The sequence below is a fragment of the Protomyctophum parallelum genome (genome assembly GCF_964188405.1).
Source record: "Protomyctophum parallelum genome assembly, chromosome: 8".
In the NCBI taxonomy this organism is placed as follows: Eukaryota; Metazoa; Chordata; class Actinopteri; order Myctophiformes; family Myctophidae; genus Protomyctophum; species Protomyctophum parallelum.
In genome coordinates this window covers 15,094,742-15,235,242 of record NC_139703.1, presented here as the reverse complement: position 1 = coordinate 15,235,242, position 140,501 = coordinate 15,094,742, and the positions used below count along the sequence as shown (strand labels likewise).

General features: G+C 40.1%; 12 protein-coding genes across 17 annotated transcripts; 7 read left to right on the top strand and 5 right to left on the bottom strand.

Moving 5' to 3' along the window:
* The first annotated feature begins 1,744 nt into the window (after positions 1-1,744).
* Positions 1,745-13,330, top strand: frs3 (fibroblast growth factor receptor substrate 3). The gene is made up of 7 exons (XM_083771787.1): positions 1,745-1,908; positions 3,031-3,159; positions 3,527-3,615; positions 3,759-3,945; positions 4,052-4,213; positions 4,590-4,711; positions 9,074-13,330. Exons 3-7 carry the CDS (start codon positions 3,550-3,552, stop codon positions 10,382-10,384), a joined length of 1,848 nt encoding a protein of 615 aa, XP_083627913.1. The 5' UTR covers positions 1,745-1,908; positions 3,031-3,159; positions 3,527-3,549; the 3' UTR covers positions 10,385-13,330.
* A 6,024-nt stretch (positions 13,331-19,354) lies between these two features.
* Positions 19,355-33,108, top strand: slc6a11a (solute carrier family 6 member 11a). The gene is made up of 15 exons (XM_083771788.1): positions 19,355-19,528; positions 20,141-20,328; positions 21,527-21,661; positions 22,687-22,827; positions 25,458-25,545; positions 26,841-26,973; positions 27,263-27,397; positions 27,580-27,683; positions 27,986-28,110; positions 28,278-28,390; positions 28,485-28,622; positions 29,399-29,501; positions 30,193-30,293; positions 30,786-30,962; positions 31,405-33,108. Exons 1-15 carry the CDS (start codon positions 19,521-19,523, stop codon positions 31,552-31,554), a joined length of 1,839 nt encoding a protein of 612 aa, XP_083627914.1. The 5' UTR covers positions 19,355-19,520; the 3' UTR covers positions 31,555-33,108.
* A 2,920-nt stretch (positions 33,109-36,028) lies between these two features.
* ppil1 (peptidylprolyl isomerase (cyclophilin)-like 1) lies at positions 36,029-38,912 on the top strand. Its single transcript, XM_083770498.1, has 4 exons — positions 36,029-36,198; positions 36,973-37,127; positions 37,847-37,915; positions 38,064-38,912. Exons 1-4 carry the CDS (start codon positions 36,143-36,145, stop codon positions 38,282-38,284), a joined length of 501 nt encoding a protein of 166 aa, XP_083626624.1. The 5' UTR covers positions 36,029-36,142; the 3' UTR covers positions 38,285-38,912.
* A 2,564-nt stretch (positions 38,913-41,476) lies between these two features.
* Positions 41,477-42,298, bottom strand: LOC310862916 (potassium channel subfamily K member 3-like; the record flags this gene model as incomplete). The annotated part of the gene is made up of 1 exon (XM_083771037.1): positions 41,477-42,298. One exon carries the CDS (start codon positions 42,296-42,298, stop codon positions 41,477-41,479), a length of 822 nt encoding a protein of 273 aa, XP_083627163.1.
* Positions 42,299-44,643: 2,345 nt separating this feature from the next.
* Positions 44,644-52,371, top strand: eno1b (enolase 1b, (alpha)). Its single transcript, XM_083770647.1, has 12 exons — positions 44,644-44,736; positions 46,617-46,715; positions 46,922-47,017; positions 47,767-47,825; positions 48,311-48,380; positions 49,677-49,810; positions 50,009-50,231; positions 50,436-50,633; positions 50,924-51,125; positions 51,265-51,373; positions 51,696-51,754; positions 52,032-52,371. The coding sequence occupies exons 2-12, from the start codon at positions 46,631-46,633 to the stop codon at positions 52,099-52,101; spliced, it is 1,305 nt and encodes a 434-aa protein (XP_083626773.1). The 5' UTR covers positions 44,644-44,736; positions 46,617-46,630; the 3' UTR covers positions 52,102-52,371.
* A 1,902-nt stretch (positions 52,372-54,273) lies between these two features.
* rereb (arginine-glutamic acid dipeptide (RE) repeats b) lies at positions 54,274-74,443 on the top strand. Its single transcript, XM_083771893.1, has 17 exons — positions 54,274-54,486; positions 55,280-55,328; positions 55,789-55,913; positions 57,318-57,417; positions 57,503-57,601; positions 58,183-58,263; positions 58,411-58,561; positions 58,702-58,794; positions 62,601-62,797; positions 65,052-65,213; positions 65,523-65,633; positions 65,930-67,068; positions 68,672-68,879; positions 68,978-69,680; positions 71,975-72,112; positions 73,069-73,252; positions 73,399-74,443. Exons 1-17 carry the CDS (start codon positions 54,461-54,463, stop codon positions 73,430-73,432), a joined length of 3,600 nt encoding a protein of 1,199 aa, XP_083628019.1. The 5' UTR covers positions 54,274-54,460; the 3' UTR covers positions 73,433-74,443.
* Positions 74,444-74,965: 522 nt separating this feature from the next.
* On the bottom strand, positions 74,966-80,422 carry perm1b (PPARGC1 and ESRR induced regulator, muscle 1b). 4 transcript variants are annotated; one of them, XM_083771989.1, is made up of 5 exons: positions 80,303-80,381; positions 79,830-79,876; positions 76,449-79,699; positions 76,170-76,286; positions 74,966-76,004 (listed from the first exon to the last, which is right to left on the bottom strand). In XM_083771989.1, the coding sequence occupies exons 3-5, from the start codon at positions 79,672-79,674 to the stop codon at positions 75,919-75,921; spliced, it is 3,429 nt and encodes a 1,142-aa protein (XP_083628115.1). In that variant the 5' UTR covers positions 79,675-79,699; positions 79,830-79,876; positions 80,303-80,381; the 3' UTR covers positions 74,966-75,918. The 4 variants fall into 4 exon arrangements, with proteins under 4 accessions (XP_083628115.1, XP_083628114.1, XP_083628116.1 ...); XM_083771988.1 differs by lacking the exon at positions 79,830-79,876 and having other exon boundaries at positions 80,303-80,422; XM_083771990.1 differs by lacking the exon at positions 79,830-79,876 and having other exon boundaries at positions 80,217-80,338.
* A 1,758-nt stretch (positions 80,423-82,180) lies between these two features.
* On the bottom strand, positions 82,181-88,029 carry cUnh1orf159 (chromosome Un C1orf159 homolog). The gene is made up of 9 exons (XM_083771252.1): positions 87,901-88,029; positions 87,251-87,330; positions 86,285-86,369; positions 86,059-86,154; positions 85,900-85,956; positions 85,090-85,224; positions 84,807-84,832; positions 84,612-84,636; positions 82,181-83,887 (listed from the first exon to the last, which is right to left on the bottom strand). The coding sequence occupies exons 2-9, from the start codon at positions 87,320-87,322 to the stop codon at positions 83,793-83,795; spliced, it is 591 nt and encodes a 196-aa protein (XP_083627378.1). The 5' UTR covers positions 87,323-87,330; positions 87,901-88,029; the 3' UTR covers positions 82,181-83,792.
* Positions 87,734-92,871, top strand: ccdc36 (coiled-coil domain containing 36). Of its 2 annotated transcripts, XM_083771250.1 has the most exons (9): positions 87,734-87,804; positions 88,564-88,602; positions 88,818-88,876; positions 89,230-89,338; positions 89,782-89,924; positions 90,015-90,063; positions 90,148-90,232; positions 90,573-90,688; positions 90,805-92,871. In XM_083771250.1, exons 3-9 carry the CDS (start codon positions 88,827-88,829, stop codon positions 91,861-91,863), a joined length of 1,611 nt encoding a protein of 536 aa, XP_083627376.1. In that variant the 5' UTR covers positions 87,734-87,804; positions 88,564-88,602; positions 88,818-88,826; the 3' UTR covers positions 91,864-92,871. The 2 variants fall into 2 exon arrangements, with proteins under 2 accessions (XP_083627376.1, XP_083627377.1); XM_083771251.1 differs by lacking the exons at positions 87,734-87,804; positions 88,564-88,602; positions 88,818-88,876 and adding an exon at positions 88,883-88,996.
* A 136-nt stretch (positions 92,872-93,007) lies between these two features.
* Positions 93,008-97,837, bottom strand: kbtbd12 (kelch repeat and BTB (POZ) domain containing 12). The gene is made up of 6 exons (XM_083771249.1): positions 97,711-97,837; positions 95,853-97,061; positions 95,477-95,747; positions 94,737-94,887; positions 94,163-94,360; positions 93,008-94,078 (listed from the first exon to the last, which is right to left on the bottom strand). Exons 2-6 carry the CDS (start codon positions 96,926-96,928, stop codon positions 93,909-93,911), a joined length of 1,866 nt encoding a protein of 621 aa, XP_083627375.1. The 5' UTR covers positions 96,929-97,061; positions 97,711-97,837; the 3' UTR covers positions 93,008-93,908.
* A 986-nt stretch (positions 97,838-98,823) lies between these two features.
* On the top strand, positions 98,824-109,361 carry slc26a6l1 (solute carrier family 26 member 6, like 1; the record flags this gene model as incomplete). Its single annotated transcript, XM_083771036.1, has 19 exons — positions 98,824-98,963; positions 99,247-99,386; positions 101,042-101,152; positions 101,239-101,414; positions 101,680-101,844; positions 102,175-102,327; positions 103,468-103,550; positions 104,554-104,701; positions 104,815-104,928; positions 105,630-105,707; positions 105,859-105,954; positions 106,088-106,194; positions 106,323-106,392; positions 106,486-106,578; positions 106,864-106,974; positions 107,575-107,991; positions 108,507-108,561; positions 108,670-108,815; positions 109,341-109,361. The coding sequence occupies 19 exons, from the start codon at positions 98,824-98,826 to the stop codon at positions 109,359-109,361; spliced, it is 2,424 nt and encodes an 807-aa protein (XP_083627162.1).
* A 918-nt stretch (positions 109,362-110,279) lies between these two features.
* p4htmb (prolyl 4-hydroxylase, transmembrane b) lies at positions 110,280-116,888 on the bottom strand. 2 transcript variants are annotated; one of them, XM_083770576.1, is made up of 10 exons: positions 116,036-116,888; positions 115,534-115,581; positions 115,322-115,403; positions 114,874-115,064; positions 114,674-114,770; positions 113,479-113,641; positions 112,789-112,974; positions 112,069-112,159; positions 111,796-111,919; positions 110,280-111,366 (listed from the first exon to the last, which is right to left on the bottom strand). In XM_083770576.1, exons 1-10 carry the CDS (start codon positions 116,360-116,362, stop codon positions 111,146-111,148), a joined length of 1,530 nt encoding a protein of 509 aa, XP_083626702.1. In that variant the 5' UTR covers positions 116,363-116,888; the 3' UTR covers positions 110,280-111,145. The 2 variants fall into 2 exon arrangements, with proteins under 2 accessions (XP_083626702.1, XP_083626703.1); XM_083770577.1 differs by lacking the exon at positions 115,534-115,581.
* Positions 116,889-140,501: the final 23,613 nt, after the last annotated feature.

Genomic DNA, 140,501 nt, shown 5'->3' with positions numbered 1-140,501 from the left:
GGAGGTTAATCTTTCCGGTGATAAAATGGCCACCAACGTAATCAAAAAAGTCAACCAAAGAACAAGATTATTTTACAGGATCACCTCGCTGGTCTACAAAAAAAAACCTTGAAGACCCTAACAGGAGCCCTCGTACAAGGTTTCTTCGACTATGCATGCACCTCTTGGTACCACAGCACCTCAAAGGCCATTAGAACAAGGCTCCAGACTTCCCAAAACAAGATACCCATGTACCTGTCTAAATACTTCCTTAATGTTACCACATAAGTCCAAGTTCACACCCACAACACCAGAGGGAGTGCAACAAACCATGTGCCCAGATTCGGCACAAACAAGGGACTAAATTATTTTTGCGCCATCAAAATGTAGAACGGTCTTTAAGACATGCGAATCCCTTGATTCCTTCAAAACCGCTCTCAAAGGGCACCTACGGACAGCTGCAATTCGAAACTGGCCCCCGTAAAATCTGAATCCCCCCATGTTTCTTTCCCTTTTTACCTCCTTTATGTTGAATTCCTGTTCTGTTCTTTGGCTATATAGAAGTTTGTATGTCTCTAAATGTTTTGATGAATTGAACAAGGTAGACCCTCTTGTAAACAAGTGTAATGCTTTATTGGGTCGTCCACTCAGTTAACAGTCATTGTATTGAGTTGTGCTTGAAATGTACTGTAATTCTGCAAACTGTTAATAAATATTTCAATCAATCAATCAATCAATCAATCAATCAATCAATCAATCAATCAATCAAACAATCAAACAATCAATCAATCAAAAAATGAGTTCATATAGGCCTAGCATGGATAGAGATCTAAAACATGAACCTTGCGTCATTAAGATAATAGACCTAATTTACAACTGATCCTGTCAACACAATCAGAAATAACAGTGAAATGAGATCACCCAGAATGTATTTACAGTTTAAAAACACATGCTACAGAATAAAAAATGACAAAAGGGTCACATAGACATGATCTCATATAGCCTTTTTGTTGAGCGTGTGTTATATGTGCACAAATATGGTCCCAGACTGTTTCTGATGGAGACACTGCCTGGTGGAGTTGGGCAATGCTTGAAGGAAACACCTATAGGGGACATTCATCATTGCATATCACACACAAAATCTGAGAAACAAAAATGTACAAAGAAAAAAAGTAAACCTATTTAAGAATAACCTACGCAGCCACAATTCCTCAAAAGAAGGCCGGTGCATCATATGATGAGAACACCTCATGGTCAGTGCACCCTTCGGATGAGAGAGGTTAGTCAGATGATGGAAGCATTCATGTGTGAACCCCAGGAAGAATAGATGAGGATCCGTATAATAAACAATAAATAGCCTATAAATTATCCATTGATTAATTAATTGGTCCACAAACTAGTAGGCTACATGGTGTGTCAAGAGACTTGTGTCCAGGTGTGACTACCGGTATTAATGCAATATACTTTTTCCCTTTTCTTTGTTAAATTTCCAATAAAGGGAAATTATAGGCCTGCCCTACAAATAAAACCACTGGATTCATTCGTATTGCATTATTCGTAATGCTCCATCCTATGCCAGTCCCAGTCACACCTTTCCCAGTAACCCCCCCCCCCCCCCCAAAAGAAAACAGGAAAAAAAAAAAAAAACACTCGTTGTCTGACTGTGAACTCTCACCCCGTTGGTGGGGAAATGTCACTGGGAGGCCCGCGCTGCAGTAGGGGGGCGTAAGGGGAGAGAGGGGGAAAAAACAAGAAAGAAAAAAAGAGGAGAAAAAAAAACATTTTATTGCTGCCACTAGATTTTTTTTTATTTGCTTTTCTTCTGTGCAAGTGCCATATGCCATTAACAGCTGCAGCCAGCGCCGGTAATCATTTGCCGTCTCAATGCTTATTTAGGCTACTAGGGCTAATAACAATCCGTGCCAACATGTGAGTAGCAAATGATCGCTCTTTCCTCAGTTTCCCTTTAACTGCTAAATGTTCGCGCTATTGTATCCACTAACCATTGGAACATAATGGCTACATTGTGTCGATGCATTGTGCATAGATGCTTAATCGCATAGCTGTGACATATTTTGTGCACTTCAAATTGATTTGAGCGCCGTCGGCTTCTTCTGGATTTTGCGTCGTCTTGGCTAATTGAGCAAAAGGCTACGATTTGTCTATTTCTAAAAGCCTAGATGAATAAAGATGTGCCTGTTACCGTTCCATGATATATGACAAGTGTATGACTGTCATGTAGCCTAGCTCTTAGCCTGCTGGTTCTGATTCAAGATTGCTCGCTCTTGAATCAAAACCAGGCTATAGAGTCACTGGTTGCCTGGCATCTTAAATCAACCAGATATAGGCTATAGGCCTGGATTAGAGAACACACGCGGTGTTGTTCCGAAAATATTGTAGCCTATTTCCAGATAACACACTAAATTGAACAGAAATCACAGCCATATGTGAGCATTATTTGTTTGGTCTTATGTTTCCTGTGCTATACAGCATGCCATGCTGGACAGATCACAGATGTGTCCAAAATGTTTATATATATATATATATATATATATATATATATATATATATATATATATATATATTTCTGTACATGCTGTAAACATTGTCAATAAACATCAATCAATCAATCAATGTATAGCCTATATATATTGTAATGACAAAAGCATTGTCATCATATTTATCACATGGTCACTATTTTGAAGCATAGTTTGAGATGGTCAAATAAGGACCTTTATTCACAACTGGCTGTGATTGTGGCTGCGGTTATTAGTGTAACATTTTATGTGAGAAGTTTTGTCATATCATTATTTTATTATTTTTAAACATATCAGGGTGTAAATAATACAGTTAGCTTTTGATAGAAACTATGAGGGAGGGGTATATTTTTACATGTAATTCTACGAGGCAACCTAAAGGGGAACTAATTTGTATCTGTTCAATCAATGAGATGTCTTTCTTCTTTCCTAAATTCTAACATGTGTTTTTGTCTTGACAATTTCTTACACCTGTGCTGTGTGTATTTACTGTAAGTAGCTTTATCAATTTTAGGAGGGAGAAGATGATGTTTCTCTTGAAGATGTTAAACCACCCAACTGGCTTGTGTTTTACAATGATGATGCCCAGTAGACGATCCTGGGATTGAGGCTTGAATCTCTCTCCACTGATGGCCTGGACTGAGTAAGAACTTTGCATGTAACATTGCATGTTCTCCAAAGCAGTGGGCCAGGACCCATTTGTGGGTCACGACTCACCACTCGAGTAAAAATCCCATTTCCTTTTCCCATAAAAAACAAACAAACAAATTCCATAAATTAAAAAAAGAATTAAGATGTAGTGAAAATATCCAATCTACAAGCTTGCAACTGCTATTTTCACTAGTTTGGGTGCCGTGCAAACATATAATCTCTCTTTTGTTTCTCGACCTGAAAAGTTTGGGAACCACTGCAAGTGTATGATTGAATGTTGCTTGTGTTTGATACAGTAAGTCCATCAACTTAAAGAAAACCAATGCCTGCTTTCATGCGTTGCCTCATTGCATCAACAGGTTTCAGCTGGTCTGCTGAAGCTATGGGGAGCTGTTGGAGCTGTCTATACAGAGACCCCATCCGAGACAACCATCTCACCAAATTCAAGGTACCCATACCCCAAACTGTCGTGTTTCGTTTATTCATTTAGTAGTCCTTATTTCTAAGAAGAGTATGTTACCCCTCCCACCCTCCAAAGTTATCGCTTCGAAAGAGCAACAACTATATGACTTTTATTTGACCTCTTGCTAGGTCACTAATGTGGATGATGAGGGCAATGAGTTGGGTTCTGGAACCATGGAGCTCACGCAGACAGAGCTCATCCTACACACACGCAAAAGGGATGCCATCCGATGGCCCTATCTTTGCTTGCGACGCTACGGCTATGACTCTAACCTCTTTTCTTTTGAGAGCGGTCGCCGCTGTCAAACTGGGCAGGGTAGGTCATCGAGTTTCTCTAAATACATGCCTGGTCAATCTGCTTCAATCATACTGCATGTGCAAAGTTATTGAATCCACATTGTTGGATTGCTTTTTTCACCCAGGAATATTTGCATTCAAGTGTTCTCGAGCCGAGGAGATATTCAACCTGCTCCAGGAGCTAATGCAGTGCAATAGCATTAATGTAGTGGAAGAGTCAATGATGATGAGCCGTGGTGGTCACACACCAGAGATGGACATGCCACGCACACCGCAGACTCCCAACAGTGAGTACATACACACATACGGGGCGGGGCGGGGCGGGGCGGGGCGGTGGCTCAGGGGTAGAGTGCCTGGATGGTAACCGTAAGGTTGCCAGTTCGAACCCAGGCTCCCCCAGAGTTACTGTCGAAGTGTCCTTGTGCAAGACACTGAACCCCTAATTGCTCCCGATGTGCTAGTTGGTGCCTTGCATGGTTTCCGCTGCTATCGGTGTATGAATGTGTGTGTGAATGGGTGAATGTAATGCACAATCTCTGTAAAGCGCCTTGGATAAAGGCGCTATATAAATGCACCATTTACCATTTATACAGACACACACACGTGCAAACGGTGCAATGTCCCTTAATGTCTCACTGTGTCACGACAAAAATCTGTTTACAGCTCCAGGATTCCCTGTCCAGGGCTTTCCCAATGGCTACCCTGGTTATCCAATCAGAGGCGACTCCTCCCAACCCTCCCTTGCTGACGACCATGGCCTCAGCCTCATGGGCTTGGAAGACCAGGTAGGGGAGCTCAGTTGACCATATACCCATTGAAGACCAGGTAGGGGAGCTCAGTTGACCATATACCCATTGAAGACCAGGTAGGGGAGCTCAGTTGACCGTATACCCATTGAAGACCAGGTAGGGGAGCTCAGTTGACCATATACCCATTGAAGACCAGGTAGGGGAGCTCAGTTGACCATATACCCATTGAAGACCAGGTAGGGGAGCTCAGTTGACCATATACCCATTGAAGACCAGGTAGGGGAGCTCAGTTGACCATATACCCATTGAAGACCAGGTAGGGGAGCTCAGTTGACCATATACACATTGAAGACCAGGTAGGGGAGCTCAGTTGACCATATACCCATTGAAGACCAGGTAGGGGAGCTCAGTTGACCATATACCCATTGAAGACCAGGTAGGGGAGCTCAGTTGACCATATACACATTGAAGACCAGGTAGGGGAGCTCAGTTGACCATATACCCATTGAAGACCAGGTAGGGGAGCTCAGTTGACCATATACCCATTGAAGACCAGGTAGGGGAGCTCAGTTGACCATATACCCATTGAAGACCAGGTAGGGGAGCTCAGTTGACCATATACACATTGAAGACCAGGTAGGGGAGCTCAGTTGACCATATACCCATTGAAGACCAGGTAGGGGAGCTCAGTTGACCATATACACATTGAAGACCAGGTAGGGGAGCTCAGTTGACCATATACCCATTGAAGACCAGGTAGGGGAGCTCAGTTGACCATATACCCATTGAAGACCAGGTAGGGGAGCTCAGTTGACCATATACCCATTGAAGACCAGGTAGGGGAGCTCAGTTGACCATATACCCATTGAAGACCAGGTAGGGGAGCTCAGTTGACCATATACCCATTGAAGACCAGGTAGGGGAGCTCAGTTGACCATAATACCCATTGAAGACCAGGTAGGGGAGCTCATTTGACCATATACACATTGAAGACCAGGTAGGGGAGCTCAGTTGACCATATACCCATTGAAGACCAGGTAGGGGAGCTCAGTTGACCATATACACATTGAAGACCAGGTAGGGGAGCTCAGTTGACCATATACCCATTGAAGACCAGGTAGGGGAGCTCAGTTGACCATATACCCATTGAAGACCAGGTAGGGGAGCTCAGTTGACCATATACCCATTGAAGACCAGGTAGGGGAGCTCAGTTGACCATATACCCATTGAAGACCAGGTAGGGGAGCTCAGTTGACCATATACCCATTGAAGACCAGGTAGGGGAGCTCAGTTGACCATATACCCATTGAAGACCAGGTAGGGGAGCTCAGTTGACCATATACACATTGAAGACCAGGTAGGGGAGCTCAGTTGACCATATACCCATTGAAGACCAGGTAGGGGAGCTCAGTTGACCATATACACATTGAAGACCAGGTAGGGGAGCTCAGTTGACCATATACACATTGAAGACCAGGTAGGGGAGCTCAGTTGACCATATACACATTGAAGACCAGGTAGGGGAGCTCAGTTGACCATATACACATTGAAGACCAGGTAGGGGAGCTCAGTTGACCATATACCCATTGAAGACCAGGTAGGGGAGCTCAGTTGACCATATACCCATTGAAGACCAGGTAGGGGAGCTCAGTTGACCATATACCCATTGAAGACCAGGTAGGGGAGCTCAGTTGACCATATACCCATTTTGATCTCACACTCAAGACCAAAAAGGCCACTGTATGAATATGGTAAAGGACCACCTATCCTCCTCTAGTCTATATCACCAGTAAGACGCCTGAGGGTGAGAAGCTAGTGCTGAAACAACAGCTTCTTAATACGGCACAGTTGAGAAGCAGGAGTTAAACTATTAATCTGGTGTCAGTGAGGTCAGATGTAGAGCTGCTGGCCGGCTCATATATGCAGATCTAGTACGTCAAATCATGCACAGGTTTGATGAGGTCGGTGTCTTGATCTTCATATATGGAGATCCAGGTGATGATAGTCAGCTCCACATATGGAGATCCATGTGTTGTACCAACTTGGTCATTTGCAAGTCTGAGTAGAGCCACGGAAACCTGGGGGCCTATGGGCTTAATATTGATCACACCAGGGATCTCCATATATGGGCATAACAGGGATTGTATTAGGCCCTAATACAATCAAGACAAAAAAGGTCCATAAATGGGCATTGCGGCATCAGCTGGGAATGCCCAACCTTTTTTTGTCTTTTTTTAAATTCACGTTTTCACATATATGGATTTGTTCACATTTTTTAGCCGGGTAGGTCGTAAAATGTTTGCTAATTAGTAAGGCCAGGCGGGGCCTCGGTCCACTCCAGTTAGGGCAAAGGTCGAGTCAGACCTTAATTTCCGGCCCTGTTGAGAACTCTATTCTTCATCGTCACTGCTAACCACTGGTCTGATTTCCATTACTGTGGTGTCCACTTGATTGTTATGTCTCCAGCTTGACACTGTTTATAAAGACATGACTGGTAGAGGTTACTTTTTGAATGACGTTTTGAAATGCAGCCCCATCAGCGTCTCTGAGTTTTGCCAGTGACTGTTGTGACCCAGCAGGACCTCAGCGGTTTTCTAAAAGCATGTCAAGCATAGTTCGTCCTTAGAGTCTTCTATTTTGATCTTCAGTACAAGTCTGTATTTAAAGTCTGGAAAGGTTTTGTTGCATTTGGAAGAGCAGTATTTTCTACTGTTAAGTTCTACAAGTGGGACATGCCTTGTATATGCAGTTGTCATGAGACGGTCACAATATGGTCGATATGAATGTCGACAACCATGTAGTAATCCACCATTCTTTCTGTCCCTGGGGTGCATTATTCATCTTGCCCAAGCTTTTCCACTTGGCGTTGATTACGTTACTGTGTGTCAGGGTTTTGACCTTTGAGGTTTTCCCTTTTTTATCATGCTTTAAGTTTACACACCTGCAGTATTTCTGGGTTGACCATCATCATTGAGGTGAACGACACTGACAGAGATCGGCCTCCAAAGTTTGTCTGACTCTGCCAGATTGCGGCAGTATTGAGTTCACAAGTTCCATCCTCCTGCCTGCATCTGGGCTCAGAAACAATGAACCAGAAGCAGCGGGACAAAATTTTTGATATCTCCATAATAATTTCGAGTTGTAGTCTTGTTAGGTTGTGTTTACATTTGTACAGCTTCAATATGTCATCAGTCTCGCGTTGATCCCGCCTCTAGCTGACGCATATCGCTCCGACCAGAATTGGTCCGGAGTACATCATCTCTGCCCAAGAGAGACCAGACTCTCCCTTCTGGCAGAATGCAAATGTTGTCCAGCAGTGGGAGTGGTTCCACCAGGCTACTATCTGCAGTCTGCAGACAGACCCTTTCCAAGATGCAACAAGTACCCAGTGGTCTAGGTTTACTGGTGCCCCTGGCCCTCCCCTCTATTTTCACACCGTGTCAAGTACCGTGCCGAATTAAAATGGAGACTACTTTGCATAACAGCTTCAACTGTTTATACCTGAGCGCACGTAGCCTATAGGCCCTATACGATAAGCATGCACACTTACAGCAGTAGGCTAATAGCTCCAGTAGGCTACTGCTGCTGTGTGTTGTTGTTCTGCAGTGTTGCCTCGGAGATTAAGTACACCACTTTGCCCTTCTCCACTAAAGAGAAAAACTGTCCACATCTTTGTTGAAAACGGGCATTTCCCGTCAGTCCTATCCCTGATGTCATCAATATTGTCCAGCAACTCCACATCTGACCTCAAACTTCTGGAAACCCATGGACCTGACCTGTTCTGACATTCCATATGTTGATCCTTATTCCTTCCCCATCCATCCTTCCTATTCGATGTCTCCCTTTTGACTGATACCTGTCCATTCAAACTCTAGACGGGCCCGCCCCAAAGTTATTAGTGCAGCTGCGCCCGGCAGCCGGCAAAAACTAGAGTTCTCAACAGGCCCGAAAAACCCTGTACACTCAAGACACTGCCCCCTCTGCCACCCATAGATCTCCATATATGGAGCTGACCTGTTCTGATATTCCATATGTTGATCTGACCTCATCAAACCCTGTACACTGTGTCTTGTAGAGGGTTTGATGATGTCAGACTGACATATGCGTGATTATATATGGAGATGTGATGTCACGATGCGTGACCAAATATGGAGATGTGATGTCACGATGCGTGACCATATAAAATATGGAGACGTGGGTGACTAGACGTGATGTCACGATGCGTGACCATATATGGAGGCGTGGGGTGACGGATTGACTGACAGACTGACGGGAAATGCACGTTTTCATAGTAAATGCAACCAATACTGTGCACTGAACTCAAACTGATATCACCATGGCGGTCTGAGGTCCCGATTGATTAGCTCTAATGTACAATGTGTTTCTCTTTCCTAATAGACCCACACGTACGTGAATACTGTTAGTATGGAAGGGGATCTTTCTATGCGTCACTGTGTGCACTCACTGCCCGAGGTGCATCCCAGCTCTTTCCCAGAGACAGCACGGGGGGCCATGCCTGTTGGGGGGCAAGGAATCCAGTCAAACATGCGCTGCTGCCCCCTGGAGGAGCGCAAAGATCCTCAGGTGTTCTTGCAGCCCTCCTCGCAGGAGGTTAAATTCATGCTGGGCCCCACTCCAGCACAGCGCCATCTAATGGAGCGGGAAAGGGAGAGGCATGCACACAATGCCCATGGCCTTCAGCCTGTAGAGGGCGCAACCGGCTCAGAGACGGAAGGAGACAAGCCCCCGCTGCACATGTGCAACTCTCACTCCTATCATCACTTCCACCACCTCATGCACCGGCATCCGGGTCACGAGCACCCTGCAGAGGGCTGCCAGGGCAGCCAGCTCACCTATGAAAACATCAACGGCCTGAGGGGCAGCCGCAAGCAGAGGCTGAGTCCCAGCAGTGTGTCCCAGTCGGTGGGTTCAAGTAGCAGCAGCAGCACGGGGGACAGCCACTCGCTCTCCCTCTCGCACCCCCACGGCCCCTCGTCCCTGCCCTCACAGGGCTACCCCTGCGAGAGGGGCCTGGGCGGAGGTCACCGGCGGACAACTCTGCTCAACTACGAGAACCTGCCCTCTCTGCCTCCTGTGTGGGAGTACAGCGCTCTGCAGCGTGACGACGAGCAGGACGACGAGGACGACGAGCAGGACGAGGAAGAGTACGAGGAAGAGGAGGAAGACTTTGACGAGTACGAGTTCTCAGAAGGACCGGGGACACCCAACGGGTACCACCAGGAGAGCCGGGGCATCCACCGAGACGCCCTGCAGGACTATGTCAACACTGAACAGGTGCAGCCCCCCCGGCTGCGGCACGCCTGCCCCCCGCACCCCCAGTCATGTCAGTCGGACAAAGGGGGGCGAATATTTAACTTTGATTTCCGCAGACGATCGGGCGCCGGGGTCGGAGGCTGCGAGCACGGCCACATGCCTCCGTCGCGGCAGCTGAATTACATCCAGGTGGATATAGAGGGAGAGCCACCATGCCCGGCCCTCAGCAGCGCCCCCGGTGCCCAGTCCCAGCCACAGCACCAGCGCCTCCCAATCCAGAAATGTGGCCAGCAGCAGGCACCCCGGCGCAGTGAGTTCTACGCAGTCATCGACCTGAAGAAGACAGCCGCCATGTCCAATCTGCAGAAAGCTCTTCCCAGGGACGATGGGACTTCCAGAAAGACTCGCCACAACAGCACAGACCTGCCTCTGTAAAAGGTGTTAAGGTGAAGATGAAAGATGAAGACAGCAAATAAAGAGGTAAATAGAGGTGAGGATGTAGAGCTTGATGGGACAGGCTTATCCTCATTTTAGCACACTGGACCCTTCACTGTCATCCATTCATTCGACTGTCAGGCTGAATAACAGTACGTACTGAAACGTATCTGTGCATATAAAAGGAATCACAGAGGCTCTAGAAAGTTAGGAGTTAGGAGAAATTGCCATTTTATTGCGTGTTATTTATTGGATGTGGTGTGAAGCTCTTTTGAGTAACCTGCAGTGGTAACTGCAACTATACTCTTTGCTGGATTCCAGATTAAACCCTATATATACACTGTTACATTAGTTGAAATTTGACCTTCAAGCTGAAAGTAACTTAAAGCCTCATTGTTTGTCAGTGGAGGCAGTTATTTCTATGCTTTGTTAGATCATTTTTAATTATTCAACCCATTTTCATTCATAGGTATGTTGGTTCCAGCTATTTATTTCCACTCTTCAGTTGGTAACATGCTACAGTACATCCATGAATTTTCCTCTTAATTACACTCCAGTTAATCTTTAATAATTCTAAGAGTCTAAATTGTAACCATTTCTCGTTATTTGGCCTTCGAACAGTTGTTAGAATGAAGAATGGTTAATGGTTCCTCCAAGGTATCGGCCAATATTCATACCTCATTTTGCACGCACCAAATTCTACCATTGTGGTTGGTAGGAAAGAGTTGGTATTTTTTACTATATGTCTACACAGAGCGTTTTGCACACAGTCCTATGGAATTGTACATTATCATAAGAATAGTTTAGTCCAACCCAAATTGAAACATTCAGCACAATAGAACATTTAAATTGAATAGCATTATAAACAAATGTGACATTTGAAGTTAACCGTGTCCTTATCAAACAACAAAACATTTAGCACACATGGTTTAAATTAGCTTATTCTCCCTTTCATCTCCATTGGAGAAATGTGAAGGCAGGACATTATTGATCACACCTTCTACATATCATTCCACACGAGTAGGAAATCCATATGGTTTACTATTTAGAGACCTGTGACGATTGTCACATTGCACTTTTTACACTTGACCACTGAAATTATCCTGCTACTCCTGTTCTTTTAGGTCCACAGGTCAGATTAATTCGACCAGACATGTGTGGCCACTGGCCAAACATTTCATTGACATTGTTTGTTACCATTGTGGATAGTACATTGTTTTATGCTTTTATGCAGATTTTTATAAAAACCTCAAATAGTGGCATTAAGCTATAACCTCATATACAATGTACTGATTCTATAATTAGTGAATTATCAGATTGAGAAGGTCTATAAAAGGTACTAAATCAAGTATGTTGCAGAGTCATGCAGTGAGGCTTTTTAATCAGCCTTTGATATTTATTTATCTATATTTATTTATTTTATTTTGTATTTATTTATTTATTCATTAATTTGTTCAGTTAGGTGTTTGTAATATTTTTTGTTTAAAATGTGATAACCAGCTGTTTGTAATCCAGTTGGTAATATGGAGACCAAAGCTTCACATTACATTGCCACTGGATACTGGTGTATTACTGTTATAACTGTGCTTAATTAAGAAAGAAAGAAAGAAAGAAAAGTAATTTATATTTAAAGTGCCAAAACTGAACTGCTAACTGTATGTTGAATAAAATCATATGTGCCATTAGGAGGTGTAGAGAACCATAAGGCAGTTATTCTCAACGTCAATGGGACCTGTAGGTCAGGCTACATAACTCCTGAATCAATCTTTGAGGATAAGTGAAGATTGAAAGGAGAGATTTGACACATTTCACCTCATCCACATAGACAGCCATTTTGGAGTGAGATATAAGAATGGTAATGTTGTGGTCTGGTAATCACAGCTACAGTGGTATTATGCTGCTACATGTACATATAACAGTAGCTTATGTAAGCTACTTGTCATGATTAAATATCATGTGTTGGAGCCTATGCCATATCAGATCTTTTGTGTTGTTGCTTGGTATTAGAGCTAGCAGTGTTGTGTTCTTTTGAGATCTGTATCTCTGAACTGTAAAAAGGAAAGAAAAAAAAGACAATAGTATTAGATGTCTCTCTGGTACAAACATCAAGCCTTGTATACATTACAAACTGGTGTCTAAGGTGAAGTAACTTAACCTCAGTTCCACCACACCATATTCACATGGCAGCCATGTTGGCATTTTGCATTTGCATTTCATTAACTTAATGGCAAGATGGCCGCCGTGTGCATATGGTCTATAGTTCAATTCTCATCTTTACATCACCGTAACATTTCAACTGATGGAAATAGACTAGATTTAGCCATGCGCAGGAAAATCTACCTGGAAAATCAGCCCTTCCACTGTCACATCAGCACAAGTATTGATCAAGATTAGCTTTAGGTGACAATGCGAGATTAGTGTTTATGATAATTATAACTTTATGTTTGTGAACTATCAACATGACCACAAATGTCTTGTTATTGGCTTTCAAATATCTTTGCCCTACACTGATCTTTCAATGCAGCCAAGTTCATTCAGATGTAATTTCGATACAATGTAGTATGGTGATATCAATGGGTCATGAAATTGGACAACATTTCGTACAAAGGAAGGATTTTTATTCACTGCTATACAATACTTGCGCTAATGTGTAACTATGGACTGACTGCAACAACTTTTGTCTCTAAAGGTAAAAATAAAAGCCACATACATGAATCTACTTTCATCTGACAGTTATCTTTTGAAGTTAATAGCCTACTTTTATTTTGGCATAACGTTAACAATAACTTTTTGTTTGTCCGAATAGGCCTAAGGGTCTTTACATTTTGCAATAATTAATGAATAGTTTATAGCTCTGTTGTTTTGAATTCAGTTTATGACTGTGAAGTGTGAACATTTGACTAGAAGTCTAAAGAGCTATGTGTTTATTGTTTATTGCTTAATTTATCCTCCACGGCACGTGGGGTCGCATGCCAACAAGTGTTGGAAAGTGACACCGTCATACTATGGATTATAAATTAGGCTTGATGGCCTCTTATTTGAATCAGTTGTTTCAGGCACTTTGTTCATGATTCGTATTTCATCATTAGATGAGAACGAACAGGTCAACCTGTTTATTGATTGTGTGTGACGCTGTATATGCTTAAACACACACCTGAACAGTGCCATAGGTATTTCATAATATTGTAGTTCGTAATGTACAAGAAGAATTTTCAAGCTGATTAACTGTTTCATCAGAATCTCTTACTGTCTTAAACAGTTCTCACAATTTTATAATAATTAATTAATAACCTCACCCTTGTTAAATAACAACAGTGACTACAAGTTAATTTATATTTTCCCAGTGAAATTATGGATTCTGTCATATATAGATTGTATCATAGATACGTTTACACAAACTACACATAGATGTATCATTATTACTAAACTAAATACTTCATACAGGGCTCTATTCTAGGCCCCCTCCTGTTTTCACTCAACACCAAATATCTTTGTCAAATATAGCCAGTCCATAAGTTCATATAATGTCATGCATGACGTGTTGTGAGCTTGTAGATCTACTATTTTCACCAACTGTTCGCCCTAGATTAGGGATGCTAAAAATTACTTAATATATATGCCATGCTGCTGAAGGTTTGGTTTGACAGGGCAAAGTGTGTACATTTTCAAAGATTAGCTCCCTGTCATTCAATCTTGAACTTCATTTAAAAAGGGATTTTCAACCAAAGGGCTTGCTATATGTTAACTGTCAAAACAATAAGCATTATCTTGAGGCCCATTTAGATTCTCACTGTGCCTTCCTGAAGGCAGCCTAGTGAAATAATTAAGACTAATTTATACTGTTTAACAACCGTGTTGACAAAGTATAAAATAGACTTTACACTGGGAAATGGGCTTTAAATGACATGGCATTACACTTAGATTTACAGAAACCATGTATTTTGTTTTGTTTTTTGTTTTTTAAAGAAGGGAACAGCAAAATCCTCAGTGTTAAACACTGAGTGAGCCGACCAAGCATAACATACATAATTCAATCATTTAAATGGTGCAATAAAATATCCACTATTCTGTGTGACAGAAAGTTACTAAATATGAAAATGTGATTGCTGAAATATATCATTGCTGTCGGGCAGAAACTTTGTCTCTCCATAGTTCATTTTCTGTGTGTTTTTCCCCCATAAATTACTGCCCTACTTGGCATTTGACAGTATCCACCAAAATATGCTAAAAAGTAGCAACCTCACAGTGAGGTTGTAGATCTGCTATTTTAGCCTTTTTGTTGTCTGTGATTTAAAGTTTCCACCTATAATGACATGCCCAAAATAGGGATGTCAGGTTAGAAGTGGTTAAGTCTGTCTGTGTTTGAAAGCATTAACAAGAGCTACATTGTATCCACCGGTTATTTATTTCCATTTCCTTAAAAGTAACCTTTTCGTACAAAGGTTTTCACCCGACAGCTATACACAGTATAAGAAGTATTGAATAGGGAAAACAGCACACATGACATCTTGATTCTCAACACTTTCCTCTCACAGGGCTTATGAATGAATAAATAACTTTAACCTTTTATTTAATTGTTTGTTGTTTTTCTGCCTTACACAGCTGAAAATATGTAAAACCTTTCAAAGAGCATACATTTCTCAGTACAGCAATTTGTGTAACAATCAGCAACTAAAGACTACAATTGCATCATTACAGAATATAATGTTCACCACCAAAGAAAGCAGTAGAAGAAATAGAAAAAATAGCTCAGCTCACTAATTAACATGTCCATATTCATCACTTAATGTAAATAATACAACACATGGTCAGCAGTAGGTGTGCCATGTAGCTACACCTCATCATTATCATCAATAATTCAATATCATGTACATGACTGTTCAACAGCTCATAGTACAACTTTCATAATCACATGATAAAATACATATCTGTTAAAATATTGAAACTATCTCAACTCTTAAATCTCAAGTATTTTTTATTTTGTTTTTTAAACCTATTTGTTATTTTGTTTTATCTGTCAGGGGTGTGTGATATGACCTTGTTGGCAATGTACATTTATGGGTCCATAATATTCATGTTATTATCTTTCAGAGCCTGTGCGTAGTGGTTTTTGTGATGGATTAATGTTTATTTGTATACAGGTTGCATTAGCCAAATTTAGTGACTTAAGATTTTGTGACTTCAAATGAAAGAGTGCCAAATGTCCCTGAGCATTTTTAAAAGCCAGGACATGAAGGACTGCAAAGACTTCCTCCTATATTGTAGATTCTACTTTATGATCTGAATGTATAGAATTAATTGGTTTACCAACGCTAAATGCTTTTTTTCTGTAAGAGGGAAAAATTTGAAATTTGAAAATGAAACCAAGTTTCTTCATATATTTATTGTAAGTATGTGTGTGTGTGTGTGTGTGTGTGTGTGTGTGTGTGTGTGTGTGTGTGTGTGTGTGTGTGTGTGTGTGTGTGTATTTATTTATTCAATTCATAGCTTATATATCAGTATGCAGTGGAGGTCTTCTCATTTTTTTCCATTACAGATGACTAAGAAAAAGCAAATTTTGTGCCATTTGTTAGATTGTAGTATGAAAACCCCTCAGGCAGTGGTGGAAAGTAACTAAGTAAATTTACTCAAGTACTGTACTTAAGTACAATTTTGTGGTAGGCTATTTGTAGCCTACTTTGCTGGAGTATTTCCTAATTTCAGTACTTTTACTTCTACTCCACTACATATCAGATACAAATATTGTACTTTAACTCCACTACATTTATTTGAAAAATGTACTTATTGGTTACTTTGTAGATTTTGATTATTATTACAAAACATACATTTACCACTTCAGCCTATAAAGTGATATCGGCCATTTGAAAATAACCGAAAATTCTGCATAAAGAGTATTTCTACAGTAGTAGTATTGATACTTTTACTTCAATAAGCAAAACATTTCAGTACTTTTTCCACCACTGCCCTCAGGTATTTCAGTAGAAGTGAGTTCTAAAAGGGGAGGTATCTATATGATGTAAAATCCTGAGTATTAATGTCCATTTGGTTACATTTGTACACATGGAGTTACAAATGGTTAAATCATCAACCCTGGCATCCCTCTTTTGGTGCAAAAATATCTCTTAAAGGGTTAGTTCAGATTTTGGACTTAAAGCTGTAGGAAATACTTGCCATTAATATACTGGTTGCAAAGGTATAAATTGATTGCCTGAGTCCTGTGATGGAAATTCTGGTTTTGGTGAATATTAAGTAGTTCCGGTCCAGTGTGCAGTATTACTATGCCAGCAGCACAAAAAAAAAGTTTGTTCCATGTGACAGAGGGGTCAAAGTTGAACGAAAGTATAGAAACAGGTCAACAATACAAATGAATCTACTTTTGTGGATATATTTAATTTTCATTTTTCACTCATTTTTAATGAGTGGCCTCCAATGCTCCCCACTAAATATTACTAGGCTACTACTTAATATTAAGGGTTGGATTAGGGTAAGTTCCTGCAACATACTAGCGTCATGTCCAGGGGGTGTACTTGTACATCATGTCCAGGGGGTGTACTTGTACATCATGTCCAGGAGGAGGAGGTGTACTTGTACATCATGTCCAGAGGGTGTACTTGTACATCATGTCCAGGGGGTGTACTTGTACATCATGTCCAGGGGGTGTACTCGTACATCATGTCAGGGGGTGTAATTGTATCATGATTGTATCATGTACAATGGACTCAGGCAATACATTAATACATTTGCAACCACTATATTAAGAATTTCCTACAGCTTTAAGTTCAAAAATCTGAACTAACCCTTTCAGTGATCAACACTGAGGATTTGACTGTGTACTGCTCTCCATCCCATCCTGTATGAAATACCAAGTGAGCATGCCAAATGTTACTCATCTACAGACAGATTGTCCAAAACCTCTGACAAAAATGTAATTGCCATTATTAAAAAATCCACCTATGAAAGTATTCAACATTGTATTACTCTCATATCTTTAATGTCCTTCGGAGTAACAATAAATGCATTAAAGTAAAGAAATTCCTATTATGTGTAATTTCTTTAAAGGTAGAGCATTTACAATGTAATTTTGATGTATTTGTAGAACATTTTTAGTCAGCTATTTCAATATGCGCTGCTGAAGCATTCTCATATAAATTTTGTTTGAAAGAACTGTCGTTGCAGACTACTGTACATACCTTTAGGCTGTTGATTCTGAAAACCAATGTATTACAAACAGACACACATGCACACACACACACACACACACACACACACACACACACACACACACACATGCATGCATTGACAGTGTTTGAAAGAGACCTTAAAGATGTGAAGATGGTGAAATTATTAGAACGCCATCTAAAGTGTGCGTGCGTGCGTGGTGAGTACTGTGTGTATGTGCACAGATGCGGGGGGTAGCCTACCTATGTTGAATGAATAAATATTACAGTTCCAAAACCTAATTTATTGTTTGTTATATGACCATGTTGCTCTGTTAAAACAACAGATTTTCAAACACAATTATTTGGTTGAAAATGTGTTGTTTACAACAAGTCATACAATGAAGTATGAATTAGCCATAACTAGCAGCTGAGATATGCACAAAATGTGCATTTGGCTGTTAGGAAAATATTTACTTTGTATCATTCAAAGTGGGAAACCTTTGTTTGAAAATATGTAGCCACCTGCAACTGATAAAACTTCTCAGAACAAATTACTTTCACAGTGGACATCACAATGTTTTCCATCAGAAATGATTATTTAATAACTGCTTTGCAGGTGTATATTGTTTGACTTCTTTTGAGCATGCACTTGCATCTGCCTGTGTGTAAACTCATTTTAATTATATAAATGTTCAGTGAGCATGGTCTTTGTTATTAATACATATTTTCCAGCCAACTGTAAATATATGCCTTACACAGTCTTGTTTTGTGTTGATTTGTCTGTCTGTCTTGTTTTATGGTTATTTGATTGTCATTGTATCAAAACAAGATCCTCACAAATAAAGCAGAGCTTTTATTGTTTCAACCGTATATTTGGGTGTCACTGCCTGGCATACAGCCTAAACATGTTTATGACAGCCTCCTCTTAATAATTTAGTTAGGTGTAACAGAAGAACAAGCCCCTAAAGGTAACTGGACAATACATAAGACGTCACGAAACTTGTACTGCTGTTATTTGATCATTGAATGTACCATTTGAAACTCGATCAACTGAAACTTCCAGTTTATTTACCTCTCAATGTGTTAAAAGATGTCAACTCAAAGCCTAGTCTAGACCCACTGACCTCACAGAAATTATGTGAAAATGATGACTTCAATTCCCTTACCTCACACATAACATTTGAGTCACTTTTGTTCCAGTCTACCTGACTGGACAATGTCGATATTGTGATATGAGATGAGACAACATATAGTCTTGGACTTTGGATACCATATATTATGATATGGCATAAGTGTTGTTTTTTCTTGGGTTTTAAGGCTTCATTACAGTAAAGTGATATCATTTTCTAAACTGACTGTTCTATAGTCATTTTCTTATTTGCCTTTACCAACTTATTATATAGACATACTGTATCACCAATGATTATTTGGCAAAAACTCTCAAGGCGTAAATATGTTGTCACAATATCAATACTGAGGTATTTGGTCCCAAATATCTCATTTTAGCTTGTTGCATGTTTAATGTTGTACAGCATGCAGAATATTATTATTATTGAATCCTGATTATTATTAACCCTTATTAGATGGAATGGCAAGTTCCTAATCAACCAAATAACTGAACTAATTAAAAGCCATGCCAGAGAAGGCTCAGCTGATTTGGTTTAGTTGTTAGCAACTGAGCCAATCTCACCCCAAGCTGAAGCTCGTGTCTCAGTGGAAAAATACAGCAAGGAAGTGATGCCCTGGGGGCTTGTCATAAGCCTACCTGCCTGTCTATATCGTTAAAACATCATGAAGAGTGAAGGATTTAGGCATTTTTCAAAAAGAAGTGATAACAATGTCTCTTTGTTTCCTAAATTCCTACTCTGGTCCTGCTCATGACATCTTGCCTTTCTAAAGATCCTGTAGAGCACGCTGGCTGAGAGGAATACTGATCAGTTTGTTATTGTTGTTCAAGGCTACAGGGGATACTCATCATGGAAGGGTAAGTACTTTAGTTTATACACATGTATCTATTATAAGATTTAGGAGAGTACTAATAATAATAATAATAGATCAGATTTTTTATAACGCTTTTTTAAGTACCCAAAGTTGCTTTAGATAAAGAAATGAAACAAACTTCTGTTAAGAAGAAAGAAACAGTAGAAGATAAATGCTAGATTAAAAAGATATAAGGGAACAGGTGTTGCTGACATTCCCTTTCTTTTTTTTAAGATGAAATAAGTAGTTTTTATTCAAATATTGGGGAGTTTTGCTTTTCTTTTTCAAATGTGCAAGACAGACAAGTTTTCTGAACAGACAATTATTTTTGTCTAAGCTGAATTTAAAACGTTCACACATAATTGGAAAAAAGAAAAACACATTTATACTAATAATGACATCCACAGTTGACCTTCCATGCAGCCTTGATAAGGCTGCATGCTCAAGTTCAGCTGTACATAAATAGAGCTTAAAACACACGTCATAATAACCTGGGGCATTTCTGGCTTGTTTTGTTCCTGCTGTCATGGATGAAGTACAGTATTCCATGCCAACTTTCATTCTACTGATATTTTATCCAGCCTGTCTCTGCCTGTCTCTTTGTGAACATGAAAAGGGAATGTCCTAAAAGAAACGACCATGGAGGATCTAGCCAAGAAAACGGTCTGGTAAAGAAAGGACAACTTCTACTGGACCGAGGCCAGTGGGCTAACAAAGTGGAGTTTCTGCTTGCTGTGGCGGGAACCTTGGTTGGGCTGGGCAACCTGTGGAGGTTCCCGTATCTGTGTTACAAAAATGGAGGAGGCAAGAATGATTGATTTGCATAAATATAGGATATGTACATTTGTTTCAACATTGGTATTTTAAGTATGTGTGAGAGAGAACACAACCTCCAAGAGGTTCCAAGAAAGCAATTTGGAAGCAGTTATGTAACACATCCGTGTGGAACATTTAAGTGGCAGTCATATTATTTTGAAAATATGTAAGGAATTCTGCTGTACATGCATCCCAAAAAGATGAATAATACAATAATAATAGAAAAACTGTTAAGTTAGTCTCAAAATAAGATTGATTTAAATTCAAGATTATGTTCCACTAAGTAAGCACATTCAGTCAATGTCCAATTCATTTCCAAAGCCATTGTGTTTGCATGTAGTCTTTGTAAAATCCTAATCTTGTAAAAGCTAGTCAAGATGATATAGTGGGACAGCCATAAACCATTTCAGTTTACCCAGGCTGTATGTTCCCATGCTGTCCTGCACATTTGTCTTTAAACATAGGTGATATACATAAAAAGCCACACAGCACATGCTGTTTATTCTTATCCGATAGCTTAACTGAAATAAATTCAAATATAACTGTAAGGTCATGCAGTGTTGGGTATGTTACTCAAGAAGAGTTAGTAGTTACTTACTTCGTTAGTTACTAGTTACTTATTACTCCTTTAAGAAGTAATAAAACTACATTACTTATTACTTGGTATCAAGAAGAGTAAGTAGTTACAAAGTTATATTATAACTTTTGACTACTATAGACCAGGGCTGTCAACATTGGAGTGTCAGAATTCAGGAGCTTTTGATGCCAGTGGCAGGTTCATGACTAGCCCGTGGCTTCCTGTGAGGTTAGTTTAGGGTTAGAGTTTAGGGTTACTTAAATTTGGGCTATTTTTTAAAACTATATATGTTTTGGTTATTTGAGTTGGACCTCACTCAGGCATAAAGCCTCTTCTTCTAGGTGACATTTACATTTCAAGGTGTCTCTTGCTAATTCATATCCTGTTCACACCCTGTTGACTTGGTGTGAAATGTGCTGATGTATCCCTTATCTGGTCTATCTCGTCAAACTTGCTCCCTAGGTGGAAACATTGATTTGACATGTGTGTGTGTGTGTGTGTGTGTGTGTGTGTGTGTGTGTGTGTGTGTGTGTGTGTGTGTGTGTGTGTGTGTGTGTGAATATGAGACATGAAAGCAGTCAGTGAATATGTTTTTCAACTGATTTACAGGTGCATTTCTGATTCCATATGTCCTGTTCTTGCTCACCTGTGGGATTCCAATGTTCCTCCTTGAGACTACCATGGGGCAGTACACATCTCAGGGATGTATCACCTGTTGGAGACACTTCTGCCCCCTATTTGAAGGTCAGAAAAGACACTCCAAAGACAAACAAACAACAAACAGCACACACACACACACACACACACACACACACACACACACGCACACACACACACACACACACACACACACACACACACACACACACACACACACACACACTTCTCAAAGTGGGGTCCGGGGTCCTTGAGACATTTCCAGGGGGTCGGTTTTCTTATTAGTTATTACCCTATTATTTCACCTGCTAGAAGTTACTGTAGCCACCCAAGGCAAGGAGTATAAGAATGGCTATTCAGATCTCTCTCCAGTATAGACATGATAGAATTCGGTACTGAATCTATACTAAAAACAAAAATCCTGTCCCTTGGCACCATATTTTGAAATGGGGGTCCATGGCCTAATACATGTAGTAATGTATTAGTGGAGTCAGTACTGCTGTATGGGGCTGAGACATGGACCCTCACAGCACAACAGAAAGGGCCCAGGATGGAGTCTACACAATAACATGGAAGTCTCACCCCTCCTCATTGCGAGATGGTTCCTCAGAAATGAATATACAGTAGTCTACTTGCCTGCCCATAGAGCCCCATTGTGATGTGAACACAGACATTTTGAGTACCCTAAAGTTGTTAAAACTGTTGAGTAGCCTACTGGGAACCTTCCGGTTACAAAACGGCCACTTTATCCCTGAGCCACTGCTGGCTGGCGGGCTGGCTGGCTGTCTGGCTGTCTGGCTGTCTGGCTGTCTGGCTGTCTGTCTGGCTGTCTGTCTGGCTGTCTGGCTGTCTGAAGGATGAGGCTGACAGGGTAATGTGTCAGGGACAATAGGAACTATTGTGGCAAGCGCATCACAGACTGCATCTCATCAATTTGACATGAAAATGTTTGGGAACCTCTGTATAATTTATGTTCCCTGGTCTAGTCTTGGATTTTGATAACCACTTGTCTCATTTTGACCATGCTCACACTGTGTGTAGGTAATGTTCTCTCGTCAGCTTTTCCAAATAAAAGTTCATCCTGAGTCACCAGGTTACTTCTGTCTCTTCAGGGATCGGCTATGCCACCCAGGTAGTGATTGCATATGCTGCAGTGTCTTACATCATCATCCAGGCCTGGGCTTTCTTCTACCTGTTTTATGCCTTCAGTGCAGAGGTTCCATGGGCCAGCTGCAAGAATGCCTGGAACACAGGTAAATATACCAGGTTGACGTGGTTTAGTAGGAACATACATTGTTTCATTTCATTATGTGTGGGCATAGGCTAAAAGCCTCTGATCCTCTGGAAGTTTGTTCCAACTATTTGTGTGGCAATAACTAAACACTGTAATGTTTTAACTCTGGGAACAGACCGACCCTGGACAACCTGACACATCTCAAGTCAGAGATGTATTATTTTGGCCCTATAAACCACTGAGTAGTTTAAAGATTAAATCAATTATATGCTCAATGGAAGCCAGTGCACGTGAGAATTGGAGTAATGTATTCAGCTTTCGTGATTCTAGTTATAACTAGCAGCTTTCTGCATTCTGAATGAGCTGTTCTTTTTTCTCTTTTTCTTTTTTTTTGAGAGAGAGAGAGAGAGACCGACCATTTCTTGTTTATTTAGTCAGAATGACACAGCACAGCAGATCATACACCTGCGGGACAAGACGTCCGTTGTGTATGAACTCGTGTGCTTGGGCGTTTGACAAATAAACATGAAATCCTAAAAGGACCAACTAAAGTAAGTGCTGGTGATAGGGTGACTAGATCCAAAGTGTTCATTTGAGGGACAGAAGTATCACTTGTGTGGGACGGGACGGTATAGGGGGCGGAGTAGCAACTTATTACTTAACCTTTGATTCTAACATGTAAACAAAATTAAATACCGGTAAGAAGGTTGCCTCTTATATCAAATTAGGATGACCAGAATCAAATCCAAACTGTTAATTTGAGGGACAGAAGTATTTGTGTGGAACCGGGGGGACAGGGCGGCGTTAGCAACTTATTACTCAAATGCATTGATGTCATATTCGACCATAGGCCTAATAATGCCTATCATTTTATTATTAAACCCCTCTGATCTCACATTTGGTTTTAAATGCAAATTTTGGTCATGGGTGGTATGGCTGACTTGGTACCGTAGCCTAGGCCCTAGGGGATATTTCTCATGATATTTTAACAGACTTAATAGTAGGCTACATTTTGCAGGAAAGAGGCAATGAGAGCTTTACAACAGAAAGCCAACTATTAGGGGACTATAAGGCATTTGAACACTGCTAGTCACAATGTGGGACATGGTCTCAATTTGTGGGACGCCTGAAAAGTCCTGGCAATGAGGGACTGTCCCACGCAAAGGGGGACATCTGGTCACCCTAGCTGGTGATCCTTTCTAATAAACTATTTCCGCCAGTGCTCCCAATACACGTGAACGGTGAACAATTCTTCTGATAAGTGCTCACCTTTCTCTTTATCAAAGAACATTTCCATATAGGTGTGCATAATGATTTCCCCCAAATCAATGATTTGTAAATTAGTAAACATTTTGTTAGGACATAACTCAACACTCTAGACCAACTGAGAAGATTATAGTCCTTGTATTTTTGTTTCATATTTTTTTAAACAGTTTCTTTCCCTAAAGCTTTTTCATTCAGTTATTGAACTATTACCCTACAAAGACAAATTATGCAACTATAAATGGTTATGAACTGAAGCAAAAGGATACTTATATCAAGTTCACAACTTTACAACTATATCAAGTTGTGAAGGAGATATTGAATGTCAATACTGATTAACTGAGATAAGTGATTCTTGTGTAATGCTAGCTGTGGATGAGGGTTAGTTCTGTCATGAAGCTATGCCACATGCTCTGAGGCTCACAGCTGGAGGCCTGGCTGATGATAGTTAAGTAACTGTTGTCTGTTGACTGGTGACCTTGTCCTCCAGGCTTATTTAAACAGAGAATAAGGCTATAATTATAGCCATAGAGACTTCTTCCTGTATCTCTGGGAACTAACCTTAAAGGTATATTCAGTGATTTCACTCAAAAAACCTTAGGTTTCGTTTTTGGCTGGGACCTAAGCCTTTCGTCCAATCAGGATAGAGTCAAAAACGAAACCTATGGTTTTTTTGACCCCCAGGGGTTAACTGGGGACAGGGAGGAACTCCTTATATGGTCAGCACACTCTATAGTAGGGAGGATTATCACAACAAAACAAAAAAATAAGTGATATTTGAATTAAGTGAAATCACTGAATATACCTTTAAGTAAAGCATTGAGAAGCAAATATGTGGGCCAACTGCTGTTTCCTTTATGTCATGTCCAGAGGTCATCGTTATGCCAGCTTGTGATGAACATGTTCATCAGCCATAGACATACTTTTTCTTAAATATTATAAAATTAGCTTAAGGGAGGACCGGACGACCAGTCGGCAGGCGGGCGGACCATACTCTAGGGTGCTGTCAGCAGTTCCGCAGAATACTTGAAATTATTGGAATATTTTGAATTCATAAATCATAAATCACTTCAGTTTAACCACTTTAGAGTCTTAGACCCTGTAGTCTATACTTAGTAAAACAGACCTGAGTTGCACAGTACTTGGTGCATTCTACACAAAATCTCTCAAGTTGTTCTCGTGATATACTGTACCTTCAGGGGAAACATTTACATATTTATGTACCGTAATATGAAGACAACAACTGACAACAGGAATTTCCTGATAATTGGATAAATAGGATTAGCTGTTAATTGTACAATATGATTGTTTTACCTGCATTTAATTCTGTCTATATTAAATTAACTACCCCCCCCCCCCTCTACCCCCCCTTCTGTTTCTTCATAGATGCATGTGTTGAATTTGACAAAAGGAATGTGTCTGCCAATTGGACAGCACCTGTAAATGCAACATCTCCTGCCACAGAGTTCTGGGAGTAAGCTTAATTTACTTGTTTGTCTAACCATTTTCTTCTTTACCAGCACATTTGTGTCATATGTGCTCGTGGACGTAGTAGCATAGGAATAGACTAAGTGACAACCAGGAATAGTCTGGTGACCACCGGAGAGACGGGTGGCAGCCGGAAATTAGACGGCACCCGGGAGCAGTATGGGTTAGCGCCCCAGCCTGTGTCTTCCGTGAGGAAGAAGCCCAACAAACCCACGGTGAGGCCTTTAGGAGGGTCATGCAAGCCTCAAGCGGAGCCTGCGGCACCACCAAGGGCAAGGTGGAGCCGTTGCGGCTTGAGAATCCACCATTCCTGAATAAAGTGCCTGGTGCTGGGAGTCTGGTGCAACGCATAGGGCCTGACCTGGTGAGAGCAGGAGTGGACCTGGTGAGACGTAGGAGGGGCCCGGACAGGTGTCAACCCACAGAGCCTAGTCCTTCCATGTGCCAGAATGGTACCTCCCAGTCCCGGCAGAGTAGTTCAGGAGGAACGGATTGTGTGGCCCTGGTTCACCTGAGTGAGGGGTATGATGTTGCGAGACCCGAAACCCCGATGACCTTGGGATACATCACTGAGGATACGTCCCAGGTGCATCCATTTATGTATGTATTTTGTTATAGCACTGTAGGCCTAAATAATATTTCTATAATAGATTTCCAGCCTCTTGGACAAAATGCTCCTAAAGGGACAAGTTTTTGTGTTCTTGTTTTTAACTTTTATATATATATTGTTCTATTCTTATGTTCTATTTGTGTAATATGTGGTGAAATAATGTAATTATAGCATGTAAACACCTGTGTCTGTGTGTGTGTGTGTGTGTGTGTGTGTGTGTGTGTGTGTGTGTGTGTGTGTGTGTGTGTGTGTGTGTGATCAAAATGTTATAGGTGCAGATAGAAATGCTTGTGTAATAAGTTTGTACAGGCACTTTCCTTGAATGTGGCACTTAGATGATATTTAGTTAAGTTAAAATAGAAAATATTATCAAGACACACCTCCTTACGAACAAGAACTCTTTCATTGTTCAAGGTCTCTTCTTACAACTGAGTGAAACAGTCTATTGTTTAAGGCATGTGAAACTTAGTTTTTTTTAATCCAAAAGAGAGAACTACTGTCAATTATTTATACATTTATTTGCCGGGCCATTTATTATCGCTGCCGGACAGTTCTGGCCCATGGACCTCCTGTTACCTACCACTGCTCCAACGTGTTAACGCTTTCCTGTTGTGAAATGTTGTCCCAGTAGTTTGGCAAAATACTTCATCCACTCCTGACTCCTCTTTCAGGAGACGAGTACTGAGTATATCAGGAGGAATTGAGGAAATTGGTAGCCTGCGGTGGGAGTTGGTCCTGTGTCTCATCCTGGCCTGGACACTGTGTTACTTCTGTGTTTGGAAGGGAGTCAAATCCACTGGAAAGGTAGTCCCAGAATATATATATATATGTGTGTGTGTGTGTGTGTGTGTGTGTGTGTGCGTGCGTGTGTGCGTGCGTGCGTGCGTGCGTGCGTGCGTGCGTGCGTGCGTGCGTGCGTGCGTGCGTGCGTGCGTGCGTGCGTGCGTGATGAGCATGCATGTACATGATTAAGGGCAGACAAACATAAAACACGTTTATTTTTATCACAACAGATTTTCAGAGAGGAAAAGAATGTTATGATAACAGAAGTTGACTTTGTCTGTGCCAACACCACTGTCCTTTCTGTTGATAGGTTGTTTACTTTACAGCCACCTTCCCTTATGTAATGTTGGTGGTTCTTTTGGCCCGAGGACTGACTTTACCTGGAGCCGCGGATGGCATAGCTTTCTACCTGTACCCTGATCCCATAAGGCTGGTGGACCCCCAAGTAAGTACTGAATCAGCAAGTCAAACATTTGACACAATAACCAAGAGAAGCTGGCACCTGGCTTCACTTTAAAGTTTGAACATACTGTATGCACTTAAACGGTTAAATAACTTTGTCAGTTATGACCATTCATGGAGAATATGTTTATGGTCATAACTGTCTACCTTTGAATCTATTTTTAGGTATGGATGGATGCTGGTGCACAGGTGCTCTTCTCTTTTGGCATTTGTCAGGGGAGCTTGACTGCACTGGGCAGCTACAACCAGTATAATAATAACTGTTATAGGTAAGCTATAACCCACCTGTGCATCTTTTATATTTGAACCCAGCGCTTTTATACTTTTTGTTGAAAAGCTAGAGATGTTTTGTCAAGATAACCAATTTTTCTTACATATTAATAAAGTATATACCGGTAATCATCATCATCATCATCATCATCATCATCATAGTAATAACTGCAAGACAATTGCAACTGCAAGACAAAGATTGATTGATTGATTGATTGATTGATTGATTGATTGATTGATTGATTGATTGATTGATTGATTGATTGATTGATTGATTGATACATGGCTATTCATTTTCCAGGGATACTTTTGTTCTATGTTTGGTGAATGGTGGCACCAGCTTTGTAGCAGGTTTTGCCATCTTTTCTGTTTTGGGCTTCATGTCATATGAACAGGGACTGCCAATATCTGAAGTGGCTGCTACTGGTAAGAGCATCATATAACACATAATGTTATACCAAATATAGATGTATGGACTACATAAGAGCAGTATATCTCTGGGAATATTCTGAGGTATGCAATTGGATTTATTAATTCCTAGAAAAAAGAATCATCCCATTCATTTCACTAAATGAATATCTATGTAAATGCAGGTCCTGGCTTGGCATTTATCGCTTATCCCCGGGCGGTAGCCATGATGCCTTTACCTCAGTTATGGTCTATATGCTTCTTCGTCATGGTCATCTTGCTGGGCGCAGATACACAGGTGAGTGAGATAAAAGGTTTTATTATATTAAATTAGTTTGAATGAGACAGCGCACCTTTCAATCTTTATCATCACACTGATGTCTCACTAACAGTTTGTCAGCCTGGAGTGCCTGATGACTTCGGTAACAGACATGTTCCCAACTACTTTTCGGAAAGGATATCGCAGAGAGCTGCTGTTACTGTGTCTCTGCTTGGTTTGCTTTCTTCTTGGTCTCCTACTTGTCACAGAGGTGAGACCTGCCTACATTAGTTACAAGTGACCTGTCCTGCATCGTGGGCAATAAGAAATTCTATAGCTTCACACTTGTGTGAAGTGAGGGGTGCTCTTATCATCATACATCATCACATTCTGTGCTCAGCCAATCAAATCATAACATTCCGTGCTATGGACACACAAACACACAAAGCTGTGGAAAAAGTTAACCTGTCTGATTGGGCTGCAACTATTGATTATTTTCTATAAATATATATATATATATATATATATATATATATATATATATATATATATATATATATATATATATATATATATATATATATATATATATATGAGAGATAGAGAGAAAGATAATAACAATAATAACACGGTAATAACATTTTCCACCAAACAATTGATTATTTTTTTATTATTGAAATTTGATCCGATTATTTATTAATAAATTAAAGGGATCGTGACATAAAAAAAAGCTCAATTGCACCCAAAAAAACCCCTGAACTTTTAACATTCAGTAGATTTTCTCTGTTTCTCTGTTGCTCTGATTTGCCTGTGGACTGTGAGGTAAGAGTCCACTAATCCCATATATGACATAATCATTTGCCAGCAGATGTCACTGTTGAGGGATTTTTGCCTGTTTTCATTGCAGCTCAAAAGGCTTCAGAACGCACAGAGGCAACAGAAAATCCACAGAATGTTCAAAGTTCAGGTTGTGTGAAGTGTCTATAATGGATTTACTATTTGAGTAAATTTGTCTATATCAATATCATACCATCTCATTTCTTGCAGGGGGGCTTGTATTTCCTCCAACTTTTTGACCATTACGTTTGCAGTGGCAATAACCTACTTCTGCTCTCGGTTTGCCAGTCAGTTGCCATTGGTTGGATATATGGTAAGTCTTCAAAATTATCAACCTTTCTGTGAAGGGTAATCTTACAATGCATTAGGATTAGTTTTCTGTGGTTTGTGAATTGTTTAGAAACAACGAGTAAACCTCAGCCTGTTGTTCGATAAGCAACTCTAGTGATCTTGAGTTTGGACAATAAGCTTCTCAGTCTCATTTGTAAATCAATTATTTGTCGAGCAACACAGTCATTCAACGTAAGTATAAATTAAATTGGCCTTTAGGATTTGATTTGTTGACTGTACTGTACTGTACTGTACTGTACTGTACTGTACTGTACTGTACTGTACTGTACTGTACTGTACTGTACTGTACTGTACTGTACTGTACTGTACTGTACTGTACTGTACTGTACTGTTGCCTTCCTTCCATGTATTTGGTGTTGGCTCAGATGGTACACACATTATTCTATTGTGCACACATTATTATGTTGGTATCCATAATAATAATTTAAAAAACATGTATTTGGGGCACCCGCTGGCCAAGTGGTCCAGGTGCATGCCACATATAGGCTTTGGCCTGACAGTGCGTCGCGTGTTCGAGTCCCATTCATGACGACCCTTGCTGCATGTCTCTCCCCTTCTCTCTCTCCCTCTTTCCTGTCCGTCTTCACTTGATACTATCAATAAAGGCAGAAAAGCCTTTAAACATAAAAACAACAAGAAACATGTATTTGCAGGTGCAGATCGCCTCTATGACAACATTGAAGATATGATTGGCTATCGGCCCTGGCCGCTGATGAAGTATTGCTGGCTATATATTACTCCTACCATTTGTCTGGTGAGTTGACATATTATTTGATCCCTTCAAGGATAAATAAGCTAGTTATTTGATTAGTTAGTTTGGCTGAGGCTGAGGGGACAAAACTCCTACTAAGTGCATTTACATATCTGACGTTGATATTAGTTCCTTCAGGTTCAGATATTATCCATACATCACGCAAATCGGTACACACTAGGCCTATCTCATATATCATGTGCATCATATTACATTTCGATTGGCTTCCAAAGTTTGCAGGATTGGTCTGTTTTGAATAAAATGCCCCAAGTCATAAAAAATAATAACCTACTAATTGTCCAAAGTCGTCCTTGGCAGTCTGTGACTTTGCTCAAAACTCGTCCAAGGTCGCCCTAAGCAGTAAAGAGTTTAGACTAAGTATTTGAAGAACACATCACTGAACAGTATATATTCCACAGATTAAAACAATAGGGAAAAAACTAATGACAATTAATTGAACTGTATGAAAACATGCCGTTTTATTGCTCCCATCAGAGTACCTTCATCTTTTCAGTGGTGAAGTACAAGCCTCTGAAGTTCAACAACACCTATGTGTACCCAAACTGGGCTTATGCTTTAGGCTGGTGCCTTGGACTCTTCTGTGTTTTCTTGGTACCTCTATGGATTGTCTTCAAGGTGTCTCAGATGAAAGGGAGTGGGACTATATGGCAGGTAAGACAAAACTTTCTATATAATGTATGCCTACTTATCTACATGTCTTATATCATTTTACACGGATAAAGGTAAATTCATAATGACAAAAGTGGAACAAGATTTGGAAATATTGGGGGATTTGTTTAGCAATACTTTTGCGATTCAGGACAGCCAGGATCCTATGATTCCTGTTTTGTTGATAATTAATACAGTACACAATTGTTCTGCATCCGTTTCTAATTGAGTTCGGGTTGAGTCATTTTCTAATCAGATTTCTGCCAAGGTTAAACACTTGACACACTTATTTGAATTTGATTTGAGGCCTATGCTATATACAATTAGATTATTCTCTCTTAATGAAGTAACATAATTTAATAATAACATGTTTGTTAGTCTCATTTTCTAGTCTAATTGTTAACCAATGTTGTGATTGTTTTCACATCAACACATATTCCTGCAGAGGCTCAAACTACTCTGTCACCCTGGAAACATGCCTGAGAGTCCAAAGCAAACATCAGAGCAATGTCCTTTGAACCTAAGTGGCTCTCTTCTTCTTGCCAACAATGACTACAAGGAAAGTGGTGGAGCTGATATTGAGATAAAATTGTGAGAAATTGTTTAAAAAAATACTTTACCTGTAATTATTTTACAAGTAAAGTATTTTCATGTTTTTAGGAAATCATGCTGCAGAGTATACCGGTACATAATCATTTTCAGCACAATACCTGACATTAGGTAACGCAAATACATTGTCATAATGAACATTCTCTGTTGGCCTCTATTGTTTCGGTGAGCATTTTACAACGAAAAGTGTTGTCTATTGACATTTTATAGAAGACAAACCTCAGTGTGGCACTCATTGAGATGCCTGAGATGACTGTATTTTTTATACAGAATGTATTCAATTTATACAATACTGTTTATATGAAGATTCAGATGTTATTTATTAGCCATTCATTTTATTTCAATGAAACACATTTAGTTTTATATATCTGCTTTAATGTAGTTGTTCGGATCAAAATAATAGCAAAGTTTGATCAAATTTGCTTTATTTGTTTACGTTTTCAAACTAAAACAAAGCTTTAACCCAGCTGTCTTCTCTCAAGTAACAGTATAATCTGTTCATTAATAGCACTGGGTTTTCCTGGTAAAGAACAATAAGGGGCCAGAATTGTAATTCCAAAGGAATTCACCAAAAGCAACACATCTTCCTCAGGGACTGGTTCTACTTACGATTATTACAAGCACATGAGGATCAAGTAAGAGAAGGAACATACAGTATAGCATTCTCATGATACTTAATCATAATGATTAAGTATGATGTAGTATTATGATTAAGTATGACTCAATCAAAGTGATTAAGTAAACAGTATACTGTTGTGTTAGACACCATGGGCTGATCAAATCAATTTAAATATCAAAATAGAACGCCAGAACTTGCAGCACTCTGCAGAAATAGGAACGGGGAAAATTTGATTACATAATGAAATGTATGGTTAACAGATCATTTTACCAGAATGCTTGTTGACCTACTTATTGATAGCATTCTGGCTTATGTCAGTATTTACCATTAGTTGTTAATGTTGACTTACACACTATGTTTTGTTTAACATTAGAGGATTTACACTTTACAGGAAGATGTTGATAGTAAAAGGCGCTTGCCGAGATGCCCTAAACAGAAAGAGCAAACACCCATCTTAGGCTCTTAAAATATACTGTAATTGGCTAAAACGCAAATACACGCCACGTAGGTATAACTCCAGAAAAGCTAAATATATTTGATGGTATAATCCAAGGGAATGTACTAAGAAAACCGATGCATATCATACCCCTTATTATCTGTTTGTCTGTCTTTAGAAAACTTCACAAACAAGAGAAATTAAAATATTAGTTACATTTAGAAATAAGCCCTGATTTGGAATCTACACTGGGAGGATTGACAGGTCTGTAAGGGATGTGGGACTAACATGTCTTGTGATAAAGATGGACAGTGCGGGATTAAAATAACAGCTAAGAGAAAGATTGTTTTTGATTTTATTGAATTTCCTCATTCATTTGATTTCGTTTTTTTGTATTTTGAAGTTATTATGCTTTGTTGTATGAGTCTGTCTTGAGGTAACTGTCTCTTATTTCTACATTAATAAAGAAAGTGTTTAAAATATGATTAATTTATTCAATATGTTTTGTTTTATACATTTATCGTTTATCGTTTAGTTTTTCATCTGTTTTTCATTTAATTGTGCTTATAGCTATATATCATGGAAGATGTTGCTTTCTTTTAAAAATGCATGCATAATACACCGGTCCTGGTGCCAGCATATGTTTATAATTTGTAAAATTCACCATCCCTCCTTTCTAATCAATTTTAAATTCGTTTATCTCCCTGGTTCCCTCCAAAATGAGATATTATTATATTATTATCCTAACTGTATATGTCTACAATGTTGTACTCTATGAAGTGTGTAGCCTAAGCACCCACCTTAATCTCATGGCAAAGATTAACAGTCAGGGCTCAAATTGTTACTGTTGGTGACCTCTGCAGGCAACCTTGTGTAAGGCAATCACCAATGAAAGAAATCCCTAGATTTCATATGTTTAAAATACATGCTTATATCATATTTCAGTCTGTTAATTACACCCCGGAAAGATTACAACATTAACAGTGAAATGTATTTTCTCTGCTGGATGTGTGAAAAACAGAAGGACCAATTCACATTCTCTGTCTGGACATGTATTGTTGTGTTGTGCACTGCATGCCGTTTCATATTAGGATCTATTTTATTACAATGCAACATTTCGTTTTCAAGAGTGTTGCTGTGCACAAACGTCGGTCGGTATAGCATTACAAATTAATCACAAAAAACCCTGCCTATATTCCAGATGCATTTGTCTTCTATGTAACGCCAGCTCCGCTATTCCAATTTCCAAAGTCCTCATGTATATTTAAACTATTTTCAGCAATGGCTCCATCTCGAAAGTGATGGAAAAAATAGTCGGTTGAAAAGTATCTTGCCACTAATAAATTGCTGTACGAGTTCCAATCTGGTTTCAGAACATCCCACTCCACTGACACATGCCTCCTCTATTTGAGCGATCACATCAAACACGAGGTGGATGCTGGAAAATACTGCGGCATGGTCATGCTGGACCTCCAAAAGGCTTTTGACACCGTGAACCACTCCATACTGGTTAACAAGCTTAAAGCTATTGGTTTTGATAGCACATCAGTGAGCTGGATGCAATCCTACCTGGAGGGGAGAGAACAGATGGTGGAGGTGAACGGAACACTGTCCCCTCCCCTCCCAGTGAGCTGTGGCGTCCCACAAGGAAGCATACTAGGGCCTTTACTGTTCCTAATTTATGTTAACGACATGACTTCAGCTTGTGACTGCAACTTGTTCCTGTTCGCAGATGACTCAGCACTGCTGGTCTCGGACAAACTGCAGGTTGAAAAGACCCTCAACTCTGAACTCGGTAGAATCTGCACCTGGCTCGCTGATAACAAACTATCCTTACACCTGGGAAAAACTGAATCCATCCTCTTCGGATCAAATAGTAAACTCAACAAGGCAGATGGCTTCTTGGTTAGAGTGGGTGACAATATTATCACACGAAAAGATCAAATTACCTACCTAGGTTCCATCCTGGAGGCCAATCTTTCCGGTGATAAAATGGCCACCAACGTAATCAAAAAAGTCAATCAAAGAACAAGATTCCTTTACAGGATCTCCTCACTGGTCAGCAAAAACACCTTGAAGACCTTAACAGGAGCCCTCGTACAAGGTTTCTTTGACTATGTGGTACCTCTTGGTACCACAGCACCTCAAAGGCCCTCAAAACAAGGCTCCAGACCTCCCAAAACAAACTGGTCAGGCTCCTACTTGGCCTCACCCCCCGAACCCACCTCACCCCTGCCCACTTTGACAGGCTGGGATGGCTTAGGGTCATCGACAGAGTACAGCATCTTGCAATGGGTCTGGTCCACAAGATTAGATACACCACCAAGATACCCATGTACCTGTCTAAATACTTCCTTAATGTAAACGAAGTCCACACCCACAACACCAGAGGGAGTGCAACAAACCATGTGCAACCCAGATTCGGCACAAACAAGGGACTAAATTATTTTCGCTCCTATGCCACCAAAATGTGGAACGCCCTACCAACAGTCATTAAGACATGTGAATCCCTTGACTCCTTCAAAACCGCTCTCAAAGGGCACCTACGGATGGCTGCAATTCGAAACTGGCCTCTGTAAAATCTGAATCCCCCCCACCCCCCCATTTTCCCTCACTGTATATTGTATCTTTTCCCTTTTTTGCTTCCCATATGATGAATTCCTGTTCTGTTCTTTAGCTACATAGAAATGTCTATTTGTATGTCTCTAAATGTTTGTATGTCTTTAAATGTTTTGATGAATTGAACAATGTGGACCCTGTTGTAAACAAGTGTAATGCTTAATTGGGTCGTCCACTCACAGTTGACAGTCTTTGTATTGAGTTTGTGCTTAAAATGTACTGTAAATTCTACAAACTGTTAATAAATATTTCAATCAATCAATCAATCAATCAATACTTTTTTCGGTGGGTAGATCTTATCGATCTGGTCATTTTGGAAATAGCTCTCAAGTCAAGAAAGTGTGGCCACCCCTGCTGTAGGCCCTGGCCTATACTTACATGAGGAGAAATTACTTTTGCAGAAGGAACAACTTTCGCGGACTTCCCCGTGGTCCGACCGACCTCCCGTGTAGGCTACTGTACACTACAGTCTGTGAATTCGTGTGGACCTGGTGGATCATATTATTCTGCTGACATTTGAGACTTGTGTGAGGAAAAATGAACAAAGATACCAGTATGAGACCTGCATGCTTCCTTAACCTCTGTCTCTCTCTATTTCTCTTCTGTCCGCTTTCCCATAAACAGATCATGCATGATAAATTGCATCGAACAGAACAGCATGCAAAGTTTGCAAACTGTTAAAAATGATGGCATGACGTTATCGTTTATTGGTCCAGTAGGTGGCAGTAGAAGTTGGAGCGTGAGTCAGAAGTAGCGTGTGTGGTTCCGGACTTCCGGTGTGTTGAGGTTGAGTTATTCAGTTCAGTTCGGCTCACTCTCACGCTCCCGCTCCTCCTATGTTGCTAATAACGCACTGTTTTATCATTTATTTTGCTTTTGTGCGACTATTATAGTCTAGTAATGTCAGGGATACCCCAAGATTCATGGCAACCACCCACAGTTACTTTAGAGACAACGTAAGTATTAAATTAATGCAGCTATCGTACTTATTTCAGTTCAAATGGTAGCTAACTTAGTATGTAAAAGAAAAAACACATGAGCCACCAGTCAAGCGATGGTGATTTGTGTCTCTATGGGAATGGGATAACATTTTACATTTATCAGGTCGTTCACTTATCTTTTATTTTGGATTTTAACATGTAGGGCTAAATATGGGTGCAGAGTGGACAGACTGAGCACGTAAACATTGTTTTTCCTAAATGTAAAAACAAATTGGGAAAGTTGAATTGAACACACTCATACATTCAACCTTCAACTTATTTTTTTCTTTTTTTTTAAACTTTAAAATATTTATGTTTAATTTTCATTTTTAGATTTTGTCAAATACAAGACACAACAATGCAAGACATGAAATGACAAAGAGACACACACACACACACACACACACACACCAGTGTGGAATGGATTCATAATCATGAAATGACATGATGACACTTAAATCATAAGGAAAGTTTGACTTTTGCCTTATATTGGATGTTAATGGTAGGGTCACAAGAAACTCCTATAAAAGATTGCTCAATACTGACAGCCAGTCAGCAAGTGGATTCATGAATGTATGTATATAGACAATATTTTAGGCCAATAAAATTACCACATTTCCCACCCCACAAGCCCAGCTGCCAGACTATTGGGCAGCGTCACTACTTCTAAGTTAATGCTTTTGTATAACGTTACACACTACACAACCAAAACTGTGAAACAGTGCTGAGACAAATGTTCATGTTTTACAGTATGGGGTCAATTGTGCTGGAACTTTACTGGAGACATGCCCCTAAGTCCTGCAAAAACTTTGCTGAGTTGGCCAGAAGGGGATACTTCAACAACACCAAGTTCCATCGGATAATCAAAGACTTCATGGTACAAGGTGGAGACCCAACAGGAACAGGTGGGTTGATCACAGTCACACTCCAGACCCATTATTAGGCTGTGTTGAAGCTACTGAGTTAGCTTTACTGAAAAGCAATAATTCCTAGCCTGGCCTATCTTATTGCTTGAATAAGATGCCACAGTACCAGCAAAATTTGGTTCTGTACAGCAAGTAGGATACTCATTTCATATTCATTTATTTAATTTAATTTATGGTTTTACATGATTATATTCATTTTACCTTGTACTGTTTTACATAATTCATAAAAGAAAAAAGGAGAAAGAAGAGGATCTTATTCATACCTGCAAGTATCATTAAAAATCAACTAATTGATGCTCTGCTACCAACCGTTATTTTACTTCACCATGATTACATAAAATAAAAAGGAGAGAGAAAGCAAAGCATAGGGCTGGATATATCCATAAATATTATTTTGATGTTTAACATCCAGTCACATAACGTTGTGACATAATGTTGTGTGCTTGTAGATTGTCTATTTTTAAAAGATTTACAGGAAATGTATATCACAATGCGATAACATCAAAATATCGGTTCAGATATTTGGTCAAAAACATTGTGAAATTTGATTTTGTCTATATCGGCCAGCCCCATGAAGTCATATAGGCCACAAAATAAAGGCATCTTTGATGTGTAATATTTAAACTCTTGTTTAAATATTTAATTATCGTTTTGTTTTGGTATTCAGTATTTGCATGTTTTTCTGTCTCATTCAACAGGTCGAGGTGGAGCATCCATATTTGGTAAACAGTTTGAAGACGAGTTGCATCCTGAACTAAAATTCACAGGTAACTAAAAATAGATCAAAGACATTGACATTTTAAATTGTGGCAATTCTCTTTACCATGAAATGAATTGAGGTGAAAAAGACCTACTATAGCTTATAGAATTGTGCTTTTGCACCTAAATGGTCTTCATTTCATTTGTGTGCCTAAGGTGCAGGTATTCTGGCGATGGCAAATTCAGGACCGGACACAAATGGAAGCCAGTTCTTCCTCACCCTAGGAGCCACTCAGTGGTTGGATGGAAAGCACAGTATTTTTGGAAGAGTGTACCAAGGAATGAGTGTGTTGAATCGCGTTGGAATGGTGGAGACCAACACTCAAGACCGGCCAACCGATGATATAAAAATTCTCAGGACAAATGTGGCCTGTTAAACAAATCTTGATGCTTTTTTGTACTCTTTGTTTTTTGTTTAAATAAATAAATAAATTGGCTTTTGTCTACTTAAGGAATTTAAGTATATTTTCTTTCTGAATATGACCTATCCAAAATAGTGAAACAGACAGAAATAGCCAAATAGGTCATCTCGGTTGCATAATGCTCAGTTGCTATAAATATGAATAACAGAATTGTACAAAACATTTTGTTTGTACATCATGTGTATCGTCATTGTATGTCCAGCTCAGCCACATCCTCAACACTTGGAAGAGGCTGGACACTACACTGGATTACTGTGCTTTGACAATTATTCAGATGAATCATATTTATAATTTTCTGAGATTTGTAAATGGTATTCAATAATTCTTAGTTTGTTATTCAGCTTGTGGTCACAAGAGCAACTCAGTATTTTCACAACAGATGTTTTGTGTGATTTGTTTTCTGAATTATCCCAATAGAGTAAACCACATTCATCTGGAACCCACAGTTTAAATTGCTTGACCCTGCTCAGACTAATCTTTTTGTGAAGCTCTGTCCTTGAAGTGAAAATGAAGCGAAGAGATCTAAAGTGACAGAAACAAAATGCTGGACCTCCATTAAATTTAATAAATACATTATTTTCTCTCTTTTTGAAACGGAATCAAATGTTTTATGGACATGATTCACTAGGAGCCTGGATGGTTTGGTCCCAGGCTTAAAATATAATTAATAAGTATTTTCAGATGTTCAATGCAGATTCTCCCCTGCAGACGTCACAAATGTAACATGATGTCAATTGTCAAGGCGCACAGTGTCCGATTAATGCCCATATATGGGGGTCTGTCTTAGCCATGTCCAATTATGGTACCCAGGCCAGACTGGCATCAGCCAGTACTATTACAACATATTGATGACCTCAGCGTACCCCATATATGGGCCCCTGATGGTCGGTTGGGGGCAACATGCACTGAGGTCAGACTCAAACGGAAACCGTTGACTAACAAGTAACAATGCAGGCTGTTGTCGAGGTGCACTATGTAAAACAAAGTAAATTTTATTCAAAGAGTTAGATCATGTGCAGTTTTCACAGAAAGAGAAAGACTCTACAAGACTTTGTAAGACTTTACATTTTCTCCCACAACTCCCTTCCCAGTCCTCTCCCCACCCACCCACCCACCACCTTTCCCCACGAGGCCAGACATACAAACACAGGTATATAAAAAAAACAATAATTTGAGTACAAAGCAATACACACAACATACAGTATATACAAGTATAAAACCAATAGGTAGATAAGATACTAAGACACAAAGAAAGGGATCACATGGTTATGGTTAATAAACAACTTCAATGGGGGGGTAAGATTAACAATAATACAAACAGGTAAATAAAAATAAAAAAAGTAATATTAAATAAAAATAATTATATATATATATATAAAAAAGAAAAGAAAAAACTATATATACATATAAAGAGATAAAGCGCTTAATTGGCTCATTTTTCGACTCTCATGTGTAATGATTTCCGACATATTATGCTATATATATTGCACCAGGTAGAGATCCGCACAACAACACCATGTGTCTTCAGTCAGGTGAAAGTGATTCTAAACTGCTTACATACGATATTAAAGGTTGCCAATGGTTGTAAAATTTGTCAGAGGACCCTCGAATTGTGAATTTGATCTTTTCAAGTTTCAGAAAGGACATAACATCAATCAACCATGATTTAGCCGAGGGAGGGGACTTAGCCTTCCACTGTAAAAGTATCCTCCTGCGGGCGATTAATGAGGCGAAGGCAATAACATTAAGTTGCTTTCTGGGTAAGTCTTGAACCCTCTGACACCTCAAGCGTCACAATCAAACCCATACTGAAGGGGTGTTTGTCCTTCATAATCCTTTTTTCACTTTCAAGCACCTATTTGTATGCATTTGACTTGAGAGCTCTCCATGCTTATGGAATCAGGCTGAAACACCTAGCCCAAATATGGAGTCACACGTCATAAACATAATCATAGAACTGCCATTACAGACTGGCCACATTTTGTACAGACATTATTAGACCCTGTCTTGTTTTTAGTTTTTATTATTGAGGGGCACCAGCCCCTGTGTGTCGTAACACAGACATAAAATGCCATTGACAATTAATGGAGAATTTAATTTTAATGTGTTTGAGCAAATCTGTATTTTTGTCCTATACACAAACATAAAATTCCCAATGACAGAGCTATAGAGTAAGACGGAGTTACGACATTTAGGGGGCCGAAAACAGCCCGGTCACGTGGTTCATGTAACTCGTTTGTCACTGTAAAGCCTATAGACTCCAATGCATTCCATAAACTTCAGGTTCAGGTCTTTGTCACTATTCGAATAGAAGTCTATGTAGAAGAGCCACCATTGAACTGGCCACCTTGAAGTGAACAGAGTTGTCGTAACTCTGTCTTACTCTATGGCTCTGGACAATGAATGGAGAATTTACGCCATATGTGTCTGAGCAAATCGGTATTTTTGTTACATTCCCATTGAGAATGAATAGAGCATGTGTCTGAGCAAATCGACATGTTACATCATGATGATGTACGATGATAAGAGTGCCCCTCACTTCATAGTTCATACTGGTGTGATTTTTATTTTAATCTAGGGATTATAGCACTGAAAATATCTTTTTGGTTTCACGTTTCTTCTCTGTGAATTACTGATTGTTTAGCCTACAGTCCACTGGGCAACAAAATATTGTCACAATGTGGTGTGGAGACATGCTGCTCTGCCGGGGGAAGCATCAGAGAACAACTAAGGAATCATCACGGTGGGGAGGGAACCCAGCATCTTCTCTCTGCTCTGGTATTACAGGCAGTAAGAGCAGATTGGAAACGCAGCACAGTGCTTCTTTGGTTCACCCCCCATGACTCCTTATAGACCTACTGTAGCATCTTCCACATGCATGAGGGATGTGGTGGTGGAGATCAAACTGGGAGCAGGTGGGTTGCCAACGGAAATTCTCCCCTAGCCTGTATTGCTTGCACCTAAGACATTTGTTGAGGTACCTACCTGATTGTTGATTTATTTTAACTCCCTTCCCATCTCGCTCTTTTCCATTTTTGGAATTTGTTCTTAACTTGCTTTGCCTGGTTAAAAAAGAGATTAATCACGCACAATAAGTCTTTCACACTTTTGCCTGACTGAATCGGCATAGTGTTGCGTCCCTTACCCCTAGACCTGTTCGGGAATAAAGTAACTGCTTGATGCTTTGTGCTTGGTATCCATGCTCTCATCCTTGGCGTTCATGATGAGGAAGCGCAGCACGACCACGTTGAGGCAGGCTGAGATCACCATCATCCCAACAAAGATGTAGAGGAAGCAGAAGGCCATATAATACGGGTCATTCTGAAGAGCATCGTCCCTCTGCAGGGCAACATAGTCACCGAATCCGATGGTGGTGAGTGTAATGAAGCAATAGTAGAAGGCGTGGAGGAAGTTCCATCCCTCATAGTTAGAGAATGCCAGGGCCCCCAAACACAATATGCTGGTGCAGGAGAGAATGCCCACAGACACCATGCTGGCTACAGAGATCTCAGGTCTGCGCATTCCCAGGAACTTTTTGGTTTGATACAGAAGGTACTTGACAAATGTCCTGATCCTCTCTCCTAGGCTCTCAAACATGAAGATAGTCAGAGGGATCCCCAGAAGGGCATAGAACATGCAGAACACTTTCCCTGAGTCTGTGCTGGGGGCTGCATGTCCATAGCCTATTGTCGTTATCACAGTAATTGCAAAATATAAGGATCCGGCAAATCCCCATTGTACCCCATCTTTGTGTGGACTCAGCTGCAAAATGACCTGCTCCAGCTCGGCAAAGATCACTTTGGTCAAGTTATATTCATGCATAAGTTTATACTTTCTCGCATCGCGCTCCCTCCTCTGAACCATTTCATGTTCAGATTCCAACGTGTTAAATATGGCAGCTCCGACCCCAAGGTATATTAAAATACAGATAATGAGAACAAGAGTCCAAGTGTTCTTCTGCCTCTTCATGATGAAGAGGCTCTAACATTACTTATCCTTGTCCTTTGGGATCAAAAACTATGCCAGCACCGTCTTTGATTGAATATCGAAAAGTGCACATTGATTAGAAGATGCTTTGGCACACTTTGATGCAACACTGAATGACTGTGGTCAAACAAATTACCTGTGATATTGATCTCCTCCAGCAGCAGCTTTTATATTGGTAATGATGTCACAAATATTTCCGACCTCGCATTGTGATTGGCTGTGTGTCCATCAAAACTGTAGTTGTCTCAAGCTGGGCCCTGGGGACCCCTGTAATGCTGTCAAGGATCTAAACTTTGAGAACCACTGCACTAGACGGATAAAGTGCTGTCATGACTGATTTGACTGACCATGTTAGTAAGATAGCTGCAGACACACAGACAGAAACACATACAGAGACGCACAGGGATGAAAACAATATCGCCAGCCCTGCCTTCAGCCTGGCTGAGATTGTTTTTTAAATTGCACCACACGAAATGAGGGGTGCAACTATACTTTTTATTGTTATAGTTACTGTGTGTGCAAAAGCCCTCTGCCCGGGCTCTGGACAGGGCCCCTAACCCAAGATCCATTATACAGTATATGGAGCTGGCCTGTTCTGACATCACAACACTCCATATTTGGGCATAAAAGATTAGCCAATTGATCACACCTGATCACCCCTAGATCTTTATATATGGAGCTGGCCTGTTCTGACATCACAATGGTGTTCTGATATCTGCATAGACTCCATATATGGGCATAAAAGGGACATAGACATTATAACTGGGTGGGGAATGCATTTCCAACTTTCATTGGCAGTGCCCAACGGGCACCGCTCTGGTAGTGATAATAATGTAATGCAAATTACTTTGAGTCATTACAAGTCATGCAAATACTGCGATCGGCTGGGTATGTATTTCACTGTCGGGGTATGTATGTCGGTGTCCTCTCTTGTTTAAGACCGTAGCCCAATCAGGGACCAGAATCTCTGACAACATCATTATTAACAGGCAATGTACAGGAGGACCATACTTGTGATGCCAGTGGTGATGTCATTGGCATCGCCAGTGGTGAGCACACCTCATGACCTCTAGGACTACTTCAATCCCAATAGGATTAATGTTTGAAACAGATTTGGTTACAGACAGTAAGTACGTCACCATCAACAGCCAATGGCCTACTTGCGTGCAAGGCGCAAGTTGGCACTTCGACAGAGTAGGCTACATTTCTAGTTATAAGATTATTGTGTTACCTTCTCTAACCCCTACTACTTCAACATTTTTCAGGCCAAGGACCCCTAGGTGAGAGAGAGAGATAAAGCATGGACAGATAGATAGGCAGCTTCATAGCGTGTTTGACTGCACTGTCATGACTGCAGTCTTTCATTCATGTAATGTCACTGTGTATTTTCACTGACATTTAAAACCGCCAATACTTAGTAAACTTGACCTGGCTTTCACTCTGTACTTGGTCTGCTCTTTTTCCCCTCTACACCAAACGTCTTTGCCGGAAATAGCCGATCTACAAGCTCACAATAGATCTGCTATTTTCGGATAATGTTCCCCTCAGAATATGGATGCTACAATTCAAGTGGTTAATGTTCAAAATAGAATTAAAAAAAGTTCTTATCACACAAAGGTTTGGCGGACCCCTTGAAGTAACTCTGAGGACCCCCTAGGGGCCCCGGACCCCTGTTGAAGACCTCTGGTCTAGACTAGTCTAGATAGAGTATTGATTCTCAACTTTTTACATAATTCATCCCGGGCCCCCCAGTTTAATATGCATGATTAGGAGTCGCCAGTTGATATGTTTTTTCATCTCTGGCGGGGCCCCAATGAGCCCAATCTATAGGCCTACTGTAAAACAGTAAAATCCTAAAATGTTCGTTCACACGAGCAAGAGAGAGTTCTTTCCTCTCAATGACAACTGGACCTCATTGAGAACCAGTGCTCAAGAGATTCTGCCAGCTACTAATCTCGCGACTTGATCCACTCCTGTCACGAGAAAAAGACAAGTGAAATCCTTCTTCATTGCGCCCACAGGCCACACCCAATATCCCATAACCCGGAGGGATGGTCGCCCTGTAATTGGCTATTTGGTTGTCAGGCAACTGCTGGGTATGTAAAAGATGTTGAAAGATAAAATGAAGTCTGATAATGATGTACGATGCGATGCATGTTCACAACATCTATACTTTACATTACTTACTTAGTTAAATTACGTTTTTTGTTTAGTTTTTTTTTTTACATTTTAGACAAAAAAAGCCAATCGAGGTGCCGCCTATCATGTATCCAGGGCAACCAATTAGCCAATCACAGCGCGACCATCCCTCCCAGTAATGAGCTTTACGGTGTTCGGATTGACAGTGGGTCGGTGTTTCAAGTTCAGAAGAACATCGCCGCAGTTGCTCCTCTCACTTTGTAAACAGTACAGCACATCTGGTAAGTCGTTCTTTAAATGATGTAAAGTACCGATTCCTCGGCGTGCTTGCTATTTCGTTGAGTGTTTGATGTGTGCCTAACTTTTCAACTTCTAGACTAGATGTGACATTAATTTCACAAGCGAACCCGGATGCATTGCTAGCTAATAGTAATAACGTAATAACTGTAAATGATCACCTGACGCCTCGGTGGGTGAGACAGGGTCTGAAATAAAGGTCATACAAGTTCATGCAAGTCCTGGGTAAGTCTGGCAAGTCTGGCAAGTCTGGCATTATATAACGCATGACAGTCACATAGCCTCCATTGTCAAATTATGCTATATTTTCGAAATTAAGTTAAAAGTGTATCAATCAATCCCAAACCGAGTTAGTATTAACATTATTCATTTTTATCCAGGTAAGCATAAGACCCAAACCAATGCAACTCCTTGCAACCAACCGTTTTAAGGACATGTCACAGTCACACCAATGCAACTCCTTGCAACTGGCCATTTCTTGGGAATAATGGTTTCATGCAACTGCATGCGAATAGCCGAATACTATATCCCATCCCATATTATTCAATTAAACAAATAGTTAACGGTGAATGATGCATGTAGCATGTTCATCTTGACAATAATTCCTGGGGTCATTGAGTACAGGCTACTGTATCTATGCCATGATTCAGCAAAATGGCAATGACACAACACATCTCAGATTTCACAGTGTGCTACAGAATAAAAGAGGATTACGATGCAGTCTAGTATGACATAATTTATTTCTCTAGTTAAATGTGGCCTAATATATATCTGAGGTATTAGGCCTATTGTAAACCCTGAACATTTAAACTGTTGGTGGACCTTTTTCATGGATGACTTTAATGTGGATAAACACTAAACAGCTAAAAAGGGGGGAAAAGCATGAATTAATTACAACTGTATTAATTCAGTTATACCCGTCAGGAGATGTCAGTGCTGGTATGCAGGACGGCACAGCACCTAAATGAAACATATAGTACCCATCCTAGATCCATTGAGTGGACTTTATTTTTATTGTAGATAATTTAAAGTAGATTTCGTTTTTTACCTGGATTTCTTATTTCCCTCTGACCACATAGGTTAGCTTCTCAAAGGCAAGTTATTTTTTAATTGGAGAGAGGTTTTGAAGGATGAACATTTGTATTTTCACCCAAACAGGGATCAAAGAAAAAAACCTAATGATATGAAGGTGAAGGTTCTTTATTTTAACCACTTTAACGCTGATGTCCCTATTTTGACCATGTCATAGGCAACAATTTGACCACTTATGGGGCATAAGTGGTAAAATGCTTAACTGTGCTTGTAGTTTCTTTTGAGACATACATTTTAACTTTTCACCTTCATATGTCATACAGAAAGTGCTTGGAAATGTTTTAGAGAAGAAAATTAAGTTAAATTGTGATTGGTTCACAATCATGTGAGAGCAGTCGATTGGCAGAAAATTAAATGAAACAATATATGGTTGCATGGATACAGAGGCTTCAGATTTTAATATTGAGTAGCATAGACAGAAGCATCCTGCAATGGGAAATGTAATCTCGTTTTGACAGTTGGTAAGTGTTACAACCCAATTGTCATGTGATTAATCAGATGAGGAAGCTTTAATCCAATTAGGCTGTTAGCTAACATGTTAGCACTGCTAAACTTACATTACATCTAGGTCAGGACATTCAAGTGAGTAAGCCATAAGGAGGAAGCAGTGTAAACAAGGTAGGCCTGCCATTATTTACACCAAAGCCAATGGTATAGTGGGTTTGATAACTACGTGATCGGATTCAGAGTGAATATAGATTATATCTTTGTTTCTGGTTTGAGGGAGTTTCAACGTAGTGGTAAAATAATCAAATGCCTTTTCTCTCCTCAGGATTCTGCAACACCATGTCTATTATCAAGATCCATGCCAGAGAGATCTTCGATTCCCGTGGAAACCCCACTGTAGAAGTTGATCTTTACACCGAAAAAGGTTAATTTAAGTTTCCTACAACAGAATGTGTTGGCATCAAATTGGATTCTTTGCAATTGCAATAGTATTGTGCAATTTCCTTTCCCCCTGCCCACATTGCAAGCTATAGGTTTCATGCTAATTGCCACAGGAATAGTGTACTGTACTCCAGTGTTGCATGATCTTTTATTTGTATGTTTCTCTACACTGCGGCCGACATCTTGCAGGTCTGTTCAGGGCAGCTGTACCAAGTGGTGCATCCACCGGAATCTATGAAGCCCTGGAGCTTAGGGATAATGACAAGTCACGCTACCTTGGGAAAGGTTTGTATATGTGGGCTTTGTTGTCTCTTGGGTGAATTATGATGACTGTGTAAAATTGGTTGTCCTTCATTAATTCTATTTGCCCATCCATGATTATTTGCCTCCTTAATTTCAAATGTTTTGTTTTTAGGCAACGTGCTTTATATACTATACTGTTATTCCCTGCTATAATGCCTCATTTATATTCAGTCGGCTGATGGTGTCTACACTGAAAATAGTAGATCTACAAGCTCACGTGTCACGATGTGATGTGTTGTGAGCATGTAGATCTGCTATTTTCTGTCAAACAACTAAGCATTAATCCGGGATTACCTCCCACTATCTCTTTTTCCAGATGTGAAAAGGTTTAAGTAAGTTAGTGAGTTTTCATCACTCTGCTTATTAACCTACACTCAGTCTGGCCTGGCAGTCTTTGATCATAACATTTAAGTTTTTTCGAATGTTCGTGAATGCTCTCTGACAAATCTGATATGATTCATGAATTCTGCCATTTAGCATGTGGGTTGCACAATTTAGTGTGATTGAATGTTGATTGTTTATGTCATATTCTATGCTGCTCTAAAATGAATTATTATTTGATGGGCTGTTTTAGTTACCTCAATAATCTGCATGTCTCTTTTTAAAACAATTTTGTAACAAATGTTGCATGGTACCACAAACGTATGTACGGTAGTTGAGGTTTGCACTTCTACTTTGCACTGTATATCTTGTTTGAAACATCATTAACATGTTAAATCTCCTCACCACAGGGGTCTCGCAGGCTGTGGAAAACATTAATTCAAAGATTGCACCTGCTCTTGTTGGCCAAGTAAGAATCTGCATGTTTTTGTGCTGGGCAGATATCAATATTGCATAATAACTTTTATTAGTTTCACTTAATTTAAATGAAAGGAATGAAAATGAACCCGCACACTTTCTTTTAATAAGGCAACGTTTCCGTCCCTCTGGACCTTACAATTTAGAATTACAATTTACAATTTAGAGATTTAGCAGACGCTCTTAATCCAGAGCGATTTACAATAAGCAAGAACAAAAAGCATGGCAATACATCATATACATAAAAAGTAGACCTTCTTCAGGCAAGGTCCGGAGGGACCGAAACGTTGCCTTATTTAAAAAAAAAACACTTTCAGCAGATACACAGTGTGCGGGTGTATTTTCAATCCTTTCATTGATGTCCACTGGCCTACGCACCTGTGCATACGCCTGATTTCTAGGTGTGCGAAAGCTTTTTCCTACACTTAAATAAAGCTAAAATAACAATTTCCCATGCTATTTTCCTTAAATAATCAGGATGTATCTGTAATTGAGCAAGAGAAAATTGACCAGATAATGCTGGACCTGGATGGCACGGAGAACAAGTGTAAGTTTTATCGTACTTTGCTAACTGGCCTAATGGCCCCTACAGACTGCAGTTTTAAAGTTGTCGGCGAGTCATCAAATCGTTATGTATTTCACACTACAGGAGGCTTCTTTTTTTTATCGACTGTCATTATATCTTTGTGGCTTTCACACTAAATGATTGATAGCCGAGTAGGCATCACACACTGCAAGAGTACATCATTTGATTTTTATTCCAATTCATTTTGACATCTCACATACGTGCAGCATGCCGTGATACAAGTGCAAGACCAACACAGTCTCTCTCTCTCTCTCTCTCTCTCTCTCTCTCTCTCTCTCTGCACACACAGGAATAGGCTACACACTACAGGGCGAAATGTTTGTGATAGCGTAGCCTAGTGCGCTATAGCGAGACAGGATGTTAAATCTTGATTTTCATTAAATAATTCTCTGACACACACACACACACACAGGTTTGCCCTGCTGCAGCTTTGATTTCGAAGCGGTTTATCAACATTATTCAAGTGAAATGCGTAACCGCAATATTGGGCTAATATAGCTACCAATATATACGACACAGAGATTTACCCGAGGAATAAAGGTTATCATTTGATCATCTATCGATATAGTCGACAGAAAGTGTTTGTGAGCAGTGAGCACAGCTGTCCTGTGCTCTCATTGGCTGTGAAATGCAGGCCTTCTCGGGACGTGGTCGCAACCCAGTTCATACCGTATGATGTCCAGTCGGTCAGAGAGACAAATGTCAAACCTTCTAGATATTCAGAAACACTCGGGAAGGCGTCGGCGAGCGCTTTCATCGGTGCTGAATCTTCTCGCAGGTCCTTTCACACACAACGAGCAAAACCTCAGCGATCAAAGCCCGGTCTTGCGTCAGATCTGGAGTTTTGTCGGCGTGTGCCAAAAACAGCATAATCGGAGCAAATATTGTGCACAAGCCATAACTAGAAGCATGAGCCTCTTTTATACTCACATTTATTTGGTTGTTTTTTCAAGTTATCAGGTAACATAAATCAAAAATAGCAGATCTACAAGTTCACAATGTGTTTTTTGGTAAAGAGATTTATTGTAGAGAGAAAAAGCGGTGAAACTCTGGTTCAATAGGGTTTGAGTGGCTCCAGAACATAGCATTATGTATATGTATAGGTGTGTAACTTTCCTGTTGCTTTTAATAGTTCTGGCACTTCACAAGAGAAACAGACTGTTTAGCAAATAATGTGATGCCAATTAAAGCATGGGGTTTTGCTAGTATGGATATGTTCACAACCAGCTTCTTTTTCATTTATTTTTCATAACACAGCCCAATTGGGAGCAAATGCTATTTTGGGTGTGTCACTGGCTGTTTGCAAAGCCGGAGCTGCAGAGAAAGAAGTTCCCCTTTATCGTCATATTGCTGACCTTGCAGGCAACCCAGAGGTCATCTTGCCTGTGCCGGTGAGTGTTCTGTTAACACATCAATCACTTAAACCCTACATACATCATTGTATTGCAATTTACAAGCTTAGAACAGCAGGCAAGCTATTTTTGAAAAGATAATTAACAAATGTTTGAATCCTGATATTTTACATCTTTACATTTTATAAACTCAATTCATCATGCATTCATCATTCACCATTCTTGTTCTCTTTACAGGCCTTCAATGTCATCAATGGTGGATCTCATGCCGGTAACAAACTTGCTATGCAGGAATTCATGATCCTGCCTGTTGGTGCTAGTTCCTTTAAGGAAGCTATGCGCATGGGAGCTGAGGTCTACCACAATCTCAAGAGTGTCATTAAGAAGAAGTATGGCCAGGATGCCACCAATGTGGGCGATGAAGGTGGCTTTGCCCCAAACATCCTTGAGAATCAGGAAGGTACAGTAACATAGAACCACTGCTTGATTACCAGTGTTCAATCCCACCTGTCTAGTGTAGTCTAAAATGCTTACAATCAGTGCCTTTACCATAAATGTGCATGCAAAAACACCAACAATCTGCTCAGAACTAAGAATATGTAGAGGAAACACTACAGCATTAGTTTTGTACTTCATGCCTCTTCTTTCTGGTGTTTCTCTGCAGCTCTGGAGCTGATAAAGGAGGCAATTAGCAACGCAGGTTACACAGATGAGATTGTGATAGGAATGGACGTGGCAGCATCTGAGTTTTACCGGGATGGGAAATATGATCTGGACTTCAAGTCGCCTGATGACCCAAGCCGCTACATCTCACCTGATGAGCTGGCTGACCTCTACAATAGCTTTATTAAGGATTATCCAGGTAACCTATTAGTAATAGATGCTGAAAAAGCTTTTTATCTTATGTCAAAGCAAAGGATGCAACAGGGTCTGGAATATTTCCTTATGAAGTGTTGAATGCTGAACATTTACAAATTTGATTGATTAAATACTTCATTAGTCAGAAATGTAAACTGCACGTGGTACAGTGGGACTCGTTTTCATTGTAGTCCTATGTAAGCTCTAATGTAATATAAATGTGCAAAAACCTGAACCTGTCTGTCATTCAAAGAGAAGATTCTGTATTTTAGAACCATCATTTCTCATCCACAGTGGTGTCCATCGAAGACCCATTTGACCAGGATGACTGGGAAGCCTGGACCAACTACACAGGAAGTACAGACATACAGATTGTTGGAGATGACCTTACAGTGACCAATCCCACGCGCATCACTAAGGCTGTGGATGAGAAAGCCTGCAACTGCCTCCTTCTGAAAGTCAATCAGATTGGCTCCGTCACTGAGTCCTTGCAAGCGTAAGTCAACACTTCATTGAAACCAATTATATGTAGATTGTTAAAATATTACAGGTTTTATACAATATAAAAATCCTGCGCTACTTAAGAGTTTGACAAAGCTATTTTAGTAAATGTCATCCTCCATCTTGTAATGCAGGTGTAAGATGGCTCAGTCTAGTGGCTGGGGGGTGATGGTCAGCCATCGGTCTGGAGAAACGGAGGATACATTCATTGCTGATTTGGTGGTTGGCTTATGCACTGGACAGGTGAGTTTCACCTTTTATTTGTTATGAGTGTGTGTTCTAAGAAAAGCCAACAATGCCAACATTGATAATCATGTCAGGTGATAAATATTTGGAAAGCATTATCCATTTTGATATAGGGATTAATGAAATGATGTGCTTTTATATATTATTTTAAGGTCTACAAAGATGCTGTGCCATGATAATTTGAAATGCATTATAATGCCATAATTTGTAAAAAGACTGAAAACATGGAAATACCACTTTGCTTTAATGAATGTATACCTTACCTATGTTTTGAAGAGATGTTAAGATATTTAGAGATATTAACCTTTGACCCCTATAGATCAAGACTGGTGCACCTTGTCGCTCTGAGCGTTTGGCCAAGTACAACCAGATTCTCAGGTAAATTTAAAAATCAGTTTCTTTCTGATTCAACAGATTGTCAATGTCAAGGAATTATTGTTAAGAAGTATTCATTTGTCTGCCGTGAAAACCAAGCTGTCAAAATAATGTTATTTTTTATGTTAATTTGCTATTCTAGCAAGGGCTTCATTTTCCCCATATCATGTACAAGTATACTGTACACACTGTAGTGAGTGTACTGTATACTACTGTACATGCTATCTTGTGAACTCACAATCAACATGTCTTAAAATCAATAATATTTTTCATCTTTTAGAATTGAAGAGGAGCTTGGAGATGCGGCTCGTTTTGCTGGGCGGAATTTCAGAAACCCATTGATAGAGTGAATTATTAACTGTGTGTATACCAGCAGGTAGATTTGCAGTGCAAATGCATGTTATTGCAGTATACAAATGTTAACAGTTAATCCTAAACTAACTCCCAATAAAAAAAGTAAAAAACTGCTACTGAAAATTAGTTAGTTTGTTGTCAAGTTCCTATTAATTGTGTTTCAATGTTGATACATTTCTAGCTATATTTACTAATTGTGATGACAGAATCTGGGCTTAAGACCACAGTAAATAAACATTTTCTTTGCAACAAATGTGTGTGTGTGTGTGGGTGTGTGGCCAGGGCATGCATGCTTCTGTGTCTGTATGTGCTTGCGTATATGGCACTTATATGATTGTGTGTGTGTGCTAAGTAGAGGGCTCTTTCTTTGACAATCATGTTCAGCTCAGTGCTATAAGTACTTCTGAATACTACTGAATTGTTGATGTCTGTGAACATAATTTAGGATGTGTATATTATAAATTGTAATAAAACTGTAAATGTGATGTCAGATCAAGACATTTTGATGTCTGAAAGAGGTAAACTTTCAATTATTTTATATTCAGTAATATATTACAGGTGCCAGTAAAGATCTCTTGACTGGTACCCTCTATGAACAGCAATACATTTGTATTGATATGCTTCTACACAGTCAGACTGGGCAAGCCAATAATATTTGTGAAATTTTATTTTCATTCAAGATACTATATAGTTGGGACATAACCTACTACTGTAGTCTATATATGAGAAGAGATCTAACGTCGAGAATGTGATTGTGGTTTATTGTGTCACTAGGAGTGGCAAAGGAAAACTTTTGAGGCAGTAAAAGTTTCAAAATGTCTCCAGTGAAATAGCCTGTAAATAGGCTAATGACCAACCATTAACACCAGTAGGGTGCATTAGGTGAATTGTATACACATGATGCCAATGGAAACAAGCCATGGTATAGTGCTTTATTGGGTAGCATCCTTTTGTTTTAGGGAACTGTATACATGTGCTTTAATTTGCAAACTGTTAATAAAGTAATCATCAATCAGAGACCTTAACGGAAACAAGCCATATAGGGCTTTATTGGGTAGCATCATTTTGTATGGAACTGCAGTGTAGGTGTAGGCTACCTGTGCCGTTTTAGCAAACTGTTAATAAAGTAACCAATCAGATAGCAACATTGTAAAGTGTAAAAGGTAGGCCTGCAAAATATTTATGGACTCTGCACTCACTGTAGGCTATAGGCTATATTATTTCCCGAGTTTGTAATTGTTCCTCTTTTCTATATTATTCTGATTCATCCATATTATTGAATGGCTTTCATGGCATTGAGCCATATATGTCGCCATCGTGCAAATGGCGCAATGTGATCTTAAACACATTACCGTCTATCCTCGTGTAGCCGCCCTAATTAGACTATTAAACTTGTAAGCATTTGGAATCGGGCTGGGTTGGACTGCACAGACAATTGTATGCAAATGTCCCAGGACCCAGCCAACACCTTGCTGTCACATGTAATAACAAGCCAGCCCAATTATAACACCGTTTCTCTATGATTCCAAAACCGATCGCACCTATAGGAATGCATGAGTAGCACGACTAACGAACATTTGGGCAAAAACGTCGAATTTAGAGGACCAGTTCGCCACTATAAGGCTTTTGTCATGCTTTATTATGATATCCGTATGTAAAAAATATAAATATTATATTTTCATTTGGCGAAACAGTGGCTGAGAACGGCTCATTTACCTTGGCGGGGCAATTAAGGTGCGCTCAGAAAAAGGTCCCATAATTAAGGGGGCCCACGTTGGCTAGATAGAGTATGGACCATGGTTGGATTATGGATAATGCTTTCCATTATTGTAGTAGTAGCAACAAATCAGTATTACTTGTTGTTTATTAATGTTACTAAAGTAACATTATAGCTTAATATGCATTTTAACGTAGCCTCTGATATTTGTTAGTATCGGTAGTTTACAGTGTTGCATTTCAGTAGCCTATGCAAAACAGAAGAAGTAAAAAACACAAAAAAAACAAAAACAACATACTATTGTAATGTAAGTTTGTGTCGCTAGTCGTTGTCCTGTCGTGTTCAGTGAGTGTGTGTGTGTGTGTGTGTGTGTGTGTGTGTGTATGTGCGCGCGCGTGTACACACGACGTGCGCGTGCGTGGTGTGTGTGTGTGTGTGTGTCAGAGAGAGACAGAGAGACAAACTTTCGACTGGGGTCACTGCACACAGCATAGCAGAGCACTGAGAGCAGCCAGTGGCGTAGCTGCCTCCATTTTGAATATCTATGTAATAGAGGGGGAATCGCATAGTTTGTATCGACCAGTGCAGTGCGCTGCGTAGCGTAGTGTCAACAAGCCACATCCAAACATCCTGCGATCATGGACGACCTGTTCAGTCCCAGAAGGTAATTAGTGTAGACTCTAAACTGCACAAGTTGCAGTGTGTTTTTACAGGATCTGTGTGACACACATGTCTGCAGAGGGTTTAGACACTTTGCAGAGCGTTTGTATGGAATACCTCGAGATGTCAATGGTCACGAAGTTGTCTGCTAACAAGCTAGCCAAATAATAGCATACTCGTTAGCTGTAATGCTAGCCCAGCCCCGACTAGCAACAATTCCTGATTAAGATGGCCAGCACTTGTTTATTTTCACAGTGTACATTTGACAGATTGTCATCGTGTAACAACCATATTATATGCAGTGTGCGCATTGTAGACCGGTCTCAAATCTGATTTAATGACAATCAGGTGTTCGACTCCACTCCAGATTTGACGTGTGTTTTGTAGATTTGCATTGGTCGCGGTCGCTATGTAGGTTATGTCAACAACCATCTTGTGATGATGGCTAACGTTGACATTACTGGTGACACTTGAGCTAAGCTTACGAGGGAGCCAGCTGGCCACTGTCAAACTATTACTAGATGTGGCTCACAGTAACGTGATAGTAAAGTTCATGTATGTTGATTGACTGACACTATTGCAGAAGCATCGGGGTTCGTTTATGTAATAAGTAAAGTAAGTCTTAACTGAGATTGGCTCCTATAATGAAGGGGCGGGATGTGGGGTACTGAAGAGATTGTTTTGTTGATGGAAGGTAGCCTATATTGATATGTTAAGCTGTTGGTGCTCAATCGAATGCTGCATTGAGCTAATTAGTAGTAGTGTTCTGAAATATTATGTATTTGATGTGTTTGTAGGAGCCTGAACAGCACACAGGGAGAGATCCGTGTGGGACCAAGTCATCAGGTAGGCACAGTGAATCATTTTAGACAAACTGTTTCTTCTGCCATGTAAGAAGAATACAATTAACTGAAATAAATATATACTACAACACATATGATTTTGATGTTTTATGCTTATGCATGGGTCTAACTTAATCTTCTAAAACCTAGTCCGATATATTAATAAATTAGTAGTAATTATCCATTAATACCCGGCCTTTTCTACAAATGGTTTCTAAATCAGTATTTGTCATACTTTCAAGTTTTTTCAAAAATAGCAGAGGTACAAGATCACAGAAGGGCACAAAGTGGCACGAACTGTGACCTGTATATCTGCTATTTCTTTTAATACAAAACAAAAATCTAGAATGTCACAGATATTTTCTTGGTTTAAATGGACATGGCTAGCCTATTATTTTTGTGCTCCTATTAGGTTCAAGGTACTGTACTGGTATTTATTTGTCTCCCTCTTATTTTTCATGAAGGCTAAGCTTCCAGAGCTGCAAGCACGACCAACCCCCAGTTTACACACACTAACAGAGAGCGAGGAGTTGGTATGGACACCTGGTGTCAATGACTGTGACCTTCTCATGTACCTCAGAGCAGCCAGGTCAGTGTTTGAGCTTAATTGTACATTAGCTACCCCGATATGTTCCCTCAGTCCCTACGCTCATCCTTGTAGCTCCGAGATGAGGTTTGATTGAAGTATTTATTAATAGTTTGGGGAATTACAGTACATTTCAGGCACAACTCAATACAAAACTGTTAACTGTGGACGACACCATAAAGCATTACATGTGTTTACAATAGGGTCCACCATTTTCAATTCCTTATAACTTTAGAGACGTACAAATATACACTTCTATATACCCAAAAACAGGAAATCATCATAGAGGAGGTAAGAAGGGGAAAAAGACATATACAGTGAGGGGGAGGAAAAGGGGTGGGTAAGGGATTCAGATTTTACGTGGGCCAGTTTCGAATTGCAGCTGTCCATAGGTGCCCTTTGAGAGCAGTTTTGAAGGAGTCAAGGGATTCGCATATCTTAATGACTGTTGGTAGGGTGTTCCACATTTTTGTGGCATAGGAGCGAAATTAATTTGGGTTGCACATGGTTTGTTGAACTCCCTCTGGTGTTGTGGGTGTGGACTTTGTTGACATTAATAAAGTATTTACATGTACATGGGTATCTTGGTGTAGCGAATCTTGTGGACCAGACCCATTGCAAGATGCTGTACTGAGTCATCAACCCTAAGCCATTTCAGCCTGTCAAAGTGGGCAGGGGTGAGGTGGGTTCGGGGAGTGAGGCCAAGTAGTAGCCTGACCAGTTTGTTTTGGGAAGTCTGGAGCCTTGTTTTAAGGTCACAAATCCAAGCCCTCCCATTGCGTTTCAGAAACGGCGCATGGTTCCCACAACTTACGCTGCTTACCCTTTTCTGCAGATTTTAACGAGTTAAATTTAATTTAGGAAGGGCAAGTTGCGGCATGAGACGAGCGTTTAAATCGGTTGTTTAGTCAGCTGCTTCCATGTTTTTCGAGGAAGTTGAAAAGCTTTAGCGCCTCCCCGGCGCCTCCCCTGGTCGAATATGGAATTAGATTTTCCAACTGACTTCAGTTCAGTCGACATGCACATGCACACGCACGACTTCCTTGAAAAACATGGAAGCGGCTGACTAAAAAAACGATTGAAATGCTCGTTTCATGCCGCAATTTGGATTTTCTTGGCCGTTCCTAAATTAAATTTAGTTTAGCTCGTTAACGGACCTTCACCTTTTGGATAAAATCTGCAGAAAAGGTTAAGCAGCGTAAGTTGTGGAAACCATGCGTTTCCGAAACGCAATGGGAGGACTTGGATTCGTGACCTCATCTTGGAGCTACAGAATGAGCGTAGCGACTGAGGGAATGTCCTGGGGATATACATTTGCCAGTCATTCTGTTTATATTATTGTATTATATTATATTTTTAATTCTATTGCATTTTATACATTTTATTTTCCCATTATTTCTATTGCAGGAGCATGGCAGCATTTGCAGGGATGTGTGATGGTGGATCTACAGAGGATGGGTGTTTAGCAGCCTCTCGTGATGACACCACACTCAATGCACTTAACATGGTGAGGAGCAGAAGGAGCTTATTTAAAAATGACAATAAAATAGTTTTCAGTTTGCAAATTCATGGCTGTGTTTTTCTCATTTCAGTTACATGCAAGCCATTATGATGCAGCAAAAGCACTCCAGCGCCTGGTTAAAAAGCCAGTACCAAAGCTCATTGAAAAATGTTGGTCAGAGGATGATGTGGTAATAATACTACCTCAGTTCTACTGTGTTTGTTAGTTGATGAAGGTTAAATTAATAGAAAATGCATTCATTTTGGTTGTGTGTTAAAGTTCCTCAAGTACTTTAAATATAAAAAGAGAGTATCCGGGCACTCAAAGAAACGAACACCTTTATTAAATTAAAAAGGCGTTTTTGATTCGTGTGAGCACCTTTTTATCATTATCATGTCTTGCTATCTCTGTTGAGCACCTGGTTAGTTCCTCTTTTTCTCTACTCCAAATATATTTTGCTAGTGATTTATTCTAGCTATCAGTGTCAATTGTACTTTATTTGTGTAAATGAATGAAATAGGAAGGACTTTAATTTCCTGCAGACTTGAGTCATAATAATCTTTATTTGTAGCGCACTTTTCATTAACATGGAATCTGAGAGTGCTAAAAGCAGAGTTTAAAAATGTCGAGCATCTCTCTCCCTTTCCATTTACTGAATACCGGTACTCAAAATATGTAATATCAAGTACCTAACTAAGTATTGTTATCATGCGAAATTATGGAACGATCTGTTAAAGTTAAAATGTTTTGTTTCTGTTCTTCTTACAACAGAAGCGATTCATCAAAGGCCTGAGACAATATGGCAAGAATTTCTTCCGTATTCGAAAAGAATTGCTGCCCAGCAAAAAAACGGTAATTGAACATTCTTAATAAATGATTTATAATCCAGTGTTCTTTTTTTTTTTCTTTTTTTTTTTTTTTACATATACAGTTTTCTTTTTCTTTTTTTGAAACTGACCCTAGTAAATTATGGTGTCTTTAATTGTCTTTTCTTATCAGGGTGAACTGATCACATTCTATTACCATTGGAAAAAAACACCAGAGGCGGCAGGAACAAGGGCCTATCGTCAGCATCGGCGACAGCCATCTTCACGCAAAGCCAAGACCCGCTCGGTTACAGCCACTGTGAATACGTCCCGATCGCACTCAAGTATGTGCGCACTCCTCTGAACTTCTCATAAAAAAATTCATTCTAGTTACATTCCATTATTTTGTTGATGTTTGCAGGGTAAGGTAGTGTGACAATCATATAACCATGTCAGTCGTCTAAGCTTGTATCTTCCTTTGCAGTGGACCTGAGCTCAGCCAGCGAGGATGATGTTGACAGTGAAGACAGTGAACAGGAAATGAAGAACTATTCATGCAGTCATTGTTCCACAACAAGTAAGTGTTATTCTTAATGAGTTGGGCAGAGTTCAGTAGCAATTGGTCACACAAGATTTATGCGAGTGTTTGAAACCATTGAAAGTGCTTGAATTTGCTGTTGAATTTTGCTAGTGTTTTTTTCTACTGGTGCGAAACAATGTTCGTAATGAGGCAAAAGTAATTGGACTTGAGGATCGTTTAACAAGACTGCAAATGTTTATCACTAGAAGTTCGGGTGTCTTTGCGGCCCTTACCTCTAGCGTCACGCGTCGTTGTTTGTCCGTGACTGTGGTGTGTCTGAGTGAGACACACACGTGTATATATATATACACTGTATTGTACTGTACTTACTGTACTGTACAATTTAGGCATTTAGCAGACGCTTAATCCAGAGCGAGAACAAAAACATGGTAATACATCAAATACATAAAAATAGTCATCATGAATCATACGTAAGCTAAGAACAGTGGAATATCTACAGTATTTAATGAAACTATGTGTATACACTATTGAGTGCTATGTCTACATAAAATGCTATCTAAGTTACATACTGTAAGTTGAGCCTTTGCATATGCCTGTAAGGTCATCGAAGCTAGGGCAAGTGCTACAGGCTATGATGGAGTCTGAAGAAGTATTCAGACTACAGCGGAAGATTGGGACTAAGGTCGCATTCATACCAGAGAGCTTTGCTGCGATTAAAACGAATCCTGCTGCGCATTGTCAGAAAGTGCGCTTCGTTTGGCAGGTGTGAAGGCTCATTCGAATCCTAATGCGCAGCAAATAACCGCATTTTACTCCGTCCAAAAACGTGGGTTTCGCTTCGCTTCGAATCGCACTTGACTACGATTCGGTGCAGGTGTGAATGCAATCCGCAGTAAATAAAGGAAATGAAGCAAACATAATGTGGCGGGTGAGGAGCTGAACACAGTTGGAGACGGTTAAGGCATATTTTACGCAGCGCAAAGATGTCCCGTTACTGTGGATAGACGTGGTCGAATAAGGAGACTGAAGCCCTGATCGAAATGAGGACGTGTAGGCTACATTAATCAATTGCTTAAGAAAACACATAAAAACACTGCAGTGTATTATAGCCTACATAATATTCTAATGTCTGTGCGTGCCGTAAACATGGAGTGCTGTCACTGTGTGGGACTGGGGAGTTATATCAGTGCGCTCATGCAGCGCTGTGCCTCCATGCCCAAAAGAACAGTGTGTGGCGGCTGCGTGCGTAGAGAGAGAGAGAGAGGGGGGGGGGGTCCCAGACGGCACGACACATGCACGTTATGAGTGTAATTTTATCACCATAGATTTCACTGTGTAGGCTATAGTTTATGAATGGAACACATTGATAAAGGTCCCCCCTGCTGCGTTTCCAATTGCTGCGAATGACAGTGTGAAGGCAAACCGCAACCAATTAAATATCCAAGAACCTCAATGTCCCCGCCCATACGGATCCGAGTCTACCGAAGTATTAGGTGAGAATGCGACCTAAGTGAGTCTGCAGTTCTGATTGCAATGGGAAGTGCATTCTATAGTTTTGGAGCCAGAAGGGAGAAGAGTTTGGGATGTGTGGAGTGTTGTCCCGGCGTTTTTAGTGAAGGTACTTTCAGCTTCCCTGTGTTGGCTGATCTGAGTTCGCGCTTTTGGGCAGCGGTGGCCTAAGGGTTGGTTAGAGGAGCGCCCTTGGGACCGGGAGCCAATGGAGGGAGCAAAGAAGGGGGGAGACGTGAGAATTTTGGCTGGTTGCATTTTGGATCAATTGGAGGGTGCTCTTGCCAATAGGTCAGTAAGGAGGGAGTTAGAATAGTCAAGTTTTTTTTTTTTTTTTTTTTTTTTTTTAAGATATTTTTTTGCGGCTTACGCCTTTTTATTGATTTTTTTTTTAAGGGACAGATAGTAGGCTGACAGGAAACGGGAGAGAGATGGGGGGATGACATGCGGTAAAGGCTGTGTCGGGTTCGGGAGTCGAACCCGCGGCACACCGCGACTGGATCACCAGTCCGGTGCCCAGACCGTTACGCTACGGCCTGGGCCAATAGTCAAGTTTTGATATGACAGATGTCTGGATAAGGAGCTGGGCTGACTCCTGCGTGAGGAAGGGTCTAATTGGTTGAATGTTATAGAGTGGAAACCTACAGGATTGAGTAACCGCTGTAATGTGTGCTTTGAATGAGAGGTGACTGTCCAGGAAAACACCAAGGTTCTTGGCTGTTGGAATCGAAGTTACCAAGATGTTGTCTATGGAAATAGTTAGCTCCTGCATGGGGCAGGACTTACCTGGGAAGAAGAGAAGCTCAGTCTTGTCTGTGTTCAGCTTGAGGTGGTGAGAAGACATCCACTGTGAGATGTCAGCCAGGCAATGCATGCAGCAATGGGCTCTTCCACCTGAGTAGCAGAGTACTGTACTGTACCCACTGTACTGTATATACATATTATTTACAGATCACATGATTGCACTGTAATATTTAAAGACGTAGGGAAATGAAAAATAGGTTTTTCACACTTTTAGAGCATATCCGTGGTCATCATATGGGCATACCTAACAATCTATAGCAAAACAATGGGAAAAATTCCATCTTTGTGTATTTGTATATCAAAAGCATGAAAATAATAATAAAAGTCCAATTTTAATTTGAACGAAAACATGCTGCGTGTCGAGTCCTGCATGAATAAAAATTAATCTTGATTTCATTCACCTGTTTGATTCACATCGCTGCACATCCTCCAAACACAGCTGGTTTTGATTACAGAACTACTCTGTTTTTAATCTCATTCAAGATGACATCCAGACAGTGCATTACTTGTTTTAAACTTAATCGTCACGTTAAGGTAGGTTAGAAATAAGCCATGAGCTTTGCTGCCCGTCTCTCTGTGACTTGTAAACAAACAAACTCAATGCACGTATCGTGCACGCGCAATCGCGCATGTAGGGGAACTACGTCCCATACCCTGAAGGAATGCAACGTTCTGAAAACACACAGCTTTCCGTTTCAGAGTGAAACTCTTTAAAGACATGATTTGTAAACAATATACATATTATTTACAGATAACATGATTGCAGTATAATATTTAAAGACATGATGATTTGTAAACAATATAAATTATTTGCAGATAACATGCTTGCAGTATAATAAAAGAAAGTGGAGTGGGGAAGTAATGAAATCTGGACATTAGCGCGAATGAGTGCAGAGATAGTAGGGGAAAGATATTATTAGCTGTTGTAGCTAACAAGAAAACTGCCTGCAGGCTGGGACAGTGGAACCGACTCAGAGTCACAGAGGCTACCGTGGAACAGGGGCGGCACGTGTCACGTGACAGTGAGTAGCCAATTACAGCGCTGTATTTGGTCAAATGGCTCGTAGCAAAATTGTATAGGGAAGCAGAAGAAGCTGATGATAACATGAGATCGCCTGTGATGTGAGGGGACAGGGGGTTTGGGTTGTTTTGGCGAAAATGGAGTAAAGGAAAGATTGCAAGTACGTCGAAGTTGTTGAATGGAGTCAGAAATGGTGTCTGGCTAGATCTCGCGGGACGGGAGTCCAGGCGCGCGGTGCGCCGTGACGTATGAACTTGGAGCTCGAGCAATGCGGAGGGGAAGAGAGTGACGCAGGAGGAGCAGTAAGTACAGTTCGGGACAGTGGTTTCGGCGCCGTTGGCGACGTCACGCTTTGTGTACTTGTGGATCTGAACCATGCTTTGCTGTTGTGGGCGTGGAATTATGGTGTAGTTCAATTTACATCAAATATTAACATCCCTCTTAAAATGCGCAAGATTTTGTTTCCTGAAAATCTGTACAAAACCTAATCACAAAACCTTTTTAACAGCTTCTAAGGATTGGCAGCCAGGAGGCAGGGACAATATCTTACTTTGCACAACATGCCGCACGTACTACAACAAGCATGGCCGTCTGCCACCAGCTCAGAAACCTGCAGACCCTCCATTTATGTTCAAACCTGTTAAAGAAGAAGAAGAGGGCCACAATGGCAAGCATGGCATGAGGACGAGACGGAGCAGAGCACCCGTAAGCCTGAAACCACATCACTTCATCACATGCAGTGTACTCCATTGTCATTTTTCATATCAGCACATATTTATGCTCTTCAACCAGGATTTATGCTCCTCAAACAATGTGTACTTCGCTGCCTAGGTTCCCCCCAGGTGTCTATACTTGGCCCACTCCTTTTTTCCCCTCTACAATAAATCTCTTTCATGAAAAGTGCTGATCTACAAGTAGAGATGCTCCGATCGATCGGCGTCCGATCATGATCGGCCGATAATGCCTCTATCGGATCGGATCGGATCGGATCGGAGTTCTCAAAATAAATCAAAATGTCCGATCAATATGCCCGATCTAAACAGTGGTGAAAAAGTGACTCTCAGAAAGGAGAGAGAGAGAGAGAGACAGAGGAGGAAGAAAAGAAAGGAGAAAAAAAAGCAGCCAGAGAGCACCACCACCACCACCACCACCATGAAATATCTGGGTGACGCAGTGTTGACAAACGTGCTTCTGTTTAATGTCATCAAAGTCCCCCTTGCAATGCACTCCCTTCCCAGACCCCTGTACTGCAGTGGAGTAACTTCCATTTACATTTCACAAACGTTTTGCTCGTGTCGTACGTTCCAGTCCAAAAAAGCGCTTGAGAAACCTGTGCAATTTCATCCAGACCAAAAGAAATGCCCCCGCTGTTAATTTTGCATCGCATTGTAAACAGCTGTGCCTCGTTATAGCCACACAAGTTTCTAATTTGCGGTCACAGTCGCGACACTTTTCAGTTGTGTGGTACTTTTATATGGATTTAACTGTAACAGAAAGTTCTATCCAGACTATCCACACAGTCCCATCTCCCAGTCACGGAGCTGGGACTAACACAGACACAGAGACAGAGACGCGACGACGAGGCTCAGCATATCCAGCTAGAACCTAGAAGCCAGAAGTGTTGCCTGTATAACTCTATGGCAGAAACAAGCAACCTAGGTCTATTCAAAATAAGCCAAAAAGAAGCAACACTGGTCGTTTCTGGCCAGTGTTGCCACATCTGTTTATAAGCGATTTTGGGATTATTTTTGTAGATTGAAAGAATATTGGGAGTCCTTTGCTCTTGGCATGAAAATGTTTGAGAACCACTGCTCTAAAACAATATTAGACAAAGTTTGAGCCACAAACACATTGCTCTCTCTCTTGTCCTTTTGCATAAATTAAATATGCTTATTCATGATTCTGATTATAGAGAAGTAGCCTATGTTAGTTTGTTTTATGGAAACAGTTGTTTGTGTTGAATGTGCTAATTGCACAGAATTATTCAAAAGAGATAAAATGGGCAAGCCATAAAAGAATGCATATTGCACTTGTCTTTTCATACGTCATGTGGAAATAAGGTAAATAAAAAAGTAACATTAATGTTGTCATTTTAGCAACTGGCCCCTTGCCATTTTCATAATGTGGCCCACATGTTCAGCTATTTGAGTATCCCTGGTTTACTGTGTCAGAAAAGGACACCAAACTCGCAGTTTGCAAGGTGTGTGATTCCACGACACTGTGATCGGTATCGGCAATATCGGTTATCGGCAGGTACTGCTTCCAGTGATCGGTGATCGGCCCCAAAAAACCTGATCGGTGCATCTCTATCTAAAAGTTCCAAATGCGGAATCTTGTGATGCATTGTGAGCTTGTAGTTTGGCTATTGTTTATGAATATAAGTACTATAGACGAATAACAGTTTTAAGTCAAATTTTATTCTGACCCCTCCACGAAAAGGCGTCTCGTTGTCCTGACCCCTTATCCATCATTTATACATTATGGATAATTAGTGTGGACTTAAACTGTTATTGGTCTATAGTACTCACTATTGTGACATGCCCAGAATAAGAAAGTGGCAAGTAGACTGTTAAATAAATGGATTCATTCTAAAATGCGGTTTTCAATAGATCAAACATAAAATTAGTGAAAATACAGAAACCTTTTTTATTATTATTATTATTTATTACATCAACAATCATGTCCACAGGTTTTTTTTTTTTTTACCAAAATCTTATTAATCACATTTTCCACAGTGCGCAAGCTAGTAAGATCAGAAATGATGCATTGAACAACTATATGTGCTATAAAACAAATTATTTTATCTACTGTAATTTACAACATAGCCTGCGTATTTTTTTTTACCAGTTTATTTAGTTTATTTTTCATATATAAAGAGAACACATCTTTGTTGAGAATAAGTAAAGTATGTTCATGAATAACAGCGATTTTTTTTTTTTTTTTTTTTTTTTTTATCCAGCTGTCATCTTTGAGAAGTGGCCACAAGAGGCTTACAGGCTCTCCCACCAGTGAGGACCAGCAGTCCAGCAGCCAGACCTCCCCGAGTGGAGCAAGTTCTATGTCTAACACTTCTAGAACTTCTTCAGACGGTAAAAATGACTCTCCAAAGAAGCCAAACAAGGTACTTCACATGATGTAACTGTATAATATATAAATATCATAGTGAAGGCAGGGGTTTTGAAGTTGTTTAGCCAGTTTATATGTCCGTTTATAATCCATACATTGCTGCCAGTGGCCACCTACCGTAATCAGAAATTCCTAATAAGTTTGAAACTGTTGGATCTCAGGATGGGATTATTTAGTATTGTAGCATATAACATTCATAACTACTTGTTAATGATAGAATATCGCTGAAAATATCATACTTTTCAGTGATACTTATCCTGTCTCGTCTTAACAACTATTAATGACATGATTGTTGCATTAACAGAAGATTAAGGAGGAAGCACCATTACCAAAGACAACAAAACGTACGAGGGAGAATGCCGCTCAGGAACCTGACGAGGCAGATAAAGTTACACCTAAAAGACCCAAGACACAGGTGGGAAAACAGCAGCTGAAGTGTTTGACTTTATGCAGAATACCACTTAAAATTCACTCACCATCAATGGTCCAAAGAGCATATTAAAAAACAATTTTCCAACATTCAAGAAATGATGTGGGTTTCTGTACTTTGACCGGGGAATTGACCATATTCAGTTCACCCGTAGTTCCCACCCCTGACTGAGTATAATGCAAGAGAAACGTCCACTGTGTGATCATGGTCAATGGCTTGCTCCTGAAATATAAATCATCCCCTACAGGCACACTAACTGGTGGTATTGTTTGCCCCTGCAGGAACCACAGGGATTACGGTCCGAGGGGGAAGCAGAGACGGAGGAGAGCTCTGATAGCCGCAGCGCCAATGGTGATGTCAGCAGTGACACCAAAGACATTGACCAGGACAACCGTAGCTCCTCACCCAGCATCCCCAGCCCTCACCAGGGCAACGAGAGTGACTCTGACTCCTCCGCCCAGCAGCATGGCCTCCCATCAGAGCCTGCTGCCCTGTCTGACTTTCAATCCCCACAGGCGCCAACATCTCAGGGCACCCCAACAAATCCCCTGCCACCCCAGACCGCACCTTCCTCTGATCCTGCCCAGAGTCCCCCTCCCCCTCCTCCTTCTCCAGATCCTCCTAAGCCGGCCTCCATTCAGCCAGTCGACTGCATGGCCCTGCATGGCCGTCCGCAGCCCACCTCTCACCCTCCCCCGGGCCAGCCACCTCTCCCTCTGCCCGTGGCACCGGGTTTCCCACCTTCGGCAGCATTTCAGGTTCCCCCGTCTGTTCCTTCTCTCCCTTCCCAATCTCTGCCGCCGCACGGCCCCCCACCTCAGGTCACGCAACGCCCCCCTCATTTCTCCAGGGAGTCCCAGCTTCCCCAGAGTACTTCTTCCGGACCCCAAATCAAACCGCCCCCCACCACCCCTATCCCACCTTCACACAAGCAACTGCAGCACCTACCTTCTACACCATTCCCCCAGATGCCTTCCAACCTCCCACCCCCCCCTGCTTTGAAGCCTCTCAATTCTCTGCCCAACCAGCATGCCCCAGGTGCCCCTCCGCCACCTCTTCAACTCATGCCTCAGTCCTTGCCCATACAGCCACTTCCTGCCCAACCTCCAGTTCTCTCTCAGCTGCAGAGCCATCCTGGCAGAAGCAGCCATTCCTCTCACCCACCCAGTGTGTCCTCACACCCTGTCCCCTCCGTTGCACCATCATCTACTATTGGTCTCGTTCCTGGTCTCCAGCCCTCCTTCCCCTCTCTCTCTCTGAGGCCGTCGCCCAGCACCCCAGTGGGAGGAACACACATTCAGATCAAAGAAGAGCCGCTGGATGACTCTGAGGAGGCAGAGAGCCCACCACCTCCTCCTAGAAGCCCCTCTCCAGAGCCCTCCGTTGTGAACATTGCCAGCCATGCAAGCCAGTCTGCCCGGTATGTTGAAGACATTTAAGCAGTCAGTTCTGCCAAAACAGTTTTAGTTCAGATTTATTAGGCTCCTACACGTAGCATAAATGGTAATGCATAACAGACACACACATTCACATAACAGACTAGTATTGAAGTGTTTGCAGGCCAGGGAAAGATGGACAGATTGCTGATATTAAAGGCTATTGAACAAAAAGCCTCAAATCATGAACGCAGTGTGCAATTTACGTGAAATCTTTCACAGACTTTCCTACTAGGCTGAGGAATATATCCCACCCTTCTCACATTGGCCTGTTATAGTGCCACCAACAGGTGGATTTTTGCACAAAATGTGTCAAATCATCTAATTGCCATCCAAGGCATAGAAGAAATGGAACCCTTTTCACATTGGCCTATTATAGCGCCACCAGGAGGCCACAACCTGTCTTGCCCTGGAGGAGACTTGTGCCCTGAGGGACACTTTATCTAGTTAATTCTCTCACTAACAGCTGAATTTTGACTGGGTTCTTGCCGCAAGGGTGCTTTTGTGTGGGTGGTGAAGAAGAAATGCATATTAAGCCAAGATGTTGGGGATAACAAAAACGGAAGAGAAGAACTACAGTCTATCTAATAATTCTGCATTATTTACAACAAGTTGTTAAGCACAAAGCCACCATTCTCACTTTTCAGTTATTGATGCATTTTAAATGACAGCAATGTATAATATTATTTATTCAGCAATGTAAAATATAATTTATTCTCGAGGACAAGCCCTTTGAGGACTAGAATATACAATATTGGTAACCGTAAAGTAATAATATCCAGAACATGCAAACTATTTACACAAGAAAACATAGTTGAACTAGAGTCAACAGTGATGCATCACAGGCCACCACAAATGGTTGTGCTTCTATAACTTTAGCACAACAATGACGATGTGTTTAATCACTGGGAGTACTTGTGCTCTCTGGTGGCCAAACAGGGAATTCACTTGAGACTTGTTGGCCAAGTACCATTTCTGAACACAGTCAGCAAACTGACTCACCTCCACCAGAGGCCCACATAACAGAGTGTACACAATTTACATTGCTTAACCCATTAAGACCTGAGGCTGATTCTAAAAATGCCTTCTAAAAGCAGTAGTTCTCACTTTAAAATGTTTTCAAAAATAGCATATGTACAAGCTTGCTGTGAGCTTGGTAGATCTGCTATTCTCGAATAGCCAACGCTAAAATCTAAGATGACCGATGCTTTCCTGATTTTAATGGGTTAATGCAGGCAGTGATGCAAATAGCCTGCATCCTGCTTCCATAGACTCACTAAATCGGGGATGCAATACTGTACTCAGTACAGTATTGCAGTAAAGCCAACGACTGACGTTGTTGAAGTAGGACTCATAAAATGTCCCTGCGACCCATCTAAAAGACTACCCCTAGGTTCCGGGACCCATTACATCGAAAACCTATTTAGATCACTATAGGACAAGTAAAATAACATTAACCTGGCAGTCCTGGTCTAGGCTACTTATAATTTTAGGAAATCGTTCTTTGCTGGCAGTAACTGATGCAATTTCCTATTGTTTAAGGAATTACTTTTTTGCATGATTTTCACACTTGTTGTCAATTTCTAGGTTTATCAAACACTTGGACCGAGGCTACAACTCCTGCGCCAGAACAGACCTGTTCTTCACTCCACTTGCATCATCCAAGCTGGCCAGGAAAAGAGAAGACGCAGTGGAAAAATCCAGGAGAGAGGCTGAGCTTAATGCACGTCAGGAACGTGAGAGAGAGCGGGAGAAGGAGAGAGAAAGAGAGCAGAGAGAGGCGGACAAGAATGCTGTGAGTATACCGCTCCTTATGTCTTCATTCTTCCTCTGCTTCTAATGCATCGTGTTTACTATAATGTGTTATTGCAACTACTCCTGCTTGGCTTACAGAGAGCTTCCAGCTCTTCTCATGACAGTCGCATGAGCGAGCCTCAGATGTCGGGCCAAAGCCACATGCGGTCGTCCTTTGAACAGCCCCCCACCACAGTGGCTGCCGTGCCCCCCTACATCGGACCCGACACACCTGCCCTGCGCACCCTGAGCGAGTACGCCCGGCCTCACGTCATGTCCCCCACCAACCGCAACCACCCTTTCTTTGTGCAACTGACCCCCGGGGACCCCCTGCTGGCCTACCACATGCCAGGTCTCTACAGTGCCGAACCCAGCATGCGAGAGCGGGAGCTCAGGAACCTCCGAGAGAGGGAACTCCGAGAAAGGATGAAGCCCGGCTTTGAGGTCAAACCTCCAGAGATGGAAATGCACCCGTCAGCCAACCCGATGGAGCACTTTGCCCGACACGGGGCGCTGGCTCTTCCACACATCGCTGGACCGCCGCACGGCCACCACTTTGCTTTTCACCCGGGGTTCAACCACCTCGAGCGAGAGCGGATGGCAATGGCACAGCAACAGATGCGCCCAGAGCTGAGTTATGCCGAGCGACTGACCGCAGAGAGGCTCCATGCTGAGAGGATGGCGTCGGTCGCCAGCGACCCTGCTGCCAGGCTGCAGATGCTCAATGTGACGCCACACCATCACCAGCACTCGCATATCCACTCTCATCTGCACCTGCATCAGCAGGATCCACTCAACCAAGGTGAGAAAGCATTTCCTTTTTTGTCAGGTATTAAACCACTTGAAACCATGAAAGCTAGACAACCTGTTCTATCCCATGTCATACAGTTCGAAAATGCGGTCCGACGTGCATTAAGCCATTAACGCGAGGCTGTGACACACAAACATAAGTTACTAAAATAATAATCAGACTATAATGGAGGTGGGACACAACAGAGACAGCTCAACAACTGCTGCGAGGCGGGAGGTTGTGCCACACAAACATTCACGTTACTAAAATATAAATAATCATACTAATATGGGGGGGGGGGGGAACACAACAGCACTTCTTTCACCTGACAAATATCATGTGAAATATTGTGTATGTGATAGTTTTTTGTTTTTTAGAAAAAAGTTATTCAAGGACGGAAAAAAAACATAGAACGAAAAAACAGTACAAACACACAAAACAAAAGACATTTGTATTTCTGATATTACAGATTATTATTTGAATTCCTCATAGATTGACCATGGGCTGAAGGAAGAGATCCCACTTTTCCACTTGTTGTGAAACCTATCGTCTTGTAGTCCTCCATTCCTGAGTATGAATGTTAGCTTTTCTCCATCCATCCATCTTCAACCGCTTATCCGTAGTCGGGTTGCGGTGGCAACAGCTCCACCAAAGTGCTCCAGACTTCCCTCTCAAGAGCAACATTAGTGACTTCCTCCTGGTGGATTCCGAGACGTTCCCCGGGGTCTCCTCCCATTGGGACGTGCGCCGAGGACCTCCCTAGGGAGGCGCCCGAGAGGCATCCTAACCAGGTGTCCGAACCACCTCAGCTGACTCCTTTCCAGGCGAAGGAGCAGCGGTTCTACTCCGAGTCTCTCTCGTGCTGAACTTCTGACCCTATCTCTAAGGGAGATGCTAGCCACCCGTTGAAGAAATCTCATTTAGGCCGCTTGTATTCGACCTTATTCTCGACACATTATTGTCTGCTGTGTTGCTATTCGATGTGTACACTGTCATTTTTATATAGGTATGGTATCTAAAGAGCACAAAGTACCTTTCTGAACGCACCAAGTATCGCGAGACTTCGGAGCCAGAAATGATACCTGCTGCTGTTTAAATCCTCAGATTCACTGCCATGTATTCATTGCACTTCCGGTGTGAGTTTGGCTCCCATGAAAGTGTCATGGCGCAGCCCAGTCACGTGACTACTTCTCTTCCTTCTCAAAGCATCCTTGGTTTGAATCAGGGGGGCAGTCAGACAGATATTTTGTGAAGCCTATAAGGAAATCGCGATTCATATAATGGCCTGTTGTGGCGCTGTCATTGGACCCAGAAAAACCCATAGCCCCATAGAAGTCCATGTATTTGGGCCCAACTTCACCTAGACTGTATTACCTTAATAAACATGGTCATGAATACTTTCTGCTTCCAGTCACTAGTTTAAAGTCTCATTTCTAATGTCATAATATTCTTTTTGGAAAATTATGGTCCCATTAATTAAAAAAATGACCATAAAGTTCTGAGGGGCGTGGCTACCGTTACAGTCTATGATCGGGATTCCCCTCCCACTCGAGTCAAAATAAAAACCAACAGAGAAGAAGAGGGGAAGTCCCGCCTCGTGTCTGGGCCAGCCAATGGCCAGCTGGGCCAAAACGGAGCCAGCCAATGGCCAGCTGGGCCAAAACGGATCTAGAAATATGGCGATTTACATCAGGAATTACCATAGAATTACAGGCTTCATTTTACGTCCATGTTAGACCCGGGGAACGCTTTGTCCATATTTTTTACAGTCTATGGTTTGAATGGGTTAAATGGCCTACATCTAAATCCTGGAGCAGCACTGTTTAATGCAATGTATTGTGTTCTAAGTTTTTTTTGTTGAATTACTCATTACAAAGTTGTAAAAGTCAACAGTATGTATGTATATCCATAAAATAAGCAAGCAGCACCCTCAGACAATACACTAGTTCTGTCTTTCAATCATTTTATTATTATGTTTTGATAATTCGCCAGATGTATGCATATTACGGTCTACAGTTTCATGTGATGAGCTTAAACTATAGTGTATTTAATTATTAAGAAGATGATCAGTAATGTAATTGTGAAAATAATAAAATGATTGAAAGACAGAACTAGTGTATTGTCTGCTAGCGTGCTGCTTGCTTATGTTATGGATATACATACTGTTGACATTTACAACTTTGTCAACAAAAATACTTATACACACACAAATAAATTGCATTAAACAAATTAAATGTACTGTATATGCTTGTCCAGTAAAGCCATCTTGCTTCACACTAATAATGTTGGATCATCACCACCACCAGGTTCCGGCCCTCATCCTCTGGACCCGCTGGGAAACGGACCACGTTTGGCCAGGTTCCCCTTCCACACGGGCCCCATCCCCAACCATCTACTCAATGACCTGCCTCATGATCACGAGATGCTTCGCCACCCCTTGTTCGGTTAGTAACCTTTAAACCATCTAAAATAGATGTCTTGCTTTCTTTGGTCCCTGGTCGTGGAACGACCTGCAGACTAGACTAAAATTGGCCGTGAAAGTTCCCTTGAGACTTTCAAATGGATCACCTCTTACGTGCACTCCAACATTTGCACACAGTTTGAACAGGTACTAGCCTCTAGGTTAGGCTCATATATTTATTCACTTCTGTATTGTACATTTCTAAAATAATGTAGTACTTTGCCCTTCTTGCGTCTCTTAGGGTTGTACCTCTTTGTAGATTCTTATTGTATTTTTAGGTATTCTGGAGGATAAACATGGATGTATTACTCTGTCTGTATTCTGTAATGTCATGTATTGTGGTAGCACTCATTTTATTTCTGCCTCTTGGTCAGTTCCCACTCTTAAAAGAGATTTGTCTCAATGTGTTTTTGCTGGTTAAATAAAGGTTAAATAAATAATAAATAAATCTATACCAGAGAATCCCAATCTGTGGGGCGCGAGGATATTGGAAGCAGGGCCCCAAATAAAGTCATGTTAAAGAATTACTGAATGAATATTGATTATTCTTTAAACCCTTGAAAAAAAGTTTGTTTTCATTGTGATACAGATTCATAGGAACCTAAAGTATACCATTGATCCAAGCCGAACACGATCAATTGTTTATTTTAATTGATCATTAAAATAAACACTCTGAAAATGCACTCTTAAAAGCTATCAAGATTAAAACTATTAGTAAACTATATGTACTAGTTGACCAGGCTCTGCTCTTTTTCCCCCATCTCTTTGCTGAAAATAGCAGATGTACAAGGCTACAAGCTCACACGTGACATGGTCTGAACTTGTAGGTCTGTTTGTGGAGAATTTTAGGATACTATTCAAGTGCAGTAGACTTAAGACTTAAAACTCACCGAGTCCATGTATTTCATTTAAAGCTTGTTGCCCTTGCATGTTGTCTAGGAGCTGCATATCAACGAGAGCTGCAGATGCAGGGCCACATGCCCCAGATGTCTGCTGCACACCAGCTCCAGGCCATGCATGCACAGTCTGCAGAGCTGCAGAGGATGGCTATGGAACAGCAATGGCTGCATGGACATCATCACCTACATGGAGGCCCTCTACCCGGGCAAGAGGATTATTACAGGTAAGGTGTTTGGTCGATTCATGTAGTTCTTCTTTTTAAATGCATAATGTGTCATCTTGAACTATATGGGAAGTCATCAATAGTTGCTCAGTGATCTGTGCGTGTGTGTGTGTGTGTGTGTGTGTGTGTGTGTGTGTGTTCTAAAGCCGTTTGAAGAAAGAAGGTGACAAGCCATCATGAGCCCCAGATGGTGCATGCCATAAAAACCTATACTATACCTAATGAATAGAATACTGTGTACTTTGAAAACTGTATAAGAGAATATGTGTGTCCTTTGTTTTGTTTTAATATATTTCAAAAAAGAAAAAAAGATCTTTGAAACTGTATGCTCATTCCTTGTTCAGCACTTAAAGAGAATGTCCAAGTTTGTCTGCAATTTTCCTATTGATAGTCTAGTTTTAAAAATTTATACTGTCTTTATCATCAAAATGATTCCAATCGCACGTGTTAATGAGGGATATGCAGGTAGGGAGTTCTTAAACCCACTGAAGCCGTTTCATATGCAGTAAGGTATGCCAAGATATGTCTCTCTTAAAGGATATGAAATAATCTAATAGATTTAGACTGGTTTTCAGTTTAACTGTTGCTTTTGATTTCTACCTGAAACACTTGTACAGAATTACATTTTAATCAGTGTTTGAATGACTGACTTTTAACAACCTAGCATGATTTTCTTTTCTCAGTTTTCACTGAACTTGAGTAGCAAGTTGCATTGGTGTGTGCATAGAATTGGAAAGCATAGTAGAGATCCATTTTATTCGAAATCTGCTAAATATTTGTCTAAATCCTAAAATTTTATATTTCAAGATATCTTTTCACAGTGTAACCTAAGCTTTTACTCATTTTTGAGATTGTAAATGTAAATATGTGTTCAACCTTCTATATTATTGATATTACAGTAGATGTGACCTTGGCTTTCAGCTTGGCACAGTAAAAGTAACTCATTTAGATAAATACAGTATATAGTGTTACTAAGTGAAAGAATTGTAAATTGGACTATCACCTGTGTCACCCCTAACAGAAAGTTGTATTACAGCAATGTATCCACAGTGTTTTAATGATCAGGACAAAGAGTATTAGTATGAAATTAACACCTGTTATCCTAACCCAATTAAAACTGTTTCAAATTTACTATTTATGTGAAATAATATGGTAAAAAGTGTATACATTGCATATTTATTTCAATAAATAATTCTGCAATAACACAAACATGAACCTGAATATAATTATTTATATTCCAATCCATGCCAAAGGAATGCACGAACCACAACTACGTCCGTTGCATACATATTTTCAACATTCATGTTAAGCTTGAAGGTTTGAGTTGCTCCATCAAGTTTGCCAAGGACATTTATGTGAAATGCTAATGGCTAGCTGCTATTTATTGCTGCTTCCCATAGTCTGATTGATAGACCATGTTCAAAATTCAAATAGATGTTCATAGACATGTGCAGGGAAAGTCCTAAATCAGTTGTGTGAGTATGCCAGTGCTCAATACCCATGTGCAATTTTAGATTGGACAAACTATTGATGGATATACAGACTGACAGAGCTTCTCAATGTACAGACAAGAGCATCTCAATGCACAGTAGGATTCGACTGAGCTAGAGATGGGCAGTGTTTGGTAAATTATGTACTGTTTTACAGGGATTTCTCTTCCTGGAGATCCTTACTCAGATTGGTGCTGTTCGTTCACACATCCAGCCAGTCAAATTGACAGAGGAGAAGAGTGTAATATATTCACTCTTTACTTTATTGCACAAAGTCATATACATACACTAGCTACTTTGTCTGATTTGTCAGCATGTTGCATCTATACATAAAATGCTTTAATAGTAACGATAGCATAATCACCCTAGATGATTGTGAAAGGGGCACACATAGCATCTTTAATGCTAGGGACGCTATTTTGGCGTCTTAATTACCGGGTCTTATGAATGAACTTAGTGGCTAATGCTGTTTAGACACTCAAAATTGTGAAACGGCATTGGCCACGCCTCCAGGTCTTGTCATAAGACCTGGTACTTAAGAAAGACGGGCAAAATAGGACCATGCAGGTGTTTATATTTATCATAGGGAAATCTTCATAGGGGTGTTTGGTTTTATTTTAACAACAATCCTTAATGTTCTGCACACCAGCTTTGTTAAAAACACACAGTGGAAGTTACTGCTCTTTATGCTAAACATCGCATTCCATCATGTTCTCTCATATTGCACTACATCAGATCTGGCAGGAGTCTTCACTACATTTTGGATACCATACCTACATTACCTTAGCCTTTCTTCATTACCTTAACCTTTCATCAAACATACCTGTACACTTAAAAATCTATCATCCCAAAATCTATAACTTGCATTTTTCACACAAATTGTCACACACATTATGATGCCTCACACCCCCATAAATGTACACACTATTCAAAGAAAGTCATCAGAACAATAATGAAACAAACTAGAATGTATGCCACTAAGGCCAGAATAACAGCTATTAAACGCATGTGTTACACAGTATGTAATGGTCCACATCAATATTGTTTACCCACATCCAAATGTATTGAAAACAGAATATAACAAGAAATAGCAATAGTAATCCATGATATGAATATACTTTTAGTGTGGACCCAAGTGAAAATGTTTGGAAATGTGTCTTCTTTTCCCCATGTATATCAGGAGTCATCTTGCGGTGGATCCTTCTTCATGTAGTGCCGCAGGTACTGGATAGCTGATATTGCACTCACATTTGCTAGCAGAGCTGTACAGTGTCAGTGAATGTTATTAACTTTAGAAGTCAACCACCTGTTTATGCTATAATAGATATCTAGTATTTCATTTTAAGCGCAAGGTTTTAATCACAAACTAAGTCATTGGGGTTCACAATTGGCAAGCAGTGGAATAATTCATGCACGACTTTACATACCTGTTTTCCACGTATCTGCTGCCCGTGGATCAGAGGATGTCAGTACCCAAGAGGCCATGGCAATGCACACAAGACACATGTCGGATTGATTCAGTGTGGGAAGGAGGCCCCCGCGCTCTACAAGAGACATGCAAGTGCAGTTGCATAATAATGAGTGAATTTCAATTCAGTCTCGCTGTAACTAAATTTGTATTGAAGTAAATCTAATCATATATTACAGCACTGTCTCTATGTTACAACTTAGAGACAGTACATAAACAAAGAGATGACTGCACTCACTTGATAAATAAACAGATGTCTGTATACTCTGCTCCTCTGGTGGCACTCTGAAAAGTTCAGATGTGACCCCTTTTTCGTTGAATATGGTGACTGCTTGTTTGCTGGGTGTATTGATAGACGCCATCTGGGCCTCGGCTGGAAATAACCAGGCACCGGACCTTCGGCACCAGCTCCTACCTGGGACGTGCTTTCTTCTCATGGAGAACAAGCATTTCCAAGTGCTGCTACACCCTCTTTTTTGGTTGAAAAGTAGCCTGTCTGTGCCTGCTGCAGATGATGCATCACTAGCCTGGATGTAGCGAGATACGACTCTGATGGGAGAACTGTCCTCTTCTTCCTCAGACTCGACATACGTGGCCTGTGGAAATAAAAGGTAATCTAATTCTGGGAATGTGAGATCTCTAGCAGCAAGGCGAGCGCAAGAGAAGATGGGGATGGGTTTTCTCTCCATACTTTGGGAATACTGGGAGGGAGGGAGTGTCATTTCAGATCCATAGTCAGAGAGGAAGGAGTCGTACGTCGTATTCAATGCCATGCTTTTTGAATCATAGACAGCTTCAGATCCAGAGTTCTGTGGCCTGTCATCTGTGAAAAGGTATTCAAATATCTCTGGGAAAGTTATCCGGTAACTCTCGTCTAGTATATTGCTGTTGGAGAGGAGAGGTGCGGGTGTTCTTGTACTAGCCATAGTACTGTCACTCACATTGCAAAATGTGTTCTTCTCCAAGGCCTGGCAAGTGCTGAGAAATAAGCTCTTATCTGGATTGTCAAGTACAGAAGACTCACCTTTCAACAAATCATCTGTGTCAAGTTGGATGTGTATATCGTGCATACTTCTGCGTTTTGTCATCCCTCTTGTGCATGCAGGGTCAGGGGAGAGCAACTGATTGGAGTTGTGATTTTCAAAGCCTTGCCCTTTGAGCTGTTCAGCGGCAACAGACGTCTCCTTCCCAACGGGGACCATGTCCTCCTCATGTATCATGTTACCTGCCAATGAAGGTGAGTCTGTAGTCCTCTGACTTTCTTGCTTCAGGTCCTCCTGAGGGTCAGGACTTGGGTTTCTACTGGCACCAATAAACTGCCAATATTCTTCCTCAAAATCCGACGAGACTGAAAACTCACAGCTTGAGCGATCTTGCTTGGAGTCATCAAGGTGTGTGAAGTAGCCAGAGTCGGCAGTGTCCGATGAATCCATTATAGACCCATCAGGTAGAAGATATTGTGCATTGCCAGCCACATGTGTTTGAGCATCTGTAGAATCTGTTTCTTGAATAGTATTTGTTTCCCAGGGAGATGTGCTCCCGTTACTCCTAAGCTCTAAAATGTCTTTGATTGTCAACTTTTCCATTTCATCCCAAAAGGCAGACACAGCATACACGGGTCGAGTAGAGGTCAATGAATTGGTGTACGTTTCAGGGCTTTCATCCATCGAGCAAGGTGTCACTGTTAGATCAGGGAGAGGAGGAAGTGGACTACATCCATGTCCTACATCCAGGTGATCTCTGCTCAGGTCACCGGATGGTAAAGGCATCACATCTGTAAGGTCGGGTATCATCAAAGTCATGTGGGATGTTGAGCTGTGCTTGTCATTATCACATGTTGATTTGTCTTCTGGCATCATGTCAGGGCTGTGTTCAGTACATGGGATTATCACTGGGGTCACAACGTGAGCCTGGCCAACAGTTTTTTCATAACTTTGACTTTGTTGTGTTGGCACATGGCCTTGGGAGGGATATCCCTCCGGTGACGACTCAACACTATCTGCGACACTACTGGAACGCATGCTGAAATATTTATTGTGCATGTCACATGGAAACATTTCTGAGGCTTGTGCACTGCTAAAATTACCTGTGAACTCATGTAGGCCTACATCATTCTCTGCAGTCATAGATGGGGTATATTGCTGTGATAGCTGATAGTCTAGTAACAGATGTTGATTTTCCTCTGTAGATTCACTGGCTGAGAGATAGCTGTCAGAATCATAACTGGTTGTAGAGAAGAATTCGACACTATCTTCAAAATCCTCTGACTCCGTAGTCATTTCATGTGTAAACATGTCATGTAATGTGGGCATTGGGAGGTTTCCTGTGTTTTCTAAATGTACTTGTGCGAAGAATGTTTCACATTTGTTATTGTCCATGGTCAACTCTGTGATAATTGCCTCCTCAAAATGAGACATTTCCTGTTTATCCGAGACATCCTTTTCTTCATCCAAACTCGAAGAGGTAGTATACATGTGGGGTGATTCTGAACTTTGTCCACTGTGAATGTTCATGGGTAACTTTAAGCTTTGATATGACTGTGTGATGCCTCCCATGTCCGCCCCTCCTTCAGATTCATCATGGCAAGTGGGATTAAATGTGTTCTTAAGAAGTTTTTTTTTCCTGTATTTCTTTTTTACCAATTTGGTAGCAAATCTTTGCTGTTGCAAGGGAGGGTCATTCACAGTCACAAACCAACGCTCTTTCTCTTCTCTAAAGCCAGCACTTCTGTCTGCCTCACACTCAAATCCCTCTGTGCTTTCTGGCTTCTTTTTGTTGAACTCAACTGCTTGTTGGAGAGTGATCTGGTCAGATTCCTGAATGGATGTTGGGATACATGTCCTGATGTCATCCTGCACTTCATCTGCTTCATCTGCTTTCTTCACATGCGTTGATACTGACACTGAAACATTATGGCATCTATCAGTGACTGGGCACAGAACACTTGTAGTTGTAGATGCACTTTGGTCTGCAAGAAAAACATCACTCGTTACGCTTTGCGCTTCTGTGATCTGGTCTGCAGCCTTGCTTAGATTTTTGTTTGTGGTGAGGGTGTTTTCTCCAGGACAGTGCACACATATGTCCCCATGCAACTCTAGAGAATTTCTACATGCCACACTATTCCTTGTGGGAACATTGTCCTGTTCTTTGTTGTCGGCTGTAAGGTCACCTTGCTGTATTCTTTCCGTGCAACTCTGATGAACCTCTTGCTTTGTATTGTCGGCGCAGTGATATTCTGCTGCTGTGGTTCGGACAGCACTGGGTTGAAATGCAACAGGTGTTGCAACGGTGCGCTGCTGTTCCTCATGCTGATCCGTTTCTAAGGCTGAATCCTCTGAATCACTTATGCTTGAGTTATCAAGGTCTGCAAGGGTCGGCTGCAGCAGACTGCAATCCTCACTCTGCTCACAGAAGCTTATCCAATCATACTCTGCAATGTGTATGCTGTGATCTAAGTCGTCCATTGTGACACCTCACGTGCTTTGTTATCTGAAAACAGGCAAACATCATTCATTATAGATCTGTTGAAGTTTGGTTTGGTGAAGATGTTGTTACTTAATGAACGGAAAGAAATAAACCTTTAAATTCAAAGCATTAGAAATGTTGACCTCAAACAAACCATTGAAAAACAAATTCGGAGGGAAGCGGCAGCAACTTCCTAAGACCCTAAAATACACCATAGATAGACCCACAGTTAAAAAACAGATCATATGAGCCGGTATGAAATGTCCAGTGGTCTACTCTAGTGTCACTGCACAGCGTATCGTTTAACAAACAATGCCACACTAGATTATTCGTGTTATAATACAGCAAATAAATGTTAATATTTTAAATTATATGAACAAGTCATTGTGAATTACTGTATATAATTTGTTATAATAATAATAATAATAATAAATATTATTATGTTTAATTATATATTTTCAGAGAGAGATGTACTTGTAGTTAGGGTTATTCTTTAACCTTGAAGGTAAGTTGTTAAAAATGCTATACACTATATATTTACCTTATATCCATTGCTAGACATCATTAAGGGCAAGAGGATTGTGTTGCTCTTTAGTTTAGGGCATATTTGTAAGAATGAGGACCTACCTGTTGCAAGGACAAAGAAAGCCCCCTGGTTAAAGCTTTCAGTGCATTCTTCCTGCAGTGCAGGGGCATACTGCTGCGACGTCCCCGCTGTCCTTGCATGTGTCAGCCTGGGACCTAGCCATTCAACAGTTATAAATAGAGTAGCATGTCTACAGTCACATGTAGTTGCTGCTGGGACAAATGTCCTTGCCTCTCATCTAGAGGTGTAATATTTCCTTCCCTCAAAATAGAGGCCCTATCACGTTTGTCATACTGTAGGTGTAACAGTATTATATAATTACACAAGATATGATACAAATAAGTGCTTCTACCTGACTTAATTCTCCATGGTTCATGTGTATAGGAATACATAGTGCATAAGAGCTCACAGCTCCTTTAAGTCTCCCCCTTTTGCCCCCTGTATAAATGTCCTGCGACACCTCCACCTCTTCCTTATGTACTTCCGTCTTGGAACGATGTGGGTGTCTTTGTTGACTTCTCTGTATGACATAATAAGAATTGTACTTGCAAATTGATTTATACAGTGTTTGTTTAACTCTGTTTAGAGAGGAGTATATGCACTACTGAGAGCTAACGTGGAGACGTGTCTGTTGTTGTTCTTTGTCAGAATAGTGGTATTGGTATATTTTGGTTAATTTCCAAAGAGTTCTGGGTCCGTCTGTCCATTCAACACAACGCAGAGAGACAGATTACACCGGTTACACTGGTACTAGGTATAGCTTAGTCTTATACTATAATTATATCAAAACAAAGGCAGTGACATTGTGTAATCTTTAGATATATTCATCATCTGCCTAGTTTACATAAATTACTCACTCACTGTATACTGTATATAACATGTCATCAAAATATTTACATTAGTACAGATGGAAATCTCCAAATTTAGACTGACTCCTCTCCTGTGGATTGAGGGTTTCCGTGGACTATGGCTGTGGGCCATTATTATAGTCGTTATTGGTATTCTTGTTGCCCGTGTTATCTGTGTCCCCTTCTCTTTCTCTCAACCCAACCAGTCAAGCCAGATGGCTGCCCAGGATGGAGCCAGGTTCTGTTAGTAGCTTCTTCCCATCAAGGGTTATAATATTAAAAAGTTGTCAAAATGGAATTTTTTTATGGAAATTAGTGCTGCCATCTTCTTCCTTTTCTTAAAAACAGCAAATGATGGGAGTTTGTAAAAAGAGAAGGGGAAAAACATGTTTTTAGACCTGTAAACCTGACGTGACAATAAGAAATTGGAAGTTGTTAGAGTAATCTCAGCTCTGTATCAAGGTTTGATGGCAAGTAAAGAATTAAGGAGAAGTGGGAAGCTGGATTTGGATTACGGATGAGGACTGGTACAACATATGTATGTTGAATGTGGAGGGGATTCAGCGGGAAGAATATTACCAGATATTTCATAACTCCAAAGATTACAGCAAGAAGGCTATGGTACAAACCAGAACCTTCAGTTTGTGAGCAGTGGCTGAGCATTGTGGAGGAGATATTTGTAATGGAGAAACTAACTCATGCATTGAGACTACAAGAGGAACTATTAATTGATGGACATTCATAAATGGACTGGAATAAGTATATATTTGAAGTTTTTGAACCCTTGCACTGTAACTGTCATTTTATATATTTTTATTTGTATGTTTACCTGCAAAAAAAGAAAATAAATTGAAGTTGTAAGCTGAGGGACAGTTACCAAAATCACTAGTAATGGTATAGCAATAGCCTGCCTGGAGACAAGTGATTTTATTCCATAGGTGTTTAATGTTCACAGTTCACACACTGCAATTCTATCTAGAACCATGTGCAGCTAACAAGAACCTAAAGTCTCTTTGGAACCATTTTACATGTAAAGTAGGGTTAACATAGTATAAGCAGGGAATCGGTGGCTATGAGAAAGGTGCTTTATTTCTGTAAACAATACATAACATCTTCAGAATTTCAGGACAAAACTAGAATTAAAAGTAAAACATATATAGCTACAATACAGTATTTGTATAAAACTACAGTATATCTACGCATTTAGTTTTATGGATGGCTGTACAACAGCTAACAAAACAAAACTGCTTAGAATAACCAGATTCTCTTAACGGCTTTAACATCAGATTCTACTAATAAACTGAAGGTGGAAATCACCTTTTACAAAGCTTAATGTAGTGGAAATATAAAACGGGAACAAAAAATGGTAACATCCAACAAGACAAATAAATTAAATACAGGTAACCAACTTAGTTTAAAGATTGTTGGTAAAGGCCCCATAATGCAATTAAATTAACAAGTCATTAATCACAGTTAACATGTCATTAAATGGTCACCATAGTAACAATTCCTAGCTGCATCTAAAGCCCAGTAATGACATAAGAGCAGAAACATTTGGCAAAGATACGAGTGGTCAAGTAAATATTACATGTCTATGACAAACAAAAAAAGTATCAGTGTAAAAAAATATATCAAAGAATGTTAACTCAAGATTACGGTTCAAGTGCAGTCAAATAAAGTGCATTTTCATTTGGCAATTCCATGTGTCAGAACAATCAACTGGTTATCTAGATATTCTATATTGACCCCAAATTTGTATTTTAACATGTCTGCCCTTTAAGGGGGAAAAAAAAAGAAAAAAACTATTTTTGTTGTTTATGATGATACTGTACTACAAGAACAAGTTTAGGAATATGATGGCATGCTAGTGTTTGTTGTTCATTTTGTCAAGTAAAGAAATGAGTCTATGCATTCAGCTTGGAATAATGAAGTTAACTGGAGGATAATTTAAACAATATCTTTGTCTTTGTATTGGTATTTAAAGAGGCAATTTAAAATAGTCTGGAAAGCAACCTTAGTGATGTCCAATACAATTCCTCTCACTATAATTTCTCAAGTCCACCACAGTAAAACACACTTGTTCTTTAAATAATATTTCTGTTGTTCTAACTCATAGATCAAAATGGAATTATGTGCAAACAAATGCAATGCACCAATGATATGGAGCTGTCGCCGAAGATAAACTCAAATTAATGACACTGGCATCCACTTTCATTAGCATTACATTACAAACAGTGAACTTAATACTGTACATTACACTAGTGCAGGTTCTTGACAAGCTTCTGATTTAACGCAAACGACAAAAGCAGTCCACTGAGCAATGCACTTTTAAGCCTAATTGTTGCTTTGGTGAAAAGAATTGTCATCTGACAGCTTGACAAAAAATAATTTGATCTTCACACATCTGTCATCTTACAGCAACAAACAGACTAACTGTTTAACATAAAGGTGTATCTAAGGCAGTCAGTGCAATATTGCATCTTGTGTTTCAGCAGGACATTAAATATGAATACAGAAAGAGTGACAGCCACAATGGAGCAGATACTTAATGACAATTCCATTCCATCACCATTTAAATAAAATGCCATGTCTTTGCGCCACTGGCAGTCCTTCACATGTTAAGAAAAATGCACATCTTTCCTGAGGCTTTCTTCCCTCGTAGCACCCACAGGCTGAAACGCCACTACACATTATAGACTTTGCTGGTTGCTGTGGTGGGTATTGTGGCAGTACTCGCTGCAGAAGGCCGCTCCCTTCTGACATATCTTGGCTTCCTCACTTAAGAATAATTAAAAGAAAAACAGTATAACCGAGAGAAAGGATCATGATGAAACCAGATTGTACCCAATGTTGACTTTCTAAACACACCAGGGATCACATTTCTCTTCTTTAATTTGACTGATATTTGTTTGCAGACAACGTACAGACAATTACAGTAAAGAAGCATGTCTTTGGATGTGTGTGTATATATATATTATCATATATATATCTTCATATAGTTGGTCCTCTCCTCACTAAGGTTCAGTAAATATGGCACTATTCTACTAGTCTACTCGTCTGTGTTTCAGTTCAGAAACCCGCTTACATAATCAATGGAGAATCCAAGCTAATAGAAACGGCAGGCTTTCTATTCTTGGAAAGTTAGCATACTATAATGGAAGCCATTGTTCTTGCGTTGATTAAAATATTTTTTAAAATATCTTGTTGTTTGAAAAATAGAAACCTGCCATAACTGGTAGGGGGGTTTCTGAAGTGCCCACAGCCTTCCTTTGAGACAGACAGAGGGGGGGGGGTGAAATGGGTGAAGTTGTCCTTTAAATACATTTTCAGGCAAGGATACCAATTTATCCAATCAGGAGTGAGAACTCATACAGGATACAGGATAAACAAGTGAAATTGGAAGTGATTTACACAGACAGACACATTTGGAACTGAAACTGTCTGTCTGAAAATGCATTTTCTGTTTATTAAAAAAATATATAAAAGAAAATAGTATTATTACCTGAGGATGAGGGTATCATAACAGCCTATAGACAAAAAAAAGACTCATTACTCAGAACCTTCCCAAGTAAATTATTACGTGCGTACCTCGAAGACAGTGAAGTACAGTAAATTAATCAATTAAATATGGACATACATTTTCTGATCTACATTTCCAAGTTATGGTTGGTTACGAAAAGCATGACAAATTACTTACCGTTTCACTTGGCTGGAATATGAAGGCTGTGAAAATACATGAAAAACACAAGAAAACACTGTTCATATAAGAGGCAGTTCATTATCTTTACTTTTTGTTTATTTAGACAAGACAGTGCTCATATTAACAAACATTACATGACAACTAAAGTGCAATGTAAAATACCAGATTTAGCAAAGATGCTACTTTTGATCCACAGTCCCTACAAGGGACTGCAAAGTGTTACCACTTCATTAAACAAGACCTCCCTATATTCTCATTGTATGACCTGTGTATCACATACCCTTGTTACGGCGGTAGAAGATGCCTGGAAGTCGGTTTGAGCGTTTGAGGTAGAAAAAGGAGGCAACAGATAGAATCAGGAAAAGACTGATCATCAGAGTACCAAGAAGGAGAGAAGCCGCCACACCTGGTCCTCCTGATCAAAGACAAAATAATAGAACATGAGACAACGGCGATGGGTGTACTGTCCTTCAGATTTCAGTGCCCTCCCACCTTTAATCTTGCAGCTGTTTTTTTCCCTCCTTTTTCTTCTCAGGAAGCATTTTAAGTTCACTCCCCCACCAATATACTATTGCTTTTACACCTAATTTTGTGCAGATCAGATTAGCTACAAAACTGAGATTGCCCAATCTATTTGATGGTTAAAAAAGGCATCTGGCTTTAGTTTTTTCCCCCCATCTTAATGTTAACATGTTAAGCCGTTTTCAATCTGGGAACACATTCAGAATTTAATCTGTTTTGGGAGATTAGACCGTTTGCAGATGCAATAGGCAGAGGAGATAATAGCAGGAATGACATAGGCCAAGTTATTGTGGAACATCTTGCTTCCATTATGGCACGAGGGACCCCCCAAAGAGTTCCCCTCAAACATTGTTGGGCAGTTTCATCTCAACCTCAATAGAAGCTAAAGCCTGGAAAACAAATGCCAAAAGTGGCTAATCATAAGTAGTAGCTACCTTTCCAGCCAACGGAACTTCCTGTAGACTTGTAATTCTGGTTAGAAGTTAACTTTGCATTCTGCACAGACCAATGGATCCATATGACATCTCAAGTTATGTTATATGTCATGTTATAATTTTCAGTTCCTTACCAATTTTAGGAATGACAGTTGTTACAGTTGTATGATTTTTTCTCTCCACAGTGTAATCTAGTGAACACACAAAAGTGACAAATCAGAAACATGAAGTAATGTAATATGCAAGCATTGTATTCACCAATGGCAAATAGAATGGCAACCCCAGATGCTTACTGTAGCTGCAGGCTGTCAAATTCTCCATGTCCACAGCTGCTGAATCACAATGTATGCAAACAGTGTTGCTGTTCTCCAGGACACGCAAATAGCATCCTGAATAAATGAAAACAAGCATATAACCCGCTTAACTTGTCCACACATATGACTCTGAACTCGAGTATCTGTTGTTATTATCTGTTTAGTGATCCATATCTTTCCAACCTTTTAATGTAGGGCAGATTACCTGGTTCACAGTGAGTGACATTTGAACATGAACTGTTCACTCTCTGTTTCTCGCCACAGCATTCTATAGAATTTTGATGAAGAGCCTATGAACAGAAGATGATCAAATCATTAACTAATTACTTATCCCATATGATCCATATCTCATATACCCAGCTTGATCTCCACCTCATGAGGAGATAAAGCCTGCAACATAACTACTGCTAAAAGTGTTTAACCAGAAGTACAAGTCTGTCTTCTGTCCATTATCTCCCTCTCAACTACTTGAATGTACTCTTGATCAGTCATGTGTACATTGTATGATATTTATTTATTGTTTATTATTTTGGTATCCGCGTGTTGGCACAGGAAATACAATGTACTTTGTGTCTGAATAACCCTGTAAGGGATATGGGCTGTGAAAGGCAGCCAGACTAAAATAAGACAGAAATAAAATCAATAATTAATTCATAAAATGTTGTTCAGCTGGAACTTCCTGTAGCCCTGTACTTCCACCTTGACACATTTGGCAGTCAAGTATAGTTCTGGTTGTATTAAACGATATGTTAAACTCACGTTGCAGCTGTACAGAATTATAAAATCTTTAATTGTCCTCTATTTGCAATGTGTTTGTTTCATAAAAGTCCACCGTAGACATGTTATGACTTATGAGCTACTTCAATTCTGTGCAGTTTGGAAGCGCTCGTTTTAAACAACATCCTGCTGCCTCCTACATTATGTGCAATTTAGAACTGCAGGTGGTACGCAGGGCCGTTGATTGATTTCCAAAGAGCGCACCCAAACCCCCAAAAAGAATCACCTGCACTAACGAACACATTGCGGATAGAGGATAATTCAAGCTTTCCATACAGTTACATTATTGCAGTTTAAGTTCGTTTAATACAATCAGATAGGACTTTTCTGTTTGGATGTATGGGCTGTTAATGGCTGGTATTTATGTGGCTAGGCAATAAGTAACATTCCATACCTTAGTTACAGGTGTCTCAGGTCTGATAAGAATCACAGTTGCTGCCAAGATCATAAGGAATGACAGAGCCATAATGGAACCTTAGGAAATCAAAGACATTCTAATTACTGTAAACTCTCACAAGGTAGCAACAAAGAGAGGCTGCATAGTATCTCAGTTGATACACTATGAAATTCAAATTAGTACACAAAACACTTTTGCCTGGAAATGAGAGATGATCGGTCATGATCAAATTGATTCTCACTGGATATAGGTAGGTGGACAATGTTGCATAGTGCATACTGTATTGATGTTAATGTTTTTGCATAGTACTGTATATTTGTATGTCAATAAATGTACAGATGAATTGCATATGAAGGACCCCAATGGAAACATGCCTATAGTTCTTCCTTGGGTTGTAAATCCTCTTGGCAGACCTTGTATTGAACTGTATTTTCCTGTGCCCTTTTCTGCAAAATGTCCATCAGTATTCAATCAATCAAAAAAGAAGAAAACAAAACAACTGATGACATAACAACTTCATTAGCTCTATCAAAAGCTGGAATGCACATGAGGTCAGTAATATAATATAGCATTAACGTTAATCGTGTCATGTCATTCACAAGTACTGGCTGTTGCTATAATGCCAGTGAACCATAAATGTAACTTACCAGCAGTAATTCACAAAACTTTGTCTCGACAGCACACGCACAAACAATACATGAGGTGTGGTTGTGTGTATGTGTAATGTCAGACTGTAATCTGCTGATAGCTGGCTGCTGTCTGTCAGCTGAGCTCTGTCAAACACTGTGCTGACTGCAGAACACTGCTTGAAGCCTCATTTATGCTTCGTGGCGCAACGGTGTCGCGCGCCATCAATATCAGACCTACAAGCTCACAGCGCGTCGAATCCTCGACGCTCTGTGAGCTTGTATGTCTGCTATTTCCTGGCGCGCGACACCGTCGTACGACGACGTCGCTGCTTGTTGTCGTTCCTCTGCTTCTTGTCGTTTTGCGGCGGGTTGCGACTGTTACTTTGTGCATTACTGCCACCTACTGGACGTATATAGGACCTTTACGGTGTTATATTTATGTACTGTGAGTACGTGAGTCCCTAATTCAATCATTACAGTATTATGCTGTTGCATCGCGATAGCTTTATCTGTTCTTCTTTTTTTGCAAGCAAGCCCTGACGTGACGTCACAAAGTCTCGCTCTAGGCGTGATCAGCCAATAGCACCCAGCTGCATACTCTGATCAGATGGATGGCTCTGACTGGGCGGGATAATTTAACTTTCAAGCCTGCAATTAATTTATTTCCCTGTTTCAAAACAGCGTTTTCTCTCATCGTCTGAATTACACCGAATTACACACGTGAGTCGTTTTAAAGATGGAACAGAATTAAAAAATACGTCGAATTGTTTATGTGCATAATAATTAAGCTTTTATTGAAACTAAACTTGAAATTAGATACACAAATATAGAGATACAGCTATCTTGCTGAACCTAAGTGCTAGCTGTTAAGTTCGAAAACTGGGTAAATTATATAACCAATAGTCGACGAGCTAATGTTTTATTTATGTTGATAGGTAATTGCAATGAATCCGAACGTGTGGAACATCAAAGAGATCTTGAGCATCCCAGCTAGGTAAACAATTATCAATACAGTTTCATGTTATATTTGTCAACACTGTCTCTGTGTCTCATGTCAGATGAGTAAAGCATGGGACCATAGGCTAGTGTGTTTCACTAATGTGTGACTATACTAGTAAGCTATGTCTTAACTTAAACTTAATTGAGTGGTTCAGTGGTACCACTTTGTCTGAATAAATGTTGCATACATATGGTACAGACAGTGCTCTACAACAGTCTCAACATTAATTTCTGTGTGTGTGTGTGTGTGTGTGTGTGTGTGTGTGTGTGTGTGTGTGTGTGTGTGTGTGTGTGTGTGTGTGGTATTTACCCAATCTACTGTGTGAGTGTGACTAAAACCATCAACAGGAATGCATCCAGCAGTGGCTATTCGAGTTCAACAGACTCACAGTTTATGTTGGGGTCCCAGGAGACTATCTTTTCCAGGAACTCCCAGCACTCCCAGCAAAGCTCAGAGGTACTGGAGTACAGTATAGGTGCTGGTAGCCCCTTGATTGATGTGATACTTGTGAAAGAGGACCTATTACATGTGCTTTTGTCATCTTATAAATTGTAGAGACTGTAATATGGGGATTGAACTGTGAGAATAGCCAAAAGTATACAAATTCATTCCGGAGGCTTCCTTTTTATGCCTTTGATCCATTTACAGAGACCAAATGGTTTCAATCAAACATTTCCCATATAAATAAAGTGTTACAAGGAGACATAAATTAATTGGCATGTGAAATTATTATCTTCTATTATAAAACAATTGCCCTTTTAAAACAAAGAAAATTAACAAAACTAATACAACAGCCAATTAGCCAGCACATACATTTTAGTAGTGTCATTGTCATGGTACAAAGTTTTACCTGTGCTCCGTAAACATCTGTGTCAATTCCATTATGTGTTGTTGTTTAGGGAAGTGACCCTAAATTTTTGAATAATTACCACACTAAACCACTCCTGTTCGGAATTGATGGTAAAGACCTGCATAGCAGGGCTAGTGGTGTCCTTGATAAGTTTGAAGAGGACAAGAGAAGGGCAAAAGAAAAAAGAGAAAGGTACTTTTTAATTATTATTATTTATTTTACCCAGATTGGTTTTATGTTTAAAAAATACTCAGCACTCTGATTTTGTTCTTGTTTTATCAGTGACCTTTTAGCCAAGGAACGTCTTCATTTACGCGAAACACTCAATCATGTGAGTTATGAAAATAATACATTTTACAGTTCAAATTTGTTTTTATAATTCAGATGTAAAGAGAAGTTGCTGATTTATTTTCAGATGCAACATGCCGTCAATGACACAGAGAAGAACACTGCTGCATGCAAAACATTCTTAGAGGGATTTGACAGCTTTGCAACACTATGTAAGTTTTCTTCTGATTCCTATCATGTTTGTTTTTTGTCAGTATAACACCATGCTGTTTTTTGAATGGTTGAACCCTGTTAATACCTGTGTAGACTTAGGTTATACAAATACTAAATACATTATAGTTTCCCAGGACCAGTAGAGGGAGCCATTTACCTGTATTACCTGCTTGTAAACATTATTTAACTTTGTATTCTTTGTTATATACTTTCTTATTACTGTATATCGATTGATTTTGAAACTGTTGACTTCGGAGATGTGGGTCGAAATAAATGGGATCCTGAAATGTGTGTAAATAAATGTTTTACTATTCATTATTTTTTTCATTTTTATCACAGTGCAGAAAAATCTCTCCGGCCTTCACAATAGCATTACACAGCAGTTTGAGAAAATGCTGAGTCAAATTAGTTCACAAAAACAGCTCCTGACAGAAATGGAAGAGAATGTGCTCAAGGTAATTAGTATGTAGCTTATGAAGGACGGCAACACTGATTTGTGGTTTAATGGCTAAAACGTTTATGATTAATGACTACCATATAATGTATGAGTATTTCTTATTATTTGCTTTAGACTGGATTGGCCTCCACAGAACTCTGCTCCCGTGTGAAAGGCTTGGAGAGGAATATGGAAGTCCTGACACATGAGCACAGAAGAGAACAGAACATGCTTGAAGAGGCTGTGACCCTCCTTAACACCTTAGTCTCAAAGCATTCTACAAAGCCCATCCCTGTGAGAGTAACAGACATCGCAATCCAGACATCTCCAGGACTGACAGTCATCACGATCCAGGCATCACCAGGGTTGACAGTCAACACGATCCAGACATCACCAGGGCTGACAGTCAACCCGATCCAGACATCACCAGGGCTGACAGTCAACCCGATCCAGACATCACCAGGGCTGACAGTAAACACGATCCAGACATCACCAGGGCTGACAGTCAACACAATCCAGACATCACCGGGGCTGACAGTCAACACAATCCAGACATCACCAGGGCTGACAGACAGCATGATCCAGACATCACCAGAGCTGTCACAAACACTCTTCAATCAAGAGAAGAAGTGCCTATCCGAGGACAAACGGCTTCCACTCTGCCAGATTCCATCCCAGAATCAGGGCAGCTGCATCAAAGTAAGACCTACTGCTCAGCGTCGTAAGATAAACAAGAGAAGACCGCTGATGCCACCAAGGAGGAAGGGGACTATCTTATATAAAAACAGCCAGACTTCCACTTACAACATTAATCCACAAGGTGTTTCTTTGCCTCATGATCCAAAGAGTTTAGACAGTATCCAACCAGACCCTCAGTCAAAAAGTGTAGTGGGCCTTGAGCCAGAACCTTGTTCAGAGAGTTTAATTAACATCAAACCAGACCGTCAGTTGAACAGTTTAGACAACATCAAACCAGCCCCCCAGTCAAAGTCACACCAACAGAGCGGGGAAACCAGATCCAACATAGGCAAAGGATGTTTCAAAACTCCATTTAACTTTTGGTCTCAGGAGAGTGCCAGCAGTCCTTCAGTCTTATACCAGTTACCAGCTGAGACCAAGTCAGGGATCTCAGAGAAAACCAAAGACTTGTGGCAGTTGTTTGATCCCTCTGACCCATTCAGTGGAGAGGACTAAACTGTTTATATTTTTGTACAAGTTGATTGACATAGGGCCGATTCATACTCCTATTTTACCGCTGTTTCGGCGCTGTAGTGCCGAAATGATTTCGGCTCGTTAGAAATTTTCAGTAGCACCGAAGAGCCGACTTTAGGACGGTACCCGCCCCCCCGAACCTCAAATGACGTCACATTGTAGGCTCTACAGAGCCGAACCGACTTTTCTTCGGCTCTAAAATAGGAGTATGAATCGGCCCATATTGTTATGTTTAGTCTAGTGTTATGTTTAAGATGCAAAAAGAGTGGAGATGTAATGTCAATACTCATTATTGGCATAACTGACTTTTTTTTTTTTTACTTCCAAAACTTGTAACACAAAAATAGATTTGATACACTAAGCCGCTGTACTGATACATTTAATGTATTTAATGTTTAGACTATTAACCTGATCTGCAATATGTTTAGTCTAAATGTTAACCTTCACACATTAAAAGGTTAATTGACCCCAATGGATTTGATTGATTGGATCAATCCCAGTCAAGTGTTATACTCTGACCTAAATGCATTCTATGTTACACAACAGAAGTTGAGCTTTCTATAGGCTGTTCTGTCCATTCAAAGACATTGTGTGCTGTGTTCCTTCATGTGTGATCATCCCCACATGTCACCGGTTTAAGTTGTAAAATATGACAATTTTTGTTTGCCTTTTTGCAATATTGGGTTGTTTTCCTTTTCTTTATTGGACTGCAGGTGCTGGCCTAGAATTGTCAATGTCCTGACAATCTGACCGACAGTCTCCATTGTTGAAACGAGTACATCCACATCACTTCCTCACTGTATAAACGGTCAGTGATGCTCTGGGACCCCTGTGTTGGGCTGAAATGGGCTATCCTATCTTCTAACAAAAGCCAAAAATGGTTCAGTGCATGTAATTTAATGAATGAGATGGCATTGTATATTCATGGATTAAAAGTGATTTAATTACAGCATTGTTAATTCACACATTGATAATAAAATATACACGATAATAAAGCAAATCACTTTTTCATTTACACAGGGTAATGGTAAATCTTGTGGTTTGATTATTGGGTAAAACATAAAGCATCATTATTGTTTACTCAAAGCACTGAATGCTTAAATACATTTTTTTATGACATGTTAAAGAAGCACAACCGGTATGTAACTTTTCTCTTCTCAAGATTTGAACCCGGGTTTACTGCAAGTGCTGAAATGTTTGCCATTGAGCTAATAGAGCCTGGCTGCTTGCTCAGGGGTTACATTGAATCTTGATCAGGTCAAAATTCGTATCATCCTGTTTCTAGGTGAGACATGACCTTTAACATGATCTAAATGTCTCAATAGATGAGCAGGTGGACACAATACACCCCAATTGTGTTTAAGTAATCTTGTATTAACATGCACTACCATAGAGATTGGACAAAACTAAATTTCTATTCACTAAAGAAAAGTATGTTCACCCTTAACATATGAAATATTTTTTATTTTAGGGTATATCTTTCATGATAGATAGTTGGAGTTTGTTCTAAAAGTTAAAGGTCAAATCAAATTAAAAGAACAAATCTGAAGATAGATAATTATTTTCAGAAAAGTCTGTATCCCAGTTAATACTCATTTTCACTCTACATAGATGTCAGTCAATTTTAATTAATCAAATGTTTCTATAGGCCTTAAATATATATAAAAAGTGGCAACACATTTACAAAGTTTTATCCTTATCCTATTTTAAAAAGTGCTCAAATGCAGATATATATTGTGCAGCAGCCTCAGTTACTTTTGTGCTAGAAGAAGAATAGCCTTTCAGTGGGTTACAACAAACTACACCATAAGCAACTCAACTTGATTATTATGGCCAATTGTGGCTTTGTTGTACGACTGTCACTCACCAAAAAAGAACAAAATGAATGGCACATGTGCACTGAATAAAGTTGGTTAAACATACAGAATTATGTTAAATTAATACGACTACCGGTATTATGAATTAAGCTTTACTAGTGCTTCACCTAATTTTCATGATATAAGTTATTCTATTATAATTATAAGGTATCACTCTTTCACTAAGTCTGCAGGTGGGGCCCTGAGTCCTCGGGGATTGAGACTGGCCACCAAGCAGACATCATAATTATCATGCATTAGAGCCTGCCGGGCTATGACGGTCCATCGGTTCTCCCACGGGTCCAGTTCCAAAATGTCCTTTGTTATGTCATCAAGACGGTCTAAGGGTTATCGAAGAATAGAAAAGGTATGTAAAGTCAAAGTTACAACATGTAAAGATATATACTTATCCATTACTACAATACCTGCTCCTTTGTAGTATCCACACATGTAAAGCTTGCCACCCACCACACCTGCATTTGAGGCATTGGTGCGCAGTGACAGCTGTGGAGATGGGAGAGAGGGTCCATCCCTCCAACAATCTCCATCAGGATTGTAGATCTCCACAACATTCAGGCATCGACGTGATTGCCCAAAGTCCACACCCTCACAGCCAATGCCTCCTGTGAGTGGAAATTAGGTTTAGACCCCCATCTCTGTAACTAATAATAATTATTATCTTTCAGTAACACAACAGAAATACAAAGATAATTCACAATTATATCTATAATGAAAAATATAGTTAGTTGCTGCGAGAGTAAGGTCTAGCCAACACCGACTCGGGATTCCTGGATCGCTGCCCTCCACAATTTCCTCAGGTTCTTGAGCTCTGCAGTGTTGTCAGCCAAGCTGTTGCGCCGCAACACGTCTACATAGGTGGTACGCTTCTTTCCCCTCCTGGCTTTGCCCTGGGTTGGCTCCCGTAGGGTCAAATATAATAGAAATGTAATAAATTAAATTAAATAATTCCCCTGATGTTACCGATTAAACTAAACTTACCTATTACATAGATTTCACCATTGAGTGCAACAGCACTGCATCGGTATTTTGAGAACTTCATGGGACCTAGCTCCATCCATTTGTTTTTGTCTGGATCATACTCCAGAAGGCGGTTACTAAGGCGATCAGGCTCATCATCCACGCGGACGGTCTGGGGAGCATTGACACAATGATGGCTAAAAACAGAACACTGCCTCAGTGTGAGACACCTCTGTAGATATGTGGTGTTGTATGACTCACAAAGCAAGAGTTAATTCACATTTTGTTTTCTAACATTACACACAATTACTGTACAAACAGGGTGCTTTTGATTATTTATTAGAAATTAGAAATTTTACATTACCTGTGGCAGTGGAGTACTGTACTTAAGTGCAATTTTGAGATATATATATATATATTTTTTTACTTTACTGGAGTATTTCCAATTTTCAGTACTCTTACTTCTCCACTACATCTCAGAGTTATAGTTACTTGGCAGATTTGGATTATTATTACAAAACACACAACCATTTCATTCAGCCCTATACCGCTCATATTTTGGCCATTTGAAAATAGGTGATCTACGAGCTCCCAACGTTTCACATGCATCCATTATGAGCTTGTAGATCTGTTATTTTCAAAATATTTTTATGTATTTGCAAACTTGTGAAATGGGACATTCTGCACAATGAGTACTCCGATATTGCGGTATTGATACTTTTACTTAAGTAAAACATCTGAGTACTTTTTCCACCACTGACCTGTGGAGTTCGACCACCGATAACATAGAGACGGTCTTTCAGTCTGACCACGCTGTGGTAGGCCAAAGGCATTGGCAGTGGGGCTGCGCTGCGCCAGGGCCCTCCCTGCAGGGACCAGCGCTCCACACTGTTAGTGATGAGGAACTCATTCTTCAGCTTCATCAGCCCACCCAGCAAATACAGAGTGTCACCCAGTGATCCCAGAGCGTAGGAGTCACGGTATTCTGCTGAGCTCAGGTGCTCCCAGCTACCTTGGGACTCCACTTTGTACCTGGTATCAGATAACCATATCATTAATACAAACATATTTGCAGGTAAAACTTAATGTGAAACTCAAATAAATAATTGATACAGTATGTGCATTTATTCTTCTTACCGGTAAATGTCCACCTTTATGTCCTTTTGTCTGGCTATCCTGCGTTCACTTGCTTCTCCTGCCACTACAATGTCATTTCCTTCAGTTACAACTCCCGCACCCACATAGCCCAGCCCAGCCGTTCCATAGCGAGGAGAAGTGATATAGTACGTCCGCCCTGTGGATGGGGCATAGCAAAAGCTCTTTTCAACATAGCTGCCATATCGTGATCGTATTCCACCACCATCATTACCAATGCAAAGTAGCAGATCTGTGGTCTCCATGCCGTACCGCAGCTTCAGTTTGCGTGGTGCAGCTGATGGATGCATTGCTGTGACTTGCAGGGCTTCGTTTAGCATCTCAAGGCAATCGGCATCAGCCAGCACGTCCGTGTTCCTCTTCATGGTCTCCCTCAAGTAGTCAGGGTTTACCAGAGGCAGGCGGACCTTACTTAGGAGCTCTGGGAGATGTTGGCAGCATCCATCTCCATACTGTGTTGTGTTGTGTTTGACCCAGCGCAGAACCACGTCCAGGATGGTCTCTTCTTGTGAAACATTAAGGTCATCAGAGCTTAGCAGCTTTCCCAGCTGGTGGGCCTCCAACTCCAGTACCTCGTCACACTGGCAGACCTGAACGAAGTTCTGCCGCAGGAAACGCTTGGCTTTGTCAGCCAACTCCTCTGCACCCAACTCACGTGCATAATAATAGACCCCAAGGCAGTTGGAGGCATCCATGTTCTCTACCATGTGCAATTTGCAGCGATAGAAGACGTCATCCATTTGCAGGAGGAAGGCTGCCATGGAGATTCCCTGTACATTGTCATTGGTGAGTGGGAGATCTGAGGTGTACATGTAGTTTAAGAGCAGGGCCAGGCTGTCTGCTGGGGTGTCACGTAGGAATATATCCTTGCTGTTGCTCTCACGCAGGCCACAGGTGAACATGACACGGAAATAGGGACTGAAGGCAGATAGTACAACACGGTGGCAGGTAAAACTGATGTCCTCAGCAACCAGCACCACATCTGTCAGGTTCTCAGTCTCCCTCATCTTTCTTAGCCGGTCCAGCAACACTAGCCCATGTTTGGCTCTAGGATCCATACTAATTGATTCTCTTCTCAGTAGCAATAATATATAAATGTCAACAGGATAACTGGATAGTTATCTTAAAAAGATAATGTTCACAGTCACACAGTCAACTACTGAAGGAGTTGTTTCTTTCGGAAAGGGTTTTCTATGATAAGAAAACAGAAACACAAGGTTGCTTTTAATCTGTTACCAACTGTATATATCTCATCAAATAGCAACGGCGCAATTGTATTACTGAGAACTCAGAATGCAATAATTGCTGTGTCATTCCAAAATTATACTACAAATGGCTAATAACATGCTTCAAACATTTTTGCAATACTAATGTCCATCATCCTAATCCTAAAGCCACCATAACCATAATAGCAGGTTTATAAAGTTATAAAGGATGCATATATCTCTGTAAACTACATGCAGTCATATTTGTATTCAAGAGGGAGCTACAACAACACAAGGCAGGATACTGTGCATGGGCTCCATTTTCGTCACCGCTAAAGCCCTTATCCCTAAACTTCTTTGCCTTTTTTTTACTATTTTGAAAGACATTTCTTAATAGTTCAACTAGCCAATCTACATTGACACGTTGTGAGCTTGTAGACTGGCCATTTTAACTATTCAAAAATGTTTTGCAAAATAGTAAAAAAAGGCAAAGAAGTTTAGGGATAAGGGGTTTAGTGGTGACGAAAATGGAGCCCTGTATGTCCATTGTCAAAGAGGGCTGCACAGTAGGTTAGTATCAGTCCTAATCATGCATTATTAGTTGGGCCATGCGGTAAGCACACTATAAATCTTACCAAACTCATCAACTCCCAGTGGTGGTAATCCTGTTAATATCTTTAGGTTAAAAAGACGAGTATACTCTCGTGCTCTTTCACCACACCGCACATGTTGTTGATGTGTGTCAAAGTAAGGGGGGTTGAGAGGGACCAGAGACAAATCTGTTTGCCCTTCCCTATCTGCCCCAGCCCCTCTGAGCAAGTAACCCAAAAATAGACCACACACACACACACACACACACACACACACACTCTAATGAAGTACTGGGTCAGAGAAACAGGGCTGAACATGATTATTTTCAAAGAATAACAGTAACAAACACACTGTGTTTCTTTAGTCTCTTACAACAAGTTTGTGACAAATAAGTCTGTCAAATTCTCTATCCTGGCATTAATAGTTTCAGGTTTGAATACCTCACATGTCACGTGCAAGCAGCTCTGGAATGACTGAAAGCACCAAGGGTGGATTCAGATTTCAGCACTCTCTTAAAGGCCCAGTCAGCATATGAACACTGATAAAACAAATAAAATAAACAAATAAATTAACTTATACATTTGCTTCAGATATTAGACTATTAGCCTTCTATTATGTTTACTAGTTAATTAGAAATGTAATTTGTAATTGTTTTTGTTCTATATTCTGAAATATTTAGACGATCTATTTTAAGCATGCTACATTAATTGACGTGGGCCTAAAAATATATTGTGAGTACTACATAGTAGACAAGGATTTGTTTTTTGCAAATAGATGACAACCCCTGTAGTTTGAACTTCATGACTCAATGGAATATTTTTTTGCTAGCATAAGGGTTATGTGAAGACACATTTCCTCAGTGGACCAGAGGGTTAATGTTTTTCCACTTAAAGACTATCATTAACGCAACGTTATGCTTATTAATGCAAGGTTTCAACAATGCAAAAATGCCTACTAATCATTATTTCTACATCCCTTATACAGTTAAACATTAGGCGATACAATGTATACATGTTAGAGTGGAAGCATATTGGTTGTTTAGTCTTTGGTGAAAGTTGTATAGGCCTACGAATGTTTCATCAAACTTAAATGGAATAAAAGTATCTATAATCTCCTTTAGTGAAAGCAGAAATTACACCTTGCACAGATTGAATGCCATGGGATCTGCACGCAGGTCTGGAAAATACAGAGTGGAAAGGGATGTGCTGGATGAGCAGAGGTTGGAAGAGGTTGCACAGAGAATCAACAACTCTGAAACTCACCCTTCTCTGACTGAACGTCTCAAAGATTCCCTCAGGTAAGGCAAAGCATCTAGATAGAAGCATGGTATTGAATTGTTTGAGAGCAATTTCATTGGATTTTCTGTGTAATTGTCAATCTCTAGAACTAGGTTGGTGTATTGCTTGTAGCCGTGTCTATAGTCTATTAAGTATAACAAATAGTATACAGTCTGATTCAATCTTCATAGATCAGGGACAAATAATTATTAAATTAATACTTTGAAACACCATGAAATATATTAGTGTGTGCCCTCTCTCTGCTTCACTTGCTTATTTTTGTGCCCTTCAATTCTCTACCAGATGTACAATACCCAAACTGAAGCGTACTGTGGTGGGTAGCTTCCCTGTGTTATACTGGCTGCCCCGGTACTCAATCTGGGACTATGGCATGCCTGACCTCATCGCTGGCATCAGTGTGGGCATTATGCATTTGCCACAAGGTACATATAACTTGAAGTCTAGAATGATTCATAAAATATCAGTACTGTTACATGGATCCAATTAAACTAAGCCCTATTAAAATGGTCAAAACTAGTAGATCTACCTACCAGCACACATCACGTTGCAATTGATTGAATTTTGTTTGCAGTTTGCAGGGGAAAAAAGCACAGGAAAGTACAGTTCAATATAAGGTCTGCTAAGAGAATTTATAACCCAAGAAAGCACTATAGCTTGTTTCCATTTGGCGTCCTTCATCTTCAATTAATTTGAACATTTAATGATATACATACAAATATACAGTACAATGAAAAGATATGTGAACGGTTAGAAATCAAAATAAATACTCCTACAGTAAAGAGGGGGGGACACTTTGACCGTTTTACTGGAGCTAGTTTCAAATAGCGAAATCTGGGTTGAATGTGATTTGTCGAGCTAACTCTGGTGTTGTGATTGTGGACGGCGTTGACGTTTAGGAAGTAGTTTGACAAGCACATGGGTTTCTTTGTGGTGTAGCGTATCTTGTAGAGTGTAGACCATGGCCCATTGCAAGTTGCTGTTGGTTTTCTGAGTGGTGCAACCACTCCATCCATTGCGGAGCTATGTGTGTCCCTGGGTCCCTGGCTGGCTGGCTGGCTGGCTGGCTGGCTGGCAGGGTCCACCCGAGCACAAAAATAGCGTTTGGATTGGGGTTTTCAACACCAATTGTCACTGTTGCGCAGCCTCACACACAGTGTCTGTAATTTCTCAACTGTTTTGGCGAACCGCCCGGCCCCTGGGCGCATTCATGGGGGTCTGGATATTCTGGGGACCCACACACAGTAACTCTGTCATTTCTCGACTGTTTCGGACGCGAGGCACCACTCAGTTCACACGGGTGTGATTTTTGAAAGCTTTGTTTATGACATGCCCAAATTAGGGACACAGGTTGAAAGTGGTTATTAGTTACTTACTAGTTATTCTGTATTATGGTTATGGTGTTTATGTTCAATTGTTCTATGTCCACACTCATGAGATAATGTGGTACTGGAGTCTCAACTAGAGGGATTTTTTTTTTAAGTAATGTTTTTAATTTTATGATGTATTCTATGTAAATGGTATACATATAAGTATATTTTGTATACTCTGTCACAATTCTGGCTCCTCAGGAGTAATGGGATGGGACTCACCTGTGTTTTGTGTCGGTGGCACATAACGAGGGGAGGGACTCAATCTGAGGGATCTGGATAAAAGTGATGAAACATGTGTGCATCTGTATACTGACCTGACGAAGATCTGTCAAGATCGAAACGTTGTTTATTTATTCAATAAAGTATTTATTTACCAAAAGAATGGTGTGCGGGCCCTACCTCCTTCCACAAATCATGAACCAAACATGGTTTAATTCACCATGGTTTAATTCACCATTTTCATACATAGGGGTTGCTGCGAATGCAAACAGTGTAACTGTTGCAGAAAAATGGGGGGGATAAATCCCCTCCAAAGTATACACTACTTCTAGTTTGCATTGTTGCTGTTGTCCTTTTTTTTCGATTCACTTACTGTATTGAAGAATTCACATAATTTATTCTCTGTACAGCAGTTTTCTCTCTGGAAGAATTTCGTTTTTCTGCCCTTGATTGGCAGCTAGTAAAAATACAACTTCTTTCTTTCATAGGCATGGCATATGCGTTGTTGGCCTCCTTACCTCCTGTATTTGGGCTTTACACATCCTTCTATCCAGCATTAGTCTACTTCTTTTTTGGGACATCCCGCCATAATTCCATAGGTAAGGGCATAGAAAGAAATATTGCACCAAAGTTCCAAATAACTTCTTGATTTACAGTACATGCATGTGTTAATCAATATGTTCAGGTACATTTGCTGTGCTCAGTATCATGGTGGGCAGCGTGACAGAAAGACTAGCTCCAGACATGGCCTTCCTCAGAGTGAATGGGACAAACGTAACTGCAGAGGTGGACATAGCGGCGAGGGACTCGTACAGGGTTCAGGTCGCTGCTGCCACCACGCTCCTTGGGGGGATTATCCAGGTCTGCAAAAAGGCTGTTACCAAATGGCCACCCTAGAAAGGAAGTCCTGCATTAGACATGGATTTAATTTATCTAATGTAGTTAACTATAATATAGTTATTATGTATGAATATAACAAATGGTTAAATTCAGGCATGATTGCAGTGGGATTCTCATTCTTTCTACTGGCCATCTTTTGACATCCCTGTAAAAACGACAGACATTGCTATAAAATCATGGTTATCTCTTCCAAAGTGATGATGTGTTTCTGGATCTTTGTGCATAGGTGGTACTGGGTTTGGTAAAGTTTGGATTTGTGGGAACCTATTTGTCTGAGCCACTGGTACGTGCCTATACCACAGCTGCTGCTGCCCATGCTGTAGTGGCACAGCTCAAGTACGTCTTTGGAGTGTCACCCACACGGTTCACTGGGCCTCTGTCACTGGTATATGTGAGTATCATCTATTGTAATGTTTGGCACTGCATGTCCCATGGCCTGTACTATTCTACCGGCAATGGTTTAAAAATAAATTGTTCTTTCTAGTCTGGGTGTGTAACTGTGCTGAAGTTTTAGGATAAAATTAAGTTCCGTTTAGCATGATTGTGTGTGTGTGTGTGTGTGTGTGTGTGTGTGTGTGCGCGCGCATGTGTGCTCGCAAGCGTGCGTAGGTCTGTGTCTGTGTCTGTTTGCATATATGTATACATACTGTAATTTATGTGTGTAGCAGTCATTGCATGTAACGATATGTTTCATGTTTGCATGTCATTGATTTGCTTTCAGACCTTAGTGGATGTTTGCTCCTTGCTGCCCAAGACACATCTGCCCACGCTGGTGGTCAGTGCTGTATCCATGGTTGTTCTCATTGCAGCGAAGGAGCTCAACTCTTTTCTCAGCCCAAAGCTACCAGTGCCCATCCCAGTGGAACTCATTACAGTCAGTTGTCTGTCTGTCTGTCTGTCTGTCTGTCTGTCTCCGTCCGTCCGTCCGTCCGTCCGTCCGTCTCTTCAGTACTCAAAGTAAGTCTCAGATTAAAAATCTATTCTGTGATGGTGGAAAACAGAATCTAACTAGAAAAAGTGCCCTTCTGGGCACAGGTCTCCACCAGGATAGGAATGTAGGACATTGCAGCTTGCCTTCATCTGGTGGTTGGATAAAAGGGCAACAAAAGTAAACTAGGGAGTTGGCATACAAAGTTATCCACAGATCCGTGCAGTTAGAGGTAAAAACACTTTTCGGCCAGTTATAGCGCCACCTTGAGGCTGAGTTGAAATTGTTCATGTGGCATTTCTTCCTCGGCCTAGTGGGAATGTGCGTGCACAATTTCACGGAAATCACGCGATGTGTTCATGATTTGCAGCATTTTGTTTGAAACTGAGCACTCCTGTGAACTTTGGAAGCCAATCTTAACCAATCAGGATGGAGTCTGAGAAATCTGAAAGACCCGTTTAGTTGAATGGCTCTAGAGAGACTGTGTACCAATTTACGCGATGTTTGGACAAAATCTGTAGGTGTACTGTGCAAAAACTTGTTTTGCACAAAGCGGCCTCCTGGTGGCGCTATAACAGGCCGTTCTGGAAAGTTTGGGGCAGAGGTTCATCGTTGGCATCCAGGGAGTGTGTGTGCAAAATTTGGCATCGACCAGGTTAACGGTGGCCGAGATTAGCTGCTCACGGACACACACACGGACGGACACACGGACACACGGACACACGGACGGACGGACGGAGTGCAAAACATACTCTCCCCCCATGCCTTCGGCCTGGTGGAGACAAAGAGCTGACTCAGTGTTCTGGCCAGCTAGTGTCAGTAGCTTTATTCAGCAAGAACAAAATTAACTAATAGAACCAGAACCACAAGTGGCAAATGATTGACCACATTTTATTGCATGCTTAATGATTAGTGTTGTAATGTGCTGATGTGTGTGTGTGTGTGTGTGTGTGTGTGTGTGTGTGTGTGTGTGTGTGTGTGTGTGTGTGTGTGTGTGTGTGTGTGTGCGTGCGTGCGTGCGTGCGTGCGTGCGTGCGTGTGTGCACGTGCGTGCGCGCATATATTAATGACTCTTTCCGTGATTAGATTGTGACAGCCACATTGATATCATCCTACACTCATTTGAACAGCAATTACACTATCTCAGTAGTAGGACAGATTCCTAGTGGGTAAGTATTATGACTTAACTATTTATATTTAGTTACATTATTGCTTTGTTCACTTTAATTCTATGCCATTGGCCCATTTACTTATTTGCCTGCATATACACATTGATATACACTGTCACAGGGCAACCCGTGCCCTATATACAAAGACACATTAAACTGCTTTCTATAACATGCAAGGACTAATGTTTTAAACTGGTGTATTGAAAACTGTTCACTGATTGTTTGCTAATTGTCTCTCCTGCACTGCTGGTGGCATTTCTCTTGATTTAGGAAGGGACCAAGTGCTATGCAGGGGAGGGGGTTTCCTATTCTTTGAGTTTAATTGTCATTAAGTTTCCAACCCAAGTTATACTTGTTAATTGTAATGCATCTTTATGAATGTTTAGATTACTTTTATGCAAGGGGTTATTATGGCAGTATTTATTTATAAGTATTTATTGAGAAGAAATGTTGCTAATTGTTCTGTGTCCTGTGGTAGGATCCACCCCTATTTAAGGAAGGCTGCAGGGACAGGTGGTTTAGTTGGTTGTGTGCTTTAACACGGTTAACAGTCCTGAGGGAGAGCTACAGGGCCTTGTCTGACCAAGGTTTAACTTGAAGAGAGTTCTCATCCTAAGGTCTTGTTCAATTGTGTTTGTCTAAGTATTTATTTTGTTGGTCTATTGTTGGCCAGTATTTAGTTTTTGCTTTTCATAATGTGAATTGCACTGAAGAAAACTGTCGTTGGTGGAGGAGTTTGGGGAAAATAAAAGCCCTTAACTACCATTTCTGACTGTTCTTGGAGCTTTGGCTGTTCGGGCAACTTCACATACACTTTTTTCCTTTATCAATTTTTCAATTTTATTACTTTATTTTACATTGTCTTTTCCACCCTGTTGAGGTACACGTGGAGTATATTGCCTACAATATTTCTGTTGCATATTTCTGTGCATATAACAATAAATCATAATTTATTAGGTGTTTCTTAGAGCTGAACACATTCCCTCTTCCACCTGTTTACCAGTCTACGTCCACCTACTACACCAGACGTGAGCCTTTTTGGAGAAGTTATCAGCGATGCTTTTGCCTTGGCCATTGTGGGATATGCAATATCCATTTCTCTAGGGAAAACATTTGCACTAAAGCATGGCTACAAGGTGGATAGTAACCAGGTAAACCAGAACATCTCATGGTTACAGTATTGCCAACAAGAAATCCCCTCAAATTAATTCCTGGGTTTTATTATGAATTGAATGCATTATGCATTCCTTCTCTGCGGTTGCAGGAGCTGGTAGCACTGGGTCTCAGTAATGCAGCAGGAGGCTTCTTCCAGTGCTACTCTGTCTGTGCCTCCATGTCCCGCAGTCTCATCCAGGACAGCACTGGGGGGAAAACACAGGTGACACCAACACAAATGCCTACATATATATATATATATATATATAGCACAGTGCAAAATGTTCATTTAACCTGTTACAGCAGGGAAAGCACATGTAGTTCTGCTATTTTTGCTAAATCTGTGAAAATGTGTGAAAATCTTTGAATATGTATAATCTTTAAAGCGAACATTGTCAACTCCAATCTGGGAACCAATCGGCAAAAAAGGGGGGGGAAAACAGCGCTCCGTTTTCCTTGCGCAGCTCCCATGAATCTGTTCTTGAGAGCAGCTTGAATCTGTTCTTGAGAGATTAGGTCAACTCAAATCTTTGCTTCTGCTGGTCCCTGGGAATAACAATTTGATGTGGGTTTGTAGCCAAATAGATACAATTCTGGGGGTCCTTGACATGAAAAGATTTGAAAACCACTGATATACACTGTAGCAACATAGGTTTTTCAGAAAACTGTCATTTGTACGTAGAATTGGCCTCAGGTCCTAATAGGTTAAAACCCGTTGTTTTAATGGAGTTAATGCAGCCATGCTCTGTGATTCCACATACATTTAGTTTCTAGGACTGTGCATCAGTATTGAAAATGTACTTCACAGCAGCATGGCTTTATTGTAAAAATTGCAGACATTATATACTTAGTTTGCGTGTTTTCAACAACATGTTTACATCAGTCCAGTACTACCTTTGTGTTATAGGAATGTTTTTGTTGCAGATTGCTGGAATGGTCTCAGCTGTAATAGTGTTGGTAACTATACTACAGCTTGGGCCACTGTTCCAGGAGCTTCCGAAGGTAGGCCTAGATTGCTGCCACACTCTATGAATAGATAGTACAGGTTTATATTTTAAATTGCTTTGACATTGACAATGACAGTGTTTTGCTATGCAAAAGGTTTTGAATGTTTCATACATAATTCATAATCGCAATAGTGTGCTTCTTGCAGGCAGTGCTCGCGGTTATTGTGTTTGTAAATCTGAAGGGAATGTTCAAGCAGTATTCTGACATTGTTAGACTGTGGAGAAGCAGCAAGGTTGATTTGGTGAGATTGTGTATTTGTATTTATGTATTGTATTTATGTCACATATGCAGCCATATATATGTATGAACATTATTAGTAATCATGGCTGACTGAGTGACTGCTGAATACACTGATGTCATACTCTTCTCCCTAGGTGGTGTGGTTGGTCACCTGGGTATCAACGCTACTGTTTAATCTAGACATGGGCCTGGCAGCTGCCATATCATTTGCTCTACTAACTGTCATCTTTAGGACTCAGATGTAAGCTATCCATGCAGAGCTGAAATATTTCGCCCAACAATTCGAAGAACCATACCATGTCTACATTGTCTAGTCCACTGTTGATGTTGATGTTTCTTTTTTTATTATTTTTTATTGTATTTTTTTAGGCCAACATATTCTGTTTTGGGACATGTTCCAGGTACAGAACTCTATCTGGATATAGAGACTCACAGAGAGGTAACATATAAACAAATAAGCTAAAGACAACAGTTTAGATAATATAATAAATAAATACCTCTAATAGCCAGTGATGCTTCTCTCATTTGACAGGTGAGCGAGGTACCAGGCATTACTATATTCCGTTCTTCTGCCACAGTGTACTTCGCTAATGCCGATCTCTACCTTGAGGCCCTAAAAGAAAAGGTTTGTAATTTTTGGTTGATAATAATAATTTTCATAATGAATACAGTCCCGTATTTAATACATATTAATGATCAACAATAGTGAAAATAGCTGATCTAAAAGCTCTGTGTGTGACAATGTGAGCTTTTAGTTCAGCTATTTTAGCTTTTTGTGGAAGTACATAGAACGGAAGTGGATTGCCATTCTCCTCTACTAGTGGACATTATTCTAAGTTGTGTGAATTATTATATATTTTAATTAGAATCATAATTTATTGATTACATTTTAAAACAATGATTTCCTTAGAGTGGGCTTGACATCAGCAAAATGATTATCTACAAGAGGAGGCAGGAGGCAAAGCAAAGGCGCAGAGAGAGACGAGCAGAAAGAAGAGCAAGGAGGCGAGCTAAGAGAGAGGTAATGCAGTGTTAATGTTATGTATGATGTGTCTGTATCAATAAAATAGGCAGATAGGGCTGTGGCCCTTCACACAAAAATATCTAGATATGGCTGCACTCCAAAGGTTGTAAACAGCAAAATCTGCTAGTGTTAATGTAGCTCTGAAGGACCATAAGGTCCATCCAGAATAAAAATGGATCAGCAAGGTTCTACACAGAATATTGTATTTAAATGGTAAGTGGTGCATTTATATTATATAGCGCTTTTCTTTGTCAAAAGCGCTTTACATGCATTACATTCACACACACACACGCACACACACACACACACACACACACACACACACACACACACACACACACACACACACACACACACACACACACATTCACCGATGGCGGAGGAAACCATGCATGCAAGGCACCAACCTGCACATCGGGACCAATGGGGTTCAGAATCTTGTACTCTCTCAAGTACATACCGTAATCAACAGTGACTCTGGGGAGCTCTGGCCGCTCTACCGCTCTGCCGGCCACTCTGCCCCTGGGCCACTGCCGCCCCAAGTGGCTCAGTTATACAACAACAAATCTAACAATGCCATCTCTAATCAACATACAGAGACGAGCGCAGAGGGCACCTGGGGAGACTGTGTTCTCTGTAGAAGACGAAGCTGAGCGCTGGAGGGATGCCAACATGGATGGGAATGTACAGGAAGAAGACCACCATGACTGGAGCTGCAGGGAGAATGGAACCGTCTTTGTCATGCCAGACACACCTCAGACGCAGGACAGCCACTGCAGATGGGAGTACCTGAAAGGAGGCGCCCCAGACAGTGGCAGCTTAGGGTCGATGTCTGAGCTGCAGGACGGGGACACCACCACCCTGGGCTCCAGCAGTGACGACACGCTGAGTCGAGACCTAGAGCGGGTCTCTCTGGGGTCCCTGGGAAAGTGGACCTGGGACATTCACTCCATCGTTCTCGACCTCTCCACGGCCAACTTCATTGACACTGTAGCCATCAAGACGGTGAAAAATGTAAGTCAGTCATCATGGGGAAAGGATATTGTGCTAATGAGGCTTAAAGGAAATGGGAACAGATGGGGGGTAATGTTAATAAGACTTTGCCCCATGGTTACAATTAGATTTCATGGGAGCAGTCTCTTGCCTTTAACATATTTCAAAAGAACAACACATCTGCTTGTTTAAAATAGTGGTCAGAGATAATGATCATAACTTTCTCTATATATAGTCAGAGGATATTAATACAATCTGGGAATACATTTCTTACCAATAATAATGTGTTTGTAAGGTTTGTATCGCACATGCTTTAAGTAGCATGTGACATGTCAAACTAGGGGGTTTTCATGATTCTGAATCCATTCCAAGTATTAGTTTTGTACGAAAAACACTCCTTGGGCCTCATCACAAATGTGATGAGGTCAGCACAAGTGGCTATAGCCGAATTGAGTGTTTTTCGTGTGTGTGTGACTGTGTGTGTGTGTGTGTATTTATATATATATATATAAAATCATCCCTGTTAATTTTAACAGATATTCCAGGACTTCAGTGAGATTGACATTAATGTCTACATGGCTGGATGTCAGGGTAAGTGAATAAATACCCTCCCTATAATAGCTTAGGGGTATAAAGAAGGATTTTATGTATAGCTCTGTTCTTGGGGGCATCTGTGCCAGTAACTTATGCTCCATTTAGCCTCTGTGGTAGAGCAGCTAGAGCGTGGAGACTTCTTCACAGAGTCCATTACAAAGGGAAGTCTCTTTGCCACTGTCCATGATGCCGTGCTGCACTGTTCGGAGCATAATGTGGCATCATCATTTCCCGGATACGAGGATTCAGTGGTGCGTCTGCACTTGAAATCCACACTCAACTACACATGGAAAATTAAACTGATATATTTTTTGTTTGCAATGAATAAATGAAATAATACATCAAATTTGGAAAAGAAAATATAATTCAAATAAAATCTCATTGCAGGGCATGCAGTATGAGACAAAACTCTAAGGATTTTGCCATCATAAGGATTCTTCTTCAAGATTACTGGAGAGCACACTATAGCAGATGGAAATGCTCGACATGTGACGTGACGTGACATGACATGGAGTCACAAGTATAGGGCATAGCAGTCTCTGCCATTTTCTGGTTCATTGGTTCCCCATAGGCCAAATTCCAATACCCCAAATCTCGTTCACTCCAGCATGGCAAATTATGATGAAATTGTGTGAAGTTGTCTTCACACAACTTCCATGGAAGTCTTTAAATCCATGGCCTAAATACCGCTAGGTTGAACTCTACTAATGAACAAACTGCTTTACATTTGGACATTGACATTATGTGATTGTCTACACGATTGTCACATATTTCAGCAGGTCACCAATTTCACGTAACATCACCATGCTGGAGTGACGAGATGGGGTATTGGAATTTGGCTAAAGAGATTTCCAGAAATATTTATATAAATTATTTTAAGCCTAGAATGAAGCCATCCTGCAGGACCCTGATGATTCAAGACCATAAAACATTTGATTCTGTGAAAGAAAAAGATAATAAGCAAAACATAACATATATTAAATATAGTATACGGTAGGCCTATAAATATTCACAGAATAAAATATTTTATTGTCATGATTCACCAAGATCATGGTGAATCACTTAAATTAGTTGATATAAATATTTTTGGAAATCTCTATGGGAGAAATGAATGGTGTCTGGAATGATGGTACCAGAAGATGGCTGTCACTGCTATGCCCTATGATAATAATTTAAATATTTGTATTATGGCTCTTTGCATAGATAGTAGGCTAATAACTGTTTGTGGCCTTTCATTTCTGTTGTAATGACGCATGCCAAAATTAGCAGATCTACAGGCTCATAGTACATGATGCAGATGCAGGTGTTGTGAGCTTGTACTGTATATTAATGTATGTAAGATATGCTATTTCTGCCATGCAATATCATTGTACAACAGAGCATAAATTAGTTAATATACTGTACAAATATGTTGTGCTAAAGTTATAAAAAAATCACACCTGTGTGAACCGAGTGGTGCAACTCCCCTCTCTCCCCCTTCCTCTCTCTCTCTGCTGTCAGATTAGCTTTATTATGGATATCAATGAACCTAGACAGTCAGTAGTTGGATTTGCGTCCAGCAGGTGGCAGCCATGTCACATACTTCTCTTTCCAATTTCACGCATGCGCACACCACTCGTGCTCATGACGGTTGACGGATACATGATACACACGGACATTCCTGATTGTAGGAGTGGTTGCACCACTCAAAAAAAGATAGACAATTTAAACTCTGATGAGAAGTAGCATAAAATAAAGTTTTTAATTGTCATTATATTCTTAATGTGGGAAAGTGATTCAGTGCATTTGGAAATATATATAAAAAACAAGAACAAACAAACTGATGGAATATTTGATGCTGGAGATACTGACAATACCTGAAGGAGAAAGTAACACTTTAAAAAAAGGTACCTGGATTCAATACATAAAGTAAACATGCATCACCCTGGAAGTGTGGGTGCTTTTTTTCTAGTAATGCTATGATACAGACAGGGTAGAACATCGGAATGTTTACAGTGTGCCATTTCATTTTCAAGTGCAATTTGGTTCATGGCGACATGACAAAACCTACAGTATGTGCAACTATACATGCAAAGTCTCTCTCATCTTAACTCACTCCATGAGTTACGTTTATGAGTTTCACTACAATGCCACATTCCTTAAATTGAGTGTGACAGCTGATTTAATAAATATTGCATGGGCTAACAACAAGCACTTGTTAATATAAACATCTCACTTTATAGTTGCATAAACCCACTGTGACCACTGTCCCTGAATATAATATCTCTATACTGGCCATAGGGGATGTCATGAAAGGAATTTGTGCACAGGACAAAGCAAGTTTAGGTAGTACATTTTTTGTTCTTTTTGGTTTCTAAGCCAGTGATTCTCAACCTTTTTCATTTCAAGGACCCCCATACCATTTCCCCCCTCTGGGACCCCAATATACTGTAAAATTCTCACTGTTATAATATATATATAACTATGAGAGTGTACCAAATGGACCATTTTGGGTCCATTTGGTTCCATTTGTAGTACACTCTCAGAGTTACAGACCCTTAAGTGTGCATTTGGACCCCTTGTTGAGAATCAGTGTTCTGAGTTACAAGTCTTGACGAATGTCAGAATTGTGCAGTTCAAGTCTTGGCCTCGGCCCTTCATCTCCGTCATCTTCCTCCTGCTGCTGTGATACCAGCTGCTGGTAACGAGCCTGGCGCTGATAATCCGGATCAATGTTGATCCATTTATTGGCGACCCACTTAGTGCCATGGGTGACCACACAACCTCCATGCAGCGAGTATTCATCCTGCTCTCCTATCCATCCTGTGAGAAAGACATGATATTATATATATATATATATATAGTGATAAGTGATTTAATTTTGGGGTAGCAAACACATTGAGTTATGAGTTCAAGCTGATGGTATTGCAATGGTATTGCTACGAAAAAGCTAGTTCCCAGCAGGTCAGTACGAACCGAGCAACCAAGACTAAAGGATCTGCTCCTGAACATTCTTGTGAACCAACATAGTCAAGGACGAACAAGGTAGCAGAAAGAAATTGTGCATATGACTTAATTTCATAGGGATGCAGCATCCCTGTGAAATTAATTCTGTTACTATTCAAACGTTACCCTATTTTTGTTAACCATGACCTTGAATCTTTAAATGCCATGTTAAATATTTAAAGCCATGTATTTTTATTTTGACGTATCATTGATTATTATTGAATTGTGTACAGCTGTACTTTGTACCTCTCCCATCAGACAGGTAGTTGTACCAGAACACGGCTGTCCCTTTGGTCGGCTTCACCCTCAGGTTACCCTTGTCACAATTCTTTCGGGTGTCCAAAAGATCCACATCATTCTGTATGAGAGACTAAACACATCATAAAACTTTAGACACATTGTTAACCTAAAGACATGCACATGCACTGATGATAAACAAGTGATATAACACAGATATGATAGACAGTTATTTAAACAATATTACAAAGGCCACAAGAGGCCACATACACAATTACGCACCACTTCATCATAGGTCATGTTGTCTGCCACAGGGAATGCGGTCTCCCCGCCTCCCTCAACAGAGTTCAGGTAGAAGAGAACTGTAATGTACCTAGATGTGCAATACATATTTAAATTGATGCCTGTGCGTTTGCCTGCACATATCTGGGCCTGTCACAATTTATACATAATCACCTATTTGCAATTATTTGCGATCGGCATAATCATTTCCATTAATTTGTAGGGAAATGTTCATAGAAATAGCAGATCGACAAGCTGTGAGCTGTAGATAGGCTATTTCAACCTTTTCTTTGTATAAAAAAGGATTTAAAAAAGTGTAAAATTATTAAATATGGCCTATTTTATGGTTATTGGTACTACCAATCACCATAAAATAGGCCAAATCTTTACAAAGCCTAAACTCTTTTAATGTTACATTGCCAAAAACAATTAAAATGATATGATCTTACATACCTACATATATCTTGGCACACACTAACACGTACTTAAACAAGCACATGTCTGTACAAAGTAAGTCTGGTAAAGTAAAACAAAATTGGTTTCCACTCCGGAAACACAGAAACACATACAGTACAGTAGCATTCCCCACATTAATGAACGCATGTCAAACACACAAACAATCGGTCAATGTTGGACAAATGAATACAAATCTGTACATTCACAGATACTGTATGTGACTGGCTCAACCCAATCCAACATTGTCGACCAGGCTTATCTCACCTGCAGGATGTCTCAAAAGGAGTGGAGGTGTTGGCAGCAAGGCGGGTATGTGTGCAGCCGGTTTCAGGATAGAAAGGGCCACTGTCATGGTGGGCATGGTAGTGCCCTCCCTCCTCATAGCGGACAACCTGCAGGGGCTCACTAAGATCCACCAACATAGAGGGGAGCTGAGTAAGATGAGTCACCCTTTGTAAAGGAGAAAAAAACACATGGTAAGCAGTGGCGTAACGGCGATAATTCTTTCGGTACCACAGCATTTTAGTGATGTCACGTGCATGCACGTACATGCACGCGTGCGCCTACATGTGCGCACAGATTAGCTGATAGCCTAGTATGAGAGTTTTACACACGCAAACACACAAAAGTAGAAAACTCGTGACAAATTAATTAATTCAAACGACCATAAAACCCATATATGAGCATATTGTTTGGCTCGGCAGTTCTGGACAACCTTATCAATCTGATTCAACACCGGTCACGGCGCTCCCCTGGGTTGTCTGTGACGCGTGCTACAGACAGGCATGTACACACACACACACACACACACACACACACACACACACACACACACACACACACACACACACACACACACACACACACACACACACACACACACACACACACACACAGGAGAGACAACATATACTGTAGCAAGAGGACTACTACTACAGTAAAATAAAAGCCCACCTCTCTTTGATAACTTGTAGTACCGGGTGTGATCCTTGACCCTGATACAGCCAGGTGTGTCTGCTGTTCCTCACCAACTGACTGCTCTTCACGCCGCGCTGCAGCAGAAAGCGCTGGAATGCATCACTGCTCAGACGCCTGAACTCCTCCAGACTCAGCAAGTCTGTCCGAAACAACATAACATTGGTCACTAAAGGGGGATCGGGATTTTGTGGTTAAGGCCCCAAGGCTCTGGAATAGCCTATCAGATGAGTAATATAAGCTGTTCGACAACAATACAATTTCATTGTATAGTTTCTGAATTGTATGTGTAACAGGTTGATCTCCGTCCCACAGAAGGTGCACATTCTGCTGTGACATGTGAATCTAATATACTTGTGTTTATCTATGCAGATGCTGTAATTGGGAAGCTTGATTGCCTGAAGAGAGCTCTGATTGATTGCTTTAGGGGGAGCATCTTGGGTGTTGCTAAACGCGTTGTGATTTGCTGACTGCTTAGCCAGGGGTGGAGTCAGGAGTCTATATAAAGGGGAAATGGCTCAGTAGAGATTGGGCAATGGCTGCCATGGGGAGAGGTTGACAGTTGACACCAGTACCGCTCTGTTCAAGTTACGTTTTGTTTGCTTTTTCCTTTTCTTCAGTTATTCACCTATGTTGTCCAGGCCTGGAACTTATTAAACTTTATCTTTCACCTGCAAGTCTGCCTCATGTCCAGTATGTCATTTTAAAGGTTTTATTACTGACAAACAGCCGATATACAATCCCAGTCTCTAACTCATTTTAAACCCCTCCTAAAAACACATTTTTATAGAATAGCCTTTGCATCTCCCTGATTTTTATCTGTTTGTTATTTTGCAATTTCTACTGTTTTTTTCTTTTGCACCTGTGATATATTCTGTTATGTCTGACTGTTCAAAGCACTTTGTAACTTTGTCTAAAAAAGTGCTATATAAATAAAGTTTTATTATTATAAGATAAGATTGATATGGTCTCGCCTAGTATAACTCAGAGGCTGCTGTGCAGGGTGATTGACAGTTTGGCTTGCGCAACAAGCAGGTAACACCCAGGGTTACATATCAGCGACAGCAGTGATAAGTGATCTGTTTTTTAAACTTTATTTCTTATGTGTAAACCCTTTGGAATTTGAATCTTTACAGAAACAAAAAACTAATGAGACTTTAAATTGGTTTCTTACCATCTCCATCCTCATCGGCTTCTAGCCCTGCATAGATTTCTCGCAGATTCTCTGGCGTGAGCCAGATGCCATCTCTTACCCGAGAATGAGTGAGTATCTGTGAAAAGAAGAGATGAGTAAAGTATCTTCACCATATGAAATTTGACTTACACACAATTAAAGCTATGCGCTCACAACTTAAGTCACAAACTGACACGTACCTCATGGAGCTGCAACTGGCCATCCTGGTTGATATCCAGAAGGTTAAAGATCTCCTCTGGACTGAGGTTTAGCTCTTCTGCCAGGTCCTCCTGGCCCTCTTGCACCATTAGCTGGCTTTCCATCAGACCCTTCAGTTGTGCGAGCTGCATAACCACTCGACACTCCTCATCTGACAAGAATCCAGGAATCTCTGTGTACACAGAATAGACACACAGCGTGGCTACAGAGAGAACCCTTGCGAAAAGTAATCCTGTGTTTGTGAAAAGTGTAGTATTTATACTACTTCTAAATTCCAACATAATTCATTTGGTGGGTTGTAAATTGGAATTAGCTATTCCAGGTTATATATAAATAGAAAAAAGATGGTTGTTTCATTATACACTTTGGCCCTTAATATTCCTTTTTTCTATGGATAGTATTGCATGTTAGGAGTGTGTGGGCTCCTACCAAAGAGCAGAGGTTTTAGACTTAGTGTCCGCATCTCATGACGTTTGCCTGGCACTAGAGAGACCTTCTGCACATGACCCGCCTGAAAGGGAAATGGAAGGTTGAATTTATAGCTTTACTGTATGTGAATCAAGGCAGGGAGAGAGTCAGTGAGTGAGTGGTTGAGTGGGTGCCATATGCTCACTGCTGCCAGTGGTGGAAAAAGTACTCACACAAGTATCAATACTGCAATGTAGAAATACTCTGTTACAAGTAAATGTCTGAAAATTCAAAATGTACTAGTTAAAAAAGGGCAAAAATATTAGTAATGTAGCCTACTTAACATACCAAAAGTATACACATTATGCAGAATGTCCGATTTCACAAGTTTTCAAATTCATGAAATGCATTAAACATATTTTGAAAATAGCAGATTTAGGCCTACATCTATAGGGCTGAAGTGGGGAATGTAGCTACTGTATGTGTTATTATCAAAATCTACAAAGGAACTAAAGTTTTCAAATAGCCTAATTGTAGTGAGTAAAAGTACTACAATATTTGCCTCTGTAGTGGAGTAGAAGTTAAAGTATAGAAAATTGGAAATTCTCCAGTAAAGTAAATAAAGTACCTCCAAATTGTACTTGTAGTAGGCTAGTCTACTTGAGACACATACGTTTAATACTTTCCACTCAAAATATTCAGTCAGTGAGTGGGATGCGTGGGAGTCATACTCACTCTGACACCATCTATTCGTGGAAGGAAAACATCACGCACAAATTCCGACTTGGATGACGTCAGCCCGTGAGACTTGGCATGCTGCTGATGTTTACTTCTGGTCGCCTCATCACTCGGCATAATAACAGGCTCTCCAGGACTATTGCTGTAATGCACGTATAGCAGCAGCGCTATGACATTGATGATGTACACTGGGAAAAATACCACCACAATCATAAAATATGAACGGGAGCATATGTTCCTCTTTTGCCAAGATAGACGCTTACACGGAGGCGGGGCCCGTGGGGTCGCAGCCGTGTCCTCTGGGTGTTCATGGGGGTCAGTCATTTTCCACTGAAAGCAATCGATATTTGGCCTACGAACGAATAATCCCAATGAGCATTAAATACTTGTTCCACGTCACAAAATGACGATTTAAACATGAATAATCCCTTTAAACTTGAGTGACGTTAAGTTGACTGACTGACAGCTGCCCAGAACGACAATTTAGTTAATAATCTCTACCGACTTTGAAGAAAGCATGTGTCTCCATAGCAGTGAATAGAATCAACGGACTTTGAATCAATGTGAATCAAAAATAAATAAATAGTAGACCGTAGACGTGAACTTCATCTTCCACTTCCAGTAGCGTTGTAGTCTTGTTTACAATGCAGCAGCAGCTCCATCCAGCAGTAGCAGCAATGCGCACTGCGTATCCAGATCCGCTCTAAAAGATCAGAACCCATTTCAAAACCTTGAGTGATCCCGTGTAGACTATGTGCAATAGTCATCCGTTAAAAGAAACGAGGTTGAATTACATAACATAGATTACAAGAGATGTGCAAAACCATCATCTAAATGTGCTGTTTAGTGTTTATACGCCATGCCCCTCTGCCCCATCGCCACGCCGCAAGTTACAGTACGCCGACAGCAGAGCCATAGAGAGAGTATAGACAGAGTTTAAGTTACGACAACTCCGTTCACTTCACGGGGCCAGGCTCTTCTAGACTACTACATAGACTTCTATTGAAAATGGAAAACCGGAAGTTTACGGAATGCATTGGAGTATATGGGCACGTGACCAGACTGTTTTCTGCCCCCCCCCAATGTCGTAACGCTGTCTTACTCTATGGCTCTGGCTGACAGCAGAGAAAGGCTGACATCTAGTGGCGCGAAACAGCAGACAGAAATGATATGGCTGTCATTGTAGCATGACGCAGACACGAGATGCAGACATGCTGTGAACCGACTACTTTTATTAACCTATAAATTATAGGCTGTTTTCATTAACATGTAAGACATTCATATTATATGGTCCTTGTTGCAATACCACATGGGTAACTGGGTTTGGTTTTCAAATTTCACTAGTCTGAACGAACCCTTACTGCTTACATTACCCGGCCTATACATTCATGTTTTATTCAAGTTTTTTTTTTAAGCCGCTAAACTCTAAAGTATAGTGTGGTGGCGTTTACATAGCAGAAACACACCACCCCATCGCTGTATTTAGGTGTTTTCAGTTTGTTTTGGTACCCCAAAAACCCATGTCTACCAAAACAATAGAAGAATACAAAAATACCGTGAAAATGCACAGGCAGGTGCTGAGGGAAAGGTCAAAAATCTATAGGCCTACCGGTATATTGTTTTGGTAGGCTAAACTGGTCAAACTGTTAAATTGTCAAATTATATAAGAAATAAGCAAAAATTGTAAAATTAGCCGATCTACAAGCTCACAACACTAAGCGTATTTTCACAAATATTCTACACTACCTTTAAAGATGTACTTTTCCAGTCTTATGACTCTTGGCCCTCAGCTTGTTGACCTGGGATTCAGCGATGTCCTCACACTCCTCCAGCTCATGCTGCACCTTCCAGGACCTGGACAGGTGAGTGTTGGCCTGCTCCTCCTGCACAATAAGCCACACGTTTAAACTCTGAATTGTTGCATAAGATTAACTTTATGAAAATTAATTTAAACGGTCTGGGCTGTGTGTGTATTGCGATATGAGACTATCGTTTTGGATTTGGCATATTGTCATATTGTGATATGAGTTGTAGATCAGCTTTAGCTATTTTTTTCTTCTTGTGTTGAATGTTTGTATTATTTGTCCACTTACTGTATTCATATTGTCACTTTGATCTTCCATATTATTGATGGAATGGGGTTTTCCACTAAACAATTAAACAATTAAAAGAAAACAATTAAAAACGAACAGATTAACAAGCTCACAAAATATCCAATAATGATGTTTGTTTTATTAGTAGGCTATCATTACTTTTTGTGATATTGGCAGAACGGTTACCTTATAAGAAAGCAGTAGGCCTAGTTTAACACAGTTTATTTGAATCTATTATGAACATGTGATCACTCAGCCTTTCTTTTTCACTCACTCTTATTAGAATAGCTGGGTGGTCAAATACAATATACAGATGTGAAGTGCTACAGTGTGAAGTTTCTCTTTTTTTTTGTTGGAAGGTTAAGTCTGCAGTGGTCACAGGCCCATGAACTGTCCAAAGATGCTAAGTCACTTGTCACAGGACCACAGTCCAAAGATGTGACTAATGCATCTTTATAATGCTCTGTGGCACAACAGTAGAGCCTTGTTTAGCTGTCGGGAAACATTGATATACTATTTCAGGAGCATTACAAGTCATACATTCTTATAAAAAACTAAAATGACTGCCAATAAGCTTTAAGAAAAGGGGAAGCAGTTGCCAAGTACGGAGCCCCTAAGGGGACATTGTAAAGTATGTTTTTTTTTCAGGTGAAGATTATCTTTTTCGGGAGAATATTCTTTTTTTCAGGCTAAAGTTTTTTTTGTCAGGAGGGGGAAAAAAAGGTGCCCCTAAGGGGACATTTCAAAGTCGACTTTGAAATGTCCCCTTAGGGGCACCTTTTTCATCCCCCTCCTGACAAAAAAAAACTTTAGCCTGAAAAAAAGAATCTTCACCTGAAAAGAAAACCTACTTTACAATGTCCCCTTAGGGGCTCCGTAGCCAAGAGATTATTTCTCACAACAGCGCCAACAGCTGTACCCATTCTACTCATACTGGAACCTTGCCTTAGGGACTGACCGTCTCCAAATGTAGGTCCATTGAGTGACTGCAGTCCCTGCTCCCTCAAGTGTCAGAAGTTGCTTTTAATGTGTTATTATAGTTTAAAATGTGTTGTCCACCCATAGTATGCTGTATACTGGATATAACCACAGTTTGTTGTTGTTTTTATAATGCATAATGTATTATATGGTTTTAGATAAAAAAGAAGATCCTGTTGAAAGTGTCAAAGCCGATGTAGTTAAACTGATTTGCCAAGAGTGAAGCACAGTGACCACATAGGATTTTATGGTAAGGTTTTCTTTGAGAAACTAAAAAGGGATCCAGAATAATTCTAAATTGATAAAACTGTATTTCTTTTATAGATAGAAACTTGTACCATACTTCATAATACTTTTACATGCATAAAGTAGGTAGGTGGCAAATAGCTAAACCTAATAATTCAACATTTCAAACGTTCCTTCACAGAGAAGCTGAGATTTGACAGTTTGTAGCCGTCGATAGATCAGTGACTTAGCACACTGGCTGCATGATCTGGAGGTTGTGGGTTCAAACCCCACTCAAATATTTACTTGCCAAAATCTGCCATTGACCCCCATTCTGAATTTCTCAAATTTGAAAGCACTATATTTCTAAAACTATGAAACATTTCAAAGATTCCTTTTCAGGCAAACATGTCCACCGTAAGATGAACCTAAGTAGGCTAGAATGGGGTTGGTAGGTTTAAGTATGTAGGACTAGTAGCATGCCAAAGTTTGTGCTATTGCCATAGAGAATGCATTGGGCGTTTAAGTTAAATAACTCAGAAACTACAAAACATTTCAAAGTAAAAAGTTACAGCATGTGTCTCCACAGTAAGCTGAATAATAAAAAGTGTGAATGGAGTTTCTAGGTGAAAGTGCTTTCTATACGTGCCAATGTCTGCCATTGAGCCCCATTGTAAATTTCTCAAATTTGAAAGCACTATATTTCTAAAACTATAAAACATTTCAAAGATTCCTTTTCAGGCAAACATGTCCACCGTAAGATGAACCTAAGTAGGCTAGAATGGGGTTGGTAGGTTTAAGTATGTAGGACTAGTAGCATGCCAAGGTTTGTGCTATTGCCATAGAGAATGCATTGGGCGTTTAAAGTTAAATAACTCAGAAACTACAAAACATTTCAAAGTAAAACGTTCCAGCATGTGTCTCCACAGTAAGCTGAATAATAAAAAGTGTGAATGGAGTTTCTAGGTGAAGGTGATTTTTTGACGTGCCAAAATCTGCCATTGAGTCCCATTATAAAAGTCTCAAATTTGAAAGCACTATATTTCTAAAACTATGACACATTTCAAAGATTCCTTTTCAGGCAAACATGTCCACCGTAAGATGAACCTAAGTAGGCTAGAATGGGGTTGGTAGGTTTAAGTATGTAGGACTAGTAGCATGCCAAAGTTTGTGCTATTGCCATAGAGAATGCATTGGGCGTTTAAGTTGAATAACTCAGAAACTACAAAACATTTCAAAGTAAAAGGTTCTAGCATGTGTCTCCACAGTAAGCTGAATAATAAAAAGTGTGAATGGAGTTTCTAGGTGAAAGTGACTTAGGTACAGGAAGGTGCTGCATGAGCTGAATGAGTCTCAGGAGCGTGCAGACATCGCTGAATCCCAGTTCAACAAGCTGAGGACCAAGAGTTGTGAGATTGGAAAGGTATTATTGAACATTTTCTTAATATTTACCAGGGTTGATGTTGTATTTTTGTAATGATTAAAGTATATGCAGACAAGGCACTGAAGGCAGCTTCATACCATGTGTTCACAACTTTACTTTACTTCCTCTTTCTTCTTCCTCATGACATCATCAATACAATACTTTACTCATTAGGGCCCCCCAAGGCCCTAGTCTACTTCAGTGCAGCAGTGCAACTTATTGTTCTTTCAGACCATGCACAATTACACAGTGTATGTATAACATCTTCCCCCTTTTTAAGAGTATCCCAGCTAACATGTCCATCTGGGCCCCACTTGGGTTTTGACATGGGCTATGAGCATGGGTTCCAAGTAGGCCGTGCACCCAGTTTTCACAAAGGAGGAGCTTGACAGTCATCTGTACCTCATTTCAACTGCTGAAAGTCAGGTTTGAACCAGGAACCTTCAGATCTACAGTCTAACGCTCTCCCAACTGAGCTATTACGGCTTGCAAGTGTTACTTCTTAAATAAACTCAAAGTTTTTCACCCAGTGAGATCAGCCAAAGGGTTTTCTGTACTTCATTTGAACTGCCTAAATCCAGGATTGAACCAGGGACCGGCCTTTAGATATTCAGCCTAATGGTCTAGCAACTGAGCTATTTCAGCTTGTAAGTGCCACATCCAGAATGTATTTTTCAATTTATTGTTATTTCCTGAACAAATAAAGTCATACAGTATTTCCCACAGTGAGATCAGCCTGAGAGTCATAGGGTTGTCTGTACCTAATTTCAACAGCCTAAACCCGGGATTGAACCAGGGACCTTTAGATCTTCAGTCTAACACTATCCCAAACTGAGCTATTTCGGCTTGCAAGTGTCACATCCAGAATATATTTTTTAATTGATTGTCAGTTCTTAAACAAATAAAGTTTTCCCCCAGTGAGATCAGCCTGGGAGTAATACGGTTTTCTGTACCTCATTTGTACACTGTCAAAGTAACTAATATAATATACTAATATTATATCAACATCTATCTATTCTATAGTCCCTCTACAACAGTGGTTCCCAAACCTTTTCTTGTCAAGGACCCCCGAATTTACACTTTATTAGCCCGTGGAACCTGACCCTAACCCTAACCCTAACCCTAACCCTAAACCGGCTATAATCCATGGTAAAAAAATGATTAAGTGATTTTGTCTTTTTTTCAAATCCTCGTTTTTCCAGACCATGGGCTATAGTCCATGGTCTCGAAGTGATTTTCGTCTTTTTTTCAAATCGTGCTATAGTATGCCGTACGGTATGGTCTATAGCCCATGGTCAAAAATGATGAAAAACGAGGAAAAAAATAATCAAAATTTCAAAAAACAATGGGCTATAACCCATCGTTGTTTTTTTTCAATTTTTTTCAAATCCTCAAAAATGATGAAAAACTGCGTGCTATAGTATGCCGTACGGTATGGGCTATAGCCCATGGTCAAAAATGATGAAAAACGAGGATAATTCTTTTTTCAAAAATTCAAAAAACAATGGGCTATAACCCATCGTTTTTTTAATTTTTTCATAAGACGAGGATAAAATGCTAATGTTTCTCATCCTCCGCAACACCCATTCTCATACACCGCTATAGCTCATACATACACCGCACATGGTCCAAAATTATGAAAAACGAGGATTAAAAAAAAGTTCAAAAATTCAAAAAACTATGGTTTATAGCCCATCGTTTTTTTCATTTTTTCATATTTTTTTTTATCCCATATCGTACGGCATACTATAGCACGCCGTTTGTCATCATTTTTGAAGATTTGAAAAAAAATTAAGAATCAAAAAACGATGGGCTATAACCCATCGTTTTATTTATTTATTTATTTTTTTCAAGCAGGAGGAGAGTAGGCGAGGGGGCCCCAGGCAGGAGGAGAGTAGGCGAGGGGGTGTCAGGCAGGAGGAGAGTAGGCGAGGGGGGGTTTGGCAGGAGGAGTGGAGGCGAGGGGGCCCCAGGCCGGAGGAGAGTAGGCGAGGGGGCCCCAGGCCGGAGGAGAGTAGGCGAGGGGGCCCCAGGCAGGAGGAGAGTAGGCGAGGCGGCCCCAGGCAGGAGGAGAGTAGGCGAGGGGGGGGTCAGGCAGGAAGGGCCTACTCTCCTCCTGCCTGGGGCCTACTCTCCTCCTGCCTGACCGCCCCTCGCCTACTCTCCTCCTGCCTGGGGACGAGCGTCTAAAAATGGGATAAAAAACGTCTAAAAATAGACGTCTAAAACACATCTAAAAATAGACGTGTTTTAGACGTCTATTTTTAGACGTTTTTTATCCCATTTTTAGACGCACGTCTAATAGCCGGCTATTGCTCAGTGGGATAAAATGCTCATGTTCAAAAATAATGAAATAGTATATTTCACGGCATAAATGACGTGTTTTAGACGTCTATTTTTAGACGTCTATTTTTAGACGTTTTTTTATCCCATTTTTAGACGCACGTCTAATAGCCGGCTATTGCTCAGTGGGATAAAATGCTCATGTTCAAAAATAATGAAAAAACAATCAAAAATTCAAAAAACGATGGGCTATATAACCCATGTTTTTATTATTTTTTAAATCCTCAAAAATGATGAAAAACCGCGTGCTATAGTATGCCGTACGGTATGGGCTAGAGCCCATGGTCAAAAATGATGAAAAACGAGGTAATTTTTTTTTTTTTTTTTTTAACGATGGGCTATAACCCATGTTTTGTTTTTTACATTTTGTTTTCCAAATCCTCAAAAATGATGAAAAATGGCGTGCTATAGTATGCCGTACGGTATGGGCTATTAGACGAGCGTCTAAAAATGGGATAAAAAACGTCTAAAAATAGACGTGTTTTAGACGTCTATTTTTAGACGCACGTCTAATAGCCGGCTATTGCTCAGTGGGATAAAATGCTCATGTTCAAAAATAATGAAAAACAAGGTAAATGTTTTTTTCAAAAATTCAAAAAACGATGGGCTATAACCCATGTTTTTTTTTTTTTTTTTTCAAATCCTCAAAAATGATGAAAAACTGCGTGCTATAGTATGCCGTACGGTATGGGCTATAGCCCATGATCAAAAATGATGAAAAACGAGGATCTTTCTTTTTTTCAAAAGTTCAAAAAACGATGGGCTATAACCCATGTTTTTTTTTTTTTTTTTTTGTAATCCTCAAAAATGATGAAAAACGGCGTGCTACAGTATGCCGTACGATATGGGCTATTAGACGAGCGTCTAAAAATGGGATAAAAAACGTCTAAAAATAGACGTCTAAAACACATCTAAAAATAGACGTGTTTTAGACGTCTATTTTTAGACGTTTTTTATCCCATTTTTAGACGCACGTCTAATAGCCGGCTATTGCTCAGTGGGATGGTCAAAAAGGATGTTCCTGAAGAACATTTTCACTGGCCATCTAAATTCTAAACGGCTGGTTAAATATAAGTTCCCGATTATACCTTACATGCCAGTGTGGCTCAAAAGATAAATCTGAGGTTCGTAATCCAAAGGTTACTGGTTCAAAACTCCATCAAAACTAATACTCAACCAATGCTGCAGTAATTTGAACTTTTCAAGGCTTGAATAAAAAATAAAAACTCAAAAGCACCAGGAGACATGTGCTGAATGCCCAAAGGTGCGTTGGCGTAATGGTGTGGAGCGCTTGACCCGTTGCCTCTGCTACAGGCAGTTGGCAGGTTCAAGTCCCATGTCATGACATCAAGGTGCTGGAGGACCATCGGGAGACGGTGCTCTCTCCCCCTGTTTCCTGAAAAGTAACAGTCGGGGGTTATGTTTGAAAGAACCCTGTCCACCTAACATTTTACAGATAAGAATTAGGTCAAACGTTTACAAATAAAATTGCAATGCATTTTGGCCCATCTGACAGAATAGTCTGTGTATTTGCATACTGGGCCCCGATTATAATCGTCGACAATGGCAATGTCATTGTTCTTGACTTTTGACAATGAAAAAACTACACTATAGTATATTTGTTTAATAATCGTCGCAAAAACCATGAACTATAGTTCATGATTTTCGCAACGATTTCAAAAACCAATATGAAAATGGTGAAAAAATGACATACTATATAGTTCATGGTTTTGGCCCATCATCTGACAGAATAGGCTGTGTATTTGCATACTGGGCCCTGATTGGTGGCCCAAAACTTGGTTGGAAAGTCCCTCTTTTATGTCTGGCTTCCAGGCCAGTTGGAAAAGGGCACACTGAGAGGTGGTAAGAGTATGTTAAATTGGACATTTTCATGGTAAAAGTTTAGCTGGACAGGGTTCTTTCAGACATAAGCCCCAACCGTTACATCTCACGAAACAGGGGGAGAGAGCACCGTCTCCCGATGGTCCTCCAGCACCTTGACGTCATGACATGGGACTTGAACCTGCCAACTGCCTGTAGCAGAGGCAACGGGCCAAGCGCTCCACACCATTACGCCAACGCACCTTTGGGCATTCAGCACATGTCTCCTGGTGCTTTTGAGTTTTTACTTTTTATTCAAGCCTTGAAAAGTTCAAATTACTGCAGCATTGAGCTGTAGGATGAACAGGACTTGAACATGGAATGTCTGTACTGAAAGCCTGATGATTAGACCACTGCACCATCAGTCAGACACTCTCAGGCAAAGTCTCCTGGTAATTTTGAAGTGATCTTTTGTTTGTTAGCCTTCAGTTAGTAAAGTTTAAATAACACAGAATCATATTAATCAGATGTTTCTTAGCGCTGTTGAGGTCTTCTTTTATATGATAGTGTAACAGCCGGGAATCGAACCCTGGTCTCCCACATGGAAAGCCAACATCTTAACCACTGCGACAATTAGAGTTTTGAGGTCATCAGGCTGAGGCTGAGGCTGTGAGCCACTGCTATACAATAAAAAAAATAAAAAAACGATGGGCTATAACCCATGTTTTGTTTTCATTTTTTTCGAATCCTCAAAAATGATGAAAAACGGCGTGCTATAGTATGCCGTACGGTATGGGCTATAGCCCATGGTCAAAAATTATGAAAAACGAGGATAACTTTTTTTTCAAAAATTCAAAAAACGATGGGCTATAACCCATGTTTTTTTTTTTCTTAATTTTTTTCAAATCCTCAAAAATGATGAAAAACGGCGTGCTATAGTATGCCGTACGGTATGGGCTAAAGCCCATGGTCAAAAATGATGAAAAACGAGGTTAAAAAAATAATTCAAAAATTCAAAAAACGATGGGCTATAACCCATGTTTTGTTTTTTTCACTTTTTTTTCAAATCCTCAAAAGTGATGAAAAACGGCGTGCTATAGTATGCCGTACGGTATGGGCTATAGCCCATGGTAAAAAAATGATGAAAAACGAGGATAACTTTTTTTTCAAAAATAAAAAAAACGATGGGCTATAACCCATGTTTTTTTTTTCTTCATTTTTTTCAAATCCTCAAAAATTATGAAAAACGGCGTGCTATAGTATGCCGTACGGTATGGGCTATAGCCCATGGTCAAAAATTATGAAAAACGAGGATAACTTTTTTTTCAAAAATTCAAAAAACGATGGGCTATAACCCATGTTTTTTTTTTTCTTCATTTTTTTCAAATCCTCAAAAATTATGAAAAACGGCGTGCTATAGTATGCCGTACGGTATGGGCTAAAGCCCATGGTCAAAAATGATGAAAAACGAGGTTAAAAAAATAATTCAAAAATTCAAAAAACGATGGGCTATAACCCATGTTTTGTTTTTTTCATTTTTTTCAAATCCTCAAAAATTATGAAAAACGGCGTGCTATAGTATGCCGTACGGTATGGGCTAAAGCCCATGGTCAAAAATGATGAAAAACGAGGTTAAAAAAATAATTCAAAAATTCAAAAAACGATGGGCTATAACCCATGTTTTGTTTTTTTCATTTTTTTTCAAATCCTCAAAAATGATGAAAAACGGCGTGCTATAGTATGCCGTACGGTATGGGCTATAGCCCATGGTAAAAAATGATGAAAAACGAGGATAACTTTTTTTTAAAAAATTAAAAAAACGATGGGCTATAACCCATGTTTTTTTTTTCTTCATTTTTTTCAAATCCTCAAAAATTATGAAAAACGGTGTGCTATAGTATGCCGTACGGTATGGGCTATAGCCCATGGTCAAAAATTATGAAAAACGAGGATAACTTTTTTTTCAAAAATTCAAAAAACGATGGGCTATAACCCATGTTTTTTTTTTCTTAATTTTTTTCAAATCCTCAAAAATGATGAAAAACGGTGTGCTATAGTATGCCGTACGGTATGGGCATGGTCAAAAATGATGAAAAACGAGGTTAAAAAAATAATTCAAAAATTCAAAAAACGATGGGCTATAACCCATGTTTTGTTTTTTTCATTTTTTTTTCAAATCCTCAAAAATGATGAAAAACGGCGTGCTATAGTATGCCGTACGGTATGGGCTATTAGACGAGCGTCTAAAAAGGGGATAAAAACCGTCTAAAAATAGACGTCTAAAACACGTCTAAAAATAGACGTGTTTTAGACGTCTATTTTTAGACGTTTCTTAGATGTCTATTTTTAGACGTTTTTTATCCCATTTTTAGACGCATGTCTAATATTCCAAATGGCTGGTTAAATATAAGTTCCCGATTATACCTTACATGCCTGTGTGGCTCAAAAGATAAATCTGAGGTTTGTAATCCAAAGGTTACTGGTTCAAAACTCCATCAAAACTAATACTCAACCAATGCTGCAGTAATTTGAACTTTTCAAGGCTTGAATAAAAAATAAAAACTCAAAAGCACCAGGAGACATGTGCTGAATGCCCAAAGGTGCGTTGGTGTAATGGTGTGGAGCGCTTGACCCGTTGCCTCTGCTACAGGCAGTTGGCAGGTTCAAGTCCCATGTCATGACATCAAGGTGCTGGAGGACCATCGGGAGACGGTGCTCTCTCCCCCTGTTTCCTGAAAAGTAACAGTCGGGGGTTATGTTTGAAAGAACCCTGTCCACCTAACATTTTACAGATAAGAATTAGGTCAAACGTTTACAAATAAAATTGCAATGCATTTTGGCCCATCTGACAGAATAGTCTGTGTATTTGCATACTGGGCCCCGATTATAATCGTCGACAATGGCAATGTCATTTTTCTTGACTTTTGACAATGAAAAAACTACACTATAGTATATTTGTTTAATAATCGTCGCAAAAACCATGAACTATAGTTCATGATTTTCGCAACGATTTCAAAAACCAATATGAAAATGGTGAAAAAACGACATACTATACAGTTCATGGTTTTGGCCCATCATCTGACAGAATAGGCTGTGTATTTGCATACTGGGCCCTGATTGGTGGCCCAAAACTTGGTTGGAAAGTCCCTCTTTTATGTCTGGCTTCCAGGCCAGTTGGAAAAGGGCACACTGAGAGGTGGTAAGAGTATGTTAAATTGGACATTTTCATGGTAAAAGGTTAGCTGGACAGGGTTCTTTCAGACATAAGCCCCAACCGTTACATCTCAGGAAACAGGGGGAGAGAGCACCGTCTCCCGATGGTCCTCCAGCAACTTGATGTCATGACATGGGACTTGAACCTGCCAACTGCCTGTAGCAGAGGCAACGGGCCAAGCACTCCAAACCATTACGCCAACGCACCTTTGGGCATTCAGCACATGTCTCCTGGTGCTTTTGAGTTTTTATTTTTTATTCAAGCCTTGAAAAGTTCAAATTACTGCAGCATTGAGCTGTAGGATGAACAGGACTTGAACATGGAATGTCTGTACTGAAAGCCTGATGATTAGACCACTGCACCATCAGTCAGACACTCTCAGGCAAAGTCTCCTGGTAATTTTGAAGTGATCTTTTGTTTGTTAGCCTTCAGTTAGTAAAGTTTAAATAACACAGAATCATATTAATCAGATGTTTCTTAGCGCTGTTGAGGTCTTCTTTTATATGATAGTGTAACAGCCGGGAATCGAACCCTGGTCTCCCACATGGAAAGCCAACATCTTAACCACTGCGACAATTAGAGTTTTGAGGTCATCAGGCTGAGGCTGAGGCTGAGGCTGAGGCTGTGAGCCACTGCTATACAATAAAAAAAAATCAAAAAACGATGGGCTATAACCCATGTTTTGTTTTCATTTTTTTCGAATCCTCAAAAATGATGAAAAACGGCGTGCTATAGTATGCCGTACGGTATGGGCTATAGCCCATGGTAAAAAATGATGAAAAACGAGGATAACTATTTTTTCAAAAATTAAAAAAACGATGGGCTATAACCCATGTTTTTTTTTTCTTCATTTTTTTCAAATCCTCAAAAATTATGAAAAACGGCGTGCTATAGTATGCCGTACGGTATGGGCTATAGCCCATGGTCAAAAATTATGAAAAACGAGGATAACTTTTTTTTCAAAAATTCAAAAAACGATGGGCTATAACCCATGTTTTTTTTTTCTTCATTTTTTTCAAATCCTCAAACATTATGAAAAACGGCGTGCTATAGTATGCCGTACGGTATGGGCTAAAGCCCATGGTCAAAAATGATGAAAAACGAGGTTAAAAAAATAATTCAAAAATTCAAAAAACGATGGGCTATAACCCATGTTTTGTTTTTTTCATTTTTTTTCAAATCCTCAAAAATGATGAAAAACGGCGTGCTATAGTATGCCGTACGGTATGGGCTATAGCCCATGGTAAAAAATGATGAAAAACGAGGATAACTTTTTTTTCAAAAATTCAAAAAACGATGGGCTATAACCCATGTTTTTTTTTTCTTCATTTTTTTCAAATCCTCAAAAATTATGAAAAACGGTGTGCTATAGTATGCCGTACGGTATGGGCTATAGCCCATGGTCAAAAATTATGAAAAACGAGGATAACTTTTTTTTCAAAAATTCAAAAAACGATGGGCTATAACCCATGTTTTTTTTTTCTTAATTTTTTTCAAATCCTCAAAAATGATGAAAAAATGTGTGCTATAGTATGCCGTACGGTATGGGCATGGTCAAAAATGATGAAAAACGAGGTTAAAAAAATAATTCAAAAATTAAAAAAACGATGGGCTATAACCCATGTTTTGTTTTTTTCATTTTTTTTTCAAATCCTCAAAAATGATGAAAAACGGCGTGCTATAGTATGCCGTAAGGTATGGGCTATTAGACAAGCGTCTAAAAAGGGGATAAAAACCGTCTAAAAATAGACGTCTAAAACACGTCTAAAAATAGACGTGTTTTAGACGTCTATTTTTAGACGTTTCTTAGATGTCTATTTTTAGACGTTTTTTATCCCATTTTTAGACGCATGTCTAATATTCCAAATGGATGGTTAAATATAAGTTCCCGATTATACCTTACATGCCTGTGTGGCTCAAAAGATAAATCTGAGGTTCGTAATCCAAAGGTTACTGGTTCAAAACTCCATCAAAACTAATACTCAACCAATGCTGCAGTAATTTGAACTTTTCAAGGCTTGAATAAAAAATAAAAACTCAAAAGCACCAGGAGACATGTGCTGAATGCCCAAAGGTGCGTTGGTGTAATGGTGTGGAGCGCTTGACCCGTTGCCTCTGCTACAGGCAGTTGGCAGGTTCAAGTCCCATGTCATGACATCAAGGTGCTGGAGGACCATCGGGAGACGGTGCTCTCTCCCCCTGTTTCCTGAAAAGTAACAGTCGGGGGTTATGTTTGAAAGAACCCTGTCCACCTAACATTTTACAGATAAGAATTAGGTCAAACGTTTACAAATAAAATTGCAATGCATTTTGGCCCATCTGACAGAATAGTCTGTGTATTTGCATACTGGGCCCCGATTATAATCGTCGACAATGGCAATGTCATTTTTCTTGACTTTTGACAATGAAAAAACTACACTATAGTATATTTGTTTAATAATCGGCGCAAAAACCATGAACTATAGTTCATGATTTTCGCAACGATTTCAAAAACCAATATGAAAATGGTGAAAAAACGACATACTATACAGTTCATGGTTTTGGCCCATCATCTGACAGAATAGGCTGTGTATTTGCATACTGGGCCCTGATTGGTGGCCCAAAACTTGGTTGGAAAGTCCCTCTTTTATGTCTGGCTTCCAGGCCAGTTGGAAAAGGGCACACTGAGAGGTGGTAAGAGTATGTTAAATTGGACATTTTCATGGTAAAAGGTTAGCTGGACAGGGTTCTTTCAAACATAAGACCCAACCGTTACATCTCAGGAAACAGGGGGAGAGAGCACCGTCTCCCGATGGTCCTCCAGCAACTTGATGTCATGACATGGGACTTGAACCTGCCAACTGCCTGTAGCAGAGGCAACGGGCCAAGCGCTCCACACCATTACGCCAACGCACCTTTGGGCATTCAGCACATGTCTCCTGGTGCTTTTGAGTTTTTATTTTTTATTCAAGCCTTGAAAAGTTCAAATTACTGCAGCATTGAGCTGTAGGATGAACAGGACTTGAACATGGAATGTCTGTACTGAAAGCCTGATGATTAGACCACTGCACCATCAGTCAGACACTCTCAGGCAAAGTCTCCTGGTAATTTTGAAGTGATCTTTTGTTTGTTAGCCTTCAGTTAGTAAAGTTTAAATAACACAGAATCATATTAATCAGATGTTTCTTAGCGCTGTTGAGGTCTTCTTTTATATGATAGTGTAACAGCCGGGAATCGAACCCTGGTCTCCCACATGGAAAGCCAACATCTTAACCACTGCGACAATTAGAGTTTTGAGGTCATCAGGCTGAGGCTGAGGCTGTGAGCCACTGCTATACAATAAAAAAAATAAAAAAACGATGGGCTATAACCCATGTTTTGTTTTCATTTTTTTCGAATCCTCAAAAATGATGAAAAACGGCGTGCTATAGTATGCCGTACGGTATGGGCTATAGCCCATGGTCAAAAATTATGAAAAACGAGGATAACTTTTTTTTCAAAAATTAAAAAAACGATGGGCTATAACCCATGTTTTTTTTTTCTTCATTTTTTTCAAATCCTCAAAAATTATGAAAAACGGTGTGCTATAGTATGCCGTACGGTATGGGCTATAGCCCATGGTCAAAAATTATGAAAAACGAGGATAACTTTTTTTACAAAAATTCAAAAAACGATGGGCTATAACCCATGTTTTTTTTTTCTTAATTTTTTTCAAATCCTCAAAAATGATGAAAAACGGTGTGCTATAGTATGCCGTACGGTATGGGCATGGTCAAAAATGATGAAAAACGAGGTTAAAAAAATAATTCAAAAATTCAAAAAACGATGGGCTATAACCCATGTTTTTTTTTTCTTAATTTTTTTCAAATCCTCAAAAATGATGAAAAACGGTGTGCTATAGTATGCCGTACGGTATGGGCATGGTCAAAAATGATGAAAAACGAGGTTAAAAAAATAATTCAAAAATTCAAAAAACGATGGGCTATAACCCATGTTTTGTTTTTTTCATTTTTTTTTCAAATCCTCAAAAATGATGAAAAACGGCGTGCTATAGTATGCCGTACGGTATGGGCTATTAGACGAGCGTCTAAAAAGGGGATAAAAACCGTCTAAAAATAGACGTCTAAAACACGTCTAAAAATAGACGTGTTTTAGACGTCTATTTTTAGACGTTTCTTAGATGTCTATTTTTAGACGTTTTTTATCCCATTTTTAGACGCATGTCTAATATTCCAAATGGCTGGTTAAATATAAGTTCCCGATTATACCTTACATGCCTGTGTGGCTCAAAAGATAAATCTGAGGTTTGTAATCCAAAGGTTACTGGTTCAAAACTCCATCAAAACTAATACTCAACCAATGCTGCAGTAATTTGAACTTTTCAAGGCTTGAATAAAAAATAAAAACTCAAAAGCACCAGGAGACATGTGCTGAATGCCCAAAGGTGCGTTGGTGTAATGGTGTGGAGCGCTTGACCCGTTGCCTCTGCTACAGGCAGTTGGCAGGTTCAAGTCCCATGTCATGACATCAAGGTGCTGGAGGACCATCGGGAGACGGTGCTCTCTCCCCCTGTTTCCTGAAAAGTAACAGTCGGGGGTTATGTTTGAAAGAACCCTGTCCACCTAACATTTTACAGATAAGAATTAGGTCAAACGTTTACAAATAAAATTGCAATGCATTTTGGCCCATCTGACAGAATAGTCTGTGTATTTGCATACTGGGCCCCGATTATAATCGTCGACAATGGCAATGTCATTTTTCTTGACTTTTGACAATGAAAAAACTACACTATAGTATATTTGTTTAATAATCGGCGCAAAAACCATGAACTATAGTTCATGATTTTCGCAACGATTTCAAAAACCAATATGAAAATGGTGAAAAAACGACATACTATACAGTTCATGGTTTTGGCCCATCATCTGACAGAATAGGCTGTGTATTTGCATACTGGGCCCTGATTGGTGGCCCAAAACTTGGTTGGAAAGTCCCTCTTTTATGTCTGGCTTCCAGGCCAGTTGGAAAAGGGCACACTGAGAGGTGGTAAGAGTATGTTAAATTGGACATTTTCATGGTAAAAGGTTAGCTGGACAGGGTTCTTTCAAACATAAGACCCAACCGTTACATCTCAGGAAACAGGGGGAGAGAGCACCGTCTCCCGATGGTCCTCCAGCAACTTGATGTCATGACATGGGACTTGAACCTGCCAACTGCCTGTAGCAGAGGCAACGGGCCAAGCGCTCCACACCATTACGCCAACGCACCTTTGGGCATTCAGCACATGTCTCCTGGTGCTTTTGAGTTTTTATTTTTTATTCAAGCCTTGAAAAGTTCAAATTACTGCAGCATTGAGCTGTAGGATGAACAGGACTTGAACATGGAATGTCTGTACTGAAAGCCTGATGATTAGACCACTGCACCATCAGTCAGACACTCTCAGGCAAAGTCTCCTGGTAATTTTGAAGTGATCTTTTGTTTGTTAGCCTTCAGTTAGTAAAGTTTAAATAACACAGAATCATATTAATCAGATGTTTCTTAGCGCTGTTGAGGTCTTCTTTTATATGATAGTGTAACAGCCGGGAATCGAACCCTGGTCTCCCACATGGAAAGCCAACATCTTAACCACTGCGACAATTAGAGTTTTGAGGTCATCAGGCTGAGGCTGAGGCTGTGAGCCACTGCTATACAATAAAAAAAATAAAAAAACGATGGGCTATAACCCATGTTTTGTTTTCATTTTTTTCGAATCCTCAAAAATGATGAAAAACGGCGTGCTATAGTATGCCGTACGGTATGGGCTATAGCCCATGGTCAAAAATTATGAAAAACGAGGATAACTTTTTTTTCAAAAATTAAAAAAACGATGGGCTATAACCCATGTTTTTTTTTTTCTTCATTTTTTTCAAATCCTCAAAAATTATGAAAAACGGTGTGCTATAGTATGCCGTACGGTATGGGCTATAGCCCATGGTCAAAAATTATGAAAAACGAGGATAACTTTTTTTACAAAAATTCAAAAAACGATGGGCTATAACCCATGTTTTTTTTTTCTTAATTTTTTTCAAATCCTCAAAAATGATGAAAAACGGTGTGCTATAGTATGCCGTACGGTATGGGCATGGTCAAAAATGATGAAAAACGAGGTTAAAAAAATAATTCAAAAATTCAAAAAACGATGGGCTATAACCCATGTTTTTTTTTTCTTAATTTTTTTCAAATCCTCAAAAATGATGAAAAACGGTGTGCTATAGTATGCCGTACGGTATGGGCATGGTCAAAAATGATGAAAAACGAGGTTAAAAAAATAATTCAAAAATTCAAAAAACGATGGGCTATAACCCATGTTTTGTTTTTTTCATTTTTTTTTCAAATCCTCAAAAATGATGAAAAACGGCGTGCTATAGTATGCCGTACGGTATGGGCTATTAGACGAGCGTCTAAAAAGGGGATAAAAACCGTCTAAAAATAGACGTCTAAAACACGTCTAAAAATAGACGTGTTTTAGACGTCTATTTTTAGACGTTTCTTAGATGTCTATTTTTAGACGTTTTTTATCCCATTTTTAGACGCATGTCTAATATTCCAAATGGCTGGTTAAATATAAGTTCCCGATTATACCTTACATGCCTGTGTGGCTCAAAAGATAAATCTGAGGTTTGTAATCCAAAGGTTACTGGTTCAAAACTCCATCAAAACTAATACTCAACCAATGCTGCAGTAATTTGAACTTTTCAAGGCTTGAATAAAAAATAAAAACTCAAAAGCACCAGGAGACATGTGCTGAATGCCCAAAGGTGCGTTGGTGTAATGGTGTGGAGCGCTTGACCCGTTGCCTCTGCTACAGGCAGTTGGCAGGTTCAAGTCCCATGTCATGACATCAAGGTGCTGGAGGACCATCGGGAGACGGTGCTCTCTCCCCCTGTTTCCTGAAAAGTAACAGTCGGGGGTTATGTTTGAAAGAACCCTGTCCACCTAACATTTTACAGATAAGAATTAGGTCAAACGTTTACAAATAAAATTGCAATGCATTTTGGCCCATCTGACAGAATAGTCTGTGTATTTGCATACTGGGCCCCGATTATAATCGTCGACAATGGCAATGTCATTTTTCTTGACTTTTGACAATGAAAAAACTACACTATAGTATATTTGTTTAATAATCGTCGCAAAAACCATGAACTATAGTTCATGATTTTCGCAACGATTTCAAAAACCAATATGAAAATGGTGAAAAAACGACATACTATACAGTTCATGGTTTTGGCCCATCATCTGACAGAATAGGCTGTGTATTTGCATACTGGGCCCTGATTGGTGGCCCAAAACTTGGTTGGAAAGTCCCTCTTTTATGTCTGGCTTCCAGGCCAGTTGGAAAAGGGCACACTGAGAGGTGGTAAGAGTATGTTAAATTGGACATTTTCATGGTAAAAGGTTAGCTGGACAGGGTTCTTTCAGACATAAGCCCCAACCGTTACATCTCAGGAAACAGGGGGAGAGAGCACCGTCTCCCGATGGTCCTCCAGCAACTTGATGTCATGACATGGGACTTGAACCTGCCAACTGCCTGTAGCAGAGGCAACGGGCCAAGCGCTCCACACCATTACGCCAACGCACCTTTGGGCATTCAGCACATGTCTCCTGGTGCTTTTGAGTTTTTATTTTTTATTCAAGCCTTGAAAAGTTCAAATTACTGCAGCATTGAGCTGTAGGATGAACAGGACTTGAACATGGAATGTCTGTACTGAAAGCCTGATGATTAGACCACTGCACCATCAGTCAGACACTCTCAGGCAAAGTCTCCTGGTAATTTTGAAGTGATCTTTTGTTTGTTAGCCTTCAGTTAGTAAAGTTTAAATAACACAGAATCATATTAATCAGATGTTTCTTAGCGCTGTTGAGGTCTTCTTTTATATGATAGTGTAACAGCCGGGAATCGAACCCTGGTCTCCCACATGGAAAGCCAACATCTTAACCACTGCGACAATTAGAGTTTTGAGGTCATCAGGCTGAGGCTGAGGCTGTGAGCCACTGCTATACAATAAAAAAAATCTAAAAACGATGGGCTAACTTGCAAATCAGAAACTTTATTATTACATGTGTCAAAAATACAAAACAACCTCCTTTAACAGTGCTTGAGAGGTTTTCCAAACAGGATTGTTTAGGAAAGGGGTTGGTCTCACAAATGTATGGTATACTAGAAGGGTTTCATAAAGATGACTCGGAGAAAATAAGACAAAAATGGACACAGGACCTTCAAGAGGAAATCTCAGAAATTGATTGGGGTTTAATATGTTCCAAGGCACAAACACAAACTATCAATACTAGATTAAGACTAATTCAGTATAATTGGATAATGAGAATTTACATGACTCCAGAGAAAGTAAATAAATTTGATCCAAACATTCCTGATTTATGTTATAAATGTGGGGAACATAAAGGTACACTGTTCCACTGCTTATGGGAATGTGAGGAGATTAAAACATTCTGGAGGTCTGTGGTCCATTATGTCTCTCAGATTACATCAGGTCCAGTTCCTCTTTGTCCTAAATTATGTATACTCAGTATTTATCCATTAAATTGCACACTAAATAGTAATGAAAAAATAATGACCGACCTTTGCCTGTTACAGGCCAGACGCTCAATTGCGCTATGTTGGAAGAATGTCAATGCCCCTACGATCGGCTTTTGGCTGAGGAACTTAACAACCAGTTTGGCACATGAAAAACTAACATATGTGATTAGGAAGAAACCTGCGGTATTCTATAAGATATGGGAGAAGTTTTTGGACTTCATTAAGCGAGGTGATATTGAAGAGGCTTTGGATGTATAGTGGTTAATTGGAGTAGTCAGCTGTAGGGTGGGGGTAGGGAACTGTGTATTTGTTTGTTTAACTGTATGTAATGTTTTATTTTCGTTTTATTTTTAGTTTTGTCATTATTATTTTTGTTCTGTATTTATTATCAATCATTTTGTGATAAGTTTTTGTTTGTATTTGTGCTGCCATGGGGATGTGGGGGGGAAAATATATGTAAATTGTTCTGAAAATACTTCTTTGTACGAAAATGTAAGAAAATCAATAAACATATGTTTAAAAAAAAAAAAAAACGATGGGCTATAACCCATGTTTTGTTTTCATTTTTTTCGAATCCTCAAAAATGATGAAAAACGGCGTGCTATAGTATGCCGTACGGTATGGGCTATAGCCCATGGTAAAAAATGATGAAAAACGAGGATAACTATTTTTTCAAAAATTAAAAAAACGATGGGCTATAACCCATGTTTTTTTTTTCTTCATTTTTTTCAAATCCTCAAAAATTATGAAAAACGGCGTGCTATAGTATGCCGTACGGTATGGGCTATAGCCCATGGTCAAAAATTATGAAAAACGAGGATAACTTTTTTTTCAAAAATTCAAAAAACGATGGGCTATAACCCATGTTTTTTTTTTTCTTCATTTTTTTCAAATCCTCAAAAATTATGAAAAACGGCGTGCTATAGTATGCCGTACGGTATGGGCTAAAGCCCATGGTCAAAAATGATGAAAAACGAGGTTAAAACAATAATTCAAAAATTAAAAAAACGATGGGCTATAACCCATGTTTTGTTTTTTTCATTTTTTTTCAAATCCTCAAAAATGATGAAAAACGGCGTGCTATAGTATGCCGTACGGTATGGGCTATAGCCCATGGTAAAAAATGATGAAAAACGAGGCTAACTTTTTTTTCAAAAATTAAAAAAACGATGGGCTATAACCCATGTTTTTTTTTTCTTCATTTTTTTCAAATCCTCAAAAATTATGAAAAACGGTGTGCTATAGTATGCCGTACGGTATGGGCTATAGCCCATGGTCAAAAATTATGAAAAACGAGGATAACTTTTTTTACAAAAATTCAAAAAACGATGGGCTATAACCCATGTTTTTTTTTTCTTAATTTTTTTCAAATCCTCAAAAATGATGAAAAACGGTGTGCTATAGTATGCCGTACGGTATGGGCATGGTCAAAAATGATGAAAAACGAGGTTAAAAAAATAATTCAAAAATTCAAAAAACGATGGGCTATAACCCATGTTTTTTTTTTCTTCATTTTTTTCAAATCCTCAAAAATTATGAAAAACGGTGTGCTATAGTATGCCGTACGGTATGGGCTATAGCCCATGGTCAAAAATTATGAAAAACGAGGATAACTTTTTTTTCAAAAATTCAAAAAACGATGGGCTATAACCCATGTTTTTTTTTTCTTAATTTTTTTCAAATCCTCAAAAATGATGAAAAAATGTGTGCTATAGTATGCCGTACGGTATGGGCATGGTCAAAAATGATGAAAAACGAGGTTAAAAAAATAATTCAAAAATTCAAAAAACGATGGGCTATAACCCATGTTTTGTTTTTTCTTTTTTTTTTCAAATCCTCAAAAATGATGAAAAACGGCGTGCTATAGTATGCCGTACGGTATGGGCTATTAGACGAGCGTCTAAAAAGGGGATAAAAACCGTCTAAAAATAGACGTCTAAAACACGTCTAAAAATAGACGTGTTTTAGACGTCTATTTTTAGACGTTTCTTAGATGTCTATTTTTAGACGTTTTTTATCCCATTTTTAGACGCATGTCTAATATTCCAAATGGCTGGTTAAATATAAGTTCCCGATTATACCTTACATGCCTGTGTGGCTCAAAAGATAAATCTGAGGTTCGTAATCCAAAGGTTACTGGTTCAAAACTCCATCAAAACTAATACTCAACCAATGCTGCAGTAATTTGAACTTTTCAAGGCTTGAATAAAAAATAAAAACTCAAAAGCACCAGGAGACATGTGCTGAATGCCCAAAGGTGCGTTGGTGTAATGGTGTGGAGCGCTTGACCCGTTGCCTCTGCTACAGGCAGTTGGCAGGTTCAAGTCCCATGTCATGACATCAAGGTGCTGGAGGACCATCGGGAGACAGTGCTCTCTCCCCCTGTTTCCTGAAAAGTAACAGTCGGGGGTTATGTTTGAAAGAACCCTGTCCACCTAACATTTTACAGATAAGAATTAGGTCAAACGTTTACAAATAAAATTGCAATGCATTTTGGCCCATCTGACAGAATAGTCTGTGTATTTGCATACTGGGCCCCGATTATAATCGTCGACAATGGCATTGTCATTTTTCTTGACTTTTGACAATGAAAAAACTACACTATAGTATATTTGTTTAATAATCGTCGCAAAAACCATGAACTATAGTTCATGATTTTCGCAACAATTTCAAAAACCAATATGAAAATGGTGAAAAAACGACATACTATATAGTTCATGGTTTTGGCCCATCATCTGACAGAATAGGCTGTGTATTTGCATACTGGGCCCTGATTGGTGGCCCAAAACTTGGTTGGAAAGTCCCTCTTTTATGTCTGGCTTCCAGGCCAGTTGGAAAAGGGCACACTGAGAGGTGGTAAGAGTATGTTAAATTGGACATTTTCATGGTAAAAGGTTAGCTGGACAGGGTTCTTTCAGACATAAGCCCCAACCGTTACATCTCAGGAAACAGGGGGAGAGAGCACCGTCTCCCGATGGTCCTCCAGCAACTTGATGTCATGACATGGGACTTGAACCTGCCAACTGCCTGTAGCAGAGGCAACGGGCCAAGCGCTCCACACCATTACGCCAACGGACCTTTGGGCATTCAGCACATGTCTCCTGGTGCTTTTGAGTTTTTATTTTTTATTCAAGCCTTGAAAAGTTCAAATTACTGCAGCATTGAGCTGTAGGATGAACAGGACTTGAACATGGAATGTCTGTACTGAAAGCCTGATGATTAGACCACTGCACCATCAGTCAGACACTCTCAGGCAAAGTCTCCTGGTAATTTTGAAGTGATCTTTTGTTTGTTAGCCTTCAGTTAGTAAAGTTTAAATAACACAGAATCATATTAATCAGATGTTTCTTAGCGCTGTTGAGGTCTTCTTTTATATGATGGTGTAACAGCCGGGAATCGAACCCTGGTCTCCCACATGGAAAGCCAACATCTTAACCACTGCGACAATTAGAGTTTTGAGGTCATCAGGCTGAGGCTGAGGCTGAGGCTGTGAGCCACTGCTATACAATAAAAAAAAATCAAAAAACGATGGGCTATAACCCATGTTTTGTTTTCATTTTTTTCGAATCCTCAAAAATGATGAAAAACGGCGTGCTATAGTATGCCGTACGGTATGGGCTATAGCCCATGGTAAAAAATGATGAAAAACGAGGATAACTATTTTTTCAAAAATTAAAAAAACGATGGGCTATAACCCATGTTTTTTTTTCTTCATTTTTTTCAAATCCTCAAAAATTATGAAAAACGGCGTGCTATAGTATGCCGTACGGTATGGGCTATAGCCCATGGTCAAAAATTATGAAAAACGAGGATAA

Excerpts from the sequence above, each read along its gene's own strand:
- frs3 (XM_083771787.1), top strand. The coding sequence starts at position 3,550 with ATGGGGAGCTGTTGGAGCTGTCTATACAGAGACCCCATCCGAGACAAC. Across the intron at positions 3,946-4,051 it reads CCGCTGTCAAACTGGGCAGG|GAATATTTGCATTCAAGTGT; the intron begins GTAGGTCATCGA and ends TTTTTCACCCAG. Across the intron at positions 4,214-4,589 it reads CACACCGCAGACTCCCAACA|CTCCAGGATTCCCTGTCCAG; the intron begins GTGAGTACATAC and ends ATCTGTTTACAG.
- slc6a11a (XM_083771788.1), top strand. Across the intron at positions 22,828-25,457 it reads CAAGAATGCCTGGAACACAG|ATGCATGTGTTGAATTTGAC; the intron begins GTAAATATACCA and ends GTTTCTTCATAG. Across the intron at positions 30,963-31,404 it reads GGAGTGGGACTATATGGCAG|AGGCTCAAACTACTCTGTCA; the intron begins GTAAGACAAAAC and ends ATATTCCTGCAG.
- ppil1 (XM_083770498.1), top strand. The coding sequence starts at position 36,143 with ATGTCAGGGATACCCCAAGATTCATGGCAACCACCCACAGTTACTTTA. Across the intron at positions 37,128-37,846 it reads TGGAGACCCAACAGGAACAG|GTCGAGGTGGAGCATCCATA; the intron begins GTGGGTTGATCA and ends CTCATTCAACAG. Across the intron at positions 37,916-38,063 it reads TCCTGAACTAAAATTCACAG|GTGCAGGTATTCTGGCGATG; the intron begins GTAACTAAAAAT and ends TGTGTGCCTAAG.
- eno1b (XM_083770647.1), top strand. The coding sequence starts at position 46,631 with ATGTCTATTATCAAGATCCATGCCAGAGAGATCTTCGATTCCCGTGGA. Across the intron at positions 48,381-49,676 it reads GGATGGCACGGAGAACAAGT|CCCAATTGGGAGCAAATGCT; the intron begins GTAAGTTTTATC and ends TTCATAACACAG. Across the intron at positions 50,634-50,923 it reads CTTTATTAAGGATTATCCAG|TGGTGTCCATCGAAGACCCA; the intron begins GTAACCTATTAG and ends TCTCATCCACAG.
- rereb (XM_083771893.1), top strand. The coding sequence starts at position 54,461 with ATGGACGACCTGTTCAGTCCCAGAAG. Across the intron at positions 62,798-65,051 it reads CGAGACGGAGCAGAGCACCC|CTGTCATCTTTGAGAAGTGG; the intron begins GTAAGCCTGAAA and ends TTTTTTATCCAG. Across the intron at positions 65,214-65,522 it reads CTCCAAAGAAGCCAAACAAG|AAGATTAAGGAGGAAGCACC; the intron begins GTACTTCACATG and ends TTGCATTAACAG.
- perm1b (XM_083771988.1), bottom strand. The coding sequence starts at position 79,674 with ATGGACGACTTAGATCACAGCATACACATTGCAGAGTATGATTGGATA. Across the intron at positions 76,287-76,448 it reads GACATCTGTTTATTTATCAA|AGCGCGGGGGCCTCCTTCCC; the intron begins GTGAGTGCAGTC and ends TGTCTCTTGTAG. Across the intron at positions 76,005-76,169 it reads AGCAGATACGTGGAAAACAG|CTCTGCTAGCAAATGTGAGT; the intron begins GTATGTAAAGTC and ends GACACTGTACAG.
- cUnh1orf159 (XM_083771252.1), bottom strand. The coding sequence starts at position 87,322 with ATGGCTCTGTCATTCCTTATGATCTTGGCAGCAACTGTGATTCTTATC. Across the intron at positions 86,155-86,284 it reads TGTCACTCACTGTGAACCAG|GATGCTATTTGCGTGTCCTG; the intron begins GTAATCTGCCCT and ends TCATTTATTCAG. Across the intron at positions 83,888-84,611 it reads TATGATACCCTCATCCTCAG|TGAGGAAGCCAAGATATGTC; the intron begins GTAATAATACTA and ends ATTATTCTTAAG.
- ccdc36 (XM_083771250.1), top strand. The coding sequence starts at position 88,827 with ATGAATCCGAACGTGTGGAACATCAAAGAGATCTTGAGCATCCCAGCT. Across the intron at positions 88,877-89,229 it reads ATCTTGAGCATCCCAGCTAG|GAATGCATCCAGCAGTGGCT; the intron begins GTAAACAATTAT and ends AACCATCAACAG. Across the intron at positions 90,689-90,804 it reads TGGAAGAGAATGTGCTCAAG|ACTGGATTGGCCTCCACAGA; the intron begins GTAATTAGTATG and ends TATTTGCTTTAG.
- kbtbd12 (XM_083771249.1), bottom strand. The coding sequence starts at position 96,928 with ATGGATCCTAGAGCCAAACATGGGCTAGTGTTGCTGGACCGGCTAAGA. Across the intron at positions 94,888-95,476 it reads TCGGTGGTCGAACTCCACAG|ACCGTCCGCGTGGATGATGA; the intron begins GTCAGTGGTGGA and ends AATGCTCCCCAG. Across the intron at positions 94,361-94,736 it reads TGGTGAAATCTATGTAATAG|GAGGCATTGGCTGTGAGGGT; the intron begins GTAAGTTTAGTT and ends TTCCACTCACAG.
- p4htmb (XM_083770576.1), bottom strand. The coding sequence starts at position 116,362 with ATGACTGACCCCCATGAACACCCAGAGGACACGGCTGCGACCCCACGG. Across the intron at positions 113,642-114,673 it reads AGCCGATGAGGATGGAGATG|ACTTGCTGAGTCTGGAGGAG; the intron begins GTAAGAAACCAA and ends TGTTTCGGACAG. Across the intron at positions 112,160-112,788 it reads CCTTTTGAGACATCCTGCAG|GTACATTACAGTTCTCTTCT; the intron begins GTGAGATAAGCC and ends TTGCACATCTAG.